At 49.5% G+C, this 141,673-nt stretch overlaps 2 protein-coding genes across 5 annotated transcripts; both read left to right on the top strand.

Annotated features, from left to right (window-relative positions):
• Positions 1-6,167: 6,167 nt before the first annotated feature.
• SPIN1 (spindlin 1) lies at positions 6,168-91,923 on the top strand. Of its 4 annotated transcripts, none has more exons than XM_047100797.1 (9): positions 6,168-6,211; positions 43,721-43,930; positions 60,457-60,505; positions 69,538-69,791; positions 74,546-74,779; positions 79,875-85,031; positions 89,871-90,056; positions 90,546-90,620; positions 91,005-91,923. In XM_047100797.1, exons 2-6 carry the CDS (start codon positions 43,879-43,881, stop codon positions 80,072-80,074), a joined length of 789 nt encoding a protein of 262 aa, XP_046956753.1. In that variant the 5' UTR covers positions 6,168-6,211; positions 43,721-43,878; the 3' UTR covers positions 80,075-85,031; positions 89,871-90,056; positions 90,546-90,620; positions 91,005-91,923. The 4 variants fall into 4 exon arrangements, with proteins under 4 accessions (XP_046956753.1, XP_046956763.1, XP_046956739.1 ...); XM_047100807.1 differs by lacking the exon at positions 90,546-90,620 and having other exon boundaries at positions 79,875-84,290; positions 84,914-85,031; XM_047100783.1 differs by lacking the exon at positions 90,546-90,620.
• Positions 91,924-113,817: 21,894 nt separating this feature from the next.
• On the top strand, positions 113,818-121,366 carry NXNL2 (nucleoredoxin like 2). The gene is made up of 2 exons (XM_047097245.1): positions 113,818-114,119; positions 120,664-121,366. Exons 1-2 carry the CDS (start codon positions 113,818-113,820, stop codon positions 120,830-120,832), a joined length of 471 nt encoding a protein of 156 aa, XP_046953201.1. The 3' UTR covers positions 120,833-121,366.
• The last annotated feature ends 20,307 nt before the right edge of the window (positions 121,367-141,673 follow it).

Here is a 141,673-nt window from a genome sequence, read left to right on the forward strand (position 1 = left end):
GATCATGACCTGAGCTGAAGTCGACACTTAACCAACTGAGCTGCCCAGTTGCCCCAGGAGTATTTTTTTTAATTAAAAAATTTTTTTTCATTTTTCTTTAAAATCAGGTATAGTTGACATACGTTACATGACTTTCAGGTGTAGAGCATCATGATTCCACAAGTCTATAGGCTATGCTGTGCTCCCCACAATTGTGGTATTATCACCATACGACACTATCATAGTACCACTGACTACGTTCCTTGGGCTGTGCCTTTTATTCCTGTGACTTAGTCATTCTGTAACTGGAAGCCTATGTCTCCCACTCCCCTTCCCCCATTTTGTCCGTCTGTCTACCCCATTCCCCTCTGGCAATCACCAGTTTGTTCTCTGCATTTATGGGTCTGTTTCTGCTGTTTTGTTTTTTTAGATTCCACATATACGTGAAATAATATGGTATTTGTCTGGTTTATCATAATACCATCTAGGTCCATCCACAGTGTAGGAACGGTCTTAATTTCACTTTGTTTGCTCATGGCTACTACACAAACCCACAATTGATTTCTGTGTATTGATCTTATATCCTGCAACTTTGTGAACTCCTTTATTACTTCTAATAGTTTTTAGTGGATTCCTTAGGATCAAATGACTTTTAAACACATGGAAAAAGACCGGTTTCTCTTATAATAAGAGAAATGCAAATGTAAAGTATCATGAGATATGGTTTTGTTCACCTACTACATTGGCCAAGATCTAAAATTCTGGAGGTTCCTGGGTGTCTCAGTCTGTTGAGTGTCCAACTTCGGTTCGGGTCATGATCTCGTGGTTTGTGGGTTTAAGCCCTGACCTGGGCTCTGCGCTGACAGCTCAGAGCCTGTTTCAGATTGTCTCCCCCCGCCCCTACCCTGCTTGTGCACGTGCACACACTCTCTCAAAAGTGAATAAACATTTTTAAAAAAAGATCTAAAATTCTGATATCATTGTATAGGTTGCACCCTATGAACACATGTACCTCATTCATCAACCCCACTTCCAGGGGTGTACCCTACAGCACCTGTCTTCCAGGTTGCACACAGTACCGCTGGTGAGGCACAAATACTACTTAAAGAGTATGTGGTATGCAGGCCCGTCATTGTTTGGTTCCATTTTCGTAAAGTTCGAAAACAGTCAAAACTAATCTGCTGAGAGAAATCAGCAGAGTTGTATTATCCTCGTAACAGTTGATCAAGATCTTTAGGACGTGTTTTAAATGAGGATTTTGTCCTTCTTAACCCAACGGTAATACCACCCAATGAAGCAGTAACTCCCCACTATCGAGTATCCAGTTTGCTGGTGGCTTGGAAGTTATTACTATATTATCCTTCCCAAAAGCACTCCGTTCAGCCCAAATCCTGTCCCCCAGCATTATTATCAGGGCCTTCCACATCGTCTCTTGTATTTCCTGATTCTCTAAATTCTCTCGAGCCCTAGACAGACTCGGCAGCCACCCCACAAAGCCGACTGAACATCTTCAGTCGTCTCCTCCTGGATGGTGAAACTCCCTTGTGTGTGTGTAGGGCTGTACAGGGTTTATTTTGATCCTTGACACAACCTTGTGAGCATAGGTAATGAGGACTGAAACTGCCCAGCGTGCTGGCATTTGAGCCCTTGATAAGCCCCGCGTCCTAATAAATCCACATGATCCAGTATTCCCAGAACAAGTCATACCTTCACATAATAAATAGCTGTCGGGTCCTTCCTGCCCCGTAGGAGGTATATTGATGAGGACAGCAGCTCTTGTCCCTGCCATCTAGACTTTACAACAGGGTGGGGAACAGGCAATGCACATGTAAACCAATCAGTGCGGTACGTAAGCACAAACGAGCATCGGTGCTCCAAAGAGAAATGAACAAGGACGTGTGTAAAAGAGAACAGCAGAGAACCACCCACTTGTGCAGGTGGTCATGGGAGGCTTCTGAGGAGACACCTGAAAGCATTTCTTTGCCTGCAGTGTAGAAAATGACCTGGAGGGAGGCAGGAGCCAACCGGGGAGGAAGCTGCACAGTTGACCAGACGGCTGACCTGTGCTCCTGAGGTTTCTCTTGGGGTCACTCTTTCAGCAAACATTTCCCTAGAGCAATGCGAGATTCCCTCCACCGAGCATATTCTTGTGGACTCGGACGTACTGTCCCTTCTTTCTGGTCCCACTGCTGACCGTGTCTGCAGGCTCTGGTCACCTCCGCACTGGATGACAGCCCTAGACCTCTGCAGAGTGTATATCAACGTGGCTTTTGGTCAGAGATCTAGCCCCAGTGCCTTATCAGGACCATCGGAGAACAGATGCCTCTGTCCTGGCCAGGCCACCATCTCATCAGGATTCACACAAGGCTGCCTAATTAGTGTAGCCATAAACCTGTAGCCACAGGTGGGAGTGGCAGGGCCAGCAGGAGCTCTGATCTTAAGGACTGATGTGTTAGACATGGAAGAACCCTGAATGTTCCCAGTTCATCAGCCTCGGCCCCCACAGTCTGGGAGTAGCAGGGCATTGGGTCAATTGGAGGAGGTGACCCAGGTAGCCAATGGTGAGAGAGCATCCTTACCTACAAGGTAACTAGCAGACTGTCAAACTCATCCCCCTAGTTACACGAATAGAGAATTATTCCTGTGTGTAGCGTGCATGATGCGTTTAGAATACTTTTTGCCATGTTCAAGAATTGGATTATTTTATGATAAACGTAACTACTCTGAAAAAGCTTCTGAAGACTGGTTTCCAACGATCACATCAATGTCAGCGGGGTAAGTACACCAATACATCAAGGTCCGCTGTGGGTCTGAGCTCACCCCACTCTCCCACCACAGATGTGCTCATCTCTGGGGCAGAAATTCCCTTCTCCCCAAGTGGGAGCCCAGGGACTCAATATTAAGAGACATACGCCTCGTAGAGGTTTGGAACGGTTAACATGCCAATTGATACTTGCCAGAAATAAAGTTCCCGCAGGAGGAAAAATACATGTAGGCTTTTCTGACCTAATCTCCAGAAGTCAAGTGTGGTTGGGAAACTTGCAGAAACTAGCTCTATATTTAAGTTTCTGGAAATGCTTGGTCAATGAGCTGGAAGACAGCAGGGGATGCTTACTTAGCACCCTAGAGATTCATGAGATAACTGGGGCTCCGCCCAACTTTTCCAACCTGTTATTTTGAAAAATTTCAGTTTTCCAGACTCGTTTCAATTGGACAATGAACCACACACACTCATCACAAAATGTTAGCATTTTTGTTACATTTGCTTTATCTCTGTGTAAAATACATATATTTCTGAACCATCTGAAAGTTGTGGCCACTAGGACTCTTGATTTTTCAAATAATCCAAGACAAACCTCCTAAGGACAAGGGCATTCTCGTGACAGACATCGTCACACTGACACATTAAGGATAATTCAATAATACTCTCTCTGAAATACATTCCATATGTAAAATCCTCCAACTGTTCCCCTCATCTCTTTGGTTGCTTCTTTCCTTTAAAGTAGTGTAGGTTCGAGGGTCATGTGATGGATTTGGTTGCAGTCTCCTGTGTCTGGCCTGATTCTCTAGCTTTTCTCATTTTCTCCCAATATTTTTGGCAGATTTAAATGGGTGTAATTTTTGACATTCAGCATGCTAATGAGCAAGGCTTCTGAGGGCGGGGGTGAGATACTTCTGGCAGGAATGGTGGTTGCATACCTTGGAAGTGCCACCCTAGCTGACATAGGGTGGCTCACCTCCCTGGCCCGTGCATTGTCCTGGCCTGTGCATTGTCTCCCAGTGACCATCGCTAGAGGCAAAATTTAAACCAGGACTTCTCCAAGAGGGAGGGGATGGGCTGACACATTTAGCTTTGCCTGGAGACATTTCTGGTTGTCAAAATGTTGGGGAAGGTGTGTGCTCAGGGCATCTGGTCAGTAGAGCCCAGGGACGCTGCCAAACATCCTCCTTAAAAAAGAATTACTCAGCCTCAGATGTCCATAGTGGCAAGGTGGAGAAACCCAGGGGATGCCACTGCAGTGTTCCAACCAGTGGACTCTTCCGCACCTGCCTCTTTCCCGTTCCTCTGAGCTCCTGATGTGCTCCATGCACGTGAAACACAAGTGAAAGCATCAACCCTTCAACACATCCCCACTGGTGAGCACAGCGACACGCTTCCGTATTTGTGTCTAAACTGGCCCTCTAGTTGGCCTGTGAACTCCCTGTGCTCGCCAAGTGTGTCACCTGAGATGAGCTTTAATTGCTTGAGCAGGCACATATCAGTCTTATTTGAGAGGAAAGAAGAAGGTGCCAGTAAAATCCCAGAGGGCATTGCTAACTAGCAGCTCGCTGGGCCGCACGTGAGAGCCTAGTGTGTTCTCCAAAAGTCCTGTCATCCGACCTGACAGCAGTCCGTGAGGCGGTTTACTACGAGGTGGCTGCCCGTTTGCGCTCGAGGAACCAAGTCCCCTCTGTGCCCTGCTCCCTGCTGGAAGACACCTCGCTAGTGGGGGGCCGGGGTGGGGGAGGGGAGAGCTCCGGAGAGTGGAGGACTGTGCGCACAGAGCTCCAGTTCAGACCCAGGATTCAGCTCCTGCACTCATCTCATCAGGAGTCAAAACTGTTTCTCTTTTCCTTCCTCTCCCCATGCTCCCGGCAAACAAACAACAAAACACTCAAAGGGCATCTTGGGTAAAACAAGTCAAACGAGTTCTCGAGCGACCTTGGGAACGAACGCCTGGTTCCCAATTTCGGAGGAGAGCTAGGCTACTTCTCTTGTGTGTGTCGGGGGCTGGGTTCTCAAGGTCACAGGTGCGTGGACAAGGCCCGGGTTCCTCCCCCCCATCCCCGGCGGGACAGAGGTGGGTGGGCGAGGCCCGGGTCTGGTCGGACCGGGACCCGGGTCCGCAGGGCGCCCCTCCCTCGCCCGGCGAAGAAGGTGGGTGGGCGAGAACCGGTTCTGCTCCGAACGGGACCCCGGTCCGCAGAGCGCCCCTCCCCCTCCCGGCAGGGCAGGTGGGTGGGCGAGGCCCGGCGGAGGCGCAGTGCGGCCGCGGGTCCGCGCACGGGGAACGGACCGGGCTGGGGCTGGCGCCCTACCCGGCGTGTGGCCAGTGTCAACGCAGCCACGGCTCAGCCCGCGGACGCCCCTACCACCGTACCCGGCCTCATCCACCCGGGCGGCGTGCGCGCTGCAGGACGACTTACTGCTTAGATCCAAGAATGAGGAGGGCAGGTCCATCCGCGAAAGTCCTCCCACTGAACGAAAACGAAACTTCCCAGGATGCTTGACTTCCGGCGCGAGCCCTGGCGCCCCAGGCTCCCGGGGCTCGACGCCCCGAACACCGCCCCTTCCCGGCGCACACCTGGGGGCCGGCCCCGCGCGCCCGCCCCGGGGCCCCGCCCAGCTGCCCCCGGCGCCACCAGGTGAGAGCCCCGCCCGGCCCCGCCCCGGCCGCCCACGCCGCCACCGGGAGAGCGCGGCGTCGGGCCCGCCCTGCTCCGTCCCGCCCGCCCAGCTGCCAGGTGAGCGGCGCCAGACCCCATCGCCCACTAGGCCCGTGAGAGCCGCACCAGCCCCGCCGCCAGGTGAGCAGTTCCCAGCCCTGCCCGCTCGCTGGGCCCCTCCCGGCCCCCAGGCCCCGTCCCGCGCCGTCCCTTCGCATCCGCCCGACCGCCGGGTGAGTGGCGCCATTCCCCGCCCGGCCGCCGGGCCAGGTCCAGCTTCGTCCGGCCCGCCCTACCCGCCGCCAGGTGAGCAGCCCCAGGCCCCGCCCGCCGCCCGCCGGGCTCCACCCAGCCGCCAGGCCCTGTCGCGCTCCGTCCCGCCTCTTCCCCGCCTCGCGGCCTGGTGAGTCGCACCAGGCCCAGTCCCGCCTCCCGCCTAGCCCGGCTCCCAGGCCGTGTACCGCTGCAGCGCCAGGCCCCGCCCCGCCTGCAGGTGAGCTGCCCCTGATCCGCTCGGGGCTCCAGGCCGCGCCCCGAGGCCCTCTAGGCTCCGCCCTGCCGCCAGACCCCGCCCGCCGTCTGCGGCGCCTGCGCAGTGCGGCCCGTTGGGCCGGGGCCGGGCGGCGCGGCCGGCGCAGTCGGCGAGCGCAGTGCGCGTGCGCCGTGCGGCCGGGGGCGGGCGGCGGCGGCCGCGGAGCGGAGCGGGGGCGGGGCGGCGCCGTCTGGCTCGGTCGGGCCGGGGCGGGAGTGCGGCGCGGGACGGCGGGGCCCGCGGGCTGCGGACGGCGGCCTCGGCGGCCGGCAGGTGAGGCCCGCGTGCCGCGGGTCGGAGGGTGGAGAGCGAGGGCCGCGAGGGGGGCGCGGGCGGGGCGCGCTGCGGGGCGGCGGCGGAGCCCGGGGAGCGGCGGCCGGGCCGCGGTGCATTGTCCGGGCGCGGGCGGCGCCTGCACAGCGCCCCCTGCCGGCCGGGCCTCGGGTGGGGGGCCTCGGGCTCCGGCCGCGCGCCTTTGTTCGCCGCCCCCGCCAACATGGCGGCCGCCCGGCCCGCCCGGCCGCGGGCCCCGCGCGCTTTGTTCCGCAGGCCTGGGCGCTGGCGGGCGGGGGGCGGCGGGGGCGGGGCGCAGGAGCGTTGCATAATCGGCCGGGCGTGGCGCGGGACGGGACCCCCCCCCCCTCCCGGGCGGGGGGAGGGGCGGGGCGCTGCGGGCTCGGGTCGCCCCCCCGCCCCGCCCCCGCCCGGGGCCGCCCCTCGCGCCCCAGCCTCCCGAGTGACCTTGAGCGCGCTGCGCCCCGGGCGCCGGGATGGATGGGGCGACGCAGAAGCTGCGCAGTGCTCGGGGTGGGCTCTGGGGGCCCCGGTGGGAGCGGCCGCAAGGGGGGCGCACCACGCATGTTGACGCAGCGGGGTCGTGCGGACGCGGTGTCGCGTGCCGTGCGCTGGGGGACCTGGGGTCGGAGCGGGAGTTTCCACGCACATCGGGGTGGGATACGCGGGTGGAGGGGCTGCGCTAGCGGGAGCATCAGGAGGCGGCACCGGGCACACTCGAGCGTGTGACGCCACGGCAGCTGGAGACGACATACCTTCCGAGGCGTGAACACCTGTAACTTTCCTGTGTTGGAATTTTCTGGAAGGAACTCTGGTCTGGAAAGGGTGGAGGGAGAGGGCTGTGACCGCTTTCCACACAGCTTTTGTTAGGAAATGGAAATCCAGCCTGCCCTTGGTGGTGTATCCCGGGGCAGGTTGAGTTTGAGAATGCTCTTAGAGGTTGTGAGCATCCTTTTAGAGGTGGTGACACTTCACATGGGGTCACATCAACCAGGAACCTCCTCAGTTCCTTCCCCCAGCCTTGGCTGATGGGCAGACACCCCGAAATTGGAAGAGCCAGGAGTTTACAGAAAACATTCGTTATTAGACTCGATAACGAGTAAAGGTCGCACAATGTTTATGTCAAAATTATGGATAGTAGGTATTAATTTCTAGTGAGAAATAAAATAGAATGTTTTTAGTTTTGGTCTTGAGTAGCGAAATGGTTACTGTTAAGATGTTGTGAAATGTGTAAGGTAAAAAAGGCCTGTAGTTCTCTACGTTTAATATATATTTGTCTATATATGTGTATATATTTTTTAAAGCTTTGGATAAATCCCAGAAATTCCACCACTACTGCTTCTGACAGTACCCTTAGTTACCAATTCAGAATAAGGCATTTACTTAGTTTTGGAATATCTGAAGTGTTGTTTAAGGTAGTGTCTCTGTGACTCTAGATCTAAGATATACTACAGGAAAAACAGAGGGTTCCTTGGTCACCTAAATTTGGGAAACAGTGCTGTGTTTTGCCGTCCATTAGGGTCACAGTTCATTTCATCGAATTAAGGGCCTTGAGAAATACTGCAGTACTGTTCCCATGGTTGGTGGCAGATCTCTTTGATGTGTTTTTAATGGAACATTTGTTAACACCCATGAAATTCAGGTGACGATGAAGTGTTGGTCGTCGCTGTCCATACAGAGCATCTTAGATAATGGTACCTGTCCCTTAAGTGTGAACTGGGACGTTGGTGGGGTTTGTGTGTGCCTGTGCATCTTAGGGCAGTATCTCAAATTTGGCTTTTAGTCATAAGATATGAGAATTATTAATCTGAAGTCTTAAGTTGAGAAATTTGATAATAGTGTTTTCAGTTTCCGGTGATTTACTTGATTGTCCATCATTTGCAGCTTCACTCACTGTACTTCTTAATTGTCAGCAGTTGTTTCTTGGTACATTAAAAGTACATGGTAGGGATGCTGTATCTGAAGAATTAATCACATGGGTTATTTAGAGATTAAAAATAAAGCTGTTGAGTATTTCTTTTGGTTTAGCTGTTAACAGGATCTTAATTTGCTGAGAAAGAGCAGTTAATACATATCTACGTAAATACTTGCTTATGTTTATTGATGCTTAATTAAATGTTTTCTTTCCCTGTTCCTTGAATGAGAAGAACTTGGAAGAGGGAATCAACTATTTTGCCCAAGTATGTTGTTCAATTTGGCAGACGTTATGGTGTTGTGAGAAGGCTGTGGGCTCTGGAGTTGGCCATGGAGATAGTGTGGCCTTCAACTCTGCGGTGTCTGGGTGGAAATCCAGCCCCACTCCGTCCTGGTCTGAAGCCACACAACTGATTCCCACTCCCACCCCGCCACCTCTTGGCCTTTTGAACTTGCCATTTCTAAGTTGTCACATGAGGCCATCTTGAGCATTAACTGAATTTGTAGGGTTCCCGGTGCAGTCCTGAAATGCAACAGCCCCTGCCACTCATTGTTGATTTCCTTTTCTTCCTGCTTTTGAACTTTGCATGGTATTTTTAATGTTGAAGTGAACAGTTTGATAAGTTGTGCCCCAGTATTCAATGCAATTTTTAAATTTTTTTTTTTTTTCAACGTTTATTTATTTTTTGGGACAGAGAGAGACAGAGCATGAACGGGGGAGGGGCAGAGAGAGAGGGAGACACAGAATCGGAAACAGGCTCCAGGCTCCGAGCCATCAGCCCAGAGCCCGACGCGGGGCTCGAACTCACGGACCGCGAGATCGTGACCTGGCTGAAGTCGGACGCTTAACCGACTGCGCCACCCAGGCGCCCCTTCAATGCAATTTTTAATTGAATCTTTGTTCTTAATAAAATGAGTCATGTATGGGCATAATACATAAAGATGTGCCCTTGCAGACCTTTCAGTCTGGTGGGGAAGATCTGCCTGCATGTGGTGAGGGAATTTGATGCTGAGAGCATTTGGCGGAGAAGGCGATGCCCGAGAAGGATCAAGAGTATAGAGCAGGAGAGCAGAGAAGGACAGCCACAGCAGAGGTGCGCAGAGAGTGTTTGAGACCATCCTGGATTTGAATCCCAACCAGAGATTGCCCCGTGTTAGCATTTACTCCTGTGCGTGTGTTTATCTGTTAGATGGGGTTAGAACACCTACCTCATCAAGTGTAAACTTCTGGGTCCCTGTAGTAGGTGCCCTGTGGGTACCGATGCTGGTGATGATGACGTTACCAATGCTGACACCAGCTGTAGTTTGGCAGGGCCATTCTGTGTAGCAAGAATTTGGGGCTAGATTTGACGTAATTCTGCATACCATATCCAGGCAGTTGGTGTTTACCCTGTAGGTGGGGAAAGCCATTGGAAGGCATTAAGCAGCATGAAAGGTGGACTGAAGGAATCTGCCAGCACAGGATCTCTAGTCCAGCCTGTGGGAGGCGGTGGATGAAGTCATTTGGGACAAGGGGAGTCAGTCTGGAGTCACCAGAATGTTGAATGTGATGAGTGTTTTGGGTGGAGGAGGTGGAGGGAGAGGGATACATTCAGCATATGTTTACTTTATCCAGATATCGAGAGTGTAAATGAAGAGACTAGTAAAATATTTTTTATACCATTTTAGGTGTTGTTAGATTGTAGTGTTGTCTTTTAGAAAGGCAGAACAACTTTTTAAAAAACTTAGATTGTATTTATAGTAAGTTTTAGTTTGTTTATAGTTATATCCTTATAGCCTACGTGTAATTTTTGGACGTGTATGTGTATGGCCTTGTGTGTATCTATAAATGATCTCTGTAGTCACAGGCATGTGAATCTACATGTCCATATGTTTTTATATTAGTTAGTCGTATTCTTAAATCATAGTAATTAATCTAGGTCCTGACAAGTGGTCAGAATGTCCTTTTTCCTGCGTACAGGATTGGGCTGTTGTGAGTTGCTCTTTTTGCTTTTTGTCTTTAGACCACTGTGGACCCATGGGCTTTGGTATATTCAGTGTTTTACTCAAGTAGTCCTCATTCTTTTTCCTCGGCTTGTCTTAACTTGGGCACCATGCAGTCCCTTCAAGCTGGGTGTCTTCCCTTGGTGCCACCCCATTAATCTTTGAACCGTTTCTTGCTTTCTGATACCAGATGCTCATGACTCACTTTGTGCTTTCTTTATCAGCCAGTTCTTTTAAAATACTGTTTTTTTTTTCAACGTTTATTTATTTTTGGGACAGAGAGAGACAGAGCATGAACGGGGGAGGGGCAGAGAGAGAGGGAGACACAGAATCGGAAACAGGCTCCAGGCTCTGAGCCATCAGCCCAGAGCCTGACGCGGGGCTCGAACTCCCCGACCGCGAGATCGTGACCTGGCTGAAGTCGGACGCTTAACCGACTGCGCCACCCAGGCGCCCCTATCAGCCAGTTCTTTCAGCTGCTTTTATTGGAGAGTGGAAGTTAGATACCAAAATCTGGTTCTGTGTTTCCTTATTGCTACTGGGATGCCCCTACTTTCAGTAGACAGATGTGGGAAATACATGCAACTTGATTTTGTATTGATATTTCCAATTCGTATTTAACAACTCAGGGTTTTTCCTTTGAGTTCATCCTTTTTTCTCTAACATTGAAAATTTGCATTCTTTGCAACATTACTTCCCTTTGTCCTGCAGTGTAAATGACGTTTGGAAACACCAGTAACAGCATAGTGTTGGTTTGTATTTCATTATAGTCCTTTTTGTTCGTAAAATATATCTACATAAGGATGCACAGTCGACATTTGGAATTATGAAATGATTTGAAAATATTTTCTTTCTGATTCTTACCAGTTTGATTATTAATTTGGTTTATTTTCACGAAATCTTTAGTGCTTAATGATTGCGTTCATTTTGTTTAATGTATTTTTTTTCAGTATGTAAAACATTTACGCAGTTCAGAAGCCAAAGCCGTGTTACAGAGGTATGGTCACATCATTCCATTCCTGTCTCCTGCACCGTTCCCCTCGTGCCCCCTTTTTGTTAGTTTCTGGTTTATTCTTCCAGTGTTTTGTTTTTGCAGATACAAGCACTGGCATATTTTTATTTCCTTTCCTTTTTTAAACAAAAGGTAGAACTCAACACTTTTCTGTTTTTTGTGGGGTTTTTTGTTCTTTTTTTTTTTTAATTTAATACATTCTGGAGATTGCTTTTACAAGCTCTTTTCCATTCTTTTGTGCTTCTAGTTTCATAACGGTGAACACAGGTTGTTTGTATTTTATTGCTGTTATATGTGCTGCTGTAGGGAATAACCTTGTAGATGTGTTATTTTGTGTTTTTGCAGGTATAGCTTTAAGATAGTGAGATTGTTGGGTAAAAGGTAAACATGTTTGAAATTTTGTTAGTGTCAAAAAATTCCAGTTTAAAAAGGTAGATCTGATTATGTCACCTTTTTACTTAAGACTCTCAGTGGCTTCCCATTGCTTTAAGGACACAATTTCATAACACGACCTCACAGGCATGTGTAATTTTTATCGTTTGTGCCTCGCCTCACGGGCGTCACATCTCCCTTTGTTTTCCTTGCTCCAGCCACGCCTGTTGCTCTTCTGTGCCCGGCACCTTCTCCGCCAGACCACAGGGCACTGGTTCTTTTCTTCTGCCTGGAATGTTTTTGTTTTGGTTCTTGTTTCGGTTCTTCCAGGTTTTTTTTTTTTTTTTCTTTTTCTTTTTCTTCCTAAGTCTGTTTGTTTTTGAGAGAGAGAGGGAGAGAGAGAGAATCCCAAGCAGGCCCAGGGTTGTCAGCACAGAGCTCGACGCGGGGCTCCATCCCATGAACCTTGAGATCATGACCTGAGCCGAAATCAAGAGTTGATGCTCAAGGGATCGAGCCACCCAGGCACTCCCCTAGTCTTTCTTTAAAGTTTGTCTTAAGTATCACTTTTTCACGAAATTCTTTTTGTGTGAGTTCGCAGATTTTTGTAATAAGGTAGAATAGTCCAGAGAACTCTGTATATCCATTACCTGCTACCACAGCCATCAACTTTCTGAAGTTTTTGAGTTTTTTCTTGACTTCCCTGTAGTTAAGTTCTCCTATTAGAGACACTGCTGACCTTACTGCTCTTCTCAAAATTATACTGTAAATGAATGTAATGTAATGAATTTTTATTTTCTTTAGAATGTTGAGTTTCGTGAAAACAGAAATTGTTCCTGTTTTTGCCCATGATTAGTTTTCTAGTATTCAGCTTGGTGCTTGGGTCGTGACTGCTCAAACCCGTGCCCTGGGCAGTAGTTGGCCAGGTGCTTTGTGGGTATGTCTGGTCTGCTGTACAGGATGAATTGAAAGTTGTGTCAGTTCTGTTGCCTCTGACTTTGGTGCTGTGGGTGCCATGCACAAGGTGGGCCCTTGTCCTGGAGCTCACCGCACCTGTGGTACGGGGGGCAGGACTCTCTGGGAACCTGGGGGAAGGGCAAGCCTTCACAGCAGCCTTGCAGGGCCGAGTCTGCCTGGCATCAGTGAGGGCGACCAGAAGAGCAGTGAATGCAGGCGGCACATGTGCAGCCACAGGTGCTGCATGAGAACTCTCCCGTGGCCCGCCCAAACTAGAACCGGGGATGTGGTTCAGTCTAGCCAAGTTAAAACATTACAAAGCGAAATGATGAGCTCAGGGTTTTAAATTCTTAACTCAGATTCCACATAAGGGAGCTGAAAGTTTCTGTGACTGCTGTAAAAAATTCATCTTGAATTCCAAATTTGTAAGGAGCACTGATGGATAAAGAATGGGATTCTAAGAATTGGATTAGGGACATACGGTCAGATTGCCATTAAGTTAGAGACCTAAATTCTGCTGGGCTTCCTTTGCCAGTAGAAGCAGCGTTTCTGTCACCTGTGTGAGGAACTTCATCTCCCTTTGCCTGGAAAACCTGTAATTGCCTTTCCTCCCCCAGGGATGGTCCTAGCAGGCCCCAAAGTGGGAGGTGCAGAGTGTGACCCAAAAGATGGTTTGGTTTGCCACTGTATAGGTAGGAACCTGGGGAATATTTGTGGGAATGGATCTTTTTTTTTTTTTTTTTAACGTTTATTTATATTTGAGACAGACAGAGACAGAGCATGAACGGGGGAGGGGCAGAGAGAGAGGGAGACACAGAATCGGAAGCAGGCTGCAGGCTCTGAGCCATCAGCCCAGAGCCCGATGCGGGGCTCGAACTCACGGACCGCGAGATCGTGACCTGAGCTGAAGTCGGACGCTTACCCGACTGAGCCACCCAGGCGCCCCTGTGGGAATGGATCTTAAGGGGGGGTGGGATTATGGTGGAAGGGACCTGAAGGTTGGTTAGGCCGTATTTGTTGATGTGGGCTCATCAGCAGACGTTCTGGATCAGTGTTGTAGCTTGAGGGATTAGAGTTCTGGTTGATTACCTGAAACAAACAAAAGGTGGTCTGTCTAAGCAAAGCTGAGATGCCAAAACTGTTGGTATACCATGGAGGAAGACGGCATCCAAAGGCTTAGGGAGATTGGAATGTTGTGACAGGCCTGGTCACCCACTCTGGGAGGATTCCGTGCTCATGCCTTACCCTGAAGCTGCAAAGGGAGCCCCAGGATCCTAGAGGGCTCTGGTCACTGTTAAGGTCAGAAATCACAGTGGGAACTGCAGGATCCATAAATGTGGTGGGGATAGTTGGATCCTGGAGTGGCAGGTCTGTGGCATGGTCTTAATTTAGAATTAATCTTTGTGGGGCGTGCCTGGTCGGCTCAGTCAGTAGAGCATGTGACTCTTGATCTTGGGGTCGTGAGTTCAAGCGCCACCATTGGGTGTAGAGATTACTTACAAAAAATGTTTTAAAAAAAGAAAGAAAAAAAAACTAATCTTCGGGTTGCAACTACTGGTAATTTCTTTGGTTTATTCTGGTGTTGTTTAATCCACACCAACTGTGGAATTGCCGTTCATGTAACCATGTGGTCACTAGAGTTGTTTTTTTTATTCACGTATGAATTGTACTTTTCATGGCTCTTCATTCCATTTTTGATGAATATTGGGTTGTTCCTGGTTTGAGACTGTTGGTTCAAGCCTCCAAAGAGCCAGAAGACAGCAAGTTTGGATCACATTTAGATGTAGCAGAGGAAATACACGTGAGGGTGCTGTCAGCACCTTGCTGGTCTGTTGCATATGGAAGAGAAAGGGATAGAGAATGTTTGGTAGGCAGAGTCTGGTGACTGCAGTGTAGTTTTAAGAAAGTTTAAGCAAGGCCAGTGAGGAGTCTTCCAGCCAGAGTTGGGAGTCACAGGAGTCTCTTGTCCTGCAGGAATAAGCCTGCTTTAGTATTCTGCCTGTGGCCGATCTTTGGCTAGAAACAGCCTGTGGGAAGTGTGGTCCTGGTGGGAAGGGTGATGGTGAGTTCAGAGTAGCGCACCTCCCCATGGTAGGTGATTCAGGAGGCTCATTTTCATGGCTGTCACAGGATTCACGAGCGTGGACTTGATGTGAACATTCAGGTATGTGTTTCTTTTGCATGCTTTACTGTTCAGTACACTCAGGAGTAGAATTGCTGGGTCATATGTTCTGTCCAATATTAGTAGATAATGCCAAACTTTTCCAAAGTGGGTATACCAGTTTCTATTCATACTACGGTGAACAAATCCTTGTTGCTTTACATCCTCACCAATGTTTGGTATTGTTGGTCTTTGTAATTTTAGACATTTCAGTGGGTGTATGGTAGTATCTCATTCTGGTTCCTGAGTTAGATGTGGCCATGTATTTATCTTGGTCAGTGAAATGGGAGCAGAAGAGATTCATCACATAAACTTTAAGAGCAGTAGTGAGATTTTCCATATCCCTTCCCTCTTGCCAGTGATCATGTTTCCAGATGCAGCTTCCTACCGTGCTGGTCTTTTATGTTGTCTACAGTGGGCAGAAAGCAGAGGGAAGTACAGGAAGGGTGGGGTGGAGAAAAGAAGAGGAGTGGGAAGGCAGGGGTGGGAAATGGGAATTATTTTGTGTTGAGTTTTCTTAACTAAGGTTTCTGGGGTTATCCTTACAGATAAGTCTTTATTTTTAAGAGCAGTTTGAAGTTCACAGCAAAACAGAGCAGAAAGTACTGAGTTCTCCTGGATCTCCTGATCCCCCAGCCCCTGTCCCCAGCCTCCCCCATTATCAGTATCCTGCACCAGATTGAACATTTGTTTGTTACAATTACTGAACCTGTGTTAGCACATCATCACCATTCTGAGTACATAGTTTATGTTAGGATTTACTGTTGATGGAGTATACTCTAGAAGTTTTGATAAATATGTGATATATATCCATGATAACAGAGTCATACACAGTAGTTTCACTACTGTAATAATACTCTGTGCTCTACTTATATTTCTACTGTAATTCCATTGTAGTCAGAACACTAAAAGCTTATGAAAATTTTAAAGCTTGCTTTATGGCCCAACATATGATGAATTTTTGTAAATATCCAGTGTGTGCTTGGAAAGAATGTGCTTTTGCATTTGTTGGATGCACTGCCTATATTTGCCAGTTCAACTTGGTTAGTCATGTTAAATTCTTCTGTGTCTTTACTTGTTTTTTCTTTCACTCTACTGGATGTATCGATTCAAAAGAGAAATGTATTGATACCCTGATCTTGCATTTGTCTGTTCCTTCTTAGTTCTGATAGTTTTTGCTTTATATATTTTGAGGATATGTTGTTAGGTGCATACATGTTTATAGTTGTATATATTCCTCATCAGTTGAGTCTTATAAAGTCATTGAGTGTTCCTCTTTAAGAAAAAAGTATTGTTAGAGATAAAGTTTACTTAGCTGAATATTAATATAGCTGCACTTTTTTTTTCTGGTTAGTATATGCAGTCTGTTATCTCTTTTTACCCTTTATTTTCATACTTTTCTGTGTGCTTACATTTTGAGTGATTATTTTGCCAAATGTATAGTTAGAATTAAAAAAAAAACCTAGTCTGACAATATTTCTTACGTTTGGAAAATTCAGTTTGTTGACATTTAACAAAATAACTGACACAGTTGGGTTTAAATCTTAATACGTGCTTTCTCTTTATTAAACCTGTTTAATGTGCCCTTTTCTCTCGTTTTTCTTTGGATCCTTGTTCTTTATTTTTTTGTTAACTTGGAGGTTATTTTTTAATGTTTATTTTTGAGAAGGGGAGGGGCAGAGAGAGAGAGGGTGACGGAGGATTTGAAGCGGGCTCTGTGCTGACAGTGGAGAGCCCAATGTGGGGCTCTCCCAAACCATGAGTTCATGACCTGAGCTGAAGTCAGATGCTTAACCCACTGAGACACCCAAGCGCCCAATTAACTTGGAAATTATTTAAAACCTGCGTCTTTGACTTCTCAAAATACAATATTTGGGTATATCCTCCATTTCCTGGGCACTTAAACTCCATTTATCTCATTTTCATTGCAACTATTGTGCTGCTTTAGTTCTGTATCTATTTTATCTTAAAAATATTGTATAATCAATAGTTATTTAGATTTATCCTTTTTATTGTTCTTCATTCCTTGCTGTAATTCCAGTCCCCCATCTTTGAATATTTTCCTTCTGCCTGAAGAATACTCTGTGTTTTGCACCTGTTGTATGGCTGCTAAGAGTGAATTCTCTGATTATGTTAGCTAAAAATTTCACAAATTGATTTTGAAGGATAGTTTTGATGTGTATAGAATTTCCTAACTTGTTTTTCTTCTGAGGCATTGAAAGAAGTTACTGAATTACATCTTCAGCTTCATTTTCTCTATGAGATGTATGTTATGTCAGTTTAATATTTGCTCCCATGAGTGGAAACTGTCTTTTTTTACTTAAGACTTCTAAGACATTTTTGTCTTTGGATTTCAACAATGTTACCGTGATGTGTTTAGGTATATACTTATTTATATTTTGTTTTTAAGTTCTTAGTAAATATGTACTAAAGTAATTTTCATTCTTTTGAAAAGTTCGTAGACACCATCTTTTAAAGTTTTTCTGCTTCCTGCCTCCTTCCGCCCCTTCTAAGAATCCACCGGAAGCATATTAGACCCTCTCAATTTTTTTCTTCTTTAAAAAAAAATTTTTTTTTAATGTTTTTATTTATTTTTGAGACAGAGACAGAGACAGAGCATGAGCAGGGGAGAGGCAAAGAGAGAGGGAGACTCAGAATCTGAAGCAGGCTCCAGGCTCTGAGCTGTCAGCACAGAGCCCGTTGCAGGGCTCGAACTCAGACTGTGAGATCATGACCTGAGCTGAAGTCGGACGCTCAACTGACTGAGCCACCCAGGTGCCCCTCTTTTGTCTTTTTTTTTAATGCTCATTTATTTTTGAAGGAGAGACAGAGCATGAGCAGCGGAGGGGCAGAGAGAGAGAGACAGAGAGACAGAGACAGAATCCTAAGCAGGCTCCAGGCTCTAGGCTCTGAGCTGTCAGTACAGAGCCTGGTGCAGGGCTTGAACTCACGAACTAGGAGATCATGAACTGAGCTGAAGTCGGATGCTTAACCGACTAAGCCACCCAGGCACCCCAACCCTCTCAGTTTCTTACCCTCTGCATGCTTCATTCTGGATATTTTCTTCTGGTCTCTCTTAGTTCGCTAATTTTTAATAAGATTAGGCTACTGTTAATGTCTCCATTAAATTTATTGTACTTTTTTCATTTCTGGAAAATTTGGCTCTTTGATAGTGTCAAAGGTTCAAAATAGCCAGAGTAAGACCAATGAATAACTGAAGTAGTAATTAGTAAACGTTTGGTGCTCACACACCAAAATGACCGTTTGTAAGCAGTCAAATCAGAACATAGAATGAAGCTTACAGGTATATTGTTACAAAGAAGCTTATATGGTGAGAAGGCAGTGACTGTATTCACGAGATTAGTTATGATGTTAGAATTCTCTTAAATAATATGGAATCGGTCAGTGGTTACCATGTATCAACCTTGGGAAACCGTTCAAGTTTTGCTTGTAATTTTTAGAGGCACAAGAAAGTAATGATCCAGGTCAAGTTAGCCTTGCCTGGTAAGCTGCATTAAGCTTTGCCTGCATGAGTAAACTGGTTCTGTCTGCATGGGGGATCCTCAAGGCTGGTCTTTGCCTGTCCTTGATTTTAACAATTACATCCTTTTGGTCATTGGCTTAGCAGGCTGAGAGTATGACCAGCTGTTATACTGTTATTCTTGATTACTACCGCTGAAATAGACAGGCAGAAGAATAAGCACATTTGCTGTTTCCATTAGTAGAGTCATCAGGCTGGAGGCCATGTAGTCACTGTTGTCATTATTCATGTGATTGTTTTTGATACCATCCAGTTGTTTGATCCTGATGGATACCATTTGTCATGTGAGTGGCTGCCAACAGGCATTTAAAACCTTCGAGAGAGGGGCGCCTGGGTGGCTCAGTCGGTTAAGCATCTGACTCTTGATCTTGGCTCAGGTCATGATCTCCTGGTTCATGAGCTCAAATCTCACATCAGGCTCTGTGCTGACAGTGTGGAGATAGCTTGCGATACTCTCTCTTCCTCTCTGTCTGCCCCTCCCTCATGTGCATGCGCTTGAGTACACTCTTTCAAAAATAAATAAATGTTAAAAAAAATAGTTTTAAAACCTTTGAGAGAATATAGTGAGGAGAACAAGAGCCAAGGATTGAAAAATTCCCCAGAGCAGGGATTCCCAGGAGCTAAGATTTAACCAGTCAAATAAATGGACTATAATTGGCTTCAGGTTTTACCTAAGTCAGTTTACACTTTTTAAAAAAATAATTACATAGGCACAACATAATGTCCTAGCAAACACCTATTCTCAAAATATGTAGGACAGGATGAACAAGAGGATATTGTATTTCAGGGGGTGGTGTTGGAGGCAGGTTTTCCACCTAAATTTGGCCTCTGTAAGATGTGAGCGATCAGGTAATTTAATGAGGCATTTCTTTGGTAACAAAAGAAAAAGGTTAGTAGTTCAAGCAAATTATAAATTCAGTTTTCTAAGTTTGGTGAGTAGCTAGTTAAGGTTTCTAAATACAGGGTTCTGAGCATCTTCAGCTGGAGTGAGGGGCAGGCGGTGGCAAGCTGACAGATGTTCCTGGTTTGCAGTGTGAGTGTCCCTGGTGGTCTTTCTGAGCAGCCACGTAGCAGCGGCATGAGGACTGTCTACACATGAACAATTGTAGTTACTCTGAAGTTTATATCAGGTTGTCCAGCTTTAGTTTATATGACTTTAAGAAAATTAATTTTAGTTTTGTAGTGATTCCATGTCAAAAAAGTGGGAGAAAATTGGAAATGTTAGAGTTCTAGTCAAATAGTGGACGAAACTAGAATTTGGGAACCAGTTCAGTTTACAGGTAAAAAAACACCTCAAAGACAACAGACTACAATCTGATATCCAGAAAGGTGTATTATTCAATATTATTTTTATCTTTATAATTATTACTATTTCTGTTGAAAAGAACAGGAAGACTGATTTTTCAAATTAAGTCTAGTTTTGATAAACTTGGCTTGATTATTTACGTAAGTGCAGCAAAAATAGCAACTTGACCATAAAGGCTCTTTTCAAATCCACTTGGTGGAACTGTTCGTAAGGAGTTTCAGATTGAACTTTGAAAGTCTCTCTCAAGGGGAGCCTGGTGGCTCACTCAGTTAAGTGACCCACTCTTGGTTTTGGCTCAAGTCATGATTTCGTGTTTCGTGGGTTTAAGCCCTGTGCCACGCTCTGTGCTGACAGCATCGAACCTGCTTGGGATTTTCTCTCTCTCTCTCTTTCTCTCAAAATAAATAAACATTAAAAAAAACCTTTTAAAAATAAAACACCTTCTTTAGGCTAAAATGTTTAGCTGAGGACTTGTCTAATTGTTTCCTGTTACAAGGAGTAAGGAGAACAGATTCTTATTGAACTCACGCAGAAACGTATATTGTCAACCTTTGTTGTAAAGATAAACTTTATGAAATTGATGTTAAGCTGTAGATAACAAAGAGAGGAGAAAAGGGAGTCCTTTAAATCGGTAAAACAAAATATTAAAGAGCTAGCAATGTTTGAAATGAAGTCATAAAAATTAACGATTATCTTTATCAGCTCATTTAGTCTTCTGTAATTATTCTTCATCTTTTATTAGCAGTTTTATGAATTCATCAGTTTTCACTTCAGAGTTTTAGAAATTCTTACTCTCAGTTCAGTTTTATGATTTTAAGAGTTTCAGAAATCTTTATTGTAGAGTACTCGTCAGGGTCTTTTCCATGAATCTCCTCGAAGATAAAGCATTATTGCAGGTACAGGTTTCTAAAAACACCAGAATAAAACAATAACTGTGATAAAAGACTTAAAATTTGGTGATGGTTAAAGATCAGATGAGATATTATAATATAATTGACAAGGGGTTTTGGTTATTTTTGTGATATACAGTTTTTAAAGATAATAGCAGGAATTATGACTTATAATGTGCCAGGACATTTCAGATCTTTAAAAGTGTTTATTTTTGAGAGAGAGAGAGTTGGGGAGGGGCAGAGAGGGAGAGAGAGAATCCCAAGCAGGTCCCAGCACTGTCAGGGCAGAACCCCACATGGGGCTTCATCCCATCAACTCTGAGATCATGACCTGAGCCGAAATCAAGAGTTGGATGCTTAACTGAGCCATCCAGGCTCCCCAGTATTACTTTTTATCAGATAATGCTTCCCATGTAATTTAATATAGCCATTCCTTGTTTTATCATGATTTGCTTTATTGTGCTTCACAGATACTGTTTTATTTTTATTTTTGAGTGTATGTATTTATTTTGAAAGAGAGAATGAGCTAGGGAGAGGCAGAGGGGGGACAGAGGCAGAGAGAGAGGGGGACAGAGGATCCAAAGCAGGTTCTGCGCTGATATCGGAGAGCCCGATGTGGGGCTCAAATTCACGAACTGTGAGATCATGACTTGAGCCGAAATCAGGCATAACTGACTGTGCCACCCAGCTGCCCCTGCTTTTTTTTTTTTTTAAACAGATTGAAGGTTTGTGGCAACCCTTTGTTGAACAAGTCTGTTGGTGCCTTTTTTCTCTTTGTTGAAGATTTTATTTCTTTTTATTTGTTTTAATGCTTTGTTTATTTTAAGAGAGAGCATATGCAAGTAGTGGGGGAGGGGCAGAGAATGAAGGAGAGAGAATCTCAAGCCTCTCTGTTGGCAGCACGGAGCCCAGTGAGGGGCTCAATCTCATGAACCATGACATCATGACCTGAGCTGAAATCAAGAGTTGGACACGTAACCTCCTGAGCCACCCAGGAACCCGAGAGATTTTATGTTTTTAAGCAATCTGTACACCAACGTTGGGCTTGAACCCCCAATCCCAAGATCAAGAGTTGCACGCTCTACTGACTGAGCCATTCAGGCACCCTGGCGCTGCTTTTCTAACAGTATTTGCTTACTTCATGTCTCTGTGTCACATTTTGATAATCCTCACAATACCTCATACATTTTTTTTTTAAATTTTTTTTTCAACGTTTATTTATTTTTGGGACAGAGAGAGACAGAGCATGAACGGGGGAGGGGCAGAGAGAGAGGGAGACACAGAATCGGAAACAGGCTCCAGGCTCTGAGCCATCAGCCCAGAGCCTGACGCGGGGCTCGAACTCCCGGACCGCGAGATCGTGACCTGGCTGAAGTCGGACGCTCAACCGACTGCGCCACCCAGGCGCCCCCCTCATACATTTTTATTGTGGTATTTTTTTGTCGTGATGTGTGACCAGTTAATCTTTGATTTTACTGTTGTCGTTGTTCTGGGGCACGACGAACCACGCCCATATAAGATGGTCAGCTTTAAAATGTTTTGTGTGTTCTGACTGCTCTATTTGCTCGCTCTTCCCCTATATCTCTCCCTCTCTTCAGGCCTCCCTGTTCCCTGAGACATAGCAATATTGAAATCAGGCCAGTAAATAATCCTGCGGTGACCTCTTCGTGTTCAGTGGAAAGGAAGAGTCACATGTCTCTCACTTTCAATCACAAGCTAGAATCGATTATGCTTAGTGAAGAAGGCATGTGAAAGCCCACATGGGCTGAAAGCTAAGCCTCTTGTACCAGTCGTCCAAGTTGTGATTGCAGAGGAATTCTTTGAAGGAAGTTAAAAGTGCTACTCCAGTGAACACACAAATGATAAAAGTGCAACAGCCTTGCTGCTGATAGGAAGTGTTAGTCGTCTGCGTAGATGATCAAACCAGCCACGACATTCCATTTGGCCAAAGATTCACCCCGAGCAAGGCCCTAACTCTTCAATTCTGTGAAGGCTAAGGAGGTAAGGAAGCCTCACAAAAAAGTTTGAAGCTGGTGAAGGTTATAGGTCTCAGGAAAGAAGCCGTTTCTGTGACCTTAAAAGTACAAGGTGAAGCAGCAAGTGATCGAGAGCATCTGGCTGAGAGGATTAGTGAAGATGCCTCCACTAAACAACAGATTTTCAGTATAGGTGGAACAGCCTTCTAGTGGAAGAAGATGGTACCTATGACTTTCACAGCTGGAGAGAAGTCGTTGCATGCCATCAGACACCGACTAGTTTGAGGGTAATGGCAGGTGGTAACTTTAAATTGAAGCCAGTGCTCATTTACCATTTTGAAAATTTTAGGGATCTTAAGAATTATGCTAAATCTACTCTGCCTGTGCTCTAGAAATGGAACAACAGAGCATGGGGACAGCACATCTATTTATAGCATTGTTTACTAAGTTTTTTTTTTTTAATGTTTATTTTTGTGAGTCAGAGAGACCCGAGTGCAAGCAGGGGCAGGGCAGAGAGAGAGAGAGACAGACAGACAGACAGACAGACAGACACAGAATCTAAAGCAGGCTCCAGGCTCTGAGCTGTCAGCACAGAGCCCGACATGGGGCTCGAACTCATGAACTGTGAGATCATGACCTGCACTGGAATCAGACGCTTAACCAACTGAGCCACCCAGGTGCCCCTATTTCCTAAGCATTTTAAGCCCACTGTTAAGACCTGCTTAGGAAAAAAAGTTCCTTTCAAAATATAACTGCTCATTGACTGTGCACCTGGTCACCCAGGAACTTTGATGGAATGTCCAATGAGGTTAATGTTTTCATTCTGGTAATACAACATCCATCTGGAAGCCTGTGGATTAAGGAGTAATTTTGACTTTATTATCGAAGAAATACCTTTTGTAAGGTTATAGCTGCCATAGATCGTGACTCCTCTGGTGGGTATGGGCAAAGTCAACCGAAAACCTTCTGGAAAGGGCTCACCATTCTAAACGCCATTAGATTCACAGGAAGAGACCAAAATGTCAACATGAACAGGAATTTGGAAGAAGCTGATCCCAGCCCTCATGGGTGGGTTTGAGGGGTTCAAGACTTCAGTGGAAGATGTGGTGGAAACAGCAGGGGAACTAGAATCAGAAGTGGGGACTGATGATGGAATGGAACTGCTGCAATGTCATAAAACTTGAGCAGGTGAGGAGTTGCTGCTTTTGGATGAGCAAAGAAAGTGGTTTCCCGAGATGGAATCTACTCCCGGTAAAGATGCTGTGAAGATTGTTCAGATGACAACAAAAGATTTAGAATATGACATGAACTTCGCTGGTAGAGCAGCTGGCAGGGTTTGAGAAGTTGGAAAATTTCCAATTTTGAAAAAAGTTCTGTGGGTAAAAACGCTATCAAACAGCATCAGTTTGGAGAAACTGTTCCTGAAAGAAGAGTCAGTTCAACGTGGCAAACTTCAGAGTTGTCTTGTTTTCAGAAATGCCACAGCCGCCACCTCCCTGCGGGGTCAACAGCCATCAGTACTGGGGCAAGACCCTCCACCAGCAAAAGGTTACATCGTTAAATTAATGTTTTTCTTTCCTCATTCAGAATTTGATTTGGGGAAGTTTCTTAAAAATGTCAAAGTACTTAAAATACTTGATCAGACAGGATCATGGGTCTGTGAAGCAGTACTTGGTTGTCCAGTCAGTGGTGGTGAAGAGATTTCAGTGCTAAGTACGTGTAACCCCCCCTCCCCAAATTTAGCTCTTCTAATAGAGAAGATTCTGTTATTTTTCTGGGGAATAAAAGACCTGATAAAGATAATATGGAACACAGGAAATTGTTCTTTGAAGAGATTACATTAAAGGCATGGAAAAATCTTTGATTATAATTTCTTATGTAAGAGCAGACCAGTAGTCTAAGAAAAAGCTTTGTCTATATAACAGAAAACTAAATTCTAATCTTGTACTAGGGCTCTTTTGATATTAAAATTCTTTTTTTTTTTTTAAACTGAAATCTTAATCTTAGCTTGACCACACATAAACATAAAATTTCTAAGATTTCTCTTCCACAACCCTACTACAACTTTCTATGTCTGCTTAGGTTTTGCTGGTTTTTTTTTTCTGTTATTTATTTATTTATTTTTTCTTATTCTGGGATAAGGATAAAAAGTCCTTAACATCTTTTAACAGCAGTGCATCTCCATTCCTCGTATCGTTTTCCTGAAGTCATCCATCTTTTTGTATAGTCACTTTTTTTTCATCCTTATTATTTCTAGTAGTACAAATGTGTGTAAAATAATACCTTTTTGGTAGTTGGCTGGGAAAATGGCAGAGTAGGAGGATCTGGAGCTCCTTCACATGGATACAACGAGGTAACACTCACAATAACCTAAGTAGCCCAGAAATCAACGTGCAGATTGGCAAAACAGACTCCATGACTAAAGGTCGTGAACGTGCCACATCAAAGAAGGTAGGAAGGGTGAAGATGCAGTCGGGAGCAAAACGGACGCTGTGGTGGGTAGGGAGCTGGCAGCAAGGAGGAGGGCAGAAACCAGGTTGCCCAGAAACAGGGAGGACGAATCCCAGTAATGTTTGCTTTTGAAAGCGAGAGGGGCCAAATTTCCTAAGTTCTTACAATCAGTAGGACTTAAGGCCTGGGATTTCAGTAGGCTTGGGAGAGCCTGAGGGGTGTTAGGAAGCAGAATCCCCCTCCTAAAAGAGGTAGCATGACCAGCAGCCCGAGCAGGTGCAGTGTGGAAACAGTAGATGGAAAAACAGTGGTGGCAGCCGGGAGGGAGAATGGTTTGCTCAACTCAAGAGTGTGGCCTGGGGAGACAGGGATCACAGGGAGACCTCCCTGGGGACAAAGGAGCTGACAGGCATGCTTTCTCTCCCCTGCCCCCCAGAATAAGAAATGGCCACCTGTGGGAATCAACAACCTAAGTTGCTTGTACCAGCACCTCTCCCCACCCTCCACCATGTTTTGGCAAATCCATCCTTCCCGGTCGTGCTCCCCTTAGTCCCAGTGCTGTGGGCTCTTCCCCTAGAAGACCAACACAAACCTGGGCAACTCCTGACCCGCACATTTTGTGGGACCTTAGTTCAGGTGCACATCTCATTTCCCAAGTGGACCACCCCTGCTCACAATAGGGGCACCAAACTACTCACGATAGGCAAATAGGCAGAGAGCCTCTGCAGACAACTGGACTGAAGGAAGAAGTGGCCAAGACATCGCAGCAGGGCACACGTAACACAGGAGACATTCCCCGAAGCTGCAGGCCCTGGGGAGCAGGGGACCCTGTACTTCAGGGCACAATAGGATTTCTTCATAAGGCTGTTACTGAAAAGAGAAAGAGAAGTAACCGATTCTCCTAACACAGAAACAGACATAGAAAGTCAGGCAAAACGAGAAGACAGAGAAATATCTCCTAAATGAAGGAAAGGACCAAACCACAGCAAGAGACCCAAGTGAAACAAGTAGAAGTAATGCTTGGTGGGAGTTCACAGTAATGATAATAGTGATATTCACTGGACTCGAGGAAAGAGTAGAGGACTTCAGTGATATCCTTAATGCAGAGATTAAAAAAAAAAAAAGATCAAGAACACAATAAAAATAAAAATGCACTGGGGAGTAAATAGGTGAGATGAAGTGGGGGGAACAAATTAATGATCTGGAACACAGAGTAATGGAAAGTAATGAAGCTGAGCCAAGGAGAACAGAAAATTATGCAACTTGAGAATAGTCTTAGGGAACTCTGACTCCATCAAGAATAATATCATGTGCATTATAGGGATCTGAGAAGAAGAAGAAGAGAAAAGGGAGCAGAAAATATATTTTGAAGAACTAATAAATGAAAATTTCCTGTGTCTGGGGAAGGAAACATACCCAGATTTAGGAGGCACAGAGATCCCACAGAAAAATTCAACCAAGAGTGATGCACACCAAGACACAATTACAGTAATTAAAATGGCAAAAAGCAGTAGAGAAAAAAAATTAAGGGGCGCCTGGGTGGCTCAGTTATAAGCACCCAATTCTTGATTTTAGCTCAGCTCATCTCATTGTGAGTTTGAGCCCTGTGTTGGGCTCCCTGCTGACAGTGTGGAGACTGCTTGGAATTCTCTCCCCTCTCTCTGTCCTCCTGGCCCCTGCATGCATGCTCCCTCAAAAAAAAAAAGCACTAAAAGAAGACCATTATATGCACAGAAACAGCAGAAGGCTGTGAGCAGATTTTTTTCTAGCAGAAACTTAGGCCAGAAGGGAGTGGTATGACGTATTCAGAGTGCTGAAAGGGAAACTTCTGTAGCCAACAATACTGTATCCAGCAGGATCATCATTCAGAATAGGAGGAGAGCTAAGAAGTTTCTCAGGCAAAAACTTAAGAGTTCATGACGGGCTCAGTAGCCAGTCCTGTAAGGAATAGTAAAGGGGACTCTGAGTGGAAAGGGAAGATCATAAGGGAGAGCATGAAAAGTAATAAAAACCCCCAGACAGTAAAAATGAATATTTCTGTAAAAACCAAAGGATTCATATAATGATGTAAAATATGACACTGTATACTTAAGATGGGAGAGCAGTAAAGAATGGGTTTAAACTTAAGTGACCATCAATAAAGACTGCTACATGCAGAGGATATACACAAGCCTAATGGTAACTACATTCAATACCCAGTAATAGATATGCAAAGACTAAAGAGGTAGGAATCCAAGTATATCACTAAAGAAAGCCAACAAACCATGACAGAGAGCAAGAGAAGAATGGATCAGAGAAAATCTATAGAAGTAACCATAAAATAAGCAAGAAAATGGCAACAAATATGTATCAATAATTTCTTTGAATGTAAATGGACTAAACGTTCCAATCAAATGACGTAAGGTGATAGAGTGGATTAAAAAACCAAGACCCATCCGTATGCTGCCTACAAGAGACTCCTTTCAGACGTAAAAACACCTGAAAATTGAATGTGATGGGATGGAGAAACTTAATACGCAAATGGATGTCAGAAGAAAACTGGGGTAGCGATCTCATATCAGACAAAGTAGATGTTTAAGACAAAGACTGTTATAAGAGACAAAGAGGGACACTATATAATAATAAAACGGACAACCCAACAAGAGCATAGAACAACTATATGCACCCAGTGCAGGAGCACCCAAATACATAAAAGTTAATAACAAATATAAAGGAAGTTACCGATAATAATACAATAGTAGTAGGGGACTTTAACACCCACTTACATCAATGGACAGGTCATTGAAACAAAATCAACAAGGAAATAGTAGCTTTGAATGACACACTGGGCCAGATGGATTTAACAGACACATTTAGAACATTACATCCTAAAACAGCACAATACACATTCCTTTCAAGTGCATTTGGAACATTCTTCAGAATAGATCACATATTAGGCCACAAAACAAATATCAACGAATTAAGAAAAGTCGAAGTCATACCGTGCATTTGTTTCTGACCACAATGCTATGAAAGTAGCAAGTAACCACAAGAAGAAATAGGGAGAGAGCACAAATAAATGGAGGTAACGCAAGATGCTACTAAACAATGGGTCAACTGAAAAATAAAAATAAAAAATTACATGGAAAGAAATGGAAGTGAAAACACAATGGTCCAGAATCTTTGCATCCAACCAAAGTGGTTCTGAGAGGGAAGTTTATAGAAATATAGGAGTATCTCAAGAAGCAAGAAAAATGTCAACCTAACCTTACACCTGAAGGAGCTAGAAAAAACAAACAAAATGGAAACGCAGCTAATGAAAGACAATAAAGATTGGAGCAGAAATAAATGATGTAGAAACTAAAAAAACAGTAGAACAGATCAGTGAAACCAGGAGCTGGTTGTTTGGAAAGATCAACAAAATTGATAAACCTCTAGCAAGGCTCATTAATAAAGAAAAAAAGGACCCAGGTAAACAAAATCAATGAGAAAGGAGAAATAGCAGTCAACACCACAGAAATACAAACCATTTTAACAGAACATTGTGAAAATATATATGCCAAGAAATTGGACAATTTAGAAGAAATGAGTAAAAATTCTTAGAAACATAATCTACCAATACTAAAGCAGGAAGAAATAGAAAATTTGGACAGACTGATTACCAGCAAGGAGATTCAATTGGTAACCAAAAAACTCCCCCCTAAAAAAGTCCAAGACCAGATGGCTTCACAGGTGAATTCTACCGCTTTTAAAGAAGAGTTACTATCTATTCTTCTCAAGCTGTTGCAAAAAATATGAGGGGAAGGATAACCTCCAAATTCATTCTAGCCAGTGTCACCCTGATGCCAAAACCAGATAAAGACACCAGGAAAAAAGAGAACTACAGGCTAATATCTCATTAATACAGATGCAAAAGTTCTCAACGGAATATTAGCAAACTGAATCTAGCAATACATTAAAAGAATCGTTCACCATGATCAAGTGGGATTTACTACCGACATGCAAGGGTGGTTTGGTATTTGCGACAGAATCACTGTGAAACATCACATTATCAAGAGAAAGAACAAAAGTCGTATGATCATTTCAGTGGGATGCAGAAAAATCATTTGACAAAGTATAACATCCATTCATGATAAAATCCCTCAACAAAGTAGGTCTAGAGAGAACATAACTTCAACATAACAAAGACCACATATGAGAAACCCACAGCTAATATCCTCAGTGGGGAAAATTGAGAGCCTTTCCCCTACGGTAAGGAACAAAACAAGGGTGTGCATTCTCACCACTTTTATTCAACATAGTGTTGGAAGTCCTTGGCACAGCAATCAGACAAAAAGACATCCAAATCGGTGAGGAAGAAGTAAACCTCTCACTATTTGTAAGTGACATGATACTATTCCTAAGACTCCACTGAAAAGTACTAGATTTGATAAACGAATTCAGTAAAGTTTCAGGATATAAAAGCAGTGTACAGAAATCTGTTGTATTCCTGTACACCAATAATGAGACATTGGAAAGGGTAGCTAAGAAAACAGTCTCATTCACAACTGCACCAAGAAAAATAAAGTATCTAGGAATAGACTTAACCAAAGAGGTGAAACACTTGTATTCTGAAAACTGTAAAACACTAATGAGAGAAATGGAAGATAATGCAAAGAGAGATGGAAAGGTTCCATGCTCATGAGTTGAAAGAACAAAATTGTTAAAATGTCCATCCTACCCATAAGCTATCTACACATTTAGTGCAGTTTCTGTCAAGGCACCAATAGAATTTTTCACAGAACCAGAACAGTCTAAAATTTGTGAGAAACCACAGAAGACTTCAAATAGCCAAAGCAGTCTTGAAAAAGGTAAACGAATCTGGAGATACCACAATTCCAGATTTCAAGTTATATTACAAAGTGGTAGTCATTAAATCAGTATGGTATTGGCATAGAAACAGATACATAGATGAGGGGAACAGAACAGAAAACCCAGAAATAAACCCACAAGTACATGGTCAGTTAATTTTTGACAAACCAGGAGAGAATATCCAATGGGAAGAAGACAGTCTCTTCAACAAATAGTGTTGGGAAATCTAGACAGCAACATGCAGAAGAATGAAACTGGACCACTTCTGTACAACATATACAAAAATAAACTCAGTGCATTAGAGACCTAAATGTGACACCGAAACCATCAAAATCCTAGAAGAAGAAACAGGCAGTAAGTTTTCTGACATTAGCCATAGCAACGTTTTTCTAGATATGTTTCTAGAGGGAAGGGAAACAAAATCAAAAATAAACTTTTGGAACTACATCAAGGTAAAAAGTTTCTGCACAGTGAAGGAAACAACAAAACTAAAAGGCAACCTATGGAATGGGAAAAAATATTTGCAAATGACCTCTGGTAAGGATTAGTATCTAAAATATATAAAGAACTGATATAGCTCAATACCCAGAAACCAAATAATACAATTAAAAATTGGGCAGAAGAGCTTGGGTGGCTCAGTCAGCTAAGCATCTAACTTTGGCTCAGATCACGATCTCAGGGTTCATGGGTTCGAGCCCTGCACTCTGTCGGGCTCTTTTCTGATGACTTGGAGCCTCGAGCCTGCTTTGGATTCTGTGTTTCCCTCTCTCTCTGCCCCTCGCCTGCTCGTGCTCTGTCTCTCAAAAATAAATGTTAAAAAAATATTTGGGCAGAGAACATGAACAGACAGTTCTCCAAAAAAGACATCCAGATATTCAACAGACACATGAAAAGCTGCTCAACCTCGCTCATCGTTAGGGAAATACAAATCAAAACCACGATGAGGTATCACCTCATACCTGTCAGGAATAAAAAGCTCAGGGTAAAATAAAAAGCACAGGAAACAACAAGTGTTAGAATGTGCAGAAAAAGGAACACTCCTGTGCTGTTGGTGGGAGCACAAACTGCTGCAGTCCCTGTGCAAAACATTACGGAGGTTCCTCAAAAAGTTAAAAATGGAATTACCACATAACCCAGTAATTCCACTACTGGGTATTTACCCAGAAAGTATGAAAACACTAATTTGAAGGGGTGCGTGCCCCTGACGTTTATAGCAGCATTTCCAACAATAGCCAAACTGGAAGCAGTGCAAACGTCTGTTGACTGAGAAATTGAGGAAGATGTGGTAGAGATACGCAATGGAATATTACTCAGTCACCGAAAAGAAGCAAATCTTGCCATTTGAACAACATGGGTAAAGAGGTACAGAGTATTATTTTGTGAAACAGATTAGAGAAAAACAAATATGTGATTTCATTCATATGTGGAATTTAAGAAACAAAGCAAATGAGCAAAGGGAAAAAAAGACACAAACCAAGAAACAGGACTCTTAAGTATGGAGAACAAACCGGTGGTTACCAGAGGGGAGGAATGGACGGGATGGAGATTAAAGGGCACACTTATCATGATGAAAGAAAATTGTATACATACATACATACGTAATTTTTGCTGACAGTTGCAACTTTATTCAAGATGTTCGTAGTTTCCTAAATTTAGGACTCTTCTCTAGAAAAGAAACTTGCAGGGCAGTTGTTACAGATTACAGGTTTATTCTTAGAAGATAACAAAAGTGTTTATATATTACATTGAATGAGTACAAATTCCTTGTACATGATAGGCTTGAAATGGATCAGCTGTTTTTTGGAAATGGCAATATGAGATTGTGTCTGGATTTCTCCTGACACTGCTCTGCCCGAGTGGTAGTGACAGGACAGGTAGGGGCCACAAGGTCCCTCATCATTGCTGAGTGAAGATTTGAAAGGGGATAGCAGAGCTGTAAATATCTGGGGAGCTGTTGCCAGAATTCACAGACTTCACAATTCAGTTGGCCCTCGAACAACAAGCGTGAACTGTTTGGGTCCTCTTATACGCAGATGTTTTCCAATAATTACAGTACTGTACCGTGAACATGTTTTTTTCTCATGACTTTAAAAAAAATTTTTTTTTTAACATTTATTCATCTTTGAGACAGAGAGAGCACGAGCAGGGAAGGGGCAGAGAGAGGGAGACACAGAATCTGAAGCAGGCTCCAGGCTCCGAGCTGTCAGCAAGAGCCTGACGCGGGGCTCGAACTCACGAACTGAGAGATCATGGCCTGAGCTGAAGTCGGACGCTCAACCGACGGAGCCACTCAGGCGCCCCTCTCATGACTTCTAATGACACTTTCTTTAGCTTACTTTATTGTAAGAATATAGCATATGATGTAGGTAATGTATAAAATGTGTTAACTGACTCTATGTTATTGGTAAGGCTTCCAGTCAACAGTAGCTATTAGTAGTTAAGTTTTTGAGGAGTCAAAAGTTATATGTGGATTTGCGATGTTGCTGGAATTCAGTGTCCCAACCCCAGTGTTGAAGGATGAATTGTAATAATAAGAAATAGGAGGGGTGCTTCATTGGCTCAGTCGGTTAAGCATCTGACTTCAGCTCAGGTCATGATCTTATGATTCATGAGTTAGAGCCCTGCGTTGGGCTCTGTGCTGATAGCTCAGGGCCTGCAGCCTGCTTCAGATTCTGTGTCTCCCGTTCTCTCTGCCCCTCCCCGGCCCACGCTCTGTCCCTCTCTCAAAAAGAAAGAAACATTAAAAGAAAAAAAATAAGAGATGTTCTTTTACATAAAGATTGTTGCCTGGCTGCAAATCTGGAAACACAAGGCAAGAAAGTATGAGCCTATCGGAGCGTGATTGCAGCCTGGCCTTTCTTGGGGGGTTATCACTATGTGTGTACAGGACTGAAAGAGTGGCTCTTGCACTGATCTTTCCAGCTGGCTGTACAGACCTTTTTGTGGCTCAGTGTACTGTGGTTTGAGAACAGTGGCTTTCAAATATACTGGATCATTCCACAGCAAAAAATACCATGTTTGGCTCAGCATGCATATATGGAGCATGTATATATACGCTCCTATAAATAACTAAAATAAAAGCTTAGTAAACTGACATGTATTTCCTTTTTTCAGTGTATGGCATGCCTGCATGCTTACAATTTTTTTTTAATGTTTATTTTGAGAGAGGGGTGGAAAGAGAGAATCCGAGTAGGCCCAACACAGGGCTTGAGCCCACAAACCATGGGATCATGACCTAAGCCGAAATCAAGAGTTGGCTTGATTTCAGACTCAACCGACTGAGCCACGCAGGTACCCCAAAACTCTTTCCTTTCTGAAAAACTTTTTTATCCATGGATAAGTGAATTCATAACCTGCTTGTAAGTTATCGATAAATTGAATATATCTTTGTCCATTTATGTGTATAGGTAGCTACAATAATGTGTATATTCTCTGTTTAAATAAATGTTAATCACACCAAGGATCTGTGACCGCAGTTTGAGAAACAGGAAGTCACAGATTACTTCATAATCTGGCAATACCTTTCAGAGGTAGAAATATATCACCTCTGTGTCGTGCACATAGGCATCGTAAACGTGCAGATAGGCACAAACATCCTACGGCTTTGGTTTTGAAAGATTTTAGTCATGTCTCAGATATAAAAGTGAAAAGAATAGTTGGACCCACATTGTGTTTTTGGCAGCTGGACGAAGTTCAGGTTACTTGCTCAGATGGCCAAAGAGTTTACTAAAGACTTTTTATTTGTGTGCAGTAAAGGCCCTTTTAGAACAGTTACGGAAGTCACTTTGTGTATTAGGAGCTTCTGCCTACCAGTCCAATGGCACTCCACTGTCTCCCAGAAGCTTGGGGATCCACCGGCCTCTAAGGGTGCCCCTTAAGGTGGACTTCCTTGAAGCAGTTTCCCTGCAGTGGTTGTTAAATTCCAGATTACCCGAAAGTTCACCTGTTTTTCAAGAAAGGCAGAAGAGCCTGGTCCACGGGCCAGGTGGGACCTATTCGCCTTTGGCGTTCCTGAGATGTCCTGTGAGGGGCCCGAGTTTCCAACAGCTGTTCCAAATCTCTGGGAGTCACGTGTTTCCCCCTCTGAACAGAATGGGTGACTTAAAGTTTCAACAAAGGGCAGTGGAAACCAGGAAGCAGGGCAGAGGCAGAAAGCAACTGTTCATAGGTCGGTTGGAGAACTCCGAAGCCGGAGAGACTTAAAATTCTAGGGAGGAAGCAGGGAACTCCATGGGCTCCAAGGGCACCAGCACCTCTTTGCTGTCTGGCTTGAGTCCCTGGGAGCCTTCTTTGCCTTCCGCTCCCGACACCTGAAATGTCAAAAGCTCAAACTAGCTGAGGAAGACCAGTGGTCATAGCAGTAGCAAGTAGAAGCTTATCGTGCACACACCGAAACCTCAGTTTGCAAACTGGGAGACTCAGGCCAGAACATGGAGTGAGGCTTACGGGGCGTATTACAGAGATGCTTCTCTGGTGATAGAATGTTCTTAAGTGATAGCGAACTGGTCAGTGGTTCACGTTTTGCTTTTGATTTCCAGAGACACAATTAAGAAATGACCCAGGTCCAGTCTGTCTTGCAAAATAATCTAAACTAAATTTTGCCTGCGTGACTAACTGGTTCTCTCTTCTCCGGGAACCTCCAAGGCGCTTTGCTGTCTGTCCTTGATTTTACAATGGTTTTCTGCCAGTTTTTCTGTTAGGTCTTATCCTTCAGAGCATAAATAATGCTGACAGCTGTTTTAGTTTCCATTTAGTAATTACATTGATTTCTGTACCCTTCCCCCAGCTTACTTTCAAGTATGATTTTTGCGGGGTGCCTGGATGGCTCAGCCGGTTAAGTGTCCGACTTTGGCTCAGGTCATGATCTCACGGACCGTGGGTTTGAGCCCCGCGTTGGGCTCTGTCTGGCAGCTCAGAGCCTGGAGCCTGCTTCAGATTTTGTGTCTCCCTCTCTTCTGTCCCCCTCCCCTTCTCGTGCTCTCTCTGTCTCTGTCTCTCTCTCAAAAATAAACAAACATTAAAAATTTAAAGTATGATTTTGCAACTCCAAATACCTGGCAGCTCTGTGGGTCTGCTTTTTATTTGTTGTCTCTGCCAGTTTTTGTCTCCTTGCGGGCTAGTTTATATGTGCGCGTGCGTGCACATGCAGTACCTTCAGGATTGTTGGGAATAGTGTGGAGTCTGGACTGGTATTCTGGGGAAGATTTATGCTCGCTTCTGCCAGGCATCTGAGGGGGTGGGCAGTCTGGGCTCCCCTCAGCTCAGTTTTAGGAGCGTAGATGTTCCAGTCAGATGGCACTTCTCAGCCTGGAGTCCTGCCATCCCCCAGTTCCTGAGGGCGATTCATGATCCTGGCTCCCGGCCTCTCCTCCCCTTGCTGGTCCAAGGTAGCCCTCGGGCTCTGGTCTTCGGCTCCTTGCCTTGCTAAGCTGTCAGCCTTACAGCTGCCCCTCGACACTCGGCAGTTGCTCTCAGGGACCCAGGCTGTCCCGGATGTGGGGTTTCCCTCCCCAGACCCTGTTTCTGCGTGCTGCTGTCCAGTCCTTTACGCTTTTGAACATGGGCTCCGTGTGTGTGTGTGTGTGTGTGTGTGTGTTCAGGCTGTTGTCATGGAAATCTTGAGCCATACACAGAAGTTAAGAAAACAGCGGAAGAGAACCCTGTCTCTTGGGCGCCCCTCCAGTGACCACTTCCTGGCCTCTGGTATGTCCACATGTTCCAGGCTTCTCGTAGACTTCCTACACCTGACCTGGAAGCGGCCCTGGGTCCTCATCGTTCTCGTTGGGGTATCTAGGTTTCTGTGATTTTCTAGCTTTCAGGAGAATGTTCTCGGTGACTAGTCGCTCCCCACCAGGACCCGTTCATTCTCTCTGCAGTACCTGCGCATGGCCTTTGAGGGATTCCGAGGTGCCCCATGCCCATGGTTTATACAGGGGTGGTTGTGCTGTGGGCCTCTTGGCAGTCTGCTGCAGCCTGTGGATACCTTCTGGTGGCATTTCTGAATACGGTAAATGAAGTAGAGGGTATCGCAGTAGAAATCAGTGATATTTAAATGGTTATAAAACTATGAAAACAAATTTAACAGGTAAAATTTTTTATTTTAGGATACTTAAATGATGGCTTTTGATGCTCTTCAAAAAATAATTGAAGGTGGTCTTTGACGTGTCTTCCTTCATGTATCGATCAGCAGATCATCGGAGAGCAGTGTAGACCTGTGTGTCCCTGCAGCGCAGCCTGGCGCAGCAGCTGCGCAGGTGAGGTCAGACGGCACAGGCGAGGCGCTGCCCTCACTGCAGCCCCAGCCCCCTGTGGCTCTGACCGGCCAGGTACAAATTTGGGGGTTCCCACCGCCCGCTTTGGTGAGTCACTGCAACATCTTGAAGAATTCAGGCGAGCGCCGTGCAGGCATCCTTCTTCTCACTGAGTGTCCCTTCTTTGTGCCGTGCAGATACTGTGTTCTTACAAATCGAGGTCCTTCGTCTCCCTGAGTGTCCGTGCCTTCCTCGTGCCGTGCAGATACTGTGTTCTTACAAATCGAGGTCCTTCGTCTCCCTGAGTGTCCGTGCCTTCCTCGTGCCGTGCAGATACTGTGTTCTTACAAATCGAGGTCCTTCGTCTCCCTGAGTGTCCGTGCCTTCCTCGTGCCGTGCAGATACTGTGTTCTTACAAATCGAGGTCCTTCGTCTCCCTGAGTGTCCGTGCCTTCCTCGTGCCGGGCAGATACTGTGTTCTTACAAATCGAGGTCCTTCGTCTCCCTGAGTGTCCGTGCCTTCCTCGTGCCGGGCAGATACTGTGTTCTTACAAATCGAGGTCCTTCGTCTCCCTGAGTGTCCGTGCCTTCCTCGTGCCGGGCAGATACTGTGTTCTTACAAATCGAGGTCCTTCGTCTCCCTGAGTGTCCGTGCCTTCCTCGTGCCGGGCAGATACTGTGTTCTTACAAATCGAGGTCCTTCGTCTCCCTGAGTGTCCGTCCCTTCCTCGTGCCGGGCAGATACTGTGTTCTTACAAATCGAGGTCCTTCGTCTCCCTGAGTGTCCGTGCCTTCCTCGTGCCGGGCAGATACTGTGTTCTTACAAATCGAGGTCCTTCGTCTCCCTGAGTGTCCGTGCCTTCCTCGTGCCGGGCAGATACTGTGTTCTTACAAATCGAGGTCCTTCGTCTCCCTGAGTGTCCGTCCCTTCCTCGTGCCGGGCAGATACTGTGTTCTTACAAATCGAGGGCTTGTGGCCACTCTGTTGAGTGAGCACCGCCATCTTTGCTCACTTCTTGTCTCTGTGTCCTCTTTTGGTGATTCTTGCAGTATTTCAGAGTTCTTCTTTGTGTTTGTTACGGTGATCTGTGTTCAGTGATTCTGACTTGCTGAAAGCTCAGATGATGGTTAGCCGTTTTTTGGCAATAAACTTTAAGCGGAGGTATTGTTTTTTTAGATATAATGCTGTTGCGTACTTAGTGGACTACAGTATAGTGTGAGCGTAGCATTTTTATGCGCTGGGGAACAAAAGAGTTCTTTGACTTCTGGTTGTCTGGACGGAATTTGCAGGATCTCCCAAGGTGTGCCTCTACTCCTGATTACAGTTCTGTTAGATCCAAATCGGGACCAGCCTTAACTAGAAACCCACAGGGTGAGGTCTGGGAGGGTCTGAATGGGCAGCTTGGAGTTCTCTTGGGTGGAGTCAGGAGCATCGCCTACTGTGCCACTGGTTGTGTAACTGTTCACGGGGTTGGAGCACTGCTGACCAGGGAGTCCAGCTCTGCGTCCCGAGTTTTATTGGGGTTCCTTTATGTAAGCATGGTTGGCAGATCGTTGGCCATCAGGTTGAATTCGACACCTAGCCTCTGTCCCTGGAGTTGGGCTGCCATCATGGGATCGGAGCTCAGTCCTGTAGTGACGTGGTTGGTCTTTCTGGTGTGACCAAACCCAATCTCGGTCACCTTGTTTGCATGAGTGATCAAGGGGTCACCATGAATCACAGAGACTGCAGAAGCTTCAAGGATTTAAATGTATGTTTGTTTTAGAGAAAGAGAGCAATAGCGTGTGCAAGTGCTTGAGCAGGGGAATGGATGAGAGAGAGCGAGAGCGAGAGAGAGAGAGAGAGAAAGAGAATTCCAAACAGGCTCTGCACTGTCAGCACAGAGCCTGACACAGGCTCAATCCCACAAACCGTGAGATCATGACTTGAGCTGAAACCAAGAGTCAGACGCTCAACCGACTGAGCCCCCTAGGCTCCCTGAGAAGCTCCAGGGATTCAGAGGAAGCCTCCCTGGAATTCGGACCAGGGCTGGCTTGGCTCTTTGTCTTGCAGTGTTACTGGTTCTGTTTCCACAGTTGGAGGAGTGCTGACCCGGCAGCCAGTTTGCTCTGGTCTGGTCCGGTCTGGTCTGGTCTACGGCAGCCACGTGGCATAATTTAAAGTGTTGATGAGCTTACAAGCTACTTTGAGATCTGCAGCACGTGCCGTGGGATGGACAGACAGCGTCCTGCTGAGGAAGTCCTGGGTTCTGGTCACACTGTGTTCGTCACACGCATTCAGGGTGGACTGAGGTGCTTTCAGGTGAAGGTTAGCAAAGTGAAGACCGACATTTCCCCCGTCCAGATTCATGACACCTGTGCATTTGTCTGTGCTTCAGAGGTCCCCGGATTGGAATGTGGTGTTTGGGTGTGTAGTGATTTAGGCCATTCATTTTGCCTATATTGAAATGTGAGAGTTTGGGGCTCTGGAGGCCTTCAGATATCCCTCAGTGTTCTAGCCAAACGTTGGGTGATTCACAGTGGCTTTATTCACTTTGAGCCTTCTATTTTAATCTTGAGGTTTGAGTCAGGGGGACAGACAGCCTGCACTAGAGGCCTCTGTAATGTTGTTTAGTGCCATGCATTGGACTATCTAGTAAATTCTAGGAAGTAGATTTCCAGTCAACCTAGGAAGGTTCTGAGTTGTACTCCACTGGGTTTCTTTCCATATTTACAAAGTCTAAAACTAAAACCGCTGGTCCTTTTTCTCTCTTAACATTCTATTGCGAAAATTTCTGGGCATATAGTAAACTTGACCGAGGTTGAACATTAATCTGTTTTTAAAAATCACATTTTAGAAAGTAAGTTACAGACCTTTGAGCACGTACAGTAAACCTGTGTTGTCTCCAGTTCCAAACTTGGCTTTTCGCTTCCCTCTACTGTTCTTTTCCCCAGACTTTTTAAATGAAATTTTCTAGACACAGAAGAGTTGAAACTGTAGCTGCGTTATGTCGTATGCACACCCTTCTTTGAGGCCCATTCGCTGTGTTGCTGCACTAACATTTTTTGTGGAGCCATTTGAGAGCTTGCAGTAAATTGCAGACGTCGTGACGCTTCTTACGATAGGAATATTTTTCCTTGTAACTATGTTGTAACTAAGAAAATTACTTCATTTCTTCTTTCAGGAATAGAATTTAGTGATTCATCACTTACATAAAAGTGTTCATCCCAACCAGTGTCCCCCTTAATGCCCCTCACCTCTTTAGCCCATCCCCCCACCCAACACCCTGACAGCAACCCTGTTTGTTCTCTTTAAGACTCTTTAAGAGTCTCATATGGTTTGTCTCCCTTTCTGTTTTTATCTTATTTTTTGTTTTGAAAATAATTTCTCCTTTAATATTTAGACTCTTCAGAATTTAGTGGTATATCATTTTTCACATAAATATTTGTGGTAATACACACTCCTCCTGTCTGTGTTGAACCATTTGTAACAACCTCTTTAAGACCGCTGTATTTTGGCCACTAGTGCTCCCATTTGCTTTTCCAGTAGTGGTCCAGGTGTTGGGACCTAACATCTTTGCTTAGTTTTGGAGATGTATTTCTTTTTTTATAAATAGCACTGTTGGGTGGTAGCAGCTGGCAGCAAATAGTTTGATAACTTAATTTCTATTATATGTTTATTACTAACTATACCTGAAATGTTGAAACAGTCATTTCTTACCCTTTTTGGAAATAGGATATAGTGTCGTTGATTTTTGTGGTGTTTTCTCTTCCTTTATGGCAACAGTCTATATGTTTATTGTTAAAGTAGGAGGTTTATCTTAGCAGCGCCCCTTGCAATCTGAATGACCGTGAGCCAAGCTACTTTAACTTCATGCTGCAGTTTTTAAGTTTCTAGAGTAGTGTGGTCACTGTGTGTGCCTCTTTGGGGTTGTGAGGCATCTGGGCAGGTGCACACACAGCAGTGTGTTATGCACGGTGTGTATCCTGGGACATTTATTTTTCTGTGAAACCGTTTGTGAGAATTGTGTGGTACCCTTTATGATTATTACAGAAGGAGAATTTTGAGTTTCAAACCTAATTAATGGCACATTTTATTTATTAACAATTTTTTTTTAACGTTTATTGTTAAGAGAGAGACACAGAGTGTGAGCGGGTAGGAGCAGAGAGAGAGGTTGACACAGAATCCGAAGCAGTCTCCAGGCTCCGAGCTGTCAGCAAAGAGCCCGATGTGGGGCTCGAACTCACAGGCTGTGAGATCATGACCTGAACCGAAGTCGGATGCTCAACTGACTGAGCCACCCAGGCGCCCCAAGCCTTATTTTATTTTAAATGTTTATTTTTGAAAGGGCAAGACAGAGCGTGAGCAGGGGAGGGGCAGAGAGGGAGGGAGACACAGAATTCCAAGCAGGCTCCAGGCTCCGAGCTGTCAGCAAAGAGCCCGACGTGGGGCTCGAACTCACAGGCTGTGAGATCATGACCTGAGCTGACGCTTAACTAAGTCACCCAGTTGCCCCCTAATGGCACATTTTAAAGATTGTTTAGCAAAATTGCAAGACTGGGGAGTTGGCTGTATTTAGTAGAGATGGATTTGGCAAAAGAAAATCCAGGATTTTGTCTTCCCCAACTTTTTATTAAGAAAATTTTCAAATTAAATAAAAGTTCAAAGAGTAACATTAGCATGCCTGTCAGATTCAGAAATTTGTAGTTTGCTGTTTTCACTTTATCCTATGTATATTTCACTTTCTTTTCCTGAAGTATTTGTATATGTGCTGCCGAAGCGAGCACATTCCTGAAGTATTTGTAATTCCCTTGCAGGTATTATAGCTGTCTGCCTCCAAAAATCTCAGCACGCATTTCCTGAGGGTGACTGTGCTCGAGTGCGCCCTCAGTATCACTGGTGTGTGTTCCCACGGTGTCCTCCACCGCGCCCTAAGAGTCCTGTTTACATTTCTCCACTTGCCCTAAGTGTCCTGTACAGCTTTCCCTTCCAGACCGTGTCCTCGGGGTTCACATCTCTGGCTGGAAGAGTCCATGGACGTTTCGGAGGGTCTGGCCTGCTTGTCTTGCGGGCACTTGAGTGTGGCTCCCGTGTCACCTGTTTACTGTAAACTGGAGATTGGTCTGGAGGCTGGGAGGTGTGCCTGTTTGCGTGGCCCCTGCAGGGATGTCCTTCCCCGCCGGTCTTCACCCCACAGTGCCAACATCTGCCAGGCCTCTCCAAAACTAGCACCGCCTTTTCTCTGTCTTTTGACAGCATTTTCTGTAAGTACTTGCAAGAAACTTTGATAATTCCCCCTCTCCTAGAAATAATGAGATTTTTCTGTCTCAGCAGGTAAAGTTTTTTAAAAAAAGTTTATCTGCAATTTGTCTTCTTTACTAAATTAATCACGTTAGAGTAACATAATAAGGTAAAGGTGGTATGTTTAAAAGTTTTTTTTTTTTTCCCCAATAAGTTTTGCCCTTTCCAGTCAAGAGTGAGATATTGTTTTAGGAAAGTTTTTTGAAGCATCATACGGTGAGTGTGGGGACAGCACAGTGTTCGTGTGAGTGAGAGCTCAAGAGTGTGCCTCTTTTGCTTGGGCTCTCTGTTTCTGGATAAGATTAGGCAGTTGGAATATTAACTGCAACTCAGAAATGGGAGAGGACTTTGATCTAAAGTCTTGCTTTCTTATGTTCAGAAAGCTCCCTGTGTAGCCTTCCCCCACCCCGCGGCTGTGCCTTGCACGTTTTAGAGGAGTGACGCTCATCCTGGGGACCGCAGTGGGGACTGGTACCAGGAGAAGCTTGGACGTGCCCGTGAGGAGGGCGCACTTGGAACAGGAGCGGGCTTGGTCTCCCATGTTGTGGAACCAGTGTAGTGCACCGGGCTCCGACCTGCTGATGTGTGCACGGTACAGCGTTCCCCGGTCTTCGAAGTGATTTTGTGAAGAGCAGCAGGGGTCCGGTGCTCTCCATTTGGGAAACGGTACATCGGGTGAGGGGGGAGCAGATGGGGCAGAAGGGAGCAGGGGGCGCCAGTCAGGGTCAGGTGGTGGCGGGAGCAGTCCTCTCTGGTGTGTGGGGGGCGGCCCCCTAGCAGGTGGCCACTTGCCCGCCCAGGCGGGGACTGTCGTTGGATGCTCACTCCAGGTAGGAGATTATAAGTTTGTTGGCCTTGCCTGATGGCTTACGATGTGGGCACCGTAGGAGGGGGCTGGGTCAGGGTTTGCCAGGAGAGCGAGTGACAAGACAAGAAGAGTAAGGAAACGGAGGAAGGCAGGGGAGGAGCTGTCGTGGTGGATGTCCGAGGAATCAGAGTAGTGAGGAGGGCACTTAGTCCTCGAGGAAGACCGTGGACAGTGGCACGGTGGTGAGGCCACGGAGGGAGGGAATGGTGGCAGCCGGGAAGCGTGGGTGGGCATGTCCGTGTGACGGAAGGGGACGATCGAAGGTGGCTGAGGATGTTGTGGTTCTTGGTGATGAGAAGGTGCGGGCTGTGACCCTGGAGTCGTGGGGACTGGAGGGGCAGCTGTTTTGAAGTGATGATGTCCAAGACCTGAGGGGTGAGCTGCAGAGTCCTTGTTGCCGAACACGGAAGAGGAGAGTGGGCCCCGGGTCCCCGGGTGGCTGGAGGACCGGCTGGCAGGGGCTTCGGCCCCGTGGGCTGCATTCGGCCTCCTGGAGGTGGGCGGGGTCCTGCAGGGCGGGGCTGTCACGTGACAGTTGCCAAGGGAGCCGGTGCTGCGGGCGCTGAATGAGGTCGGGGAGCAGGGCTGAGCGGCTGAGAGTGGACTCTGGGAGACGGGTGGTAGCCACTTGTCGGGCAGCCTTGGGCGGCGAGGCGGGCAGAGCCCGGAACCTTAGGGGGAAGAGCCTCGTCCAGAGACGGGGGCTGTGTCCTCGCTGTGTGTGCCACCTCTGTCCTTCCTGAGCCCCACACAGTGAGCACAGCCTGCAGGGCCCCCCAGTGAATGAATTCTCAGATCCTGTCATTTTTGAGTCTGTCTTCCTCGAATAATGAGAAAGGTTTATATTAGTTAAGAATTTTTAGCAGTAAAACAGACTCTTCTCTCCTCCACCAATTAGGCTTTTTAATTTTATTCCATTCTGTTGCATTTTTGTCTCTAGAAAATGAATTCAGCGTGGTCTTCAGTCAAACCTGTGAACACAGGGCTGTGGCTGTGCGCGTGAGGATTGAATACGCGAGAGCCGAAAGCAGTCCTGTGCGTCCGTGCAGTTTGCAGTAGACGCTCTCGTGGTCTGGAGAATGCGTGTCCCCACACGAGTTTCGTGCAGACTGACCCTGCACCGGAGTCACATTTGGTTTGCAGGATAAGCTGCTTCCCTAAGATGACTTGACTGTCGCACGGGTGCAGAATTTGCTGGTCCCTTCCTCTGGTTTCTGGAAGCCTGAGGGGCCTAAAGGGCACCGCCGGCTTGTTGGCTGTTCTCTTGCCCCGGCGGCCGGCCTGCTGACCTGGTGCCCAGCTGTGCTTCGGACCTGAACTTGACTCCTGTGCTGCCCCTGCTCCGGGTGTCCTGGCACCCTTCCTCCCTGTGACCGCCACCCCCTCACCACCTCCGTGGGCTCGGTCTTTGTGTCCCGTTGAGGAGTCGGGCCATAGCAGTGTCTGTGGTCACTGACGCCCTAGCGTCCGCCTTTTACTGATCCTGGCAGCAAGGGGGTGTCGGGGTAGGGTGAGGGGCAGGTGCACCCTCCGCTGCCTCCCCCGTGTCCTCCGCTCTCGGGTCTGAGGAAACCAGGCTGGTCGCTTCTGGGCGGGGCACTTCATAGCTGACGTCGTGTTTAAAATTTTACATCAGCTGGCGGCTCGCTTGTGTGGATGCTCTAGTAACGAACTATTACTTCGCTGTTTTTACAGAGTCCTTATGTTCACACATGTCTCTGCTGAACTTGTAAAAGAGGCACTTGGATGATGGACTGAAAGGAACGTTGAGAGTCCGGGAAAAGTTTCAAATCGGAGAGTTTTCAATTTTCACCCTAGTCCGGCAGCTGTGCTGCTCACGTACATACAGATGAATGAAGACCCCATTCGGGAAGACACCTGGCCAGCGGTCCAGAGCGGATGCAGGTAGGCGGGGCGGCCCGGCGTTCTCCAGTCAGGTGCCACCGTGGGGACCTGCGCGGATGCGTCCGCACGGCTCCGAGGGTCGGCTGTTCTTCCAGCCCCGTGACGGCCAGTGTTTCGTACACCTACGTGTGGAAAAACAGGTTCCTTGTTTGAAAGGCGGGGACGAAGCTAGTGTTTTTCTCCGCGGTCTTTCGCCTCCCGCAGGTTGGACCTCCAGCACATTCGCCAAGTGAAGCGTAAATACCCGCTTAATGGGGTTGTAATCAGGAGAGGATTTGTCATTTCTTTTTGAAGAAAGAAGTGAAAGGGGTTTGACTAGAGGAGTAGGAGGTTTAGGGTGTTTATAGTAGTTTTGATGAAAAAAGCTTTTGTATGTTGATTTGGAAGAACTTTATTGGAATGAAAGGGATGGAAATGAAACAGATATTTAATGGAAATTACTTCCTACTTTGGTGGCCCGCAGTTCGTGCAAGTAGAACAGAAGGTTAGACTTTGCGTGATTTTTACCCTCCCCAGAAACCAGGATGATACAGGGTGCGCTGTGAAATAGTTAAGTCCTGCTTAGGACCTGGGCTCTTCTTCATGCCAGAAATAAGTCTGTCGTAGCATTTTAAGATTCTTTGATGAGTGAATCTGAGAATCATGCTAGCAAAACTAATAAACCTACAGAATGGTTGCTGTTTGATTTAGAACTGTTCCTTGTTTTTATTGACTATAGTGTTTGGAATTCCTTTGTAGAAGAGCCACCCGGATTCACATTTTTAAGTACCCCTTTTCTTTTCGTTTCTCATTTGTGAAGATAATATGGATTCCGGTGTTCGGCATTTGTCAGTAGGATTACTTTGGCCCGAGATGACAGACTGAAGTGTCAGCCATCTGCCGGTGTGTTGTTCAGATCCGGGCCCTCGCGGCCGCGTAGACACAGGTGCACGTCGCGTCTTCTCGAGCCCTGGTTCTTACCGCCTAAGCAGGGGTGTGTTGTGGTGTGTACCTGCGGAGGTTCCGAGGACGAATAAATGAGCTTGTGTGTCGGGGCGCAGTTGGGTGCCCAGCACACTATGGCTGTTCTATGGAAAAGCATTGTTATTTTCTTGTAAACACCATGATCAACACATTGTTATTGTTGATCATGGTGTTTACAAGAAAATATTTTTATTTTAATTGCGAGAGTTGTTGTCAGGTGTTTTGTTGATCAGCGAAACCTCCCGTGTTTCTGCCGTTTGAAACAGTAATTCATTTTCCAGAGTTCTTTTTATGCACACCATTCCAAATTCAGCACTCCTGTCTTCTTCCTTGATTTTGAAGTCCTTGTCAGGTGGGAGAGCAGATTACAGCGGTGGGTCGAGGGGTGTAAGTGCCCGAAGGATCTAAACCGAGAGAGGCTCTTGATCTTAAGGGAGAGATTGTTAATCCTAGCCAGTACTTTGATCTTGTGTTTTTCTTATTCCTTGGCAGTTTTAAGAGTGTGTGGTATAGGCTGAAGACAGAGTGGGTACCCTGTTCCAGGTGGCCCGTTAGATACGTTAACATGAGACCGTGGAGTCTCTTACCATTCCCAGCTGTTGTGTGGTGGTGTTCGATTTTGGAAAATTGCCGATCCCTTGATCAGTATTGTTTATAAAATTGTCTTCAACCGTTCTTCCCATTAACATAGACCAAGGCTCTGTTGCTTTTAAACTTCTATGTCAGTTATGAATGTGCCCATTTATAAATAAAGAAAATTCACCCAAAAGGGGGGGTTCTCTTTCTCCTGCAGCAGGAAACCCAGGTAGGCCTTCCAGGGTCGGTACGGTGGCTCAGCTGTGACCATAGGCTGCTGCCATCTCAGAGCTTATAGCTGAGAACCTCACCGGGTAGGGCCTTTCTCCTCCTCTGTGGGCCTCTAGGGAGCTGGACTAACCCGAAGGCCCCCAGAACAAGTGTCCCCAGAGAAACCGGCACAGCTGCAGGGCTCTCCTGGTGAAGCCTGGAACTTTGGTGTGCACACTGGCTGACTTCTGCATTGCATTCCTGGAGGCCTTCCTGGGGGCGGACCCAGGTTCAAGAGAGGGAGCCAGTACTGTGCTTGATGGGGGGAGGGGCTGCGGGGGGGAGGAATCTGAGGTCATGCCTTAAAATCCCCACAGCAGTAAATAGATCAGTAGGCGGTTCCCAGTTCGGGGATCTATGTTTGACAGAGCGTGGGTGATCAATAACAATTTGAAAGTTGAATATTTGTGTGCTCTTTATGTATCTAGTTCAACATATTAGGGATTTCTATTTTTTTTTTTTTAATGTTTATTTTTGAGAGAGAGAGACAGACTGAACATAAGCAGGAGAGGGGCAGAGAGAGAGGGAGACACAGAATCCGAAGCAGGCTCCAGGCTCTGAGCTGTCAGCACAGAGCCTGACGCGGGGCTCGAACTCACGAGCCATGAGATCATGACCTGAGTCGAAGTCAGACACTTAACTGGCTGTGCCACCCAGGCGCCCCAGAGATTTCTATTTTATTTTATTTTATTTTATTTTATTTTTTTTTCAACGTTTATTTATTTTTGGGACAGAGAGAGACAGAGCATGAATGGGGGAGGGGAAGAGAGAGAGGGAGACACAGAATCGGAAACAGGCTCCAGGCTCTGAGCCATCAGCCCAGAGCCCGACGCGGGGCTCGAACTCACGGACCGCGAGATCGTGACCTGGCTGAAGTCGGACGCTTAACCGACTGCGCCACCCAGGCGCCCCGAGATTTCTATTTTAAAATAACTTAGGTTTATCTGTGTAATTCTGTTGGAATTTAATTGGTTACTAAAGTAGTAATTTATGTACACCTAATGACATTGGACAGCAAGTCTTATTATGTACTGTACTGTTACATATATATAATTATATATATACATACTATAGTATTTTTCATGTGTTTTTTTTCCCCTAAAGTCAGGCTCCATTTTTTTACTGGTTTATCCAAGGTTTCCGTTTTTCTCCTTTGTGACATAGTTTAATCATTCTGATAGGTACAGGGAATGGTAATGATACATAACCATGTACATAATGCTCAGATTTATTTAGCAACTACTTTTGCTCTGTTTAATTAAAATAATTTTAAAACTTTGATTTTACTTTTATCCAGCTGATGAAAATTCATTGTTGAAAATGTCAAGTAGTGCCAAAGACTTCTAACAAAAAGCAGGCCCTCTATTCCTTCTGATATTTACCTTAAGTGTTCGTTAATACTATGCGGAGACAAATTTCTCTGGATTCTGACAGTGCTGAACCAAGTAAGGCAGTGCGATGACTTTTTTTTTTTTTTTTTTGGTACATTTTATTTTCCCTGGAATTTAGCCATTTCTTAATTTTTTCATATTTGCTTAAATTTGTTTGCAACTTGGTCTCTCAAACCATCCAACAGCTTTATAAAACTCCGTGTACTGTGCCACGTGGCCAGTGCCACACATGGCCCGTCTGTCCGTGGATCCCCAGAGACTCTTCTCGCACTTTCAGCTCTGTTGTCATCTGAGCCATGGCCTCTAGCTGCTGGTGCCCTGTCGTCCTTGGAACTCCATTTTCATCTCTGTAGCAGGATCCTCCTTGTCTGTGCTCGCTGTGCCTCTGGTGTTGGTGTGTGCTCTTGCTTAGGAAGAGGCTGTGTGGCCTCAAGCAGCTTTCGGAGTAGACCGCGAAAGAGTTGGTGGTTAAAGTGGCAGGTGGAACGTGTCGTTTATTTGTACTCTCGACTTTTCTGCATGTATGAAATTGTCTCTGATACGGTTTTCCAAAAGTGCACCTAGAAGATGAGGTTCTTTCTGAGACCCTGCATCAACATTGTCTTCATGCTGCCCCCATGCTGGCGGGGCCCAGGATTCTAGGTGGAGGTCACTCGTCATTCAGAATTCTCCAGGCATTGCTCCGTCTCTGGCCTTCCAGATCTCAGTGCTGCCATTGGGAAGTTGGATGCTGTTTCCAAACCTGTCTACGTGTCCAGTGGTCTTTGCCTCTCCTCTGGAAACTTCTGGACTGCTGCTTTATGTGCTATGACCTGTACTGCAGTGAATGTCCAGTTGGGTCTTTTTCACTTGGTGACATTTTCAGTCAGTCCCCCCACGGGAGTGGGGGTTCAGAGATCCTTTCGATGGTACCCATCCTCTCTCTCTGGCTGTGTGCAGCTTGGATGTTTTGCTTCTCAGGTTGACCTTTTTTTCCCTAAGCTTTGCCAATTATTCATTCCCATTTTTTCATTCTTAGGAAGTTACTGACTTTATTTCCCAGCCTTTTAAAAAGATTTCAGTAAGGGGCGCCTGGATGGCTCAGTCGGTTAAGTGTCTGACTTTGGCTCAGGTCATGATCTCGCGTTCATGGGTTCGAGGTCCACGTCGGGCTCTGTGCTGACAGCTCGGAGCCTGGAGCCTGCTTTGGATTCTGTGTCTCCCTCTCTCTCTGCCCCTTCTCCACTCGCACTCTGTCTCCCTCTGTCTCAAAAATAAAAATAAACGTTAAAAAAAAAAAGATTTCAGTAAGCATTTTAAATTTCTAGGAGCTCTTTTTTGTTCCATTTGCTATTTCATAGATGCAGGTAGCTTATACTTCTGAGGCTATAAATTGCATTTTTTAAAAAGTATATTTTTTAAAGTTTATTTATTTGAGAGAGAGAGCACGCATGCACAAGCGAGCAGGGGAAGGGCAGAGAGAGGGAGAGAAAGAATCCAAGCGGGCTTTGTGCTGTCATTGTGGAGCCTGACATGGGGCTCAAACCCACGAATCATGAGATCATGACCTGAGCCAAAATCAAGAGTTGGTCACTCAACTGACTGAGCTATCCAGGTGCTCAATAAATTGCATTTTTTTTTTTTAAATATTTTTTTTCAACGTTTATTTATTTTTTGGGACAGAGAGAGACAGAGCATGAACGGGGGAGGGGCAGAGAGAGAGGGGGACACAGAATCGGAAACAGGCTCCAGGCTCTGAGCCATCAGCCCAGAGCCCGACGCGGGGCTCGAACTCCCGGACCGCGAGATCGTGACCTGGCTGAAGTCGGACGCTTAACCGACTGCGCCACCCAGGCGCCCCAATAAATTGCATTTTTAAGAAGACTTTCTTGGGGGCACCTGGGTGGCTCAGTCGGTTAAGCATCCAACTTCATTCAGCTCAGGTCATGATCTCTTTCTCTCTCTCTCCCATTCATGCTCTCTCTCTCTCTCCCTCTCTCTCAAAAATAAACATTAAAAGAAAAACTTTAAAATGACTTTCTTGAACTAGCTTGGCCTGTTAGGAATGTCTTTGTGTTGATTTGCTTTTTAGTCTGTTTCGCCTGGAAGTTTTCCTTAAATCTCTTAAGATCCGAGGTGGATCCTCTAGGAAGGCACAAAGAAGTTGTTTGGAAGCTGCATAGGTAAGGGAAGTGCTCTCTCTTGAGCTTATCACTTTTGCTCAGCAGCAGGGACAGGGTCTCCTTGACAGCCTCCCAGGAAGATCTCACAAGAGGCAGATCTCCCACAGGGAGGAATGAGTGAGGTGGCAGGGCTGGGGGCCCTCAGTGTGGTGTGGACGAGATTGGTGAGGGTTCCTGATTTGAACAGGTTGCTGGAACAGACATGGGTCTTTGTCTTTGGGAAATCTGGGTCCACACAAAGCTGACCGCTGGTTACAGGCACATCTTGGAGGCGTTGGAGGTTCTGTTCCAGACCATGATAACGCGGATGTCCCCGCAAAAGAAGTCAGATGAGTGTTTTGGTTTCCCAGTGCATATAAATGTTATGTTTACACTGTGCAGTAGTCTGTTAAGTGTGCGCTATGTCTGAACAATGCACCATAGTGTAATCAAAAATGAGTTTATTGCTAAAATCTGCTGACCATCAAAGCTTTCAGCGAGTCAGAAGCACTGATTCCCCGATCACTGTCACAAATATAAAAATAATGAGAAGGCTTGAAATATTGTGAAAATTACCAGAATATGACAGGGAGACATGAAGTGAGCAAATGCCTTAGACAAAATGATGCTGATAGGCTTGCTTGACACAGGGTTGCCTTCGGTTTGTTAAAAAACGGAGCATCTGCAAGGACACTACCACTACAGCAAAGCGTGATAAAGGAGGTGTGAGTGTTGTGGAAGATGGGTCCCAATGAGCTTCTGCTAGAACAGTTTGAGTGTATGTGGTTTTGTTACCCGTCACGGTTTAGTCCAGTTTGAGTAACTTCTGTGAGTCATAGAAGAGTTAATTTTGTAAATTATGGCTATACTTGTTTTCACATTTCAATCAGCAAATAGATGCAGCACCTAGTAAAGGGTCTCGTTCTGTTTTCTGTTGGAAAATCTGTGACCCTCAGATGAGTGATGCCACCCACTTCCAGTGACAAACTGCCATCAGCGCCCAGTGACTATAAACATGCCTACCTGCTCCTCTGTCACTCTTCCGCTGAGCAGCGTGCGGTGACCACCCCTTCGCAGCGCGTAGAGCGCCTACGCCCCACTCGTCACAGCTCAATAGTACCTTGTATTCATTTATGCTTAGTTATTTGGACATTTAGGTTGTTTCCACTCTTCTGTATTAGAAATGATGATACTGCAGTGAATAGGCTTGTCTGTTTTGCCAGTGTGTCATCACTGGGATAGGTTTTTAGGAGAGCTGAATTAGATCTTACATGCATACGTGATTCTGTGAGGTGTTCATGGGCTTTGTACCATTGTGCCTTCTTACCAGCAAGCGGTGTGGAAGTGTGTCTCTCTCCCCCATCTTGCTTCTGTAGTGTGTTGTCAGCTTATGAATCTTTGTTTGTCAGATGGGTGACAAAGGAGTCTGTAGTTTCATGTGTGAGGCCTCTTTGGCCTGCCTTTTTCTGTTCTTATCTCCGATTTTCTTCTACCTTTAGAAGCTCTTTTATTTTTAAAAAAAAAAATTTTAATGTTTATTTATAGAGAGAGAGAGAGAGAGAGAGAGAGACTGAACACGAGTGGGGGAGGGGCAGAGAGAAAGGGAGGCAGAGAATCCCAAGCAGGCTCTAGGCTCTGAGCTGTCAGCACAGAGCCTGATGTGGGGATTGAACCCACAAACTCTGAGATCATGACCGTAGCTGAAGTCGGACGCTCAACCAACTGAGCCACCCAGGCGCCCCTCGAAGCTCTGTTAAAGTTGGAGTTACTAGCCTTTGCCTGTGATATATTTCTTACACTTGCTGCTGTGTGGTGCCAGCTTCTGGGAGACCACTCTCCTTAAGTCCCTGGCCTCTTACTCCTGTCTGCATGGGTCTCATCCTGTATCACAGATGTCATGCTGGACTTAAACATCTCTGGTTTCTCGGATCCTGTGTGTTTATGATGCTTTTCTGTCTTGTTTTCTGGAGAGTATCCTCCAATTACTTCCAGAGATTTGTGGGAGGTGTAACTTTTGAGCCCATACATGAATGTAAATGTCTATACCCTCAATTGGTAATTTAGCTCGGTATGGAATTCAGGGTTCAAAGTCATTTTACTTCAGCATTGCAGGTATTGTTTGCTGTTTAGCTCAGTGTTAATGATGGAAGAATAAGTCTAGTACCTCTTTTTTTAAAAAGTCCTTTTTAAAAAGAACTTTGCAAAAGGACTTCTCTTTTTTTCTAAGTTTTGTTTTGTTTTGTTTTGTTTTGTTTTTTTGAGAGAGAGAGCGCGCGCGTGTGCACAAGCAGAGGAGGAGGAGCAGAGAGGAGAGACAGAATCTCAAGCAGGCTCCGTACCATCAGCACAGAACCCGACGCGGGGTTTCAACTCACAAACTGTGATATGACCTCAGCCGAGATCAAGAGTCAGATGCTCAACCGACTGTGCCACCCAGGAACCCCAGGACTTTATTTTGCATAAAGTAGTTTTAAGTTCAAGGCAAAGTTGATCAGAATGTACATTTCTTGTATATCTCTGGTGCCCTCCCCCTCAACATCCCCTACTAGCCACATCCCCCACCAGATAGTACACTTGTTACATTGGCATGCCCACATTTACATGTCATGATTGCTCAGAGTCCATTGTTTACTTTGAGCTTCACTCTTGGTGCTGTACGTTCTGTGGGTTTTGACAGATGTATTCAGATCCACCATTCTCGTATCATTCAGGGTAGTTTTATTCCCTGAAAATCCCCTATTCTCCAACTATTCATTCCTTTTTCCCCCAACCCTTAGCAGTCACTGCCTTTTATTGTATCCATAGTTTTGCCTTTCTTAGAATGTCATAGAGTTGGAATCTTACGTAGCTTTTTCACATTGGCTTCTTTCACTTAGCAGTATGCACTTAAGGTTCCTTCTGTCTTTTCATGGCTTGATAGCTTATTATTACTGAATAACATTCTATTTGTTGACATGCCATGGTTTATTTATCCAGTCACCCACTGTAGGACATTTTGGTTGTTTCCAAGTTTGAGCATCATAGAATGAAGGTGCTATAAACATCCGTGTGCCCAGGTTTTTGTGTGGACATGTTTCCAGCTTCTTAGGGTAAATACCAAGGACCATAATTGCTGGATCATATGGTTAAGAGTATGGTTAATTTTGTAAGAAACCACCGAACTGTCTTTCAAAATGGCGACACCAATTTGCATTCCCACCAGCCATGAATTAGAGTTCCTGTTGCTTCACATCCTCTCCAGTGGTTGGTGTTGTCAGTGTTCTGGATTTCGGCCATTCTGATAGGTGTGTCGTGGTGTCTCCTTGTTTTTAGTTTGCATTTTCTGGATGACATATGATGTGTAGAGCATCTTTTTGTATGTGTTTTGCCATCTCTACATACATCATCTTTGGTGTTAAGGTGTTTGGCCCATGTTTTAATCAGGTTGTTTTTTCTTGTCGATTTTTAAGAGTTCTTGTTGTATTTTGGTTAACAAGTCCTTCAGATATGTTTTCTTCCAGGTGTTTTCTTCTTCTGGCATGTCTTCTCATTTTCTTGATAGTGTCTCTCATAGAGCAGAAATTTTTAATTTCAATGAAGTACAGCTTATCAGTTAACTTCTTTCACGGATTATGCTGTTGGTGTAGTATCTAAAAAGTCATCAACATAACCAAGGTCATCTGGATTTTTCCCTGTGTTGTATTTTAGGAGTGTTATAGTTTTTCACTTTACATTTAGGTCTGTGATCCATTTTGAGTTAATTTTTGTGAAGGATGTAAAGTCTCTGTCCAAATCCGTTTTTTTTGTAGGTGGATGTCTATTTATTCCAGCACCATTTGTTAAAAAAACTATATTTTCTCCATTGTATTGCCTTTGCTCTTTTGTCAAAGATCAGTTAACTATATGTGGGTCTTTTTCAGGGTTCTTTATTTGTTCTATTTGTCCATTTTTAAAGAGTCAGTACCACATTGTCCTGATGAGTGTAGCTTTACAGGATGTCTTAAAGTTGGGTAGTGTCAGTTCTCCAACTTTGTTCTCCTCCTTCAGTATTGTGTTGGCTGTGCTGGATCTTTTGCTTCTCCCTATAAACTTTAGAACCAGTTCATTGATATCCACAAGATAACTCATTAGGATTTGGATTGGGATTGCACTAAATCTATAGTTCAAATTGGGAAGAACTGACATCTTGACAATACTGAGTCTTCCTGTCTATGAACATGGAATATCTCTCCATTTAGATATCTCTCCATTTAGATTTCTTTCATCAGTTTTGTAGTTGTCATGTAGATTTTGTATATGGGGTCTGTAGTGATGTCTCCTTTTTGATTTCTCATGTTAGTGATTTATGCCTTCTCGCTTTCTTGTTAGTTATCCTGGCTAGAGATTTATCAATTTTGGTATTTTCAAACAATGATCTTTTGATTTCATTGGTTTTTCTCTGTTGATGTCTTGTTTAAAATATTACTGATTTCTGTTCTTTTATGACCTCTTTTATTTTACATTTAATATGGTTTCCTATTATAATTTCCTAAGGTGTAAGCTTAGATTTTTAATTTTAAATCTTTCCTCTTTTCCCATACATGCATTCAGTGCTGTAGATTTCTCTGTAAGCATTGCTTTCCTTGTATCCTACAAATTTTGCAAAATGTATTTTGCTTTTCATTTAGTTCCAAATATTTTTAAATTTGTGTTGTGATTTTTTTCTTTGAACAGTGTATTTAGAAGTGTGTTGCTTAATCTCTGAGTGTTTGGGAATTTTCCAGCTATTTTTCTGTTATTGAATCTAGTTTGATTTTATCGTGGTTTGCGAGCAGTTGCAGGATTTGTTTGTTTATTTATTTATTAGCTTTTTCAAAATTTATTTTTGAGAGACAGAGAATGAGCAGGAGAGGTGAAGAGAGAGGAGACACAGAATCTGAAGCAGGCTCCAGGCTCTGAGCTGTCAGCACAGAGCCTGACGCGGGGCTCGAACCCACGAACCATGAGATCATGACCTGAGCCGAAGTTGGATGCTTAACTGACTGAGCCACCCAGGCGCCCCTGTTCCTTTAATTTTAAGATGTATTTTATGCCAGAATGTTGTCTTGGTGAATGCTTCTGGGACCTTGTAAAGAATTTGTATTCTGCTGTTGTTGGATGAAGTGGTCTATTGATGTCAATTATATCCAGTTGATCAGTGGTGGTGTTGGGTTTGACTGTGCACTCAGTGATTTTCTGCCTGTTGGATCTGTCCATTTCTGATAGAGGGTTATTGAAGTCTCCCACCGTGTAGTTGTACAACTTTGGCCTCCCTTGATTTGGTATTCTGTTGTGAGGTACATACATGTTAAGGATTGTTGTCTTCTTAGAGGATTGATTGCTTTATAATAATGTATCTCTTAAAAATTTTTTTAACATATTTATTAATTTCTTGAGAGACAGACAGAACGTGAGCAGGGGGAGGGCAGAGGGAGAGAGGGAGACACAGAATCCTAAGCAGGCTCCAGGCTGTGAGCTATCAGCACAGAGCCCAACGCAGGGCTCGAACCGATGAGCAGTGAGATCATGACCTGAGCTGAAGTCGGACGTTTAACCGATTGAGCCACCCAGGCGCCCCATCATAATCTATCTCTTTATCCCTGATGACTTCCCTTGCTCTGGAATCTGACTGAAATTAATGTAGCTACTCTCGCTTCTTTTGATCAGTGTTAGCATGGTATATATTCTTCCTTCCCACTATTTTTAATGTAAGTATATATCCTTAAAGTGGATTTCTTGTGAGAAGTGTACAATATGGTCTTTTATTTTGATCTACTTTGACAGACTTGGTCTTCTAATTGGTGTACTTAGATCATTGACATTTAAGGTGATTATTGGACTAATATCTGCTATATTTGTTACTATTTTCTATTCATTGCCCCTGTTCTCTTACTTTAAGAGACTGCTCTAGAGTCTGCAGGATCTTTTTACAACTAATCCAGTTCACTTATGCGTGAGCTATAATCATCTAATACATTGTTAATATTCTGGAAAAATGTTACCATTTCTGTTCAGAAAGATGGTCTCTAATGATCTTTATGTAGATTCGAGTTTTTCAACTCATTTTCTTCTCTCTGAAGAATTTCTTCCAACATTTCTTGAAGTGCAGGTCTTCTGGAAACAAATTCTCTTAACTTCTGTTTGTTTGAGCAAGTCTGTTTCTTCTTTACTCTTGAAGGTTAGCAGAATACAAAATTCTGGGTTTTTAGTTTTCTCTCAGCACTTAGATACTTCACTCCTTTCTGCCGCCGTGCTTCCTGAGGAGAAGGCGGATGCAACTGCTCTTTGCTGCTTCTCCATCCATAGGCGTGTCTTCCTCTGGCTGCTTTCAGGAGTTTGTCTTTGCCCTGGATTTGCGCCGTGAATATGATACGCTTATACGCGGTGTTCGGGCATTTATCCCGCTTGGCGTTCTCTGAACTTCTGCGTCTCTGGTTTAGCGTCTGACGTTAATCTGGGGAAATCCTCAGTCATTATTGCTTTGACTGTTTTCTTCTGTTCCTCCGTCTCCATCTTTTCTTCCTGGCATTCCCCTTGTACATGTTACCTCTTTGTAGTCGCCCCACGGTCCTTGGAAATTCTGATTTGTTTTTTCCTGTCCTTTGCTCTGCTTTTCAGGTTTGGACCTTTCTGTTGGCATGTCCTGCGGCTCAGAGACTCTTTCCTCAGCCGTGTCTGGGGCTCACTGGATTAACGTCTGCTCTGTTTCTTACTGTGCCCTGTTCCTTGCCCTGTGTTTTCTTCTACTTTCTCTCCCACTTTTCCCTGCTTTTTGTAGTTTGGATTGCACTTTCTCCATCATGAGTCCCTCATACACATTCTTCATTTCTGTTCTGGTGTTTTGACCTCTGCCGTCTTTTTTTTCCCTGATAATTTCTACCTTTCTTTTTACATTACTCATTTTTTTCTTGCACGTTGTCTACTTTTTTTCATTAGAACCTCTAGCTTAATTTTGATAGTTACTTGGAATTCTTGGAATGATCGTTCCACCACCCGTCATGCCAGAGTCTGGTTCCTGTGCTTTCTGTCTCTTCAAACCGTGTTGTTTCCTTTTTCATGTGCTTTATAAGTTTTTGACCAAGTTGGACAGGACGTGCCAGATGAAAGGAGTTCACAAGCCTTTAGTGACCTTCGATGGGGCGTGGGGGGCGGGATACGTTCTGTAGTGCTCTAACTAGGCCTCGTGTCTTAATGGGTCTGTGCCACTGGCTGACCCTCGTGTCCTCCTCCTGTCCGCTGTGGGACAGGACCCGCGGCAGCTGGACTTTTAATCTCCCTGCCCTTGGGCAGGGATCGGGCCCTTGGGGATGGGCCTTGTTAAGAACCAAACACTTTGTTCTGTCTCTGAATGGCTACTTTCTCCCCTCCCTCTACTGGGGGCTGGAGGGGAGTTTTCTCTCCCCTTCCTCCCCCACCTCACCCCTCACCTGGAGCTGCGGCACTCCCAGAGGTGAAACCCGGGAGCACGTGGACCCTCCCTCCCTTCCTGCCAAGATTGGCCACTGGGGGCTGGGCCCCAACTTGTGGGTGCGGAGGCTGTGGGTCGGTTTTTCCACCTGCTCCCCCTGCAGGCTCTGCCCGAGGCGCCGTGTGGGTCCCTCTGCAGGCCTGTCTCTGTTCACCCTGGGACTCCTCCTCTGGCCACTTGAAAGATTCCTGATCTTGTGCAGCTTCTCCCCTGTTCGGGCAGAGGGAGGACTCCGCTCCTCACGTGCAGACTTCCGAGAGCTCCCGCTCTCCGTGTTCGTGCCTCTGGCCCTGTGTGGTGACTGTGAAGGCCTCGGTGGCCTTGAGGACCGCCGTGCGTCCTCCTAGTCCATCTGCAGAGCTCCGGGGTCCTTGCACATGTGGTGGTGCACCCGGCCTGGAGCGTTTGCACCCAAGGGGCCGTGTCTCCACGAGTGTCGATGCCCGTTCGCCAGAGCAGAGGCTTCCCTGGGAGCGGCTCGCTCCTCTCCGGTGATCTTGCTACAGCCCTCCTGTGGCGGGAGAGCGAGCCCCGTCAGGACACGAGGTGACAGGTGGGCCCCAGCGTTGCCTGGCACGTGGGGGCGGGGGCAGACAGGTGCAAGGCCGGCTGCCCTGTCCCAGTGAGCTCCATGTGGGAGGCAAGGTGGCCCTGACACCAAGGGGGTAGGGTAGTTTCCGTGGACCCCCAGTGATCCTGTACCCTTGGGTCTGTTTGCCTGTCCGCTCTCCTCATCCTGTCCACCCCAAGCCTAGAGACATTCCGGGGTGACGGCGGCGGGGGGGGTGGGGCGTTCAGGGAAGTTTGGTGTCCTTTCAGGCTGTCTTCCATTGTCCGTGAGCTTTCTGCTTGTCTGCGTGGGGGTGCCCGGGCCGCTGGGGACAGCGGGGAGGACGGCGCTGGGCACCCGGGACCCGCCTGTCTCACCGTCTTCATGAACAGGGACAGACAGCCCTGCACTGACCGGTTGGCCGTGTGTCTGCTTGTTCGCTTCACTTTGGAATCGTAAGTGGAAGTAAGGAAGTGTGTGTGAGCATGCACGCTCTCAGGGACGGCCAGGGAGGGCGGATTTGCAGATGACCCCGGAGCCTTCTTCTTCCAGTCAGGGGACCGCTAGACTGAGCTTGTGGTCACACGTTCTTTGTTTTCTTTATATTTTGCTGCCTAGCGTGGATTTTGATCACTGTAGTCAGGGGTGCTTTTGCCGCATCCCACGGATAGCGTTTCCAGTTTGATTTTCTTCAAGGTTAAATTTCATTGTGATTTTGTCCTTGAACTGTGGATTAAACAAGATTGTGGTTTAATTTTCAAAAACAGGGGTGTTTCCAGATATTATTAATTTCTCTTTCCCTTCTGATGTGGTAAGAGGACAAACTTCCTAGGAGTTCACGTTGTTTTAAGTGCATGGAGGGTTTGTGCTGTGGGTGGCAGATGGTGTGTCTGAGTGAACATCTCAGGTGAACTTGGGGGAAAAAACCTGTGTAGTGTAGGCTCTTTGTGGTGTTCTGGTCTTCTGCGTGTCCTGTCTGATTTTCCACCCACTCCTTACTTCCGTGACTGAGAGAGGAGAGCTCACGTCTGAATGTCTGATTGTGGATGTGTTGATTTTTCCTGTCAGGGCCGTCGGGTTTTGCCTCATGAACTCCAGTGTTCTGTACCCAGTGCACGTACCGTCAACCTGTGAAATGTGCCGGCTTCTTGATTGACTCTTACCGTTTTGAAATGTTGTCTTGATCCCTGGTAACTTTGTCCTGAGGTTAATTTGTGTGATGCTAGCAGTTGTCCCATCCTTTTTTATATAGTCTCTGAATTCGTGTTTGGACAGTCTTCATCTGATGCCATTATCTGTACCGTTGAGGCTAGAAGCTCCTTTGGCCGGAGATAGTGCTCCGCGTCCATGAGTTTTTCTCCACCGTCTTCTGTTTGGGCTCGCGCTCTTTCTGGCAGTGGATCTGGAGCCAGTATTGTGTTCGTTTCTCTGTGTTGCTTCTTTTTTAAGTTTACTGTTTATTTTGAGAGAGAGAGCGTGTGTGTGTGAGCAAAAGAGGAGCAGAGAGAGAGGGTGAGACAGAATCCCAAGCAGGCCCCGCAGTCTCAGCACAGAGCCCAACGCAGGGCTCGAACCTGTGAATCATGAGATTGTGACCTGAGCCAAAGTCGGACGTTTCACCGACTGAGCCACCCAGGCGCCCCTGTTAGGCTGTTTTAAAGTATTTCACCGGCCACTGTGATTAGGATGCGCCCTGGCAGGTTCATCCTTGTTTTCATCCCACGTGGGCGTGGCTGAGCTCATTGGCTGTGTGGCCACGTGGCTGTGTGCGCACCACATCTGGAGAACTCTCTGCCACTGCTGCTTCTAGCTCTTTCTTCTCTCCCGGTGCGCTCCTCTCTTCGTGGGTGTGGTAAACCATCCCGTTTGCCGTGTGTCAGGGCAGTTGACACGGGCCGTGAGGGTCCCCACGGCCGCTCCTGTCCCCACCGTCTTTGGGTCTGGTCCGCTGTTAACCGTGTCCACTCATCTTCATTTCAGATCATGTGTTTTCACCACTTTCATTTATTTCTTTCCTTTTCTTCCCCACATTTTTCTGTTTTGAGTATTGTCTGTCGTCCTTTATATATTTGAGCAGATTATAGCTCTTTTAACATCTTTGCTGTTAATTACATTCTGGTTGTAACCCCCTTGGCGTGGGGTATGGACTGCCACTTTCCTGCGTGTCGAGTGGCCTCTGTTGGGGTGCGGGCCATTTGAGACGTGTGGTGGCGCATTGGGACTGTGTGGCCGTGCTCGGACTTTGTTCTGGCCACCAGATGCCCGGGTGGGTCTGGAGCAGCCCTCTTGCTGAGGGGTCACCTCTGTGTGGTTTTTACCAACTGCCCTATGGGTTTGAAGAGGTGGCTGGCCGGACTTTGAACAACTGCCATCCCTTTCCACCCCCAGATGTTTGGAGTCCCTCTGAGACCCCATTCGCCAGCACCCTGCGCCCCCCTGCCCCTTTGTCCTCCCAGCCTGGGGCACAACCATCCCGTTCTCCTTGCTCCTCTGTGGGCCAGATCTGCACATCACTCTGAGACCGTGGGCCGGGCGGGTGCACAGCCTTCTGGTGCTGTGGTCCTGTGCCTCAGCCGTGCGGTGCCTGGGTCTAGGTGTCTCACATCTGCCCGCTTTCTAGTGGCTTATCGCAGGAAGACAGCTTCTGTAACTTAGTACTTTACGGCCAGATTGTCACTTGTGTTTTTTGTTCCATGTGATTTTGGGTTTTTTATGGCAGATCTGGGGAGATGAGCTGTTGTCCTTGCTATCTTATTTTCCTAGGACCCCTTTTATTTCGTTCTTAACAATTAAATAAACAAATGACTTCCTACAGGTTGGCTCTTTATGGCTTATTTTCATTTCATGCTTTTTTTTTTTTTTAATGTTTGTTTATATTGAGAGAGAGGCACACACACAGAGCCCTAGTGGGGAAGGGGCAGAGAGAAAGGGAGACACAGAATCCGAAGCAGGCTCCAGGCTCTGAGTTGTCAGCACAGAGCCCAGTGCGGCAGTCAAACCCACGGACCATGAGATCATGACCTGAGCTGAAGTCGGACGCCTAACTGACTGAGCCACCCAGACGCCCCATTTCATGCTTTGCATAGCAGTTTTTTAGAAGTTCATTTTTTCCAAGGTCTGAAGTATTTTTGTGTCCAGTTTTTATTGACTTATGCTCACTTCTCTTTTAGGCCATGCTGGTGTGTCTGCAAGCATGATGAAGAAAAGGACGTCCCACAAGTAAGCAACTCTGAAACTTGCTTTTAGATAACAGGTTGTGGCCTTAGGTGACGTAGGACTTGAGATGCCATCGTGCTGCCCTCTTCTCCGTGCTGAGCAGGTCATGCCCCCTGTCTTTGGCCTGTCCTATGGCTGCCTAGGCCTGTCCTTCCACTCTTGAAAGCCTCCGGGCAATGATTTCCCCTCCAGCTCCCAGGGGTTGCGCTGTCTGCAGGAAGCCCCAGTGGTGAGGGCGGCGCTCTCCCGCTTCCCTCCTGGGAAGGGCCGCGTGCTCTCGGCTCGCAGGTTCTTGGCTGCGTCTTGGATGCGCTGCTGACAAGGAGGGCCTTGTGGCTGGAGGACCTGAGTAGTATGCCGACAGCTGCTTGCTCACTGCTTTTCTACATTTTCAAGTACATGAGAAGCTTGAAATCTAGAGAAAGATTATGCCTGTTGAAAGATATTTTAAAAAGCTGTGTATTTCAAGTGACCAGTATAAATCCTAAATTCTGTAGGTACCAGAGCGAACAAGCCACTTTTCCCTCCCTTTAATCTTGTGTATGACATAGTTACGTTTACAAAGAAAATTGAGGTACTGTCTTAAATAAGACTGTGCTTGTACTGAGTTACATATTTGAATAGATTGCACAAGTACCCACCGGGTCCTGGTCACCGCTGCTGCACCATGGGCGCTGCTCTAACAAGTAGGTTCTGATCGTTTGGTCTTGATCGTAGATTGCTAACTACAGACCAGGCCCTCTGACCCTAGCTGGCACCTCCCGAGCCTCTCAGTATAGCAGTTCTTTCCAAATTGTTCACACCGAAGTCACCATCCTGTGTGGTCGAAGGGCCCAGGGCACCTTGGCTGCGGTGGCACATCTGGATGACGTTAAACGTGCCCTTCCGTAATGTCGCTGATCCGAGCACACGTGCCTCCCATGTAAATGCGTGCATGCATAGTGATGTAAATATTTGTCAGGTTAGGTTCACGAAGTGTCCTACAGTGTAAAACTGTGAAGTTGAGGTCTGTGTGTCCCTGAGGGTTGATAAGGCATTTCCCAGATTTCATTGACTAATGTTCGTGGTTCTGCCACGCCCACCAAGCTGGTAATCTATGTACTCTATCTCCACTCATGGCGCACCATTGCCATAAGGAATCAGCCATCTCTTGGCCCAAGTGGGAGGTAACAAAACAAATACAAGCTGTAATATCAGGTAATGATAAAAACTTAGTGGGGAAGAGAAGCAAGTTAGATGTTGATTTGCAAGACCAGAACAGTTCATGCAAAATAGATTTTACCAGTTAGTTTAAAATAACTGGCTTTCAGAGTGTAATGTGCATTCAGTTTTACCCATTTTTACACATTTCTGGATATCTCTGGTTGGAAGTTCCTTTAGTTAGGATTTCAGGCATTCTTGGGTTTGTGCAAGGGTTTCACATGCCTGCTCGTAAGCACTGCTTTCCATGGACTCGTGGCTCTGATGTGCTGGTAATGCCCCCCCCCCCCCCCAAGCACAATGAATAAACGCCTATCTGTTAAAACTTCTGAGAATCTGCTCCCCTGTGCTCTGCAATGCAGGGAGCTCAGTCGGGTGCTTGTTTCAGTGAAAACAAGCTTTCAGTAGACAGCCTTGAACTTGGTACTCTGTAGCCAGAGGGCGCCACGGGAAGAAAGGACACACTCTCAGTCCTGTTCGCCTGTCTTCTGATCTCTGTGCACATCTGAAGACGGTTGGAAAGAAAGAGTCTGCACATTTCACAACAGGTGGCCATTGCTCACTGCCTCTGGATGGGCCCACAAGGCTGGTGGCGAGGCCCCTGGGCAGGAGCTGGCTCGAAGCGGGGAGCTGGGTGGTTCAGCTGGGCGCCTTGGCACGTTCCTCTGTCTGCCTGGGACCCTGCTTACCGCGCCTAAAAATCCTGGTCTGGACTGGAATGGTGGGGCGTCAGCTTTTCTCTATAGACAAGGCTTTCTGCCAGCAAGATGTTTATGGAAACCACGAACAGAAAAGCAGACCCGGAGCCTCACTCTGCCCTTGCTGCCTCCACTGTGGCCCAACAGCAAGCGAGGAAAGGCACAAGGGCCCACCGCCTGCAGCCGCTGACCTGTGGCCTTGTCTCCTCTCGCCTCCTGTGTTTCTGGGAATCTGAGCAGTAACTGCACGTGCGGAGAGAGTCATAGGAGCTCCAGGGGACGAGTGTGGCAGCCCCGTCCCTGTGGGTATCAGCAGGACTCGGAGTCGGGTCCGTGGCAGTGGGAGCATTGCTGCAGCAGACCAGGGACATTGTGTAGCCGCATCTTGTTCTGGTTTTCAAAGTGAAGGCAGCACACTTCCATGCCTCCTGCTGACCAGGCCCCCCACTACATTTTGGGAACAAGTTGGTAAGCAGGCCTTTCCCAGCTTTGCAGGACGTCGTTTGGGAAATGCATCTGCAGGGAAAGTATACTTGGCCCTTGAACAACATGGGATCAAGCAGCACAGGGCCACCTGTGCCCGGATTTAAGTACGGCACAGAACTATGAGCGTATTTTCTGTTCCTTGTGATCTTTCTTTTCTTTCTTCTTTCTTTCTTTCTTTCTTTCTTTCTTTCTTTCTTTCTTTCTTTCTTTCTTTCTTTTCTTCTTTCTTTCTTTCCTCCCTCCCTCCCTCCCTCCCTCTCCTTCTTCCTTTCTTTCCTCTTTCTCCTTTCTTTCTTCCTTCCTTTGCTTTCCTTCCTTTCCTTTCCTTTCCTTTCCTTTCCTTTCCTTTCCTTCTTCCTTTCTTCTTTCCTCTTTCTCCTTCCTTCCTTCCTTCCTTCCTTCCTTCCTTCCTTCCTCCTTTTCTGCCTGCCTTTCTCCTTTCCTTTCTTTCCTTTCCTTCCTTTCTTTCTTTCCCCATTTTTGAGAGAGTGAGGATGAGCAGGGGAGGGGCAGAGAAAGAGGGGGACAGAGGATCTGAAGATAGTTTGATCTGGGGCTTGAACTCATGAACTGTGAGATCATGACCTGAGCAGAAGTTGGATGCCTAACGGACTGAGTCACCCAGGTGCCACCCCCCCCCCCCATAATTTTCTTGATGATATGTTCTTTTCTCTGGCTTACTGGATTGTAAGAGTACAGCAGAGGTTACATACAGTGTACAAAGTGTGTGTAAATCGTTCATGTAATTGGTAAGGCTTCCGGTCAAGCTATCAAGTTTGAGGGAGTCAAAAGTTATACTGGGGGTCAGCGCCCTGATCCCTGCTTTAAGGGGCAGCTGTGCATCTTGAAGGGAAGGTAGAGTGGGGGGATCTCAGGCGAGATTAGCCGTAGTGGTTCTTTGTTGCAGTCTTCAAACAGAAATCCGGTTCTTTGTCTTCCCTAGTTGGAGTAGTGGATGCCTTTCCATTTCAAGGCACTGTCAGAAAACACGACGGGTTTTGGTGTGTTTTTAGAGAAATGGACCAGGGCTGTTACTCACTAAGTAGAGGTATTTCCAGCCAGTGCTTTTCCATTTGTTAAATCACAAGTACCAGTCACTGACCGCAACAGCGACAGAGACAACTCCCCTCCTCCTCCCCCTCCCATCCTCCTTGTCCCCCCTCTTCCTCCTCTCCCTTCCTCCTCCTGGAGTCCCTGGCGTGGGCTCAGGTACTTTTCATGGCACCCCTGTCAAGTAGGAACCCTGGGCCCTTTGATGCAAGAGGTTAACTGACCAGTTTGGGGTCATGCAGCTGAGAAGTGACTGAGCCAGGGCTCCCAGAGGGGACAGCAGGATTCTAGAGCACACAACCACCACACCGTGCTTCCTCGTGGAGTGGTTGCTTGTCTCACATTGGAAAAGCAGGTTACACAGACAAGGTAACAGTGAAGCAGGCATCTACATGAAGTGTGGTGCTGTCTTAAATTGGACAAAAAGAATAATACTTTTGAATCGACTTTTAAGTGCTTTTTACACCAAGGAAGTGAATAGTGTATTGGAAGGCCTTGGCATTGGGAGGTTGCCGCAGACAGCTCTGGCATTCTCTGGGACAGAGTAATGAAAGAACCCATAGTGTATGGATGGAACCCCGACTCCCCATCTTGTTTTTATATCGTCATTTTGAGCCGGCAATGGCAGCATCAGCTGTACAACTTTTGTTAAGCAACAGGAACCAGAAAAACTTCTCCTTACTGGTGTGCATCTCGTAAAAAGACAATTATGTTGATACAATCAGTAGTTTCTTCTGAAATGTGCTGCAACACGAGTAAGGGAACTGCTCTTAGAAGACAGTACTAAATAGAATAAGGAAAGTGTCAGTAATTAATTTGTGCAACATAGTACACGGTGCGTGAGTGGCATTTCCTGGTTCACGGCAGAATGGTGCTGGTTGAAGCTGAAGAAGTGTGGTCCCTTTAAATACTGACCACCAAAATAAGATCTTCCAGTCCCGGGGAGGAGGATGTGCTTTGAACACAGAATCTCTTTTCTGGGTGACAGAACAATTAGCGGGGTGTGTTCCAGACTTCCTTAAAGTGTCCGGCAAGGCACAGAAAATGCCCCTGCAATCCAGCTTACCTTTTGGGGAACATGGGTACGTGGAAACTAGTGTTGGTTTTGACTGGTGCTCCCTAAGGTATGGTGCCTGGGGCAGCGGCGGCCCGGAGCGTGTGCTGGAAGGTCTGGGATCGAGGAATCTGGCGCCAGGTCCGGGCCTTGCCCACACGCTCCGGGTGGTCGCTCGCCTGCCAGAGTCTCCTCCGAGGCCCATCTGAGAGCTACGCGGGCTCGTGGGGAAATCCGCTCCTGCCGTACAGGGAGAGTGGCTTTCTGCCGAGGGGTTGGCCGGCCCCGTCTGCTCCCCGGGGGCATCCCCATGGGCGTAGGAGAAGAGCCGGTCCCAGTCGTGAGGACCAACAGCAGCGCATCCCTCCAGAGCCCGGGGGCCTGTCCGTTGTTCCCAGAGGCGGCTGTGGAGAGAACCAGCAACGCGCTCACAGGTGCGTACCTCTGGCGTTCTGTGCTGTCCTCCTCGAATCGTTGGGATCGTGACTCAGTGCAGCCCTTTATTTGCGCGTGGCGGCAAGTTCAGCCGTCCTCCCGGAGCGAGGTGCCTGCCGTCCGCCTGCGGCAGCGCTGTGTGTGTGTCGGCCTCTGGAGGCTGGGCCTGGAGAGCCCTCTAGACTCTTCGCAGGGACGCACACGAGCTCGAGGGCTGTTACGAACACGTGTATCCAGGGAGAATGTAGGTCCGCGGCGCCATATTCAGGCAGCCCTTAATTTCTTTTAAGTTTGTTTATTTCGTGAGAGAGACAGAGCGAGCAGAGGAGGGGCAGAGAGAGAGGGAGGGAGACCGAGAATCCCAAGCAGGCTCTTCTGAGAGCCCGGAGCCTGCTTCGGATTCTGCGTCTCCCTCTCTCTCTTTGCACACCCCCACCCCCGCTTGCGCTCTGTGTGTGTGTCTCTCTCTGTCTCTCAAAAAAAAAAAAAAAAAAAATTAAAAAAAATTAAGCTGAGCTGAGGAGCTCTCTGCCACTTTGAGTTGAAAAGGAAGCCCTCCGAAAAGTGCGGATCCAGAGTGGACCCTGGAGTCTGTACGGGTTGGAGACTGCAAAGGCTGGCTGCAGCCGAGGTGGCCGGAGGAGAAACCAGCCGTGGAGGAGGTTTGCCTGCCCCTCGTCTCCGTCCCGAGGCCTCTGCTCGCTCCGCTCCCGGCCACTCTGCAGCCCCCTGGGTCACTGCTGCTTCTCCGATCCCACACCTCCTGCTCAGACGTCGGGGCCCAGCTGGGCCTGAAGAAGTACACCCGCGCTCCAGACGCCGTGGTCTCGGCTGGCACGGAGCACAGGAACGCCGGCGACTGTCGGGCACCTGAGGAGCACTGACCGCATGAGAGAGGGTCACACACGGCGGGAGAGCTAACCAGGAGTCTGCGGGCGGCACCACCGCACCCAGACGAGGCCGACCCGCAGAGCTCACAGAGGAATCGGGAGAGGAAGCGAACGTTTACGGCCGATAGAGGAAGGCTTGTTAATTAAAGAGACACGGTTCAAGAAAAGGTGAAGAAACATTTGTTTCTTATCTGTCGGTTCGAAAGAGAGGCTGAAATTCAAGCGTGTCTGTTTTACCTAATTCAGGAGAGCTTGGTCTGAGGCCTTCTGGAAGGTGAGCAGTGTCAGGGGAGTGGGATCATGGAGGAGAGGCCGAGAAGTGCTGTGTTCCTCTGCTAAGGAAGGGACAGTGGGTGAAGGATCCAGAATAAACGTAAGAGAGGGGCACCTGGCTGGCTCAGTCGGTTAAGCGTCTCTCTATCTCAGCTCAGCTGAGCTCACGATCTCACAGCTGTGAGTTCAAGTCCCACGTTGGGCTCTGTGCTGGGAGTGACGTCTGCTTCTTGAAAAATGAAATGGGGTGGGTAATTTTGCACAGCTGTCTTTAGATTGGTCAACTGCTAGTTGAGGGGTTGAATCCAGGATAGAAGCTCTTCTGGTTGTGATCTGTATTCTCCAGAAAGCCAGGACCGTGGTGATTGTGTGCCTGTGCACGTACGGAGAGAGATCAGAGGCTGGTGTGGCAGCTCCGGTCCCAGGGCAGAATTGCTTCCTGTGAGAACGCTTTTTCTTAAGACCTTCAACTGATTGGATAAGGCTCAGCTACATTATGGTGGGCCATCTGCTGATTTACAGGTTGCCTTTCTAGAAAAATGCCTTCACAGAAAACGTCTAGGGTAACGATTGACCACATAGCTGAGTACTGTGACCCAGCCAGGGTGACAAATTTAGATAAACCGTCACACTGGCAGAAATGCTGTATTTGCTTATAATTTTGGTAGTAATGGTGGAATGTTTGTGTGAATTAGGAAACGGTGCATGTGACTGCATTCCTTAGTCAGCGAGGTTGGGAATCAGCCTGTTCCTTTGCTGTGAAGAAAGCCTGATGCTGTACACAGCATGCATCGCTGGGACTTCTGCTGAAATCTCACAGATGGTAATTGGTTGTCTGAGGAGACACATGATGCTGAAGATCCCTGTGCTCTCCCGGCGATACGTGAGGGCTGAGGTTCGCGGTGGCTGCTGCCGAGTTCCTGGGCGGGCAGCGCTGACGTGAGCTCTTGGCCCTGCCTCTTCCGTGCATCCAAGGGAGGGCGATTGTCCCAGCTGCTCTTCTGTCCGGCGGGTGGCCCTGCCTTGCGCATCCCTCTCTTTCCCTTTCCTCGTGCAGCTGTGGGGACGCACCCAGGGCCGGCGGGGGGCCGCCGTGGAAGCTCCCGGGCGCTCCTCGGTTCTCCGCGACCGTCCTGTAACCTCCCGGGCCTCTGCGGTCAGTGTGCAGGCCTTGGCTCACGTTCCCCTTGCCGAGAACCGTAAACTCTGCTGTCTGGTGGCCCCAGTGTCACTGTGTCGTTCTCCCGTGATGTGGTCCTCGTGCCTGGATGCCCACAAGATGTTCTTTTCCTTAAAGAATTTGTCTTAACTGGAGGATGTTCGCGTCAGAGGTGGGGTCTGTTTTCCCAGGGCTGCCTGTGCACACGGGTGTTGTTTCTCTCGGGGTCTTCCGTGAGTTGCGTCAGTGTCCTAATGTCCTACAACAGCTAGGAGCCCGTGTCCATTAGTCACAGCTGTGTCGTGTCCTCCCAGGCGGGCCCCGCCGCATCTGTTGGCCGTGCTCCTCTGGGTTAGTCCTCGTTTCTGAAACGGCTTCCTTTCTGGTTCTCACTCCCTGCTCTGGCCTCTGGTGTGTGCCTGGCCGTGGGGAACGGTTTCCATCTCCCTCCCTTGTGGGTGGATGGCCTGTGGGTGTGCCTCCCGACTGTTCATGTCATCCGTGTGCAGCCGTGCCACTGTCCTCGCGGGCCCCATGTGTGAGGAGGGCTGTGGCTCCCTGGATGGCCATCCCCTGCAGAGCTCCGAGCCCCTCTGTCTCCGCAGGGCTCTGTGGGGTCTTCCCTTCTCAGCCACCACCCCCCCCCCACCCCCGCCTTGTTAGCCTGTGAACCCCATCCTCCTGGAAGGCAGGTCTGCTGGGCGCCTGCAGAAAACCCGCTCAGAACCTTGGGAGCCCTTTTCCACCCGACGTGAGCAGTTTTCCATCTGGGATGATCTCCCTCTTGCTGAGGAAAGGCCTGCGCCAACAGATGCGGACCTCGTTGGGCAGCCCTCGAGGTTCCTCTGTGTCACACTCTAGATTTACCAGCTCGCCTCCTTGAAAGTCCGTACATCGTAGCTTTAAATATCACAGCCTACAATAAATTGTTTTTTTCAAAGTTTGTGTGTATGCCAGTCGCTTACGACTTTCGCTCGTGGTGTAGACGAGAGATCTCTGCTGAGCACGTGCAGTGCCCCGGGGCCTGGCCGTCCTCTCTGTCCACACCCAGCTTGGTCCCTTGTCCGCGACTCCTAGGTGGAGCCCAGATGCCTTCCCTGATACCAGGACCCACGTGGGCTGCTTGTAAACGTTGCATGTAGATTTTCCAATTGTTAATAATCTGGAAAGAATGTGGTTTGGTGTTGCTCCAATAATTTTTGATAATACATTAAGTGTTTGTCAAAATTCAAGTCTTGTTTCAAGTTACAATTTCAAAATTCAAGTCAGAGTCTGTTTCCTAGAGAAGTACTAACGGTGTAATGCCTGGATGCCAGCCGGCCTGGACTGCTGGTTAAAGAGAAGTTAAAGGTCTAGTTTTTTCTCCTTGATTAAGGTGGTGGGGGCTCATTATGTGGGCGCCACAGTGGGTGAGATTGAACAGTTGCACGTTTCTGCTTGACGAGAAGCGGGTTCATGTTCTGTAAAGCCGTGTGCATGTATGCGTATTTTATGCGGTCAGCCCTTCTCTATCTATGATTAACCGAGGTCACTGTGAGTTGACTGCAGTAATAGAAACTCACAGTTGAGAAAGCGATGCTCGTGTTCCATATCAGGGTGAAGTTGCTGTGGCAAAGTGCTGTTCCTGCACCTGCCCACAGGGCGCACAGGGAGCAGGACGTGTGCACACGGTGACCCGGAGGGCCCCTGGGGGCGCCTGGACCCGGAGAGCATGCTCGCTAGCAGTAGGGTTGGGGGTCGGGGTGTGTACTTCTGACATGATACCTTACGTGTGTTATGTGTGAATGCAGAAAACATCGGAGCAGTGTGGGGCCGAGCAAACCCGTTTCCCAGCCCCGGAGGAACATCGTAGGCTGCAGGATTCAGCATGGGTGGAAGGAGGGGAATGGCCCTGTCACCCAGTGGAAAGGAACCGTTCTGGACCAGGTGCCTGTAAATCCTTCTTTGTATCTTATAAAATACGATGGATTTGACTGTGTTTATGGACTAGAACTTAATAAAGATGAAAGAGTATCTGCGCTCGAAGTCCTCCCCGATAGAGTTGGTAAGTTCTCTTTACTATTTGTGTGTTGTATTCTTTACAAATAATTGTCGAAGTGATTGCTTTGTGATTATTCTTTTGCATTATTGGTATTTTTATTTTTCCTGGAGTGCAGGCACTCCCGATATACTCTTAAGTCAGTCACCTGAAACCACAGTTCAAGTCAGGGGTGTAAAGATGTGTGAAATGATTGCTGAACAAATTGACAAACTGATAATTTCTAACATTATTTCCCACGTTTTGCTCACTGTTCATGTGGACTCTGATGGGTAAGAATGTTTTCTTGTTAGCTCAAATATCTTGTGTACCTCTTTCATCAGATTATAGTAGCTTATGCACTTACTTTAGAATCCTTATGTGAAGTATATCTTTCATTGTGTGTTATCACATAAGTGATAACTGTATTTTCAGCCAAAATTCAAGCAGCCCAAACCCGTGGGCTTTATTCTGCATTCTTTAGATGGTTGTTTGCACAATGTGGAAATGAACGGCCCTTTCTTTTCTTAAATATTGTACAAATATGTCCCCTTATATAGCTTAGTTCCTTAAGGCTTAAGGTGTCAGTTAAATAATAACGACTGATTTTATTTTTAAAGATAAGGTAAAATACCATTTCTAGGATGAGTAGGACGCACCCACGTTAACGTTACTTTCTTAAAGAGTGTTCACTTTGAAGTGCTTTCTTCTTACCACGGCCATGCTGCTCATGCCTGAGCGCTGGTTGATGCTTTTGGAATTGTCTTGAAAAGCCTCTGTGTTAACAAACCCAGTCTCAGCAGATGTGGACTTGTGGGTAGAAGTGTGGGGCCAGATTGTCAAGAGGGGAAACTACTCTGTCCCCTTGTCCCTTTGTTTTTGCCATTGTGTTCTTGGGACACACGTACTTCCCTAGCAAGTTAACTCTTTGCCAGAGCAGCAAGTTTTCTGTTTGCCTTCCCTTTAGATGACGATGCTAAGTCTATATTTATACCGTGTAAATACAGTTCTGTTTTCGCAGAAATCTTCATGTCTTTATTATTATCAAAGGTAACTGTGTAATGTTACATCTCTGGCATTTGTCACGTCTTTACCTGTTCTTGGTGCCACTGGACCTTCCTCCTTCCTCACGAGGCACATCCTCTGTTTCCTCTTGATCTTGACGTTAGCCTATTTCCAGTGTGAGAAACTAACATTGAAGAGTCTTACCTTCAGGTTTTAAAAAAATACCTAGACTTTCTTTTTTTTTTTTTAATTTTTTTCAACGTTTATTTATTTTTGGGACAGAGAGAGACAGAGCATGAACGGGGGACGGACAGAGAGAGAGGGAGACACAGAATCGGAAACAGGCTCCAGGCTCTGAGCCATCAGCCCAGAGCCCGACACGGGGCTCGAACTCCCGGACCGCGAGATCGTGACCTGGCTGAAGTCGGACGCTTAACCGACTGCGCCACCCAGGCGCCCCAAAAAATACCTAGACTTTCAAATCCATTGTTTGTACTAAGTCATTGTCGTGTATCCTTTTTCTGATCTAGATGTTTAGTCTGTCCCTTTTGGGGTGAGACTGCCCTGCTGGCCTGTGTGAGCTCTTCTGTCATCATAGGACAGAGGAGGTCATTTCCTCTTGGTAAAAACGTGATTTGATCAAACCAAGATACCCCCAAATCTATAAGTATCTCTGGCGATGGACTTGAGTTGCTTAATGGTTTTTTTTACTGTTTCCAGTGGGAGATCAGGCTTGTTTTTGTAAAAAGCAAAGCATTTTAAAAAGGAAATCCAAAGGCGTCTATTGCAACCCAGCAGTATTTCACGTGCTGAATTTAATGAGTAGTTAATTCTGGTACTTCTCGCATGCTTCAGTCTGGAAGATTATTTGCCCTTTGCTTACGTTCCACGTAGGAAGGAAACCGTCTTTCACGATCAGCCTCAGGTTGTACATCAGACTGTACTTGCAGTTTTGTTTGCGATAAGCTAAGGAGGGGACCCGGCCTGAAGGCCTGTGGTGGCACAGTGTATGGGTGCCCCATGTGTGGTCAGGGGCCCTCGAGGTCAGGAGGCTTGTGACATCGGTAAAAACACAGAACGTGAAATTCGCTACCTTGACCATTTTTAAGTGTTGAATTCAGTTAGTGTTAAGTGCATTCAGGTTGTTGTGGAGCAAATCTCCAGAACGTTTTCATCTTGTAAATCTGTTGCTCCGTTCCCCACCTCCCCCCCCCAGCTCTTTTACTTTCTGTTTCTATGAATTGGGTCACATTAGATACCATTAGATAGAATATTTGTCTTGGTGACCACTTCCTTTCCCAGCATAGTGTACTCAGGGTTCGCCCACGTAACATGTGACAGCATCTTCTTCCCTTTCGAGGCTGAACGGTACTCATCGTGTCGACCCCGCATTCGGCTCGTCCGTCGCTCTGCTTGGGTTGCCTCCACCTTTTGGCTGTTGTGGAGAGTGCTGCCATGAACATGGCGGTCAGGCACTTCGGGCCCCTGCTTTCCTCTCTTTTGAGGATAGTCCTGGAAGCAGAATTGCTGGATCATGCAGAAATTCTGTGTTTCATTTTCTAAGGAGCCCATGTACTGTTTTCCACAGTGTTTGTAACATTTCACATTCCCACCCACAGTGCACAGGGCTCCAATTTCTCTACATCCTCGGCAACACCAGTTGTTCTTGTCGGTTTTGGTTTGCATTTCTCTGGTGATTAGTGATGTCGAGCACCTTCTCATATGCTTTTTGGCCACTTGTCTGTCATCTTTGTAGAAATGTCTGTTCAGGTCCTTTGCCTGTTTCCCAATCAGGTTATTTGATTTTGTTGAGTTGTAGGAATTCTTTATGTATTTTGGAGATAAGTGAGTTTTAACACAACAGTGTGACAGGTTTACTGATAATGATTTCAGATTCTGCGTGCGGTTAACCTTTAACAAGCTTGTTGAGCTGTGACGTAGTGTCACAAGAGTATCTGAAATTATCTGACAAGACTAATAGAATACTCCCCCTTTTCAACAACACATCTTTGTGAGGCTGGGCTTCATATGTCAACCAGAAGAGCGTGTAACAGATGCTTCAGAATGCTGAAGCCGATAGGAGAATCTAGCTTTCCTTTTGTGAAGTTAGACATTGAGAGATTTAAACAAATGTAAAATCATCCCGCTCTTCTTACTAAATCTTTCTTAGAAAATATGGTTATTTTTTATTAAAAATGCTTTATGTAAGTATTTAAAAAATATTTTTAGACTTACTTGTAATTTCTAGTAGCAGATTTTGGTAGCTATCCATGTAAAGAATTGCTCTTTTAGATCCTCAAAAATTATACAGGAGTCCTGAGATCAAAAAGTTTGAGAACTTCTGAAGAAACGCGAGTGGGCTTTTAGTGCACACTGGGGAATTTTGTGTAATTTTGGATAGTTATTGCATATGTAAGCAAAGAGAACCACCATATGTGTTTAGAGTGTCCTTCTGATAAAATTGGCTAGCAGTATCTTCAGAAATTCTGTGTTCCTTTGAATTTTAACAGAAGTAAAAGCACTTATGAATGAGTAAAATAGAAGTGCTTTTTTTTAAAAGACAGTTGTCTAAAATGCGAGGACCAGAGAAACCTTAAAATCATTAGGACCTTCTGTAATTTTCCCAGTATTAAAAACAAGTTAGGTTGTGATTTTCCACCTGCCCCTTAACGAACACGGCAGGGCCGTCGATTAATTTGTACAGCGGGTGTCGGAGTGCAGTGCTCTTGGTATCGGAAAGCAGACGGAAGGGGTCTGTGCTTGCCTCCCGGGTGCCCGGGCCAAGCAGGACGACTGCCGATGGTGGGGAATGCCATTAACGAATAAAGCCGGAGGAGGCAATGGTCTTGGCCGGGCTTTCACTCCTGGTCCCGGAGAGCCCCTGGGAGGAGACCTGGAGGAGGAGGAGACCGCGCAGGCAGGGCCCTGGCAGGAGGCAGAAGGGAGAGGGCCGCTGGGCCGGCACTGAGAAGCAGTTACTCAGATGCTGAAGTGAAAGCCCTGGGGCGTTCCAAGCGAAAGCACAGCCCAGTGTGGTGTAGCGCCCAGGAGCAGTTGGCTTGCTGTGGAAACAGATTATAGACCCAGAGGAAGACCTCAGGCCTGGGGTAGGGTGACCTCTTAGTTTGAATAACTGCCCCGTGGTCATGGAAGGTGTTACTAGAGGGAAGGTGGGTGAGGAGTGCGTGGGAATGCTCCTGTTCTGCAGCTCCAGGCAAGCCTAGAATTATCTTGAGGTTTTTTTTTTTTTTTTAATGTTTTTATTTATTTTTGAGACAGAGAGAGACAGAACACGAATGGGGGAGGGTCAGAGAGAGAGGGAGACACAGAATCCAAAGCAGGCTCCAGGCTCCAGGCTCCGAGCTGTCAGCACAGAGCCCGATGCGGGGCTCGAACTCACGGACCGTGAGATGATGACCTGAGCCGAAGTTGGATGCTCAACCGACTGAGCCACCCAGGCGCCCCTTGAAGTTTAAAATAGCTATTAAACCTACCAAAACCCACTGTATACCTCGAACGAACCATTGAAAGTTCTAATTTCAAGGTACCGCACCAAGAGCAGTTGAGTTCGGAAAACAAAAAAGAAGGAAAGCACGTTCTCGCAGTGACTGACCTGGGACCCCCAGAGCCTGTGGACTCCAGTGGGGCCTGGGCGCCAGCCCGCTGATTCTTGTGCCGCTCACACGTCAGGCCATCGCCTTGTGTGAGTTCAGTCTTCACACACAGTACATGTCGGTAAGATCCTGTGTGAACCGCTGTCTGCTTCTTGTCCCCAGCGAGCTCTCGAATCAGCGACGCGCACCTGGCCGACACGATGATCGGAAAGGCAGTGGAGCACATGTTTGAGACAGAGGATGGCTCCAAGGACGAGTGGAGGGGGATGGTCTTGGCTCGCGCCCCTATCATGAACACGTGGTTCTACATCACCTACGAGAAGGACCCCGTCTTGTACATGTACCAGCTCTTAGATGATTATAAAGAAGGCGACCTTCGCATCATGCCCGATTCAAGTAAGTGTGGATTGTCAGCTTTTATTTTTGATAATTCCAAAGGAACTTGAATTTTAGAACAAGATATTTGATTATTTTTTGTAGATTCATCTTTCTTACTTTGATTACTAGGGTTAAGGGATGATTCTTTTAGTCCTGCACCGAGTGTAGATTGTGAAATTTTGCACCTTTTGCCAAGACTAACGTGCTTTCTGTGTAGATCTGTCCTGGATTGTGGATGTGGGGGTGAATGGAACATGTAACACGGGCTCCTTCGTGAGTGGCTTCCTTCACTCAGCGCAGTGTTTTCAGGCTCCTCCAAGTTGTAATGTGTCGGTGCTTCATTCCTTTACTGGCCAAGTGCAAGTGTAATCTATGCGTGTGTATCCACCCGTCTGTTGATGGACGTATGGGCTGTCGCCCGCCTCTTGCTCGTTATGAAGGATGCTGCTATAAACCTTTGTGCGCAGGTTTCTGAGTGGATGTTTGCCTTCCCTTCTCCTGGGTGGACACAGAGGTGTGGGACTGATGGGTCTGTGGTTACTGCTGTGTTGTGTGGGGGACCGCCGGACTGATTCACAAGGCCACTGCACCATTCTGCACATGCTCTGACCATGTGTGATGGTTCTGATTGCTTCACACCCTCACCCCTTTGTGTTACCTGATGTTTGGCTCTGGCTGTCCTCATGGTTGCAAAATGCTAGCTCGTCATGGGTTTGGTTTGCATCTCCTTGATCGCTAGAGACATCGGGCACCTTTTCCCGTGTTGTTGGCTATTTCTGTGTCTTCTCTGGAGAAGTGTCTGTTCGTGTTGTGTGCCTGTTCAGTCAGGCCACCTGTCTGTCACTGACTTGTCTGGGTCTGTGTTCTCCATGCGGGTCTCCTGACACGTCGGACTTGCAGACACTTTTTCCTGTTCTGTCGGTTTCTTTTTGCTTCCTTGATGGTGTTCTTTGAAGCCCAGAAGTTTTAAATTTTGACGAAGTCCAATTTATTCTTTCTCCTGTAGCTCGTGCTTTTGGTGTTTTCTCTGATAGTCTTTACCAAGTTCAAGGTTCTGAAGATTTACTTCTTTGTTTTCTTCTAAAAGTCTTGTAGGTGTCGCTCTTACCTGTGGGTCTTTAGTTCTTCTATTTAGGTCTTTGATACATTTTGAGCTAACTTTTACGATGTGGTGAGAGGGTCCATCTTCATTCTCCTGCATGTTGTCTGAGCGCCATTATTTGGAAAGACTGTTCCCTCCCCTGTTGGGTGGTTTTGCCGCCTTGTTGAGAGGGAGTTGGCTGCAGACGTGTGGGGGGTGCCGCTGGGCTTCAGCGGTGCTTCGTCGCCCCAGGCTGTGCTTGCGTACGTCCGGCGCTTGGTCACACTGCTCCGGAGTCAGTGTGGACACTGGGAAGGGTTGAGCCCTACTTTGTTCTTTTTTCACCATTGTTTTGACTTTTCGGGATCCTTTGTGATTTCGTGAATTTTGGTATCAGTTTGTTAATTTCTGCAAAGCAGTCAGCTGGGATTCATCCGGGGATTGTGTCGAAGCTCTGATAACTTGGGGGGTAACTGCCGTCTTGACACCGTGACGCCTTCTGACCCACGAGCATGGGCTATACTGCCATTGCTGAGATTTAAGGATTTCTATCAACAGTGTTTTGTAGTTTTCAGAGTAGAAGTTTTGTACTTCCTTTGTGAAATTTATTCCTAAACATTTTGCTCATTTTGATGCTACTATGAATGGAACTATTTTCTTAATTTCACTTTTGGGTCAGCCTTTTCTTTTTGAAAGTACTCTTTAGCCTTTCTTCCAACACAGAGGTGCCTGGGCCTGAACAGATGGGGCTGGCGGACGCACGATACATGAGCGGTGTCACAACCATCCCTGTTGCTGAGTTCTGCCAACGAGCCAGTCAGGGAAACTGCTCTGACGTGTGCTCATCTGGCCCTGACTTTCTGCCTTGTGTACATTTGCCACGGGTGGTAACAGGAAGTATTTAAATAGCAGGAACTTAATTCTCATGAGAGCATTCTTTAAAAGCATTTCTCTGGCCTGGGGCGCCTGGGTGGCTCAGTGCGTTAAGCATCCGACTTCCACTCAGGTCATGATCTCGCTGTTCGTGAGTTCGAGCCCCACGTCGGGCTCTGTGCTGACAGCTCAGAGCCTGGAGCCTGCTTCAGATTCTGTCTCTCTCTCTCTCTCTCTCTCTCTCTCTCTCTCTCTCTCTGCCCCTCCTCCACTCATGTTGTCTCTCTCAAAAATAAACATTAAAAAATTAAAAATAAAAGCATTTCTTTAGCCTATATGAAGTTGATTTTTAATTTTTTGGTAGAGAAGTATCCCTGTTAGAGCTGCTGTCTTGCTGATGGAAACTATGAAGGCGTTTGCACCATCCCCAGTGTCTCCCAGCCCCTCTTTCCCCCCCGGCGTCTCTCCCCTCTTCGCTACGTGCATTGCGAGAGCGGAAATTAAGTTACCATTGGAACCCGTGGTGATGCCCTGCTGGGGCGGCCTCTGTGCGAGCCCCTCACCTCTCGGCTCAGTTGCTGTGGCGTGCCTGGTAACCACATACTTGGAACTTTGTGGACGTGAAGTGCCCCGAAAGCGGGGCGGGCCCGTGCTGCTGCTGAGGAAGAAAGGACTTCCGCCTCGGGTTCAGCATCACTTCCCTGCTCAGATCGGATAGCGTCATACTTTGGCGTTGTGTCGCGCGGTGGTCAGAGTAGCAGGGTTAGGATTTCGTCCTCGGGCAAGAGGACCTGCGGTGGCCAGTGAGGTGGACCGTCATTAGTGCAGTTGGGCACTCGGGCCGCCAGCGGGCCGCGCGGAGCTCCAGGGCCAGACCCGGGCTACACAGAGAGGGGCTCGCCTTGCTCGGGCCCTGAAGAGTTTTCTGGAGGTGGAGTTGGAACCTCCCAGCCCCATCCCTGTGTCTTCGCTGCTGGAGGGGACAGTTGGCTGTCCTTCCGAGTGCACTCGGGGACACCTCGCAGCCCCTATGCGCTCAGGCTCAGGACGGTGTTCTCCAGCACTCAGGCTTTCGGGGGGGCTCGTCTGAGAGTTGCACTGCCTCCACGGTCCTCAGAGATCCTGTCATGGCTGGGCTGGGGAGGGGCTTCACTTGGCACCTGTTTCCAGAGCAGAAGTCTCTTATGTTGAACCTGGGCTGGGACGATGGTGTGCAGTGGAATGAGGTGGAGGAGAAAGACACTTTAAGGATTCGCAGGAAAAGACCAGGGAGAAGTTTGAGCAGCGTATTCTCGCCCCCCTGTAGGTGTTGTCTGCTCTGAAGGCCTGTTTTGAAGGAACTCCAACTTACTTTTAAGAAGTTTTGTGGATTTAGGTTTTTCCCTGGACTTTTCCTTGGTGTGGTCCTCACCTCCTCAGGCAGTCACAGCTGTAATTGAACACAAGCCTCAGGGATTTCTGGTCATGATTTTCAGAATCCTTCACATGTTACGGCCTGAGGGTGGGAGGGGGGCGGCAGAGTGTTTTTGTAAATAAAGTTTTATTGGCACACAGCTACACTTTTCATCTGTATATTCTCTGAGGCTGTTCTCACTTGACAAGGCAGAGCCGAGTAGTTGGTACAGAGACCACATGGCTTCAGTCCTCACATATTTATTGTCTGGCCCTTGAATAAAAAGTTTGCTGACTCTTGGGTCTAGATAATCAGGATGAATTGGGGATGTTAAGTTTTTTAAAAAAATTTTAAATTTACATTCAAGTTAGCATATATAGTGCAATAATGATTTCAGGAGTAGATTCTAGTCTTTTATCCTCTATGTATAACACCCAGTGCTCATGCCAACAAGTGTCTTCCTTAATGCCCCTTACTCATTTAGCCCATCTCCCCCATCCCCAACCCCTCCAGCAACCCTCGGTTTTCTGTATTTAAGAGTATCTTATGTTTTATCTCCCTCCCTCTTTCTATATTATTTCTGCTTCCCTTCCCTTATGTTCAACTGTTTTGTATCTTAAAAGTCCTCACATGAGTGAAGTTCTATGATATTTGTCTTTCTCTGGCTAATTTCGCTTAGCATAATACCTTCTAGTTCCATCCACATAGTTGCAGATAGCAAGATTTCATTCTTTTTGATTGCTGAGTAATACTCCATTTTGTGTGTGTGTGTGTGTGTGTGTGTGTGTGTGTCTGTGTGTCTGTGTCTGTGTATACACAAACACACACACACCACATCTTTTTTATCCATTCATCCATTGATGGACATTTGGGCTCTTTCCATACTTTGGCTATTGTCGACAGTGCTGCTATAAACATGGGGGTGCATGTGTCCCTTCGAAACAGCACACCTGTATCCCATGGATAAATGCCTAGTAGTGCAATTGCTGGGTCGTAGGGTAGTTCTAATTTTAGTTTTTTGAGGAACCTCCACACTGTTTCCCAGAGTGGCTGCACCAGTTTGCATTCCCAGCAACAGCGCAAGAGGATTCCCGTTTCTCCACATTCTTGCCAGCATCTATAGTCTCCTGATTTGTTCATTGTAGCCATTCTGACAGGTGTGAGGTAGTATCTCATTGTGGGTTTGATTTGTATTTTCCCTGATGACGAGTGATGTGGAGCATTTTTTCATGTGTCGGTTGGCCATCTGGATGTCTTCTTTGGAGAAGTGTCTATTCGTGTCTTTTGCCCATTTCTTCACTGGATTATTTGTTTTTTGGGTGTTGAGTTTGGTAAGTTCTTTATAGATTTTGGTCTTTACAGACCAAGTCTTTATCTGATATGTCATTTGCAAATATCTTCTTGCATTTCATTGGTTGCCTTTTAGTTTTGCTGATTGTTTGCTTTGCCGTGGAAAAGATTTTTATCTTGATGAGGTCCACATAGTTCATTTTTGCTTTTGTTTCCCTTACCTCCAGAGAGTTGTTGAGTAAGAAGTTGCTGCAGCCAAGGTCACAGAGGTTTTTGCCTGCTTTCTCCTCTAGGATTTTGATGGCTTCCTGTCTTGCATTTAAGTGTTTCATCCATTTCGAGTTTATTTTTGTGTATGGTGTAAGAAAGTGGGGGGAATGTTAAATTAAAAAAAAATTATTATTAAAATAGACCTATGAGTTGGTACATACTGAAAAATTGACTTCAAATTCTTTTTCCTCCCCTGTTTAATGCAGATGATTCTCCTCCAGCAGAAAGGGAACCAGGAGAAGTTGTGGACAGCCTGGTAGGCAAACAAGTGGAATATGCCAAAGAGGACGGCTCTAAAAGGACTGGCATGGTCATCCACCAAGTGGAGGCCAAACCGTCCGTCTACTTCATCAAGTTTGATGACGACTTCCATATCTACGTGTACGATTTGGTGAAAACGTCCTAGATGGCATCATGGACTTCGCCAAATTTGTGGAACTATTAAATGTATAATTTGTAGACATAAAGACTTGATTGCTTTCCAGTTTAATGAAAGCTTAAATGTCCCTGCGAACCCACAATCTCTGCCAGCAGAACTGGTTTTGTTCCGAATAGTACAAATTCATGTGAACACAAAGCATTTTGTGTAAGGAACTCCTTCCTCTTAAAAGAAGTCTGTCTGTCTGGAGGGGAGTTAACAGGCAAGTTTGGTACAAGTTAGGCTAGCCCCATAGTCATTTCAAACTGTAGTAGATCTTCCCCACTTCCCCGCCACTGTTGCGCTCTCCGACTCTGCCGCCACAATGCAAGCATAGTTTGGTATTTTTGTTATTGCCTTTTTTGAGATATGTATGTATCTATATCTACCTATCTATATCTGTGTGTGTACATATGTAATATATACACACACATAGATCTGTGCGTGCGCGCGCACACATACACTTAATTGGCAGTCATTTCTTTGTGGATTGGGGCGGGGGGTAAATAATATTCTCCAGTTTAACAGGAGTACTTGTCCGAAGTCAGTCATACTTAGCATATTACTGCTGCTTATTTAAAATTAAATGTGGGCACAGGAGACACAGGGATGTTCAGCTTGTTTTCAAAGTCAGAAGTTCAGACACCTTTTCAGTCTGGAGGCTTTAAACTGTGAGTCCAAACATGAATCATTGGTGAGCAGTTGCTGGACCCACATTAGAATTTAACAAAACAGGAATCTGGGTAAAAAGCTGCCTTTAATTCTAAGCTTTGTAAATTTTTGTTTACATTTTTTACTGTACTTTTTTTTTTTTTTTTTTTAAAGCGAAGCCCAGGTACTTGGTCCACACAGTGTGATGCGGGCGTATTTTGGACGGCACAACTGGTCTGTTATTTGTACGAGTCCGCAGTCTGCATTCTAGTACATGGATTTGAGAGGCAGCAGTGCGTCAGTGGTTTGTGTGTATGTGGTAAGTTCCTGGAAGAACCTAGTGGTTTCGTATTAGAAGTTCAAGTTGAAGAATGGCATTGCTGCCTTCCAACAAGTTCTCTGGGACACTTTTTTTTATTACCGTTCTTACTGATACGTGATTGTGGTCAGAAGGCTTTCCTCCCCGGCTTTTCCCCACAAAGAACATCTAGACAGATGACAGCTTCGGTCCCCTGACACCTTCTGTGGTGCTGTTACGGTCTTGCCCCCGGTGTGCTGTGGATGTGGACGCTTCCCGTCCTGTGGGCCCTACCACGTCGGGGTCCGTCACCGCACCAGCTTCCGTGGCTTATTCCCGCAAGGTCGTTTTAACCGAAGTAGAACTGCAGAAGTGGGGGTAGTGGCGGCATGGCCATCTGTCGCCTTGTGTCGGATGAGCCCTGATGGTTTGGCAGCTAGGAGAGAGGCAGTACGTGACACCAGTCTCCTGCGGAGGTTGGAAACCTTCCCTGCATTTTGGGCAGAAGGTTGAGTGCATGTGTTGTCAGTCCAGTACGAGAAGGCCACGTGGCCTCAGCGTTGGAGATCCTGTACCTCAAGGCCTCCCCACGTGTGGTTCGCGTGGCCCCCGCTTTTGCCTTCGGGAAGTCCGCGTGCTGTCGCGCTGTTGGATGGTAGCCCTGCGCCCCATTCTGGTGCAGCGCCCGGTGTCCGCGGTGTGTGGCGTGCCGCGCCTCACCTCACCTCGGGCTGCGGCCGAGTGCCTGGTCTCAGACGCTCCTCCTGCTCGGACAGGTGTCCTGCTGCACGTCTGTCACCTCTTTTCCTGGTGGCTCTTCTAAGAGTCCCTGCATGGGAATCTCAAGGCTGAGCCCGGCTCCCCGAGCGCCAGTGGACAAGCGTGCCCGGAGGGTGGGTGCGGCCGGCGTGTGCGCGGCGTGAGCGCGGCACAGAGGCGTTGGGCTGCAGAACCGGTGTTCTCTGGCAGCATCCGGCGGGGCGGGTCCGTGGAGGCGTCTCCGGCATCACTTACTGACTTGCTTTGTGGTTTTTCTGCAAGTACCCTTAGCACCTTCAGTACCACACGGTCTGCCGCTCTCCAGACGAATGTGACACGTGATTGGCGTCCTCATTTTAGTCAGCGTTCCATGTATTGCCGTTAGGGCGGAAGGAAGGGGAAGGGGTTTTTTGTTGTTTTCTTTTATTTGCCCCATTCTCTTTTCTTTCGGCGGCTTAACTCCCACTTCTGTGGTGACTGATCCCACTCCTTTGCCCGGGATTTCAGGCTTCGTTTTAGGCTCACGTTTCCGATCTGCATGCATTGCTTGCCTTTTCCTGGTATTGGGATGTTGGTTCCTTGTTCTGGGAGCCCAACATTAGTTTCCAAAATTATCACGGGACTTGTGACCGCACAAGACCTGAACCTGTATAAAATGTCCTGGCCTTCCTCACTGACCTGCTGTAGTGTTCTTGTGTCGTGTGCGTGTGACGTCTGGCTGCCACGTGAAGCTTCAGAGGAGAACCTTAAGCGCAGACCATCCTTTTTTGCATGCTCTATTCTAAGTAGGATGTTCAATGTAACTAACTGAACTTGCATGTGAGAGATATTTAGGTTTTTTGTTTTCTATCTTTGTTTTTATTTGTTTTCAGCTGTCTGTATATTTGCTTCCTGTGCTGTTGTAGTGGTTGTAGGATACAGATGCACTGGTGAAGCAGTGTAGTGCCAGCAGAAGGTGATTTTCCAGCCCTGTCTGTCGTGCAGCATTTGAAGGGACTGTGCATTCTTGAAACTCTCACAGTTACTTCTAAGCCAGAGTTCATTCCTATTATTGTTTTACGTGCCAAACCCCGAAGTGCATTGGGCTTGAATCTCTGAACGCTGTGGACCCATTAGAAGACTGTTCTGATTGTCACAAATTGTAGTGCCTGAAAACATTCTTAAGCTGATTGTCTTAAAAAAAAAAAAAAAAAAAAAAAAGAAAAAAAAAAGAAAGTTCTCCAAAGACAAAACAGGAACAATTATTATAACAGAAAATAATTATGGTTGAAATGTCTGTGGTTCCTTGGAAATGCTGCGCTTTTTGTATTTTCCACCGTTAGTGCAGTTTGAACGAATGTGTATAGTTCAGAGGTCTTCGTGTTCGCATTTTAAAATTAGGTAAATGACCTCATCTTTCAAGCTTGAATTCATTTTTAATTTTAATTTTATTTTATACAATGTGTAGACAGTTCCCTGTTCTCTGCATTTAGAAGTATAAACAATATAAATCTGTTAATTCTGTAAGTAATTTTTATAATTATGATGTAACTCTATCCTATCCTTAAAACATTTAAAATAAACCCTTTATGTGCAACTTCTGACTGTAAATTTTGTGCTCATAAGCAAAATGTGATGTGTTAAACCTGCTTCTGAAAAAGTTTTTAAAGTTTTACTTTAAGATCCTTTCACCACGTGTAAATGTCAGATATATGCAGAGACAGAAAGAAGTCCGACTTTTACTTGAATGGTAACACTCAGTAATTCCCGAGGGGAGAGGGGCAGTGATCAATATCCCAAATACATTCACTAGTCCAAAATATTCAGTTTGTGATTCGCCGCTAATGAGAAAATTTATCATAAAATTTTAAACTGAATTGTTTTAAATAGAATTAAATAATATGTATTTTATACTTTCACATCTAGTTCTGCTTTGTATATTGCCTGTAATGCTGTTAATACTTCAGTACCAACTGGTGAGAGTCTGTAGGGGGAAAGCCCCGTGTCTTGACGGCAGGGACGAGGAAGCGCATAGGTAATGGCCTAATGGCCGCGACGGGTGCGTGTTGTGTTTTATCTTCTGGGCGATTACAATCAGGAAGAAAGTAGATTCACAATGTGTCTGTAATCACATTTGCTTTTTGCTGTTTCCCTATTGAGTTGGGCCAAAGGATCTTGTGGTTAAGGCTGGGGTGGGACAGGCCACCTTCTCGCTGCCAGAGTTGGCTTGCAGGAATGGCCCCCCCCACCCCCCCCCCCCCCCCCAGCCCGGGTTGGGTGGAGGTGCCTGCCCGCTGGAGGCCGGATCTCGCGTCCTCCTCCTGCCACACCTCAGCCTTTTTGTGCTACTGCACATGTAGCTCGGGAAGCCTTTTCCCTACAAATGACAGCAAGTCTCGTCAGAAGTTGATGGTCGCTGGCTGCCGTCTATAGGCCAGCGAGCAGGTCTGCACGGCTTGGAGAATCATGGGTGGGCCTGCCGGTTTGACCGCTCTCGGCACGGCCACGGAGCTGGCGGTGAGTAAAGCGTGACAGATGCTCTGAAGTCCTTGGCCATCGCCGTGTGAGACTTCTGATGGGGGGAGGGGAGGCGCACCTTTTCTCCGTGGTGCCCATGAGGAGGGCGTGGAGGCCACGTGTCTGGTCCAGGAGGATCACCAGCCTCAGTGCAGGGATCTGAAGGACCCAAAGTCCAGCCATCTCTGTGGCTAGTTTTGTACCCTTGCTTCCTAAGTGAGGGCAGGAAGTGTTTTCTTATTTTCCAATTATGCTGAAGAAATATAAATTTCCCTCTCGAGATTGTGGAAACTATTTTATAGTTAAAGATATTTTAAATATGTCATTACATTCATATTCTTACAAAAGCTGCATTTCTTATGCCCACAGAACACCACAACCTCACACCTAATTTTTACAGTAATTGGTTTGTTCTGTGTCATATGTTTGTACGGTCTTAGGCTGCCGAGTCTCAGAGAATTAGGTGAGTGAGTCTTTGAGTTATTTCTGTGGACTTTGTCAGATGGTCTCTGTCTGCCCTCTTACTCACTGTGAAACCCTTCAGCTTAGTTGACTCAGCTTTTAGGGTTATTGCCTTGGCACATCATTTTGCCTAAAATTGACCTTGCATTCTTTCTGCTTAGTTTTTATGCGAGGATGCTGGACCAGGTGGCGCATTGATCCCTGCCAGTCCAGGCGACAGTGACACTGGAGTGCGGGCACTGGCTCGCGTTTCGTTTTTGTGCTGGCCGTTCCCGTTGGGTGAGTAGGCTGCCGACTGCAATGTGGGCGCATCCCGCCGCCTCTTACCTCTGTCCTCCATCACCTTCAGTCTGTGCTCTGGACTTGGGTGCTCCTGGAGCACCGCCCAAAACAGCGCATGAGCTACCCAGGGCCCTTCGCTGGATCAGACATGCACGTAACTTCCAAGCTGTCTGTGAGTTGGAACAGCTGTGGCAGGTACGATGTGAACAGGACAGACTCAAGCCTTCCACAAACGTCAGTGCTAACGTAGAGCTGCTGAGGGGTCCAGGTTGAATTTGCGCTCTGAATGGACTTTGGGGTGTAGACTGCAAAAGTGGCTCTAGAGCTTTGCCTTGAGTTTGTGTTCTGAAGGGTGTGTGAGCAATCTGGTAGCTTCTGCCCAGGAGTGTGTGTGTGTGTGTGTGTGTGTGTGTGTGTATACACGTGACATGTGCTGGGTGTCCCCACCAGGGAGATGCAGAGTGGCTCTGTCCCTAGAGGTGGTTCTTCACTGGGGACTCTGCGTGTCATGTATGGGGACCTTATTTTAGCAAATGTGGCTTTGGGTTGTCCTGTAAGGCTAAGGTCCAGTTGTCTCAAGCCCTGGGTTTGTGTCCTCTTCAGAACAGCCCTCAGGGGAGCAGGCATTAGGGACTGGAAGATTGGAGGGGATGGAACCCATGGTCTGTGTTGTCCTGCAGCTGGAGGGGAGACTGACACCTGTTACCGGGTGTCCCTTTGCTTGACTCACACACGTTCACAAGGATACTGATGTGTGTCAGCTGTCCTCACTGGCCCTCTCTCTGTTTTACTTAGTGATTGTCTGTTTTTACAAGGGTCGTGCCCTGAGTCATCACACATGTGGTGGGCCCCTGAAGGGAGTGTTTGCGAGGACACTGCATGCTGGTGTGTTCATTGACTCAGGTGGCTGCAGCAGATACCAGATGGGACAGGGGCGTTTAAACCACAGACCCTGTCCTTGTGCTGGTGGCTGGAAGTCTGGGATGCAGGCGTGGGTGGGGCCGGCTTCCCCTGAGGCCTGTGTCCTGGAGTGTAGATACTGTCTTCCTCCCGTGCCCTCAAGGGGTTGTCTGTCCCTCCACGTGTATCCGTCCTGATCTCCTCTGCTTATAAGGACACTGGTCACACTGGGTCAGGTACCTCCCATATAAACTCATTTAATGCAGTCCCATTCTGAGGTCCTGGGGGTTAGGGCTCCCAGGGGTGGTTCAGGGGACACAATGCAGCCCATAGCCCTATATTCAAATTTGGGTGGGCTTTCTAACAAGGAAAATAAATCTTATTGGCAGGGCATTGTTTTTTATTTTATTATTTTTTAATTGTAGAGAGCAAGTGGGGAAGGGGGGCAGAGAGAGGGAGAGGGAGAGAAGGAATCCCAAGCTGGCTCCACACTCAGCACAGAGCCTGATGCAGGGCTCGATCTTATGACCCTGGGATCATGACCTGAGCCAAAATCAAGAGTCAGACACTCAACCAACTGAGCCACCCAGGTGCTCCGGCAGGGCATTACTTTTGACAGACTGATTATTTTTAAAGTGGCCCTAATGTTCTCTTTCGATATAAAAGGGCGGGTAAATTTCATGCCCTGGAAGGCGGGGAATCGCAGAGCTCTAGGTGTGGCAGCTGCCTCCCTGGGCGCACTCGGGCACGTCAGCTCACCCCTTCCCTTGCTCTCATGTGTGAGTGGGAGCCCTGCCTGACTCCCTGTAGATGCGCCTGTGTCCAGCGCAGTGCAGACTGGAGCCTGACGCAGAGGGGATGCACCGAGTCGTGCAGGGCCTGCCTCACACAGATGGCTTTGTCCCTCAGGCCTTGCCATGTTCCGCTCTCCTTTGTTGAGTTCCGCTCACGCTTTCTGGGTCCTGTGACATCAGCAGGGAGGTTCTCGTTGGTACTTTCCCCGGAACACTGGCATCTCCCAGCATCCCCACACGTCGTAAAGCACTGTTGACGTGTCAGCGGGGTGTTCTACAGTTTGTTTGATCGTGATGGAGAAGTAGACTGTGACCCTGACCTTTGTGAATAAAGGGACGCACGTGAGTCTGCTTGTGTTCTCAGCGTCGTCGTGGGGGGTCCTCTACACCCTGCTGTGCAGGACCTGGTCGTGGGGGTCCTTCCTGCTTCGAGAAACGTGGTGTGGTGGTGGTGTCCATTGGCGGCCCGGTTTGTTGTAATGTAGAAAGCAGGTCTTCTTCCAGAGCGTCCTGCAGCCACACAGGGATGCCGTGTTCTTTAGATGTCCCGGGAAGAGTAGCTGTGCTGTGCAGGGGTGGGGAGGGGGCGTGGTGATCCTTGCCTCGTCCACCCAGCGTTGGGCCTGATGCACCATGAATTTCATCTCCGCTTTGCTTCTCCTTTCTACTATAATCTGAAATTGCCCCCACCTCCCCAAACTGGAGTTTTAAAAAGTTGATCAGGTTTCTAGGGGAACAAAAATTTGCAGGTGTTAAAACTCACCTTAGTTTTTGATTTCCATCAAGTTTCTGGTGTGGATAATTAGTGTTGGTCCCCACACACTTTCTAAGGGAAGCTGGTTGTGTTACTTAAAGTATCACAGATTCTTACTCTGTTTTAATGTGCGCCCCAAAGAAATAGCCAGCAAGATACTCAGAGGAGAGACTGGAGGCTGGTGCGTACCTGCATCTTCCGCGGAGTGCGGGCTCCAAGAGCACATTCTTGTCCTGAGGAAGCAGATACTGGAATGTTTTAGAACTTGTGGGTCTCCATCTGGAGGAGAGGGTTTAATTGAACTTCTTAAGACGGGCATTTCAAACGTTGCTGCCCCGCGAATCTGTATTACAACTTAGAAGCAAGTTAGTTCTGACCTAATTGAGCTTTAATGCCGTTCAGACAGTGGCAAAAGCGTACGTCTTCTCTAGTCTGTTGTGTAAATGTGGACATATACCAACAACTGCATAAGGAACAAAACAGGTATACTTACTTAGTCTGAAAGTCCCTCATCCTTTAGTTGTGAATTTTTAAGCAGTGCCATGGGAGATGGCTTTTCTTCCAGATGACATGGGTGTGGTTGCCACCATCCCAGAGCTGTGACCCCCAAGGGGCAGTTGACCAAAACTGCTCCTAAACCTTGTGGTCACTGGTCTGTGATTAAGACATGCCAGTGTGTGTGGTTACATGGTGCTGATTGGGGGAAATGCAAAGTGTGGTGCCTGGCCTTCACGGGGCCAGTTTACAAGGCCCCAGGAGACCAGCCTGGCAGGGTTTGGGGTCTGGTCTCTTTTCTCTGTTTGAAAACGTCTCTGAGCCCCAGCATCTCTCCCTTTATGGTTTATTTTAGCCTCCAAACTTCTCATTTGTTTATCCAGAATAATCCTACAATTTCCCCTTTCTTTAAAGCACTCAGGAAAGATGATCAGTGTTTGCAAAAATGCGTCATCAGTAAGTGACAGTGTTGTGTGCGCAGTGGTCAAGCTCATGCCTGCCCTGAGGATCCCTGCATCAGGCTGTCCGCTGATCACCTGGTCAGCGAGCTGCCTCGCACCCCATTATGTCAGGGTGCTGGCCGATGAGCCTGGGGTCATGACAGCATTTGTTACTAACCAGTGTCCTCCCCGCTGCGCCGTGCTCCCGGAGGAGCTCTTGTCCTCTGGCTGTCGCTGGGGCAGTTTACTTCTCTGTGCAACCAGAGAGCGGCATGGGACACAATGCAAAGCGCAGATTGCCACGTGTTCTGGGTTTGCACTGTTCCCAGTTGTCCAGCAGCCGTGCGAGCGAGCGTTCAGAGTGCGGAGTCCACCAGGGCCACTGGAGCAGGGCCAAGGCCCGGGCCTTCTACTGGCCGCCTCCCAGGGCACGTGCACACCCCTGCAGCTTCAGTGTGGATCCCAGAGAGCTGTCCTGCCATTTCCCGTTTACCATCAGAAAAGTCCGAACCCTTTTTCCAAGTTTCCGTGTCTACGTTATTTGAAACATCCTAAAAGTATGTGTCCTGTGCTTTCCCTGTTTATCAGTAGTTTATGTCGTTGCTACACTGAGCTGGCCGTGGGGTGAAGAGCTGTGTGGTTTTGGCTAGACACCCATCCTGATGGCAGCTGCTGAGTTAGCAGGGCTCCGTGGGGTTACCTCCACTCCTTTGGAAAAAAGACCAGCCTTCCCCTTCTGATGGGATATTGTTCAATTTGGTGGATTTCAAAAACATTTAAGTGTTTTTTTTTTTTTATTTTTTTTAAAATTTTTTTTTTTTTTCAACGTTTATTTATTTTTGGGACAGAGAGAGACAGAGCATGAATGGGGGAGGGGCAGAGAGAGAGGGAGACACAGAATCGGAAACAGGCTCCAGGCTCTGAGCCATCAGCCCAGAGCCTGATGCGGGGCTCGAACTCACGCACCGCAAGATCGTGACCTGGCTGAAGTCGGACACTTAACCGACTGCGCCACCCAGGCGCCCCAACATTTAAGTGTTTTGAAGAAAGAAAATGGGACTTTTGAAAACCAAGGCACTTTGATGTTTTCCTGATACTCTGGAAGGAATTGTAGGTTTTACTTAGTAGTTTACATGCCAGTTCAGCCCTGAACTAAAGGTAAATTAGAAAGTTTTTGAAATTGATTTTAGAGGTCATCATAATCATCTGCTTTGTTCTGAGACTAGTTGTTCATTTTTCCAAGAAAATGAAGTTCCTTTTATTACTAACTAAACATACTACCAGAATTCCTCTGCACTTTGTGAAAATATAATGTCTGTAAATAAGGTAAAATTGTCATGTCTTTTTTCGGGATCCTTTTTAAGGATCATGTTAATTCAGTTTTGCGCTTGATTTGTTTGTTATGATGTTTAAAGGCAAGATTTTAAGAATCTTGTGTCTTGAATGTTTTCAGATGGGTTAAGACCTAGTTCCCTGGGAAGTACTATCTAGAGTATGCTTTGAAACAGTTCTGGGTTCGAGTGACTTGAGAAGAAAATCCTCCCAGTGGGACATAGACGGAAGCACTTTGCTGGAAGAAGGAAAGTCGTTCATGCAGCACTGGGGCACCTGTGAGTGTTGGACAGAACGCTCGGAACAGGTGCGTCCCAGGCTCACCCGGGATACCATCCTTAGTGCTCCCTGCTCTGGTCGGCCGAGTGCTCAGCTGAGACCGTGTTGGAGTTGGGAAGCTCCCCAGCTGTCCCATTCTCTTTCAGGGGATCTGGCCACCGGCCAGCATTCCCATAACATTGTGGCGGGCGTCCCGGGCCACCTTTGTGTTGGTGCTGCGACGTCTGCGGCACGGCCCAGGCCGGTAGCCAGTGTGAGTGTAGTCCCTGGGAAGATGGCCGTGTGGTCAGCGGGGCACAGAGACAGAAGGTGGGAGATCCACCTGCCCCGGTGGCTGCTCGGCCTCCCCCAGGCCACTTGGCCTCCCCCAGGCCGCTGTGTCCCTTAGGCTGTCAGCACTGAACATACTTACGAAGGCCATTAAAACGGCCGTCATAAGCCCAAATAAGCCCTTCCAGAAAACTTAGTTGCTACCTTCCCGTCTGTGAAAAGTGGCTTTTATGTGCTTTTTCCTTAGTGTCTGACATGGTGCTTTAAGCTGTGGACTCCTCTGAGGCAGACGGGTTCCAGACCCAAGATATAGGAATTTACTGTACGTAGATGTTGTTAATCATCAGAAGTGGATGGTCATTAAAAATGATCAGCAAGAAGGAGATGCTAACCCACCTGGGTCCAGTGTTCCCGATCACAGTGTGAGGAGGTCTGGGTGAGGCATAGTGAAAATGCAGATCCCTGGACTTCACAAGTGCACAGACATCAGGGCCCAGGAAACTGCAGTCTAAGAAAACTCCTGAAACCCAGAATAATTTCATGCACATTCATGTTTGAGACTTGCCATCATGGGTCTCGGGGCCACTTAAAAGTCACGGGTTTGGTTTTTTTAGTATTCGCAGAGCTGTATCTCTGGGATGATGAGGCAATGCTTTTATGTCTCTAATGACTGTGACCTGACTCTTCTTCTGTTTTAAACCTCCAGATTACGTTTTACATCAATACAAGAATCTTATTCTTAAAGGACGTTGGAACTCTGGAAATGGCTCAAGTTGCGAATGCTTTCCGCGGTTGCTCAGATTATCGGCTCGTGGCATTCCTGTGTTAAGCCGTCCATGAGCCAGGCTGTGGGTTCCCCTGTGACCTCAGCCAGGCGGCCCTGGTCTGCTGTTGGCCTTCTGGATGGAGAACCACCCTCCGGCATCGGCACCCTAATGATGTTGATGGCTCCATCTGAAACAAAACTGCCTTCTAGATCAGCTCTGTTCTCTTCCTGAAAGCCTAACTGCTGAGTTTCAGAGCAACGCAGGAAGAAAACCTGAATGGCCGGACAGAAGGAACCCCACACCAGAATGATTTTTATTCGCAGATGCTCTTGCATCCTTGTGTTAACATAACCCTGGAAAATGGATTGATGTTGCCTTACGACTTTGGAAGATATGTATTATTTATTATAAGAAACAACTACTTCATTATAGGAACAAAATAACAGTATTTATCACAATGCATTTGTCATATACCCTTGGAATTTCTGTGAGTAACCACCTTATCTGTGTGTTTCACAGAATTGATGTTTGTCCTTAAGAGGGTGGAACTCAACCCACAGACCATCCCAGTTATGACTTGGGTGTGTGTGTGCAATGGCGTAGTACCAAGTGCATCCATGTTTACTCTCCAGAGAGCTCACACCAGCCTGCTTCCTGGACTGTGCAGAGAAAGAGAGATCATAATATGCTTAATGTGACTTTCCAGTATATGCGATACAGAGTTGAATTAGTTAGCTATAACAATCTTATGTTTTATATTAAATTCCTTGTTACCCTCCTGGAAGGGAGTTTGACTATAGCAAAAACTGTAACAAGTGATCATCAAAGAAGTGTTTATAAATTGATTATTACTTCCTAGTCAGCGTTAATCACAACACGGTACCTCAAAAATCTATGAGCTGCAGCTACACCATGCTTAGAAATTTATAGCTGCAAATACTCTCTTAAAGAGATTTTAAATCAATAGTCTAAGATTCTACCTTAAAAAAATTAGAAAAAGAGAAGCAACAGAAGTCCAAAGGAAACAGAAGGAAAGAATAAAGATTAGTATGGAAATCAGTGAAATAGGAAACAAAAACAATGCGGAAGAATCAACGAAACCAATAGCTGGGTCTTCAAAAAGATCCACAAGTTTGGCATACTTTGAGCTACAGTGACAGAGAAGACATGAATTGCCATTACCAAGAACGAAAGAGGGGACATTACTAACAACCTTACAGAAGTTAGGGTTGTAAATAAATGCTGTGTACAACTTCATGCCAACACACTGGACAAGTCAAGTGAGATGGAAAAATCTTAGACACAAAAAGCTACCAAGATGTAGTCAAGAAGAAATGGAAGGTTTTAGTAGGCCTTTAACAAATTGAAACAAAGCCAAGGGCCAGATGGCTTCACTGGTGAATGCCACCAAATGTTGACAGAAGAAATCATGCCAATCTTTTCACAGATTTAGAAAATAGAAGAGGGGTATACTTACTAGCTGTGTGCTCTGAGGCTCCTATTACCCTGATAGTAGGGCGAGACAAAAACGTAATGAGAATATTGTGGACTGGTATCCTTCATGAATTCTGAGTATAGCTACAGAAACTTCATCAACTCTAGTGACACACAGGCACATCTCTGAGATACTGCAGGTTTCTTTCCAGACCACCCTAATGAAGCCAATATCACAATAAAGCGAATCAAATGAATTTTTTTGGTTTCCCAGTACATATAAAAGTTATGTTTATACTGTAATCTGTTAAGTGTGAAATAGCATTATGTCTAAAAATAGGTACATACCTTATTTAAAAATACTGCTAAAAATGCTAACCATTATCTGAGGTTTTCAGGGAGTTCTAATCACTAATCCCAGATAGCCATAACAAATATAATAATAATGAAGGTTGAAATATTGTAAGAATTACCAAAATGTGATGCACAGATAAGAAGTGAGTAGATGCTGTTGAAAATGCCGATAGACCTCCGATGCGGGGTTGCCACAAACCTTTGATCTTAAAAAAAGCAGTACTTGTGAAGAGCTATAAACAAGGTGTCCCTGTATGGAGTGGTTAAGGTACATGACCAAGTGAGTTTTAATATCAGAAACCAGTTGGCCCAAGTTGGCCGTAGAGATCGCTTAAAAATAAAATCTTAAAAACAAAAAAATCTACAGCTAACATCGTACCCAGTGATGGCAGAATGACTGTGTTTCTCGTAGGATCAGGAACGTCAAGGGCATCCACGCTCGTCCTTTCTACTCAACATTGTACTGGAGTCCAGTGAGAACAAAATAGTGAGCATCCAGAGAGAAAAGGAAGAAAAAGTTGTTTTTATTGCAGATGACATGATTCTGTGAAAAATCTTAAGGGCTAATGAATTCAACATGATGGAAACCTAGATCTATATGTAGATGTCAACCACGTTTTTCTATATACTAGTGAACTTTCTGAAATGAAATTAATTCTATCCATACAACATCAAAAAGATTAAAGTACTTGGGAATAAATTTAATACAAGATCGTACACTGAAGACTGCAAACATTAGGGATTTCATGTTCGTGGGTTGGAAGACTCATTGGTTATTAATATGGAGATCGTTCTGAGAATCCCTGCAGGCTTTGTTGCAGAAATTAAGCTGACCCTAAAATTTTTAGGGACATACAAAAGCCTCCCAATATTCCCAAAGGAATAGTGAAAACAAAATTGGATAAAGTTCTTCCTGATTTCAGAACTTCCTGTAAATGTACCATAATTAAAATAGTGTGTTAGTGGTATAAGGATCTGTCTAGAGCAGTCTCTCTCTGGAATTACAAATGAGAATCCTGAAATCAGCACTTAACGTTCACGGTAAGTTGATTTTCCTCAGAGGCACCAAGGCAGCTCAACAGGGAGAAGATGAGTACATGAAGCTGGAAACATTTGATATCCACATGCAGAAGGATGTAGTTTGGCCCTTTACTGTATACAAATACTAACTCCAGAGTGCCCCATGGACAAACCTGAATGTAAGGGCTAACACTGGAAAACTCGGAAGAAATCCTAGGTGAGAGTCTTCGTGACCCTGGGTTCGCAGAGATTTCTCCTATACTACCCCCAAAAGCGAATCCATAAAAGGCCAGGCTGACACGTTAGATGTCACCAAAGCCAAAAAGTTGTATCATGAGCTATCGTGAATGAGAGAAGCTACAGACGGGGAGCAGTGTTGGCGGATCATGTTGATAAAAGGATCGGTATCCAGAATCTAGAAGGAACGCTAAACAAGACGACCCAAGTGAAGATGGAAAGGAGTTGAGTCAGACGCTCCTCTAAAGAAGGCATTCGAGCACCGGAAAGAGGTGCTCAGCGTCCTCCGTCCCTGCGGAAAAGCAGAAGAGAGTGGGGTTGCCACTTCTACGGGGACAGCTGTCCTGTGCAGGACAGGCGGTGATGGGTTGAACGTGGGAAGGACAGTGTCGCCGCTTGCTAAAAAGTCACAAAGCTGAGACCCTAGTTCCTAGGGGCGTACCCGTGAGGACTGACCCGTCTACAGAAAGCACGTGAACCAGTATTGGGAGTGCACTTACAGCAGCCCCAGGGTGGACGTGGGGCAGCTTTCCGGTGGCCACTGTGCAGGGGGGCAGCATGGCCTGTCGTGGGGTGGAGCCCTGCTCAGGGACGGCAGGGTGTGGCTGGAGGAGCCTCAGAAACACGAAACCTGAGAGGAGCAGGTGGGAACGACCACTTACCGGGTGATTCCGTTTCTGTGGAAGGGCTCGAGGATGGAAAATGAGACGGAGAGCGGACTCTGGGCCGAAGGGCTGAGCCGGGAAGGGAGAGCACCTGCTGGTGGGCGCGGGAGGTTCGGGGTGAGGGAAGTGTCTCCAGTCGGAGCCTAGAGACCCCCGTCCCCCCCGCCACAGGGCAGGGTTCCCCGCGTGGGCCGGGGACACCCTCTCTCGTCACGGGAGAACTCCAGGACAGGCCCGTGGCACCGCGGATGAGAGACACCGTGAGGAGACGCGCTCCGGGGACGCGAGCCACGGCTGGGGCGGGGTCCCGGCGGCCGGCTCTCCCTCGTCGCCCTGCGGAGGCACGTGCTGCTCACGGGCCGGGGGCGGGGCGGGGCGGGGGGCGGGGCCGGCGCCGGCCTTTCTCCGCGGGGAGCCGCCATCTTGGGCCGGGTCGGCGGCCCGGCTCCTGGCGCGGCTCCGACCTTCCGGCCTTCAGTCCCGCTGGAACCTGCCAGGCCGCCGCGCCCGCCTCCTCGAGTGCCCTCGGGGGCGGCAGGTGGTGGCCGAGGGCCCGCGGCGCCGTGAGCGAGCTCGCCGCGGGCGGTGTCGCGGAAGAGAGCTTGTGAGGCGACGCCGCCTTCCGCCTTTGCTACCCGGCGTCTCAGGAGTCCTCCATGATACGGCCGCTCGGCGGTTGCCGTGAAGACCCCGGACTTGGCCGTGTGTCTCTGAGTGAGTGTCTCGGCTGAAAGCGGTTCGGCCGTGTGGTCGCGAACCTCGAGAGACCAGCCTGGCGCTCGGGTTTTGGCGGCGACCGCGCGCGGGGGGGGGGGCGGGGGCTGCGTCTCAGGCACGGCCGCTGCGTGTCACCTGCGGACGGCCTCCTGCGGGAGCCTCAGCCCTGACCTGCTGGCTGCTCTGGCCTTGGGCTTCGGGCAGGGGGACACTGTGTGCGGGACGGGGACGTGGCCGGCGTCCCTGAGCCGATGGTCTCCCTTGGGTTTGGGGCCGGGGGACGCCGTGCGGGACGGGGACGTGGCTGGTGTCGCCGAGCCGACTGTCTCTCTTTCCTGGCGCACAGACGTGTCTCTAGCCCTGGACAGAGTAAGGCCCCGGGGAGGAGCGGGGCCGTCCGTCCACCTTAGGTCATATCCGATGGTGACCAGTGTGGCCTGTGGGGGGTTACCTCTCAAGGCTGGAGCCCCTAGAGGATTAGTGTCCTCCTGAGAGGGGATCCAGGGAGTGCTCTGGCCCACGCACCATGCAGGGACAGAGGTCGCCATCCCTGAACCTGGAAGAGGTCACACTCTCTCTGGACCTCAGCCTGCAGAGCTGAGAAGCGTGGTTCCACCGTGCAAGCCCCCAGCCCAGGGAGTCGCCACCGCCGCCCGCACGGGTGAAGTCTCACTGGGGCGCCGTGTGTTCCCGCTCAGAATCTCACGGCGACTCCCAGGTGGCGGTGGGCCCCCAGAATGTCTTGTAGGAGACCTGGACCCACGGGGAGGGTCTTTCTCTGAGCGCCTGACATAGGGCTCTGCCCCAGAGCCTTTTGTGATGAGTGGGGCATGCCCGGTGCAGTGGCCACACTGACTTCCGGGACCCTGCCCGGGGCTGACGAATGTCGTTGCTCTGTTCTGGCATTACCGACCTTGTGGCGTGCGGCTCAGAGCGGCTGTGGTGGCCCGTGCAGGTGAGGCACTGGCAGTAGCTGGCGGTCGTCTGTCTCCTTGCTGTTCTGGAGCTGCACAGGCGGGCCTCACATACTCGCCGGTGTGTGTGGTAAACTCCACGCCTTCAAAAGGCAGGCATCTGTCTCCTTCCCGTTTCTCCCCTTGGGTTCAGCCAGACTTTTTCAGGGGCTTCGGTTCAGGCACGAAGGGGTCTTATTCTGTGACATAAGAGACCCCCCCCCCCCCCCCACCGTTTCTGCCCGTGAGCCAGCAGGGACCCTGTGCAGACACGACCCTGGGGGACGGTCCCGGCGGCCACCTGCAGCAGAGGCAGTGCATTCTCAATGCCTGGGGAGCAGGCCAGCTCAGGGCCACCCCCGCCTGCCCACTGGCTGCGCCCCAGATGACCTTGAGCCCTGAGACCACCCGAGGCTGGGCTCCCAGGGCCCCAGCCCCACTGTGAAGAATGGTCTCGTTGCCACCTATTCCTTACTTCCCTCTGGGATTGTCCACGTGGAGGCAGAGGGCTCCATGGCTCTGTCAGGTACAGCATCAGACCCAGAGCAAACAACAGTGCAAGCCCCATTCAGGGCCTGGAGGAGATGGAACCCCATCTGTGCCGTTCAGCCCCTGACCTAGCTGTGTTTGGGTCTGAGCAGTGTATGAGTCCCTTGGGAAGCCTTTGATATCCCAGGGCCTACCTGTGGCAGTTGTGGGAAAGACCCCCCAGGATGCCTACCTTCAGGGCAAGGTGACAGTGGCGGTTTCCCCACAGGACTTGGGCCTCAGGGAGCATCCACCATGAGGGCCTGACCCTAGGCGTGTCTGCTTCTGCCCACCTGCCCTTTGCTGGCCCAGCCGCTGGCCGGACTTGTGTGAGCGTGTGTCCTGCATTCATGGTTTACAGAGACAGAAGGCAGGGGGGCACCTCTTGCCAATGAAGAAGTGCACGCCTGAGGTCAAGGGTCTGTCCAGTTGGGGACACCCACCTGTGGAGGGCAGTGCAGGGGTTGGTTTCTGTCCTCTGCATGTGCTCACGCTTGCCTGTTCGTTGTAACCTGATGACCGTCGCTGTCCATGCAGCTGAGCCTCGTCAGCTGTCACTGTGTCTTAAGTACATATTTACAAAACAAGCTCGAGCAGACAGCCTGGAAAGTTCTGATCTCTCTCTGAAGACGGGATGGTGTCTTTTACCCCCAGGTTGTACAGTCGATGCACATTAGAATCAGTCGTGGTTTTTCCTGTTCTTTGCCAGTCCCAGAGATTGAGGACAGGTGTATGTGCTCACTCGAGTGTGTGTGTGTACAAGATGTATGCAGCCATGTGTTTAGATGTGCATGTGTCTGTGTCTGTGTGCATGTGCACGAGCAGGTGAATGAGTGTGTGAGCGTGGGTAGGTGAGTGTGCACGGGTGAGTGTGTGTGTGTACGTGTGGTGAGGGCCTGTCTCTGAGGACTGGGGGGTGAGAACACAGATGGAGGGAGAGCAGGCCAGTGAGGAGGAGGACAGAGTGCAGGCTGAGATGCGCAGATTGGGGCCAGGCACCCAGAGAATGGATTGTTTCCAACTAGGCCTCTGTTGAGACAGATGTGTGTGCCCAGGGGTGCTCTGGACACTAGGGGGTGCTGCACACAACGCTCCTGGAGGTAGGAAGTGCATGTTCGGATTCAGTGGGTCTGTTGCGAGCATTTCTCACCAGCTGCAGGGGCAGCTGCCGTCCTGGGAGTGGCCGGGTGTGTAGACGAGGGGCCCCCAGAGAATCGGGAGACCTGGGGAGGCGGCCAGCCTCAGAGCTGTTGTCAGGCCGGTCGAGTGAGACTCCTGCAGGCCGAAACGGCTTGTGGGTGAGGGTGGGGAGGCTGGGCCTCCAATCTGCCAGGACATTGGAACCCACCCCCTGGGGCTGGGTGGGGGAGCCTCTGTGGAGTAAAACTGCGGCAGTCACCAAGATGGACACCACCTCACCAACCACGTTAACTAGTGAGCATGTGGCTGCTTAGAAAGCAGTCACCAGGCTTGGAGGACAGGTAGCCTCCACTTGGAGGGCACAGCCTAGTAGGAAGAAGCCGGGGCCTGAAGACAGGGCTGTGGAAAGGCCCTTCCCCTGAGCGTCTTTTCTGGGCAGCCCTGCTGGCCAGCCTCAGGCCCTGGGAATGCTGTGGGGTGAGTGTGCACCCCACACTTCATGGTCAGCAGTCAGAGCCTGGAACGTCACAACCAGAGGTCAAGCACAGACGTATGAGGGCCTCCCTCAGGCCTGCACCCAGCTGGCGGTCTTACAGGGATGTCCCTGGGTCGTGGGCACTTGGCTGGGTCACTGTGGTCTCTGCTGTGACAAACAGAGTCACTGTCACTTGTGGGAGTTCAACAGTACCAGTCCATGTTATAAGAACAAAGAAAACAGAATATCTTACTATTTGCTGGTTACTTTTCCAGACTCATTGCATATTTTCTCACAAAGTCTTCATAGCAGACGTTACCTTCTCTTTCACAGATGTGGAAACTAAGGCAGAGAGCCAGGAGGTAACTTGCCCAAGGTCACACCACCAGGACATGGTGGTCCCATGTCCCTCACCTCCACAGATGTAGCGCTCATGCCATAGCCCCGAGGGACACGCAGCCATATGCATGATGACGGGTTGTGACTGCATGTCCTTGGCGCTGTGCTCACATTGCGCTGTGGTGATGAGAGGGGGAAACTTACTCAACACAGCATATTCACGCTTGTTTCACACATGCCACGTTGGCGTGGCTCAAAATGACACGACTTGGTGTGGATGTGGGGGCGGCGAGCCTCATTCGCTGCTGCCAGTCTGCAGGAGTTGAGGCCTCTGCAAAGGAATCCCTGTGAGACCCAGCATCCTGCCCCAACAGTTGTCAGCCCAGCAGAAGTGAAACTTGTGTTCACATCAAGTCTGTCCGTTCAGCTGAGGTCAGAGTATGTTTGCAGGGGCCAGGAAGTGGACCAGCCCCTGTGTCCGTCAGCTGATGCGTGAGCAGTGTGGCCTGTCTACACAGTGACTGGTGTGCAGCCGCAAGAGGGGTGACCTAGGGGTACTGGCCACCACGGGGTTGAATCTTGAAATGTCGCAAAGTGTGAGAGAAGCCAGACCAGGGGCCACGTGCGTGTCCTGTGCTTCTGTTTCTGGAACGGCCTGGAACCGGCAGAGCCTCAGAGACTGGGAGCTTGGTGAGAGGTTGCAGGGCTGGGGTTCCTTGGAGACCCTGGAGACAAATGAAAGTACACAGTGATCATGGTTGCACAGCAGCCCACGGAATTGCACTACTGCGGGGTGGACTTTATGGTCTATGAGCTGTGTCTCTAGTTTTAAAAGGTCTGCGATGGGCCCCGGGGAGGATAAAGGCTGCAGCTGCACTCACTGAGTGGAGCCTACGGGCTCACGTGGAGAGCTGAGGGACAACAGCTGAGATGGCACTGGGCTGGCAGGAGGTGTGCACCCCAGCTCAGATTCACTGTAGCGTCCTTCCTGGTCCTGAGGACATAGGTGACCCATCGGCTGTCATACCCAAGCTTTACGCCAGCAACCTGGGATGAGGAGTTAATGGAAAGCTGGCATCGGGCATGGGAATGTCTGGAGCACCAACCCCAGAGAAAAGAGAGTGGTGATAGGTCTGACTCCACACACGGCCCCCAGGACTCCCCAGTGTGAACAGCCTCACCCTGAAACTTGCGAAGACAGGCTCGGCCCTGGGGGAGAGTCGGCATGTGCCAGAAAGGGGAGAAATTGGATCAGAAACTGTCTAAATGAGATCATCAAATAATCCATCATGGTCATTGCCCACGTTCACGGAAGGCTAGAACAAACCACTGCTCTGAGCAGTTTGTTAAATAAGTAGGTTTAAAGGAGTTAGCAGAGTAAGACACTGAAGGCATACTGGGCAGATCTGAACTAAAGAAATAAGATTCTGGACGTGGCAGATACAGTCACGGAAATAAGCATCCGGTGAAATTGTTAGTAGAGTGGACGTCTGGGGAGAGACTGTGAACTGGACGGCAGGTCTGAGACATCTGGGGTGGGGGTGGGTGTCCATGGATGGGACACGGGACATGTCCCTCAGTGGTTCTGAAAGAAGAGCGTGTGGGGTGTGGGTGCGGGGCTGGCTTCTCAGTCGGTGGCTCAGAATTCTCCAGACTCCGGGAGAGCTGGGGCCTTAGGCTGATGAAGCACAATCAGACCCAGACAAGGTAATCAGATCAATAAGCCAGCAGCAGAACGGTCAAAACAGAAGAGTGAAAGCTGGGAAGCGAAACGCAGACCGCTTACCTGCCCAGATCATTCCAGAAGGAGGGAGAAGAGAATATTTTCAGAAAAGCAGGAATAAGAGTATTTCCTATTGTAAATACTTGTTGAAACCACTGGTAAGTGGCAGACCGTTTGTAGCACAACGAAGACGGTGGAAATAAATCTTGGTCTGTGGTGATTGCCACACATGCAAGGAGGCTGAGCCCATCATCGAGAAGTGAAAGGTCCTAAGGCTGGAGGAAGAAGTCCAGGTTCCTTCCTGCTTGCACACGGTGTCATGAAAAAGGAGTTTAAAGTAACAAGATAAAACAGGCTGATACTCTCCAGAAAGGGGTGGCACAGCTGTGTGAACATCAGCCTCCCTTAAGGTTAAAAGCATCAACAAGAATAGAACAACGAATAAAGTCATGACTGCTACTTGCTGACGCAAAGGAGAAACCTATGAGGCATGCAGGATCATCTTAACCACGCACGCGCTCAGAGTACATCAAAGACAGTACACGGCATGACGAGGAGGTTGACGGCTGGAAAAATGGGACGTGCTTCTGGGAGATTAGTGAGACAGAAATGAATACCGGCAGATGAGGTCTGAATCATAACAGTTGGTGAGTGTAGATCCCTGTGCCAAACGGGGTAGATAATGTGTCCTTGTTTTCCAAGCACACTTGGTGCCATTACACACACCAGCCAGGTGGCAGGCATGCAGATAAACCCCAGCAGATCCCCCACAGGCTGCATCATGCAGACCCCTCGCTCTGAGCACAGTGATGAAATTATGAATCCGTAAACAGAGGCACCAACACTGGATAGTAAAACCATCTTTCTAAATATCAAACGAGTTGAAGAATCCATGGTAAAAATTACAGCATATTTTGAATTTAACAAAAATTGCCCATCGAATTTTATGGGATGATCTTAAAAACTTTCAATGGACGTTCAGTGGGAATTGATGCAGCCTTAAATCCATCTATGAAAGAATAATGATTGAAAACTGATAAATATACAAGAAGATAAGCCCGAGGGAAGCAGAGAAATGGACGCAGGTGTGGATAGATAGCACTGAGCCACGCAGCCGGAGTGAGGGAGGACACGCGTGAGGAGAAGGGAGAAGCCGCAAACGATTTTTAAAAGACCCAATTATGGACAAAATAGATATTTTTAGTTTCAAGGGAAGAGTATGAACAATTGGATGTCTCTGAATGAGGCCCTTAGACAAAATGGGCAGTTTTCTAGAAAAATAAAACTCATTGAATAAACTAGGAAATCCTAGTAAACCTACAACCGCTAGAGAAACAGAATGAAAAGCTCACGATCTGTGCACAAAAGTGAAACCAGGAAGGTAAGCCACACTGGTTTTGTTGGACCTTCAGGGCACAGGTCCTCCGCAGTTCTGTCCCTGAGGACCATGGGAGAGAGGCCCTGTGTCCGTCCCACAAGGCTCAGATGCTCCTGGAGCATCCCACATGGGTCCCAACACCTCTGCTCCCCAAGGATGAGCGGCCACCACCTGATGGTTGAAGGAAGGTGTCGGGGAGCCAAGGAAGCGAGGAAGAGCCTTGTAAGGTTTTCATTTGAGTTGGGTGGGATCACTTAAAAATTTCTTTTAGTGGGTCGCCTGGGTGGCTTGGTCGGTTAAGCATCCGACTTCAGCTCAGGTCATGATCTCACGGTCCGTGAGTTTGAGCCCCGCGTCGGGCTCTGTGCTCACAGCTCAGAGCCTGGAGCTTGTTTTCAGATTCTGTGTCTCCCTCTCTCTCTGCCCCTCCCCTGTTCATGCTCTGTCTCTCTCTGTCTCAAAAATAAATAAATGTTAAAAAAAATTTTTTTTTAGTGTTTATTTTTGAGAGAGAGACACAGTGCAAGCGGGGGAGGGGCAGAGAGAGGGGGAGACACAGAATCCAAAGCAGGCTCCAGGCTCCCAGCTGTCAGCACAGAGCTTTAAAGGTCTTATTTCTTGAAAACACCATTTTGATCCCCAGTGGGATGGGTCCTAAGGACAAAAAAACCAGAGGGACATCTTAAACTGTATTCAGGTGACTTCTTTCTAGTAGCAATATTGTCACCATTATTTTGAAGCTATTATGTTTCTAATATAACGTTAGTCATTTTGGATTATTTGGAATAAAACTTTATCATGCAAAGACGACAGTTACAGGTATAAAATTAGAAATATCAGCATGAACTCGAGATTGAGTTTTCTCTTTTCACAACATCCGTATCCCCTAGCTGTGTCCATGACCGTGCCTAGGAGCAGTGTAACCCTGCAGGGGTGAGCGCCTCTATGCCAGTGCACTCACAAACATGCCTCTGGAAGTGGCCGGGCTCTCTGGAGAAATGCCTCATTCTGCATCTCGGGCAGGAAATGCACACAGTGAACTGATAAACTGGGCCTCCTTCTGTGCCCGAGAAAAAAGACCACAAGGCTCACTTAAAAAGGACACACAGGTGTCAACTTGTAAGGGGTCCCACCGGCCAAAGAAGTGACAGTTTGAGCACTAGAGAGAAAAATGACTACACTGGATCAGAACACATGAAATTTATAAGTTTCATTATGATACTTGATAAATGCACTGGTGGTCTTCCCGGGTTGCTAGGCACCAACTGACTGTGAAAACTGGTAAGAATCGTGTATTGATCCAGGTCTTTGTGCACGGACCTCGGGGTAACCACTGTAGAGAAAGGACAGACTGTTTTTACAGAAAAATTCTGGTGCCTGAGGCCAAGTGGGGGATAGATTCAAGAAATGGTCATTTTACAACACAATGGAACAGTGGGTCAAGATGGGAGTCATCAGTAGATGCTAGACCGGTTGGGGAAGGTCTGGTGGAGAACTCTACACTGGGGAAGGGGTGTCCATACCTGGACCACTGACGATCCATCCGTGTCAGCAGAAGTGAGGCAGGAAACCCGTGGCATCACGTAGGGAATCGTCCCACCAAGATGACCTTCTAGTTCAAAGCAACCTTTTCTCGAAACCAGGGCTAGAAGTATTAACTTGGTATTACCACCAGAAGGCAGTCCACTGGCTTCTTCCATAAATAGCGTGGACAGGAGTGGGGCCATAAATAGATAGCGTGGACAGCAGTGGGGCCATAAATAGATAGCGTGGACAGCAGTGGGGCCATAAATAGATAGCGTGGACAGCAGTGGAGTGACCAGAGGAAGGGAGCTTTTGCAGATTGAAACAGATTGAAACAGACTTAAGGGACTGACCGTATTTGTAAGGGTGACTCTTCCGTGGATCCTGGTCTGAGCAAACCATGTGTAAGAAGATGTTTGTTTTTTAACCCTTGGGAGATTTGAACGTGGCTTGCTGTTTGATGGTATCAAAGACTTAAATTTTTGTGAGGTGTGACGGTGGCATAGCAGTTGAATGGTGAAGGGGCCTTATGTGTTTAGAGACACATGCCGAAGCGTTGGCACGGTACGCACAGTGTCTGGTGGTGCAGATAAGTCTTAGTCCCTCGTTTGCGTCTAAGAGTTGAGAAGCGTGGGTTTGACCTAAGGGTCAAGAAAGGCACCACGGACCCTTTAGGATCATGTCTACTTTCCGGTGACAGGAAAGGGTACCCCAGCCCTGGTCCAATCATGACATCCAGGGGGTGTCTGCAGATGAAGCAGGGTGGGGCTTGGACCCTGGAGTGTTCCCCGTGGGGTGCCGTTCTCCTTCCAGCAAGGTTTCAGTTGCACAGGAAATACAGTGGGTTGAGGCCGTTGTGTGCCCATGACCAGGGCTGGCCCTCCTCCCTCATGAGGCTGTGCCCACGCCGAGATGTGGACAGTGCCAGCTGTCCCCCTGGGACCTGGTGGAGGCACCCCAGCTGTGCGCTGCGAGGCCTCGCCTCTGCTCTGGCCCCCACACCCGCTGGAGGGCCAGCTCCATAGTTACTCTGAACCCAAGTGGGGGCTCAGGAGAGCATCCGCTGCTTGTCAGTTCACGAAACTGCCACCTTTCAGTTGGCAGCACACAGACAGCCGTTCCTGTGTTTTGTGCTTTTTTTCCTGACGTGGAGACCCTTTTCCCCTCGCAGACGCTGCTAGTGACCGGCTTTCTTGGAGCAGAGGCATTGCGTGTGCGTGCGTGTGTACTCGAACCTGTGTTGGGAGCTGGTCCGAGAAGGGACATGGGAGACCCAGCGGGAGGGAGAAGTTCCAGCTCTGCTTTCTGGAAGAGAGCTGGGTTTTCCCTTTGACCTGCATCCCTGGTTTTCGTGGGATCCTCTTTGCGCTGCTGAGGGGTGACCTGGGGACTGGGCCAGAGACAGCTTGAAATGAGCAAGTCAGCAGCCCTGGCTGCGGGCAGTGACGCATAGGGGCCACTGTCTGACGGTGGCACTCCCTCTGGCTGGCGCTCGTCTCACCTGCAGGGTCTCGCGGGCAAAGCGGGAGGCAGGTGCATGCCGTTTCTCTTTAAAAAGGAAAACTGGGAGTGGTTTTCAATAGCTGTAATTGGGGATAAAGAAGTGTTGAGGCGGATCCCCTTGTTGGGAGGCTTGGAAGGAGGGAAAAATCGGGCGTCTCCCGACGTCAGGCCTGGACCCAGCAGGCGAGACCTTGGCAGAGCCCCGGGTCGGGCCTGGACACGACTGCCAGGCGGCCCTCTCAGGTGGCCGCTCTGCTAGGGCAGTGACTCCTGTTCCCACGTGAATTAGGGCACAGCAAGTTGTGCACCGTGTAGTTTTGGCTTTGTTGCCATTGTCCTGCCAGTGGCCGTTGTTGTGAGGCCACCCGCCCCTCCAGGGACCACGGGCCCCCTGTTCCTCACCAGACCCCAAGAACTGCCCTCTGTGAGGGTGCCCAGCTGTGTGCTCGTACTGAGCCCCGAAATCACGTCTGTCCCTGCAGTGACTTGCCTCATCCCTTCTTGTGTGCACAGTGGGGAGAAGGATGCTGGACACCACAGGGGCCGGCCTTCACTGGGGGGCTGGGAGGGGGCCGCCATCCAGCAAGCAGTTCCCATTCCAGCAGGACAGGAGGACTCGAGGCCAGAGGGCACCCCGGGCTGGCAGGTGATCAGGACCCAAGGCCAGAGGGCACCCCCGGGTGTCGGGGGGGGCAAAGCCGCTCAGGGACCTGGATGGAGTGGCAGGACTGTTTTTTCTAAGAGAGCTGCACATTTGTTTCGTGTGGTTTTCGGGATCTTTCATTTTACGGTAAATCTCACCCACGGGTGAGGTATGAAAACAAACCATGCAGCGGCCAAAGAAAGTAGCAGGAACCATGCATCCACGGGCCTCTGGACGACACATCTGGGAGACATTTCAGGCTGACAGGGTTTTACACACACACACTTGCCTTTGTGACCTTGTTAATTAAAACTTGGAAGCAATTTTCCTCGACGGTGGGTGCCCTCCAGCTGCCGGGCGCTTTGGGCTAGGTGTGGCTAAAAAGACGAGCAGGCCCAGTAGTGTTGTGGTCTTCTCAGTATCCAGATGCTTTCACTTGAAGCCTCCAAGCTGGTCCTGGTGCGCGTGGGACGGAGCTCAGTGCTCCCCGCCAGCTCTGGAGGCTCAGCCGGTCCCGTTCCTCGCCAGGTCACCAGCGGCACACCTCAGTCACCCCACCAGCCCATCCTGTCCCAGAAGGGACTCACAGCAACAAGGACCAGAGACACTAAAAGAACACAACACTTGGGGCGCTGGGGGCTCCGCCGGTTGGGTGTCCGACTTTGGCTCAGGTTGTGATCTCCCAGTTCGTGGGTTCGAGCCTCGCGTCTGGGTCTGTGGTGAAAGTCTGGAGACTGCTTCGGGATCTGTGTCTCCTTCTCCCTCTGCTTCTCCCCCGCTCACACTCTGTCTCTCTCTCTCTCAAAAATAAACACTAAAAAAAAAAAAAACAAAAAAAAAACACTAGATGCGTAAAAGAAAGGGGGTTGTGGCCCTGATTCTGGGCCCTGCGCTGGGGGGACCCTCCAGTCTGGCTGGCACTTAGGAATTTATGGAGCCCGTAAATCAAGTACCTGGGGATGGGGAGGGAGGGGACACGGGTGAACACTCTGACAAAATGACAGAACCAAAAAGTTCTCAAAAGTTGTGTGATTCTGGGTTATACTCCAGGAACACGAGTAAGAAGGAAAAGCATTTCAGGGTCCAAAGCTGTGTGGGTCCGCGGAGCCCCCACCACACCCCACACATTATTCTCGCGTGGCTCCTTGTTTCCCCATACTTGTCCTTGTGTGAAGTTCGGTTTGGGGGATGGTTTTGCTCTGGAATAGTGGTAGATTTCACGTTATTGAAATAGGACAGATGTGGTGGGACATGGGACGCTAACGTCCCCAGGTTCATCAGCCAGGGGCTGTCCCCGTTGTCTGGTACCTGGGCTTGGGCCGCTTGCCCCAGGTGGACAGGGAGGGGCACACATGAAGGAGATGGCTGGCACGTGGGCGCTGGATCAGTTGGTTTGCGCCCGGGCTCTCCTTGCCCGTCTAGGCAGTCGGTAGCCCTGGGAGAGGGGGTGGGGGCGGGCTGTCCCTGCAGGTCAACAAAGCCTGATGTCACACGTCAGAAACTCATGGTTGATACACTTGCATGAACACTCCTCCCTGCTACAAATGTCCATTACATTAATGCCTGGGTTCTAAACCTCACTCAGGACTGGAGGTGGCTGTGATTTCCTGATGCAGCGCCACGGGTCACCTCTGCTGCCCACGTGGTGTCTATTGGGAAATGGGAGCCTGCCTATCCCGTGTCTCACTGAGAAGCATCTTGCAGGTGCTTTTTCTGAAGAACAGGCAAAGTTACTAACTCCTATGGGGCCATCATGAAATTTAAGGAAAACTGGACTTTTCACCGTGATTGCATGGAGGTAAAGAATGTGCTGACCGCTGAGTGCAGTGTGGTGCCGCGGGCGTGGTTCAGGTTGTGTCAGCTTTTCCCCGCTGTTCCTTGTGCACCTTCAGGGCCAGTGTCAGCACCCAAGGAAGGCAGCTGCTGTCTTAAGTGTTACCATGAGGACAGTTTCAACCTGCATGTCACCTGAGAGGGTCTCATGTCACCTAGTGCTCTGCAGAACGTACTGTGAAAACTGCTGACATCAGGGTTTATTTTCCTCAGAAGCCATCTGTAAGCATCCTGGAGATTGGTAGTTGCTGGTTTGGGTTCAGTGGCTCATGCTGTCAGAGGACTAGGCCAGTATCTCTGAAATTCTCTAGGCCTATTCCTCACAGTCTCAGAATGGCTGCAGCAGCTCCAGACATCACGTCCTCACTAGCATTCAAAGTCAGAAAGAAGGTTAGCACCAGGCAGGGGGTTCTCAAGAAATTCCCTTCATATCAGGGAGAGGAATACCATTCCAGGAAGAGCCTCACATCTCACTGGGCAGGTATTGAGGAGGGAGGTTGGGGAGGGTGTTGGGATTGTCCTAACACCATGTGGTGGGTGGCAGGCAGGGAGAATGGGGTTAGCAATAGGAAGCACAGTACCTGAACAGTACTTTGGGATTTCACTCTCATTTTAATAAAACCAAAGTCCACATTTCCAATTTCATAGTTTGTTTACAAAGAGAGGAGCTACATTTATTACTGTGTTTTTGCAACACCTCGTAAGCCTTTTGTGAAGATTAGATAACACCAAGTAGGTAAAGTGCCCAACACGGTGCCTGGTGCATGGCGTGAACGCACACCACCCACTTTACCATGTACCGGGCGCCCGGCCCTCCACGAGCTGCCACAGCCCTCCTTCCCTCGTCCTCTATCAGCTTCCTGCACACGGCCGCTGCAGCCACGTGGAGATATTTGCTCTTCCCTGTCCCCAGCCCACCTGAGCCCACCCCCTACCCCTCACCTGCTCCTGGGCCTGCCCTCCTACGCCGCCTTCCAGTCCTGCCCTGAAGGTAACTGTCCGTCCTCAGCGCTGCTGTTAGGGGTTGAATTGTGTCCCTTCAGCAAAGATATGCTGACATCCTGGCCCCCAGAACCTCAGGATGACTTGGACAGCGGGTTGTTGCAGATATAAGTAGTTAAATGAAGCCAGTGTCGTGTGGATGTCCTGCTGCCATGTTGGGAGCAGGTCCAGCATCGGGCGTGGACTCCTGCAATCTCAGGGGCTCAGACCTCGGCTCAAGCACACTCCCACCTCCCACTGCCCCACAGCCTTCTGGGAACGGGTTCCAGACTGCTCCGTCCTCCTCTGTTGGTGTCCCTTAGTGTCCCGACTCCACCTGGGTGTGGGGTGCAGAGGGTCCCCTTGGGACATGTGAGTCTCGCTGAGTCTCAGGGTGGGCACGGTGGTGGGAGCAGCTGGCAGGACAGAGAACCCAACAGCTGTGCGGCCGCTCATGGGCCAGCCCCCTGGGCCAGTGTGAAGGTCGTGTTCACCCTGTGCCCAAGACAGTGGAACATTCAACCATGACGGGCCAAGCGAGAGCCACTGGAGAAAGGGAAGAGCTTCTTGCACACTTGAGTGCGGCCACCAGCCCTGGGTTTTCATTTTGCGCCAGGCCTAGCAGCTGCTGTGGCCAGCCCTGGTTGGGAGCCGTGGAGAGGTGCCCCAACGCAGAAATGATGCACAGATCCATTCGCTGCAACTGGGACCGGTTCTCGTGACTTGGAACCTGGGCACGCAGCCTCACGACGACACAGGTGTCCGGGAGGTGTCCGCCACCAGGTGGTCACCCTCCCTGGGGAGGGGCGGTCTGGCCGCCAGACCTCATACCCGGTGTGCAGGGTCGGCCAGGCTGCTCCTGCAGAGATGGGGCAGGGGTTGTGAGCCGCATCTCCGATTCCACAGCCCTTGGCAAGGGCACCCGCAGCCTGGTGCGACCCCCACCTCACCGGGTACATTTCTGAGGACGGTTTGGTGGGATATGGGGGTGAGCTTCAAAAAGAGAAAATGAAGCCGTGTCCTGTGTGGCACGGAGCCTTGTCCCACATGATTAAAGTCTCTCCAGATCCTGGCACATAGAAGCCATTGTGCAGTTGTTGAACGCCTCCCCCCACCACCCATCCACCTGAACTACTGTCACCCCCTGCTGGGTTTACTGTTGACTTGGGACACCCATAGGACTGCTCTTTCCCTCCACACCTTACTTTCCCTCGTTCAGAGGGCACTGCAACCCAGGCTTTCTCTCACACTAGACTTAAACATTTGGGGTCAGGGACACGCACTGCTTGTGTGTGGGTGGAGCTGTGTCCCCCAATTCCACGTGCTGAAGCCCTCACCCCCAATGGGGCTGTGTCTGGAAGTAGGGTTTTTAGTGGGTAATGATGCGCAAACAAGTTCCCGATCTGGTAGGATGTAGCTTTAAAGAAGAGGAAGACAGCTCTCCCTACTGCCATGCAGGGACACAGGGAGAAGGTGGTGGTCTACAAGCCGGGCAGGGGCTTACCAGCACCTCGATCTCCGACTTCCCACCTCCAGAGCTGTGAGATGCGAGTTTCTGCTGTTGCAGCCACCGGCTCTGTTAGGGCAGCGGGGGAGCCTGAGGCACACTGTCACCTTCTCTCTGTGCCTGCGTTTTGTGTTTCAGTCCATCTGCTGGAGCAGCACAAATGCTTCTAGAACCATCTAACACATTACTGGGAAGAAGCTGGTGGGACCGGGGAGCACTTCCTCAGCCCAAAACCATATCTGTTTTGACCACTTCTAAACACGAAGTTGTGTCTGGGAAGCTGGGCCTGTGGGGTGACTTGCTTGTGACCCCGTAGCTGGTCACTGAGAAAGCCAGCCTTCTGTTCGTCACTTTGCCGTCCGTTCCCGGCAGTCGGTCAACCGCCATTTTAAAAGTGAGCCATGAAGACCTCATGTCATTCCCTGAGAACAAATACTTAAGTACAGGAAAATAACTCCAGCATGAATATTTAAAACCAGGAAATTCAGAGTGTGATATTTGCACACTGGGAGGTCTAATTTGTTTGCTGTGCTGATCAGAGCAGAAAAAGCTTCCATGAGAATATTTGTGTATTCATAACTAGTGGTAGAAATAAATGAATCTTCCTGTGTACATCTTGTAGTAAAAAAAAAAAAGTCTATTTGATGGCAAGTGGCCTCGGGTCCCGTTTCTTCGGTGCCTCTCTTCTGGAACGTAGACGCAACTCGGCATGCAGCATCCAAAGACGGAGTGGGGAAGAGGCGTGCTGGCTGGGGACTTCCCAGGTGTCCCTGCTCAGAAAAATACTTCCTCTGAGAAACAGCCTCAGTCAGAAGTGGGGAAAGCCTGCGTGCCGAGCACAGACAGGCAGAGCCATGATCGTACCACAGTGTTTCTTTCCAGAGAGGCTTTGCAGTCTCCTGTGCCAACCAGCCAGTGTTCGCTCCCGGAACATTCTGCCCCACAGTCAGTGCCCTGGCTGTGAGCCAGCCGAGGTATCAGAGCTCTTGATAGCTGCTCGGGAGAAATAGAGCTGGATGCCAGTTAAAGGTGATGGACAGATTCTATTCAGTACCGCTGCACCGGCGGGGGGGGGGGCGGGGGCGGGGGCGGGGGGAGGGGGCGCGGAAAGCTGAGCTCAACTCTGAACACAGGCCAAGGGAGGGTTTACGGCCAAGGCAGAGGGTGGGGTGGGGTCAGTGTGTGGAGGCGGATGGAAAGCCGGTTAGAGGAGACACCAAGGGCGGGGGATTGTTGGTGAAGGTAGGCGGGGTGATCAAGAACGGGGGCTGACTCAGTGGGATTCTTGGCAGGCAGGGGACGGGGCCCAGGGACCAACCTTAGGTGAGGAGCGTCCTGGGAGCCTCCGGGGACTTTTGTCATCAGACAGGAGGAGATGCAGTTTGGGTGGGGGATGGATGGTAGGGCAGAATCTAGGTCACAAACTGTGTAGGTGTGGCAGGGGTTAGGGAGAGGGGGTTCGGGGAGGGGGGCAGACCCAAGAAGGCCCTCCTGGAGCTGCTCACAAGCCTCAGGAGTAGGAGCGCTGTCCAGCGTGGCTGGGGTTATCCAGGGCATGTGAAGCTGCTTAGCAGATGCCCTGCTCAAGGCACCCTTACGTGCCCAGAAGGAAGTCCAGTACGAACTGACTTTGAGCGTGCCAGCGGGGATTAGGGACAGCAAGCCCCGTTTCTGGGACTGCATTTGTGGCTGTTCCTGCTTTGGGTGGAGGAAGTTGTGCAGGACACTGACAGAGGCAGGAGAGGGTTCTGGGTTTCCTTCTGCCTCTCATGGCTCCTGTAGCCCCCTTCCACCTTAAGGAGTGGCCAGTGGGGTGGGATGGTTGTCTGAAGACACAGGCTCATGCCGCAGGCACGGCCCTGAGAAGTCCCTTGACAATGGGTGGGGCAGGTGAAGGAGCAGAACAGCACCAGTGTCCCTTGCTCCCTGGAGGAGCTCTGGAGGGCAGGCCCCATCCTTCACACACACACTCAGAGCAGCGTCCCCTGGTGCGGAGGGGTGCTCCCCCACATCTCCTCTCCCTGGAAGGCTGCGCAGGCTTCACCGCGGCTGCAGGAAGGCACCTCAGTATTTATGCAAATAACTGGAAATTTCCCCCGTGGGAGTGTGTCGCTGAAAGGAACTTCGCTCTACTGTTCTCTACTTCGCTCACTGTTGAGATAAAAGGGAAAAAAGCCAAACAGATCAAGACAGTCTTGACATTCACAGTTTTAGCTGCATTCCATTCATCATAAGGAATCCTGAGTTTTTTTTTTTAATTTTTTTTTTCAATGTTTTTATTTATTTTTGGGACAGAGAGAGACAAAGCATGAACGGGGGAGGTGCAGAGAGAGAGGGAGACACAGAATCGGAAACAGGCTCCAGGCTCCGAGCCATCAGTCCCGAGCCTGACGCGGGGCTCGAACTCACGGACCGCGAGATCGTGACCTGGCTGAAGTCGGACGCTTAACCGACTGCGCCACCCAGGCGCCCCAGGAATCCTGAGTTTTAACAAAAGTCGGACCTCCACCTGCAGGGGCCCCCTCCCAGCTTTTTTCTCCCATTCACCTGCGTCTCCCCCAGGTCTTACAATTCCACAGGGAAACGCGGCTTTGGCAGCGCGCTGCTGGGGGCAGCGTGGGTCGGACCGAATCTCCAATCGGCGGGTGCGCCCTCCCGCGGGGCTCAGTCCAGTACGCGCTTTTCCGCCGCGCGTCGCGGCTGGCAGTGGGGCAGGCAGGATCCTGCCCTTATTTACAAGTTTGATGTTTTGTTCATCGTGAAGTTTTTTGCATTGATTTTGAAGTTTTAAAATACTGCCTTAGAATGTGATTCATCTTGATCACTGAGTTTTTTGCGGCAAATGCCTTAAATCTGCGCCTCCCCCGAGTGCCCCACCCTCCGCTTCCCCGCCCCTGCCCGCGCAGGAGCTGAAATTATTTTGCTCGCTGCTGGATCCTGAGGGCCTCCAGCGTGCCTTGGTACTTTAATACTGTGACCTCTCAGATCATCAGGACACGTGGGGCGGGGGCGCAGAGAGGACCGTCGATACGAGCAACGGAGATGGGCGGGGCGCGGGGCACTGGGGACACTGCCGAGCCGGATGGGGGCCCTCGGAGAGGAGAGGAGGGGCGGGGCGGAGAGCAGGCGGAGCTCCGGAGAGGGCGTGGTGGGCGGGGCGTAGGGCGGGCCCGGCAGCCCGGCTTCAGGGAGGCGGGTGCTGTGGCAGCCGCCGCTTCGGGGTCGCCGCGGGTGTCTGTGTGTCCCTCCTCCCTCAAGTGCTCACGCCCGTGTCGCAGCTGGGGCCGGGGCAGAGGAGCAGGTGGGGCCCCAGGTAGCGGCACAGCCCGAGCGGGTCCTGTGCGGCACTGCCGCCCGCCCGCGGGTGACCGTCCCTCTGCACTCACCGCCGGCGCGCGCAAGAGTCGGTGCGCCCGTGCTCACTGCCGTCCCCCTCAGGTGTTCCGCGACCGCAGGTATCCGTCCCCAAAATTGTGGGTGCTGCGTGGAAGTCCATGCTTCCGCCGCCCCCCGCAGGTGTCCGTGCGCCCGCGCTCCTCGCCGCCCCCGCCCCCCGCAGGTGTCCCTGCGCCCGCGCTCCCTGCCCCCCGCCCGCCCCCCGCAGGTGTCCCTGCGCCCGCGCTCCCCGCCGCCCCCCCCCCCGCAGGTGTCCGTGCTCCCGCGCTCCTCGCCGCCCCCGCCCCCCGCAGGTGTCCCTGCGCCCGCGCTCCCTGCCCCCCCCCGCCCCCCCCCCCGCAGGTGTCCCTGCGCCCGCGCTCCCCGCCGCCCCCCCCCCCCGCAGGTGTCCGCGCCCAAGCCATGGTGGACGTGCTGGGCGGCCGGCGCCTGCTGACCCGGGACGGCGCGTGGGTGGAGGCCGAGGAGGAGCTGCAGAACAAGGTGGTGGCGCTGTACTTCGCCGCCGGCTGGTGCGCGCCCAGCCGCGACTTCACGCCGCTGCTCTGCCACTTTTACGCGCAGCTGGTGGCCGAGGCGCGGCCGCCCGCTCCCTTCGCGGTGGTGTTTGTGTCGGCCGACGGCAGCGCGCAGGAGATGCTGGATTTCATGCGCGAGCTGCACGGCGCCTGGCTGGCGCTGCCCTTCCACGATCCCTTCCGGCAGTGAGTGGGACGGGGTTGGGCGGCCGCGTGGAGCTCGTCCCTCCCCCCGCCCCTCGGGCGGGCCTCCCCGGCGTCGCTCGTGGCCCCCACCCCAGGCCCCCGAGGGGTCCCGTGGGGCTGCCGCATCCCTGGGGACTTGGAGAGCCGGGCCCTGACTTAGCGGGTCTGCGTTTCCAAGGAGCTCTGGTGATGTGGCTGTTGCGGAGCCTAGCGGTGGTGGGACTCGGGGAGGGGTGTGGAAGCAGGAGAGGGTGCCTCGGGAGGCTCGCGTGGGAACTGGGTCTCTGCGTCGGCTGCCGCGAGCGGCTGGGGGCAGTGCCCAGGGGCGCACAGAACTCCAAGGCTGGAGGAACTCCCTCTCTGCTGGCCGGGGTGCGGCTTGGTTATCGCTGCCAGGCCTGGAATTGCCTGAAAGTGAAGGTGTTTACCATTTCCACAGCTGTAGGAAGAACCAGGTCCCTGGGCTCCTGGGGTTAATGTCAGAGGCCACAAAAATCCCCAGGGGGTAGGGACCTGACTGGGGAGGAGGGAGAAGGTGGGAGCGAGGAGAGAGGAGGTGGGATGGAGGAGGTGGGATGGAAGAGGGAGGGGGAAGAAGGTAGAAAGGAGGGAGGAGAGAGAAAGTAGGAGGGAGGAGGGAGGACAGAGGAGGTGGGAGGGGGGAGTTGGGAGGGAAGAGGTGGGAGAATGGGGGAGCCGGAAGGAGGAGGGAGGGTGGGGAGGATCTCAGGAGGGTTGGTGGACTGGAGTGTGACTGGGCTCTGATTGCACCGTGGGGTCCTTGTTGTGGTGAAAGCATTTACACTCTGCACACGGTGTTACCCCACCATCCTTGTAATGGACATAGAGTGGGTTTCTGGGTGTGTTTTACAGGGCATGTTTCTCATTTATGGTCCTGGGGGGGGGCTATCATTCAGTTGTGGTGGACCCCCCACCTCCCTCCCCCAGCTGTCCTGATGAATTGGCTCGTGAACAGTTAAAACTGGCAGGGGGCTTTGGAAAGGTCCGTAGAAGAACATTTCTTCCCACAAACGCATGCCGCAGGGATGCTGAGGAGGAGGTGAGGCTCAGGCCTTCCAGGTGGGCACCTGCTTCTTAGAGGCCTCGCTCCAGGAGCATCTTACAGATGTCTAGTTTACGCGACAGTGGAAACAAACCCAAGTGACAATTTTGAGAGGGTGAGTCTCAGTGACTTACTTGGCAGAGGGATTCGCCGTAGCATCTACTCTGGTGGTGTCTGCGAATGCCTCTGATATGCTTAGCACCAGAGTTATGCACGGCCTTGGAACCAGTACAGGTTTGAAAGTGACAGGGGGACCGTGTGGGTAACTAGGCAGCGCTCAGGGTCGGGGATTTCTTTGTGGCTTGATGGAGGCAAGGGGGCTCACTGCCGGGTGATGAGGCCCCTGTTGTGTATGAGGGCGGCCCTGATCCGGGAGTTTGGAGCCATTGGCGGTCACGTGCCAGCACCTTGTCCCGGTTCGCAGATGTGCCGCTGAGGCTCTGGAACCTGAGTCTCTGCTTAGAGCTTCTCCTCCCTCTTTCTCCTCGGGGCTACCTGGGATCTCGCTGGGGGACGGCCTTGCGGAGCTCCCTCCTGCTTCTCACTGTGCTGCGGTCAGAGCCCTTAGGGTCCACTGCAGGCAGCAGGAGGCCAGCGTGGTCTCCAGAAGAGTCTAGCATCAGTTTTTCTGCTGGTGAGACCTTGTCCTTCCTCTTTCCAAACTGCACCACACTGGCTCTGTCCTTGCAGTTTCTGTGGTAGGAAGTGGGATGTTCTGTGAGAATGTTTGGAGCTACTCCCTTATTCTAGCCGGGATAGTGCTCTGCTCCCGCTAGGTCAGTCATGGTCAGGGCCCTGGGGCTTTCTTCCTCAGCGGCTACCCACTGAGTCCCAGGTGAGGGGAGGAGGAGGAGGAATCACTGGGGAGCCACCACGGGTGCCCTGGGCACGGCTGGAGGCCACATGGCTGCAGGGCGTCGACAGCCCTAGACAGACATGTCTACTGAAGTCCCTGCGGCTGGTGCCTGTGTGCAGGTGGGCGAGCGGCCTGATTGTGGACACCAAGGACAGGTGTCCTGCCCATCTCCTTTCCCTTTGTTATGGGCCCAGTGCCAGCAGGAATTCCTGTCTCTTGCTGTCGCACGCAAGACCTGCTCAGTGGTGATTTTTCATGGCCTTTATGATTGTTTGTTAATAATGCTGGTACCCACTTGGGCTCTGGTACCCGGGAGGCCCCCAATATGACTCTGCCCCACTCTGGTCTGCTCTCGCGCTGACCACCACCCCCACCATGGGCCAGGAGGATGGGATGCCTCCTGACAGGTTTGCACTGCACAGAAAAGACACTTGGCCGTGGCATCGTTTCATGGGTGGAGAGTGGCTCTGTCAGAGCCACTCACTTGGTGGGGTGCCTGTGCCCCCTGCCATCTCCCCAGCCTTGGGTTCCAGCTCCCCCCCACCTGCCAGGCCTCCTGACTCAATGTGTCCCCATTAGGCACTGAATCTGCTGAGTCTGGTTTCCTCCTCATTGCTACCTCCTTCAGGTAGGGCCTGGACCGTTGGAATAGTCTAACCTCAGCCCCAGTGTCCATGTTTAATGGATTCTTGTTCTGGAACCCACCTCATCTTTCTTGTCTGAGGCAGGCCTGGTCTCCAGGGTCCCTGTTGCCCAGGGGGCTCAGTCCACGTCTTGCCCTGCCCTCCCACACTTGCCCCATACTCACCTCCTGCCCCAGCCTTCTGTGACCCCCTCTGCAGACTGGACAGCAGTGTTCCAGAATACCCCATACCTTTCCCACCTCCACAGTTCGTACACACGCTTGCAGCCCCCCAACCCTGGAGCCCTCACTTCCCCGCCCAGCAGCCCCGCCTCCTCATCCATGCCACTGGGGACACGAGGGGCATTTCTGGCCCGGGAGGCCCATGCCTGTCTCGTGCCCAGCGCCACCCGTGTGAGCAGTGTCTCTAGCATTCAGGGTGGAAGCAGCCGTTGCTCCTTGCTTGGCGCCTGTGGGCTGCTCCTTGGCTGGAGCCACTGCAGAGATTTGCTGGCCCGGGGGGGGGGGGTGGCGGGGGGGGGGGCGAGAGACTGGAACCAGCGTTGCCATGACAACCCAGAAGTGGCTGAGCCAGTGGAGGACGCGCTATTAGGTGAAGGGAGGGAGCCACTGTCGCAGCAGCGCCCGCCCCGAGCTGGGCCCTCGGACTCCCCCAGAGCATACCGCGCTCAGAGTTCTCATGCCTGCACTCTGTGCGGCCACGGGGCTCTCCTTCCAAGGCGCCGTCCGTTCCCGCGGGACACCGCGCCCGAAGCCGGTGGAGACGGTGCTTGCGAGCCTCTCCGTGCAGCTCCACGGTTACGGTCGTCTCCACGCAGACGCTGCCAGGCTGGGGATTCGAGGGCCCACACGGCTGACTGCAGATACTCTGGAGCCAATGTCTATTCCAGACTCCTCCTCACTCCTCAAAGCCCAGCCTGCCTGCACCCCCCTCCGCCCCCGCCCGACACCTGTCAGAGCTTGATTTAATGTTGCGAGGGAGTGAAACAGCAGCGGCAGCAGCCCAAAGCTTAAACTGTAAAGATTTGCTGATGGGCTTCAGTTACACGCCCAGCAGCCAGGAGCTGGTCTCCAGGGAGGTGGGAAACCACCGAGGACAATTTCATGGCTCTGCTTTCTGCCATGCCTGCCTCATGCTGAGGCTGCAGCCAGGGGCCACTTGGCAAATGCAGTCTCTCCTCACGGTGGCAGAGTGGCTGCTGTGCCTCGGGCTGCGTAATCTCACACCCTCCACTCTCCTAGCTCACACGGAAGTGTTCCGTGCAGTCGCACTAGTTCTGAGTCTGCTGGTTACCCGTTCCGGTGCTGGTTGGTGTAGCCAGCACTCAACGGCTGTGCTGCATTGGACAGCTGGCCCACCTTGGGTTGGACGTGGCTCCATCAATAACAGCCAGTGTTTTCTGAGCATTTACGTGCCAATCCCTTAGCTATCCCGTATGCATATTAACTATCTAAACCTCCCAACAACCCAGGGAGGTATTTCCCATGGTACAGATGGGGAATTTGGGGTACAGGGAGGTTAGCTAGCTTGCCCAAGTCCCACAGCTAGTGAATACCAGAAGGTGGAGGGTCACGGATGCTGAGCAGGGAGCCACATGCCTCTACCGCCCAGGCCATCAAGGGCACCGTTCTCAGCTTCCCTTACTGCCTGCTCTCTCCCCCATCCCCAGGGTGACTGGATGGTGGAGGGAGGGGGATGCAGGCGGCCCTGGGAGACTGGCAGGGTAGCATGCTTCAGCAGGCGTGAACCCAAGGGATCGTGGGCTCCACCCGCCCCACCCCAGCAGGGACAGGAAACTCTGCACTTGTAATGAGCTCCCTGGTGCTGCTGCTGCTGGTCTGGGAACCCTGTGCCCTTAGCACTGCTGCTGCACACGTGGGGCAGGGCCTCCTGGCCTTGGGGGTAAGCCCCAGGCCCTGGGTAGCAGAACCCCCGCGGGACCATTCAGACGTGGTGGGCACTGCCCGCCCCGCCTTGCCCAGAGTGAAGACCCTGCACGGACCCATCTGCCTGAGCTGCTGGACAAAGCCGGTGGCAGCCTCTGGCCACCTCCCTGCAGTCTTCAGGCCAAGGGCTGTGCAGCCGTTTCTCTTTTCTCCATGTGTTTGTCTTATGCTTTGGGGGAAAGCAAGTTTCATAGGCCCTTCAAATTTCTGGGGTTGTTCAGCATCCTTAAAACACTGGTGGGGGGTCTCCTCCACCCCCCAGCCTACCCCTGAGTTGCCGGGCCAGCTGGCTTGTCAGCAAAGGCCTCAGCTGGTCCCGGGGCTGGCGTCTCTCCACGTCTGTGGTTTGTGCGTGTCAGCCCTGGTGTCTGTTCCACAGATGATGACCACTCTTACATAACACTTTTTCTCTCCTCCTTGGCTGTTTCTTCCTCACGTGAGCAACGGCTTCCAGAAGCTGCCGGAGTGGCAGCCGTGTGCAGGTTTCCTTCGGGACCTGGTGGTCCTGGCAGCAGTCGGGTATAGTAGGAGCGACCTTGCCCGCCTGCCTGGGTCTGCAAGCAGGGTGGAGTCCGCCGTGGGCCCAGGACCGATGTTCCCGTGCCTTCCTTTTCCCCTGAGCAGTGCTGGTAGCGCCTTGGCCCGTTAGGTCTTCGCGCAGCCAGGTTCGTTTTGAAGCTCACCGGATCTTGTGCGTTTCTCTGCTGTGACTTCTTCCCGCCGTCTGCCTTTCCTAGTGTCTGCTGCATCAGTCCTGTTCTTGCCTTTTGAGTCAGTCACACAGCTCGTCTACAAGTCGTTTGGAAAAGTGTGTTTAGGACCACAACTTCCTATGTCTAATTGTGTCTACGGCTGCAGATCAGAAGTATATGCCATATTGTTCCCTTTTGATTGTGTTGTGGTCTGTTTCGCTGTTTCACATGTAGTGGTAGCGTATGGTTAGTTTTTAGACTCATTCCACAAGCTGCATTGTATTGGTGTCCCGTTTTCATTGCATTGTGGTCTGATTAAGTGGTCTGTGTGCTCTTGCTTATTTGAAATTTTGTGACGATCCCTTGGTGGCCGAGAACATGCTGGGTGTGTCACCGTCTCTTGGACGTTTGAGACAAGGCTCTCTTCCTTTGGGTGGAGGCGGGAGGTCTTCTTCCCCCCTGATTTATGCCTTTGTGTTTGGCCTGGGTGTCAGAAGGCAGCAGGAAGACCTTGATGGAGACGTGACGGGGAGACTTGGTAACAGGAGGGTTTCAAGTGCGTTTTTCCTTCCACTCAGACCCACAGTCCCTAGGGTGACAGGTGAGTGCAGTCAGATTACTGAATGAGAGACACTTGCAAGGTGGCCTTGGGAATGGGGAGGGGTCTTCATCAGCTGCCCTGTCTTGAGGGCACTCATTTAGGAGAAGGTTAAGGGGAGAGACAAAGGAGGTGGTTGCTCCTTTTCCTGCGTCAATGTAAATAATTCTTGTTACATGTGACGGAAAAAGTAGCCAAGAAATGTGTCGTCCATAATGTAAATCAGCCTCTCCTTGAGTTTGAGGGGCAGAAAGTCTCACACAGCTTTGTTGGAACTCACAGAGTTTTAACACTGATGGTTGTGTGTACCTGGTGTTTTTCAGCCTCTTGAGACAGAGGAGGGATATAAATTTATTGGGGCGTATTTGTGGGTTTAGAATTGTACCGTCCGATATGGTAGCCACCTGCCACTCGTGGCTACTTGAATTTAAATTAACGAAGATGAGAAATTCAGTTTTGCTGGCGCTCCTCCACCTCTTGGGTGCTCCGTGGTCCCACGCAGCTGGGACCTGGGCTCTGGGATGGGCAGCCCAGGCTCAGAGCAGTCCCCTCCCTGTGGACGCCCCTCTGGGACAGCACACCTGTCCCCTCCCTGGGACACCCCTCAGGAGAGGCTCGCAGCAGGGAGAGAAGGTGTGGGCAGGCTGGGGGCTAAGGCTTTGCACGGTCAGCCAGCCTTGGGGACGTGGGTGTGGCGGCCTGCCCACTCCCCCGCTGACCCGGCCCTCCCACTTCTCTCCCGCAGGGAGCTGAGGACCAGGTACCACATCACAGCCATCCCCAGGCTGGTGATTGTGAAACCAAGCGGGGAGGTCATCACCGACAAAGGGCGGAAGCAGATCCGGGAGCGGGGGCTGGCCTGCTTCCAGAGCTGGGTGGAGGCAGCCAACATCTTTCAGAATTTCTCCGGGTGACGCCGGGGGTCTCGGGAGCACCTGCTGCTGCATCCTGAGCACGGGAAGGGGAGCGGCCATCTCCTCCCCGCCCGCACTGGTACGGTTTATGTCCCGGCAGAGAGAAACGCTGCCAGGGAGGATCCCGTAGCCTGCGGATCCTTATCTCTATCACTCTTAGCAGAGCTGTCTTCACGCGAGCCTGAGTATGCTCCCGTTGGGCTCTTGGGAATCCATGGAAAACACATCTTTATACCACTCCTCAGGTGAAAGAACACATTTACGAATACGTCTTCTGGAGAGTTACTTCGGTTAATGCTAAGTTCTCACGACTCATGTATCACTGAGGTTTGCAGAATCCGTACGCTTTAATAAACATTTCCGGCACAGCCCTCTGATCTCCCTCCTTGTCCCCGCAAACCAGGCGCTCGCACGGGGACAGTGAGGTGCTCCCCCAGTGCTGGTCTCCACACTGTGCTCCCATTTCCAGAGTCTCACAGCTGCTCGAGGCTGCACGTTCACGGTGTCAAACCCGCGTCTCCTGTGGGTGCAGATGGGTCCAGGTAAGCGGGAGCCACCACAGGCTCTGCCAGGAGCCCTCTGCCCTCGCACTGCCGGCCGCCGCTGGCACACCACACACACACACACACACACACACGTACACACACCCCTTGTACACTACACACACGCCCTACACCCCACATACACACACATGCTATGCACACACACCACACAGATACGCACACAGACATACACCCAGCACGCACGCACATGCACACACGTGGACACACACACACCACACTCACCTCACCCCACACACCACGTACACACACCACCCAGACACACACACACGCCCTACGACACACACTCTACACCAGACACACACCGTGCTCTTGTCTCCACCGGCAGCCTTGACTGCTGTACGACCGATGCTCAGAGCACACGCACCACGTGTCTCCTGGAGCGGGCTTTCCCGGAAGTCACCGTAACCACCCAGCTGAAAGCAAGCCACAGCTGGACAGGACAGGGGCTGGGGGGATGGTCCGCGGTGCTAATGCTCCTTGCAGGCTGCGGGCTCCTTTGTGACACTGCCTGCGAGGCCCCCTCTCCCCTTCCGGTCACAGCATCCGCGGGGACCCAGAGCCTGGGAACTTGGGGACCTGGCCCTCGGGTGGGTGTCAGAGCCGCCCTGGAGCTTCTGTGGGGGAGGTTCGGGGCCGGGGGGCCACTGCCTCGGGGTTCTGGGGCACACACTTGCCGCTGAACAAACGGGCATGCAGACACATAAGCTGTCAGGGTTCATCCCCACGTGCAGTCTTTTTTCCTCTGCTGTCAGCCCCGGGCAGGTGCTCCCCCGCCATGGCGCCCACAGTGAGCCTCGGGGCGGTGCTCCCCCATGGTGGGGCCTGCCGTCAGCCTAAGGCAGATGCTCCCCCACCGTGGCGCCCACTGTGAGCCCCAGGGCAGTGCTCCTCCGAGGTGGCACCTGCCGCCAGCCCTGGGTGGGTGCTGCTCTGAGGTGTGCCCACCGTCAGCCCCGGGGTGGGTGCAGCAGCAGCCGCCTGGTGGGAAAACAGGCCCCCATTGGTCTTGGTGGTTACAGATGTGCTTCCGACCCTTGCCCTATCGGGAGAGGCTGCAGAGAACTTGCTTGTCCTTCCTGTCCTCAGGAAAAAAACATAATTTATGGGAGGGGTCCTCCTGTTTTATAATAAACAGTTGAACAGGGGTCCTCCCCCCTCACATTTCAGGGGGTCCCCTTTGCACTTTGTCCACCCTTGCTTCCTTCAGCAGACTCCCCAAGGATTCGTTCACAGTGGGGGAGGGGATGTGTGTGTGTCAGGGGGAGGGGACCGTGCCTTCTCTCCCTGGCCCCACCTTGAACCTCTTAGCACCTGTATCAGTCAGCTTCGGCTGCCTAACAAAGTCCACAGACAGGGCGGCATGAACAACACAGACCTCTTCTTTCCCCGCCCTGGAGGCTGGATTCCAGAATGAGATGTGGGAAGGGTGATTTGTCCCGAGGCCTCTCTCCTGGGCTGGCAGATACCAGTCTTCTCCCTGCCTTCTCAGGAGGTCGTCCCTCTGTGCATGTCTGTGGCCTCCTCTCTTAGGAGGACACCAGACAGGCTAGATTAGGGCCACCCTTGTGACTCCATTTTATTTTAATAACCTCCTTAAGGCCCTGTATCCAACTAGTCACATGCTCAGGTTCTGGGAGTTAGTGGGGGCACACCTGGCCCCCAGCACCCAGCGCTCGGCCTCCCAAAAGCAAACTGTGGTGCACAGACAGACACGTGCTTGCAGCTGAGTTTCCCAGCAAACAGCACAGAAAGGAGGAAGGAGAGGGACAGGGTCCAGCCTGCCCCCCTGAGGTGGTCTCTGGGGTGCGGGACCAGGAGCTTGGGCCCTGCTCGGGGGGGGGGGGCAGGTGGGCCTGCTTGCAGCCCACGGACGCAGTGGCCGGCAGGTGACACAGCAAGTCAAGTGTGTGGACACCAGCAGGAGGGACAGCAGCTCTCGAGACTGGATGCTGATTTTAGGCTGCACTCTAATGAGACCCCAGACGGGTTGCTGGCCCCGCAGGAGACTCTCCTCTGAAACACAGCTTTACCACCCACTCCGCCCCGTCTTCTGTGACCGGCACCTCCAACAGCAGGAGCTGCAGTGGGCTCGCTCATCCTGCAGATGGTCACCCGCGTGGTCCCACAGGCCTGGGCCGTCAGCGCCTGCGGTGGCCCCACACTTCCCCAGGCAGGGCAGCCTCCCGGATGGTGCCCGCTCTCCAGCTGGCCGTCCTGGCCACTGCACTCCCCACGAGGAGCAAAGCCACTGGGACATGTGGCCGTGCCCAGGCTGAGAGCCTGGGAAGTGTCTGACTCCTTCTCAGGTTAACCCAGCAGAGCTGGTGGGCTCCCCATGCCGGAGTGGTGCAGCCCCATCACCTGTCCTCAGGCTTCGGTGGGGGAGGTCGCCTGCTTACGGATCACTGTCCCCAGAGGCGGGCTGGTCTGCAGCAACCCAGTGCGGGAGGGGAGCCTGCCACCCTCTCACCAATAATCGCGGGGCCCCTTTCCTTCGTCATCAGGGAACCCGAATGCACATCTTCCCCCGGTGGTTTCAGCCGTGTCCAGTGAATTCTGGCCTCAGCGAAGCTGGTTGAAAGAGGCTGAATCGCCTTCTGCACCACAGCTCCTCCTGGAGCAACTGGACGCATCTACCTGCTGGCTCCGGCGTCCCCACCCCTTGGCCACCTTCCCCGTGGAGGTGAACCTGCCGCACTCAGGCACTCTCCACCTGCCGGGCCCCTGCCAGGTGCCTGCCTGCCTTCCGGGGGCAGTTGGCTGAAAAGGCCCAGAGCGTCACTGCAGGGCCCTCAGGGTTGGAAGAAGCGGGCCATGGGGAGGGGGGGTGTGGCCCCAGGACCATGTCAGGAGAGCCCCCAGAGCCCAGGTGATAAGTACAACTTTTAGGACTCAGGTTTACAGAACTGGTGGGCAAGGGATAGGACATTGGACCCAAGCGCAGAGGGGCTCCTGCCCATGTTGTCCATGGAGCGCCCACAGGGGTGGGAAGGGACAGTGGGGACGTGCAGAAGTGCCATCAGGCCCACTGCAGAATGGGGGCTCCCCGGGGCTCCCAGGCCACGAGCGGATGCCCACCCTGCAGTCATGGCCGCCACGCGAGGGCGGGACCTGTTCTCACGGAACAAGTTCTGCAGACTGAGAAAATAGAACACACAGAGAATGCTTCCTGTGTGCGGGCCAGGGGTCTTAACTGGCCACCCACCTATCCCTTGAAGGGCTGCCATGGTCCCTGGCTGGGTTCCAGGTTTCCACTCCCATCTCCTGGAATGTGAGGTCCACACAGCAACTAGACCCATCCTTCATGTGGAAATCGGGTTGTGTTATGTCCCTGCTTCCCAGCATCTCAGACCGAGGCCAAGTCCTTCTGGGACCATCCTCCCCATTCTCTGCATCCACTTGCTCCTCCCAGACATACCTCCCTGTCCTTCCTGTCCCTCCGTGTCCTGTCCATCTCCTCGCTGTGCTCACTCTGCCCACATGCCTCCTCAGAGGCTTCATCCCTGACCCTCCTGTCTAGATGGCACCCCCCCTCCTCGTTCCGTGCCACTGTTGTCGACCCCCTTCTCTGGGTTGTCCATCTGTCTTTCTCGCCGTCTGTCAATCATTCATCTTATCTATCATTTATCACATCTTTCTGCCTATTCTGTCATGTCTGTGTCACATCTGTCTTCTATCTCCTATTCAGCATCCATCCATCCATCCGTTCATCTGCTATCATGTGTCTATCTGTATCATCTATTATCTACCTAGCTTCTTTCTATCATCCATCCATATATCTGTATCATCTGTCTACTATCTAGTTCTTGTCTATTTATCTATATCTATCTATTATCTGTCTGTCTGTCTGTCTATCTATCTATCTATCTATCTATCTATCATCTGTCTCTACATCCTTCTCCCCGACCACCAAAATCACTACCTTGAGAGCAGAAATTGTATTCCTGTCTGGTTCCTGGAACGAGTGGATACTGGATGCTTTGTGACTGTTTGTTGCCTTATTGAATTCTGATGTCCGCTGAGCATGATCACGTGTGGCACACCGTAGGATATTCTGTCCGGCCCCACATCAGTGGACGTGATGCCAGTCTCTAACTGGTGCTGCACTGAGTGCCCTTGTACATGTGACTCCTAGCACTGCTGTTGGGACACAGTGAATTTGTGTGTGAATTGGTAAAGAGAGAAGGAGTGAGCCCTCTCTGTGTTTCTGGACCGTGTGATGTTCTGTCACCATTTGGGGAGTGACCTTTCTCCTGCTGGCTTAGTCAGGGCAGTGGGCTGCACTTAAATAAGTCAGGCCTGTCTGTGTGGCAGTGCAGTGGAGCGGCCCCAGGCTGGGCACACCTGCCCTCCATCGGGTGCTCTGGCTTCCCGAGGGGGTGCAGTGGGAGGCCAGTGGGGTGCGTGTGCTCAGTGTTCAAGGTGGCCTGGCCCCCCTGACCTGGAGTGCCCGTGCCTCCCTACGCCTGTCGTGTCCAGCCCTGCCTACGTGCTGCCCCTTCCCACGCGGCTGGCCAGCAGAACCTGGGGAGGTGTCTTGTTAAGGTCAAGACGACTGAGCGCATGGAAATGGGAACTGGGCACAGGGAGTGTTTGCAGCTGAGTTCTTGGCTCTGCTTCCTGGTAATTAATTTGTGTCCCATTTAAGTGGCCACCCGCGGCCGGTGGCTACCGCCTGGACTGTGCCAGAGACAGCACACTCAGCAGTGTGCTTTGACCCGGGGCCCAGACTCCAGCCCCTGGCCACCCCTAGCAGACAGCTGGCACCGGCCCTACGGGGTGGGGACTCTGGCCAGGACCCAGACGGCTCTCCCACCAGCGGTCCCCGTGCAGCTGTTCGCTCCATCTTCCCGGCCCCCTCACAAGGCACGCTCCCGGCTGTTTCCACGTCTGCGTCTTCACGAGGTGTTCTGACGTCTGGCAGGGCTGGTCTTCCCTGGCTTTGTCTTATTTTCCAGAACTTTCTGGGGTATTCTCCTGTACTTAGTTTTTGCACGGCAAGCTAAGTGTGGCGATCCAGTTCGGAGGGGAAGCCTACTGTTCTCAGGAGAAGAGCCCCTGTTCCGTCGCTGCTGAGATCTGCCGCTTTTCCGTCTCTTCCCCAGTGGCCCTGCGTGCCTGTGCCTTTCCCTGTGTGGTTGCTGCCCCTGCCTTTATAAAGAGAACTCTTTCCTCTCCTTTTCTCCCTGTGACTGGTTTTTATTTACGGAAGGGGCCCGTTCGGCACGTGGGTCTGTCCCCAGCAGCGCGTTGTGTTTCCCATGGCGCTGGGTGCTCTCAGCACATGTGTGTCCACAACAGCGGACGTTGCCTCCCTTGTTACAATTTGCCTCTTGTGTTCCTCTCTGTCATTAAACTGACCCTTAACCGTGGCAGGGACATGGTGGGAATGTTTCTGGTTCTTTGCTGTCAGGTTGGATGCTCCTTTTGGTTTTAGATATCCTTTTATCGTAAGAAGAAAATAATCCACTTTCTGGTAGGTGTTTTACAAATTTAATCAAGAGTGGATGCTGAAGTTTCTTAAATGCCATTTTAGCCTCTCTGCAGGTAATTATGTGGTTTTTCTTCTTTGTCTTATTAACGTAGTGAATTCTGTGAACAGATGTCCTAGTTTGAATTACCCTTGTATTCCTAAGGGATGCATCCTACTTGGCCATGGTTTATTATTATTTTAATGAGCTTTAGAATTAAATTTGTTAAGGTTTTATTGAGGCTAGTTGCAGAGATATTCATATATAAGATTGCCCATTTTGTGCTATTTTTTTCAGCCCTGCTGTGCAACCCGGTCTCACCACGCACAGCACCTGCTTCGGGAGACTTTGGTGCCCAGCCGGGGGTTGTCCACTCACCAGTGTGGTGTGCACTGGTGCCTTTACATAGGTTGTAACTCTTGGTTTTGCTTGTTTCATACTTCTCAAAGATGTGTTTTTCTTTTGGCAAGTAAAGAATACGGAGCCATGCTACCTGGGGTCCAATCTTTTGTTTAGAAACAAACTCTTGGGTGTGTCCTCACCTGAAAAGTATAAAAATAGCATGTCCTCTTCTATAAAATAGATACTACACCTTTCTCAGAGGCTGTTGGGGAGTAAACGGGTTACTGACACACACAAACTTGTAAGATCAGCGTCCAGCACACAATAAACATCATGTAAATGCTATTATTGCAGCTAATGCCATTAATCACTTGTTAACAACACAGAATGCTGGGTTTAGCTGGAGGAGCCCAGTTGCAGCTTGATGGCCTCACATGGCCTGAGCTCAGAGCCCTCCGTGTGTGGAAGGGAGCCTGCTGCGTGGACAGGAGCCTGGGGGCTGCAGGTGGAATGGCCTTACTTGCTGGTGAAGTCGCTGGAGGACTTGGAACCCACGTTTTCTTGATCGGCTGGAGCCCTCCTTCTCTCTGTGAAGAAGTTGTGTGTCCTGTAGCTGAAGGTTTTTTGGGAGTGGACGTTAACGTCTGACTGGAGACCACTTGCCCTACTTGGTATTTGTAAAAGCAAAACCTGCTGGTGAGGTCCCACAGTGAGGAGTGCAGGGACCCATGGGTGAAGGGGAGTGTTTGGGCTGATTGGGCATGTCTGTGGGGCTTTCCCCTGGTTGTGAGGTTTGTGTGTTGTGGTTCCGGAAGCAGGGAGAGCCGTCCTGCTGGCAGGGTTAACCGGACATGTGGACGGGAATCGTAGGACTCCCCCTAACCTCGCAGGTTGTTCATTTCACGTGCATGTTCATCCAAGGAGTGGGGGCTAAGCTTGCTGTGTGATGGTGAGTGAAACTGCTGTCCGGACCAACCAACATAAAATACTCTTGAGATCTGAAATACCCTCGATGTCTCCGGTGATGTCTGAGGGACGCTCCCACGAGAGGTCAACAGTGCTGGGAAGAGTGCCATAACACAATGGAAGTGTTTGCACGGGACCATGCAGCAGGGGGGTGCAGAGGGTGAGTGTCCCCACTTCTGTCCCAGAGACGGATGTAGGGCGGCGGCTGAGGGCCTGGGGACTTGAACAGGTGTGAGAAACTTCTGTGTTGCTCGCACAACAATGGGAACGGATGGAATGCTACCCAGCTGTCCACACGTGATCAAGATGGTAAAATCTGTGTTCAGAGTATTTTACCACAATTAAAAGAGAAAAAGATCTGTATGGGTATTTGTCCAGAGAGGGTACACAGATGCTCAACCTGAGTAGTCAGGAGGGAAGCAGATGGAACTTCAGTGAGACGCCACTTCGCAGCCACTGGGGGGCGGGCATGAGTCACAGTGAGAAAGCAGCGTGGGAGGCTCGGAGACACTCGGGGAAGGCAGGACAGCACAGCCTCCTGGGAGAACAGTTTGGCAGTTGAAAAGTTAGAGGCGTGCAGTGTGTTCCAGCAATTCTGCTTGTATCTATGCACTGAGGGAAACCACAAACATCCACGGAAAAACTCGTGCACAAATGTTCCTAGCAGCATTATTTGTAAATACTCGTTACTCATAAATATTCATAAGTGTTTGCAGACAGTTGGAAACAAGCCAGAGGCCATCAGCTGACGTACAGGTGAACAAAACATGGTACATGCACACGGTACTGTCATCAACACCGGAGGGACTGATGCACTGACACGTGCAACCACGTGGATGAGCTTGGAAAGCTCCGTGAAAGCAGCCAGTCACGAAACTTGTACGATTCCTCTTATACGAAAGTGTTCAGGATTGGACACCAAAGACACAGAGACAAAGGGGTGTGTTAGGACTTGGGCAGGGGTAGGGCTGTGGGGAACTGGGGGATGGTTGCTTGTGGATCGTTTTGGGGGCGATGAAAATGTTCTAAAATAGTGAGTGGGGGTCTGTGAACGTCTTAAAAACCATGATTTATATACTTCAATGGGGAAATCATGTAGTATGTAAACTACTGTCAATAAAGCTGTTACAATAAAAATAAACTATAAAAAGGAGAGAGAAATCATTATCTTGCATCTATCCTGCTGGTGGTGCAGGGGCAGTGAGGCGGACCAGCCGTCCGTTTCCAGGACTTGATGGCCCACAGGCGAGCAGTAGTTACTCGAGAAGAAGAAGGAAGCCGACAGTTGCCTGTTGTGTTGGGCCATATAACTGAAAGAAATAGGGTGTGAGGTGGGATTGGGGGCTCCCCGAAAGTGCGTATTCAGGGCAGGGGCCAGCCTGGCGGGAGTGGTTGGACTTGAGATGGTTCCTGCCAGGCTGGCAGGGAGCCCCGTGTGTTCTGGAAACTTGGGTTTCCAGAAACAGGGCTGGGTGGTCTGAGCACAGGAGTCTGCAGATCCCATCCTGAGGACAAGACCCGAGGACAGAGATTTCTGTGCCATGCTAGTGTGATGCAAGCCAGATGATACTTTAAAATTTTTTTAAATTTTGTTTTAAAGATAGAGCCGGGGGGGGGGCGGGTAGAGAGAGAATCCCAAGCACCAGGCAGGCTCTGTGCTCCATGTGGAGCCTGATGAGGGACTCGATCTCCTGACCCTGGGATCATAACTTGAGCTGAAATCAAGAGTCAGACGCTTACCCAGCCACCCAGGCACGCCTGCCAGATGGCACCTTAAGTCGTTCCTTCTTGTGGATCTCGTTAATTCATTTCCAAACCACACTTTCCAGGTTAAAAGCAGATTACTGAACACTCTGATGTTACCCTTGGGAGTAGAGCAGGAAAATTGCAGAGGAGCAGCTGCCCCGTTCAGCGAGCCCTGGGTGCACCCCATGCAGGGGGGCCAGGACCTCACAGGCAGAATCGGGCAGAATCTGGTCCATCGCCATGGACAGAGCCACCGTGTGGAACTAAATGCACCTGGGGTCTCTCTACTACACCTGCTTCAACAGCTGGCTTCTCCTTCCTCATTTTGGGGGCACCTGTCAGATCCCATTGAAGGAGCCCGGGGCCCCCCAGAAAGAGGCTGTTCAACTCATGTCTTCTGGAGGAAGGGAGGGATTCCCCAGATATGGGTGAAGGGGCAGAGCTCTGTTCCCCGTGGGGCCCCAGGCCGCCTGGAGGCCTCTGAGCCGTGCGGGCGTCGGAGCCTGAGTGCCGGGGACCCTGCCACAGTGTCTCTATGAGCCGCCGCCTCTTGACCGTGTTTCAGGAGGGTCAGCCATCCTCCCACATGGTACGGGGTACAGGGTCCCCCTTCCAGCCCCGGAATGACGGTGAGAAGCAGGTAGGGGGAGTGAACAGGCTGGTCTTGCCCCTCCCTTCCCTCCCCCTCCTCCTGTTTTCTTCCTGTTAAATGTCGAAGACGCTTTATTGTTTAACCTTTAAAACCTTTTATTTTGAAAGTCTTTGAACTTAAAGTTGCAAAACAGTACAGACAATTCCCGTGTGTGTCCCCAGTGTTAGCGCCTTGGGTCATGTCAGCGGCCGCTGCCACTGCCCGCGCTGCGTCCAGCAGCCGCGTGTCCTGCTGCCTTCGGTGTGGAGCGCCCCCTCTCTTCCTGGTCTCTCTCAGCTGGCTGACGAGCAGTGGCCAGTTTGGGTTCCTCAGTTCGGGTTTCTCTGCTGTCTCCTCGCCCTTGATTGTAGGCTATGCCCTTTTGGCGAGAATGTCATAAAAGTGCTATCGGGGCCCCCTCACTGCTCTGCATCTGGACGCACGTGTGAGGAGGTCACGTCCCTGGTGCTGTGCTCAGGTGGGTCTTCAGGCTTCTCCGTGAGGCTGTCCTCGTCCCCTGTGTGAACCCGCCACTTAAACGCCAGACGCTCCGTCTCCCCGGCCTGGCCTGCCGCAGGGAAGGGGCAGGTGCAGCTAAAGGGTGAGGGGGCAGGGGAGAAGCTGGGGGTCAGTTCCCAATTAACACGTTCCCAGATGGGGGCCATCGAAGACAATGCAGACAGTAGCGCTCTTGTCTTAAGAGCTAGTCGGGGGTTTTCGGACAGGTGGTTTCACCAACCCACTTATCGTGGATGCGCTCCCTGAAGGCAGCTGAAGCATGTTTTCAAGTGGGCCTCATTGCACAGCACGTGGTGACGTAGGTGCTGTCTCCGTGGTTGGGAGGTGAGCCCTCACGGCGGGCAAGGTGACAGGCTCGGTGGCTGGTGCCCTGGAACACTGGCCTGTGTTCTTATGGGAGACCCCGGCTTCTCCTGTTACCCCTTCTCCCCAGAGCCCCCTCTGTGCTCACTCACTGGTTTTCCATCCCTCACCTGGGTTCTGGAAGGATATTGCTCTTTGCTACCCCCAAGCCACGTCTTTGTAAACACAAACAGAATGTTGTGTGGGGAAGGGGCGGCTGTTTGTGGTCAGAAGAGGAATTTAAGTGGGGTCTGCCCCGTTAGTTTTAGCTGCATACAAAGCACGGAGGTCAGAGACGTAAATCGCCACCGTTTCCTTCAGCTTACAAGCCCAGAGCTGGGTGGGCCACCTGGATGGCCTGTGCGGGGCTCTCCCACGTGCTGTGGCCCATGGGTGGCGGGCAGCTGGGTGCTCCCCGGGGCCTGGTTCCCGTGGGGCTTGTGGGATTCCGAGCAGGTGCAGCTCTGTTCAGGTTTCTGCTGGTGTCCCATTTGCTGCCTGGTTCTGCCCAAAGTCCCGTGTGGGCTGTGAACACAAGGACGCAGACTACCAGCCCTGTTTGCTGGCCATCTGCCGCGGGAGAAGTGGGAAAGCCGCAGCCAACAGGGCACTAAGCATCAGAGTGTTAACAAAATAAGGAGAAGGATATTCTTCTTTTTTTTTTTTTTTTTTTTTTTTTTAATTTTTTTTTTCAACGTTTATTTATTTTTGGGACAGAGAGAGACAGAGCATGAACGGGGGAGGGGCAGAGAGAGAGGGAGACACAGAATCGGAAACAGGCTCCAGGCTCTGAGCCATCAGCCCAGAGCCCGACGCGGGGCTCGAACTCCCGGACCGCGAGATCGTGACCTGGCTGAAGTCGGACGCTTAACCGACTGCGCCACCCAGGCGCCCCAAGGAGAAGGATATTCTTGCTCATTCTGTCATGTCTGTGTTGTAGCTCTGTCTTCTCTCAAGTGTGTGAACATTAGAAAAAGGGGCGCCTCCCAGCACGCCGACCAAGGTCCCATTGAGAAGCTAGTTCCAGAAGCCTTTCTGAACCAGACGCTCCACTTGCAACTTAGACGAAGCTGAAATTCCGTCACTGTCTTGGAAAACGGTCAGTTCTATACAATTATCTTAGATGAGTTTTTCCTCCCCGAAAACTGTGTTAACATTCTTTTTTATGAAGTTTATTTTTGAGAGAGGTAGAGACAGCCTGAGCAGGTGAGAGGCAGAGAGAGAGGGAGAGAGAGAATCCCAAGCAGGCTCTGTGCTGGCAAGCACAGAGCCTGACGTGGGGCTTGAACTCACCACCTGAGCCGAAACCAAGAGTCGGACACTTAACCGACTAAGCCCCCAGGCACCCCCGTGTTAACACTGTGTTGAACCCAAGCAGGTAGTTTATGGCTATGGACACCACTTCCCGCAGTGACCGTGTTGACCCTCACGACGGGGCGTGCACCTCTCCAGCTCCCATAGCACAGAGTTCCCCTGAACGTGTCCTGCTCCTGGGCACGAAGGCAGCACATTCCAGACAAAGGCCCCCCTCCCCCCCACCCCCCCCCCCCCGCCGGCCAGCTGTCCAGGGACACCAGGAGGAAGCGGATCCTGGCACGGATTAGAAAAGTGAGAAAGACGTGGTAAAGTCGAGGTGTGTCCGTGTGAGCCAGCGCCGTGTCTGACATTGCACATCTGCGAGGTTCGCCGCCCCCTGCCCCGAGTTTTGCACCTGCCTCCAAGGCTTGGCCTCCGTGCTGCGAGGGCCCCACCTGCCACTTACCCTCCCGCCTTTATCTCCAGTCGCTGCCCATCTTCCTGCCCTTCACAGGCAAATGTTGGCTTGGTCGTCTTTGGGAATACCTATTTACTGAATTTAATAAATGTTAGCGTAAAACGTGCCCGTAGCCAAAAGTGCTAAACAGAACTGAAAGTCTAGCAGCGACAATGATGGACACTGATTCTGATTTTGAACAACAACAACAACAAACCCATGCTCTGATCCCTGAGACACAGCCACCTTCAGAAATGTGCTCCCCAGGTAGATTTAAAACTGCCCCCAGGCCCAGAACGGCCCTGTCTGTTGCTAACAGAAACTGCAAGTTTATTTTCCCCCAAGACACTGTTTCTGGTGTCTTCTGTGTGTCTCAGACAGACTGGCCTCTTGAGGAAGCCTCTTGGGTGGAACCGGACTCTCTGTGCAGTCCTGGTCTGCAGCCCTGGCGTGCGGGTCGCGCCCCAGGCTTCCATGTCCCTGTGTGTGTGTGCGTGTGTGTGTGTGCGTGTGTGTGCGCGCGCACTCGTTGGGGAGGGGGCCCTGCACCCCAGGTCTCGGGTTTGTGAGTGGGCACTTTGGCCCCTGGTTCCTGGGTTGTGCCTTTCTGGTCCCCGCCCAGCAGGGGGTGCTGGTGCTCCAAGAAAGTGGGTGCAAGGTGTCCGGAAGCAAGGGAAGGGCTTTGTCTCCCCGAGTGTGTCCCCGAGGCCCATGACTTCAACTTACACAACACTATGTGTCAGTTATATCTCAATAAAACTGGGAAGAAAGGAAAGTAGTGCTACACTGACCCGCGTTAACTAGTGCTATACCGATGCATGTTAACTAGCACAACACTACTGCCATTACAACCAGCTAAGCAGCCAACAGTACTGTTGAGTACCGTCTGTCACGCACTTGCTAAGCATTTTACGAGCCATCACAGAGCAGCAGTGCCCTTGCAAACATTGGGGACTGAGTGCGTGGCTGTTGACGTCGCGGGTCCTGGGAGGACCGGGCCCCACTGCCCAACATGGCGCCTGGAGCCCAGCTTCTTCATCAGGGGCCACACTCTTTCAGCCACGGGTTGGGGCTTGGAGCCTGTCCCTGGGGACTGGGGCTCCTCTTGGCTGTCTCCCCTGGCTGCTCTGCTCTCTGCCATTTTATGAAGAAAATGTTCAGACACACGGACACGTTGAGAGTGGGCACCCCGACAGTGGCCCCTGGATTCTACGAAAATGCTGGACTTGTGTGTGTGTTGGGGGCAGGGCTTTGTCATCCATCTCTGTCTTGGTCCATTCATTTTGTTATTAACTAAACTTTATACTTCATTGGATTCTTAGACTGTAGTCGTGAAATTCACAGGACACAAACTTAGCACGTCGGTCATTTTTGAGTGTAGGGCTCAGTGGCGTTGAGTACATTCGCCTTTTTGTGAGGTCATTGCCACCATCCGTGCCTGGAAGGGTTTTCTTCTTCCTGACCTGGAGCTTTATGCCCTTTAAACCACTGGCCGCTCCCCAGGCCCCTTCTAGCACCATTCTGCCGGCTGGCTCTGAGAATCGGACAGCCCCAGGGCCCCATCTGGGCGGAGTAATACAGCATTTCTTCTTATGAATCACGTCTCCTTGTGACTGGCTGATTTCAGCCAGCATCACGCCCTTCAGTGCCTCCACGTTGCAGCGTGCATGCGACTTTCTTCCTCTCTGAGGCCGGGTAGCTCTCCCTCGTGTGGGTGTACTGCATCTCATTTTTGCGTTTATCTGTGGATGGACAGGCCTCTGGAGCGCGACAGCACGTTCTCTTCTTTACGCCCCTGCGTTCTCTTCTGTTATGGCCGCACTGGGGACCCCGTGACGTGTTCAAATTAACCCCAGAAAGCACCAGGAAGGGCCTTCCTAGTGTGTTCCTGATGGGCTCAAGTTGTCACCTTTATGTTAAAGAAAATAACAGAGAACATCGAATTATAGGACTGCGAATGTGGTGGCTCCAAGTTAGCCGTCGCACGGTTCCTCGGCCTCACCGTGGTTTTATGCATTTACATACCTCTGTCTACCTCTCCCGTGTTCCTGACCACGCAAGGACTCCTGTCCAAATGTGCGATCCCTGTACACACTCAGAGTGTGGGTCACGTGCAGATGGCCATGCTCTGCTTTGTCATTTTATTACTGACAACCTTCCGAGTAGTCTGTGTTGTCTTACTGCCTTGTCTTTCAGATCTTAAATAGTGAATGTGAGTGGGCAGAGGCTGGGGGAACAAGCCTGTGTCTGTCCAGACCCTGGGGTCTCTCCTGATGGGGGGAGGACACGTTTCCACACCCCCCACACCCCCTCCTGCAGTAGATGATACATTTCCACACACCTCCGCGCCCCCCCCCCCCCCAAAGACATTGGTGGAGATGATGCCCAGAACATCACACCCAGGAAGCGGGTAGGTTTGGATCCGGCCGGCCGGCTGGGCTGTGGGGCAGGTGCTGCTGGGCCTCAGGTCTGTGTGGGGTGGCCCTAGGAAGTTGGGCCTGTTGCTGAGGACTTGGTGCGCCTTGCCCCAGAGCACTGTGGACGCTGGGTGTGTGTGCAGAGCACCCACCATGGAGAACACTGTGCTGTCTTCCTGGCTCCCAGCACACTTGTGCTGCGTGCGTCTGGACCAGAGCAGCCTGGGCGTCCGGTGGGGGCACGTGATGTCCACTCTGTACTGATGCGGAAACCTGGAGGGAAGCCGAGATTGGCCCCAGATCTCCTCTGGGCGGACACTGTGGCCTCCTCTGGCCACCCCGTGTGCTGCAGGGACACCCTCCAGTCATAGGGTTTCTCTGGCATGACCAGAAGTTCAAAGCCTGGAACGCCCTCGGGCAGAGCGGAGTCCGGTGAATGGGGGTGGGGACCAGGCCATGCGTGTGGCAGGCCCCAAGGAGGGGCCCTGGTTCCCCTTCTGTCCGCAACCTGGCCCTGCGCTGCCCTCCCCGTGGGTCCTCTGGGGTCCACAGCTGCTGCCCAGCTGGCGTCCTGGGGTGAGTGCAGCCGGGGTGGGCAACCGGCTGGAGCAGCACCCTCCCGATGTCCTCAGGGACAGGAGGACAGACACCAGCTGCGGAATCGTGGGAAGTGGAGGAAAAGCAAAGCTCCGTGGAGGGTGTCGTCTGGAGGGATGCCCGCTATGCCCATGCAGGGGAAGATGGGGCCTGCAGGGCAGCTGGGCCCTCTACTGCGGCCCCTGCCCCATTCACAGTGATGCCTGGGGGGGGGCATGTCTTCTGTCACCTGTGTCCCCGAGCCACACCATCAGTGTCCAGGAAGCTGCATTTCTCTTGCCTTTGTTCCCCCCAAAATCTGACCTCAGAAGCCAGGGTTCCCTCATACCCAGCTCATTCAAAATGGACTTAATGGCAGACACAACTTTGGGAGAGAGACAGGCCTAAAGTCCCGGGGCCACTCGGAGCAGTGGCATGTGTATGACGGCACCTATGTAGCATGGCACCTGTGGGGACTCTTTCCTTGGCTCTGTAACTGCCCAACAAGGGAACGTACGGGCGGACTCAGCTGGAAAAGGCATTCTTGGGCCAGAAGGAGAAAGTCACGATAAAGTGACCAGCAGGCATCTTTGCAGAGCCTGTGGCCGGGCACTGGGGCTGATGTCCCTTCGGTGAGGGGTCGTATCGGTCTGTCTGCTCCTGGGCTCCGCAGGGGCTGGGGGCTTCTGTCCTCACTTCCTGGGGAGACACCAACGCCCCCTGCCTGGGACGTCCTGACAGTAACTGACAAAAACCAGAGATGACAAGGTTGGTGACATCTTTCGTTCCAGTGATTCTGTGAGTCAGGAAGCAGTGCAGAGCGTTTCTGAGGCTCAGGGCTGGTGGACTCTGCCGTGGGGATGTAGAGACACCTTCCACCTGCCTCTCCTCACGCACGGTGGTTCCGGCAGGTGGGGGTGGGGGTGGGGCTGGGGACGAGATGCTCACACACAAATACGAAAGGTACAGAGCCAACCAGCCCAGTGAGGACAAGGGAGGCCCTTGAGTCAGAGACCTAAATGCCAGAGGGAAGGGGCTCGTCCAGCCTGGCTCAGATGCTCGGAGCTCGGGGAAGGGAATGTTTAGCGCCTCGTGCACGTTGCTGTCCTGTGAAGAAACAACTCTTCTTTCCTGGTGGTCGGAGACAGAACAGAAGAGTGAGATTTCACGATTGCAGCAGCTTGTTCGTAAGCGGGAGAATGGCGCACACACATGTAATATTTTTTAGACAGTTCTGGACATTCTTAGAGGTCCCTTGCCGGGCAGGGGGCCTGTAACTCCAGGCCAGGAATTCCCCAGGAATTGCAAAGTACAGGAAGGAAAACCAAGGCGGCCGCCCACGGCCACCACGGCCAACATCTCGCTTTCCCTTGGTTTCCTCCGGTGTTCGTGCTGCCGAGGCCCTTCCCGTAAATGTTTCTCACTGGCTCTTGTTAACAGCTGCGTGATGCCACTTTCAATAAGCCGTAGAGCAGTGTCCCCAGGTCCCCATCCCCTGCGCCACCCCCAGGACTGACGCCCGAGGACAGCATTTCTTCACCACCTTCACCCGCTCTCTCCTTTACGTTTCAGTGAGGGTTTTCTCGCCCCATTTGTGAGTTGTCGAAGCACCGTGGCCGTTAGCCTGTATCCCGCGTGATGCTGGGATACAGTCCTCCCCCTGCTGGCTGCGTATTTAATTTTGTTTATGGAAGTTTCTGACTAGTGTGTGGTCAGTTCTGTGGTCTTTGTCCCTTTCCTTTCTATTAAAAAAAATTTTTTTTTAATGTTTATTTATTTTAGAGAGAGAGAGACAGAGTGTGAGTGGGGGAGGAACAGAGAGAGAGGGAGACACAGAATCCGAAGCAGGCTCCAGGCTCTGAGCTGTCAGCACAGAGCCCGACACGGGGCTGGAACCCACGAGCCTTGAGATCATGACCTGAGCTAAAGTCAGACGCTTAACCGACTGAGCCACCCAGGTGCCCCCAACTTTGTCCTTTTTCAAAGTGTTTTTGGCCATTCTAGGTACTTCACATGTACATATGAATTTTAGAATCAGCTTGTCAATTTCAACAACAAAAAGCTTGTTTGGAGTTTAGTTGAACTTTTTTTGAATTTTATAGAACAATTGGGAGAGAACTGACATTTTAGTAGCGTGGAGCCTCCTGACTGATTAACAAGGTATATTTCCCCATTTATTTAGGTATTCCTTAACTTTTTCATCAGTATTTCATAGTTATTAATGTACAGGTCTTACACAGTTTTGTCAGATCTATCCCTAAGTATTTTGTATTTTTTGATGCTACTATAAATGGTATTATCTTAATAATTTCTATTTCTGACTGTTCATTGATAGCATATAAAAATAGAAGTGATAGAGGTGCCTTGGTGGCTCAGTTGGTTAAGTGTCCGACTCCTGATTTTGGCTGAAATCATGATCTAATGGCCATGAGATCAAGCCCCTCATCGGGCTCCACGCTGACAGCATGGAGTCTGCTTGGGATTCTCTCTCTCTCTCTACCCCTCCCTGACTTGTGCATGTGTACGCATGCGTTTTCTCTCTCTCTCGAAATAAGCTTTTTTAAAAAACAGAAATGGCAGTTGTATGTTGACCTCAAACCTTGCAGATTTACGAAACTAGTTCTAATAGATTTTTTTTGTAGATTTCATCATATTTTAAATATATGATTGTGTCATCTGTGGAAAAACAACTTTAGGTTTCCTTTCCAGTCTGAATGTCTTTTACCCCTTTTTCTTGCCTGCTTACGTCAGATAGAACCTCCTGCACAATGTTGATGGGGCACCTGGAGAACAAGTGTCCTTGTCTCTCGTTCTTCATTTTGGGGGAAATGCGTCCAGTTATTGTCACTGAGTGTTATGGTCACTGTAGGTTTTCTGTAGATGTTCTTTACCACACTGAGGACACTCCTTTCTGATCCTAATTTTCAGAGTTTTTTTTTTTTTAATCAGAAATAGATGTGAGATTTTGTTGTGTGCTTTTCCTGTATCTAGAGAAATAATTATATAGTTTTCTTATTTTTAAAGTTTTACATGTTAAAGATTATTATTACCATGTTCAATTGCATTGATTTTCAAGTGTTACACCAACCTTGCATTCCTGGAAAATCCTACTTGATGATAACGTATTTTCCTTTTTGTACCTTATTGGCTTTGACTTGCTAAAATTTTGTTCAGAGTTTTTGCATCTATATTTATGTGGAATATTGGTCTTTAGTTTGCTGTACTTGTAATGTCCCTATCTGGTTTTGGTACCAGTGTACCTGGCCTCATAAAATAGGTTGGGATGTATTCCTTCCTCTTTAATTTTCTAGAGTTTCCTTTGTGGGAACAGTTTTAACCACAAGTTAAATCTCTGCATATGGGAGTGTCTTGGCCAACTTCATGGAAATGGGCTTGCTTTCAAGATTTGAATTAAATAGCAAGCTAATGCAGAAGGCAGTCACCCCATCCTGACATTTGGGGCAAACTCCAGAGATTCTGAGTCTCCGAACCTACTTAGAATGGTGAATTTTATTGCTTTTCATGTATTGGTTTTATCTATTTTATTTCTGTCAGTTTTTTTCTTTATTTCATCTAAGTTATGAAATTTATTAGCATAAAGTTGTTAATAGTTTTCCGTATTATCTTTTTAACATATGTGGATTCTGTGGTGATGTCACTTCTGATTCTCATTATTAATGATTTGTGTCTTCTCTCTTCACTGAATAATTAGGGATAACTCCTTGTTTTGTTTTTCTGAGGGTTCATTTAGGGTTAGGGGTATACTTATCAGAGTTTACTTTCAAGTGATGATGTCCCACTGTATGTGTAATATAAGAGTGCGACAGTCGCATGCTTTCATTTCTCCTGCCACCCTTAATGGGATTGTCACCACACATTATCTATATGTGCATTAGAAATCTTAAAATCTATAGTTCTTATTTTTGTTGAAACAATTGTCTTTTTAAAAGATTGAAATAATATGAAAAATTCGTGTATGTTCACTCATGTAGTTACCATTTTTGGTGTTTTATTTCTTCGTTAGATCCCTGTTTCCATCTGACATCATTATCCATCTGCCTGAGTGATATGCTTTAATATTTACTAAAGTGTGGGCCTGCCGGTGAAGAGTTCTGTCATCATTTGTGAATTTGAAATAGTTTGAATTTTGTCTTTTTTAAAATTAAAGGTGTTTTTTGCTGGGTGTTGAGTTCTAGATTGACAATTTTTTTTTCTTTCAATATTTTGCTGATGTTATTCCTCTGCTTCCCAGTTGCATAGTTTTTGACGAGAAATCTGCTGTCATGTGCACCTTTCCCCTCTGTACCTAATGTGTTTTTCTCTGACTTAGAAAATATTTTATCCTCATTGCTGGTTTTTGAGCAGTTTGATTATGATGTACGTTGGTGTCATTGTCTTCTTGTTTCTTGTGCTCAAAAGTCATTGAGTTTCATGCATCGGGGGTATTTATCCAATCTGGAAAATTTTGTTCACAGTTTCTTCAAAAAAATTTTTTTTGTCCTCCTCATTCCCTTCTCCTTTAGGGACTACAACCAAATGTATATTAGGCCTAGTGAAATTGTCCCACAACTTACTGATTCTTTCTGATTTCATTATTTTTTTATCATTTCCCCCCAGTTCCCGTGTGGATAAATTATCTGTTGCCATGCTTCCACGGCCACTGTCTTTCCCTCTGAAATGTCTAATCTGCCCTTAGTTTCATCGAGTTCATTTTTCCCAGAGACACTGTAGTTTTCATGTATAAAGTTTGATCTGGGTGGCTTTAGAAGTATGTTTTCCGTGTCTCTACTTAACTTTTAAAACATACAGAAAACATTTATAATCACTGTTTTAACATCCCTTTTTGTGAATTCTCCCATCTCTGTTCATGCTGGGTTGGTTCAATTGATTGACTTTTCTCCTCATTCTGACTTACATCTATAAGCTGCTTTGCATGCCCAGTAGTTTTTGATTGGATGTGAGGCACTGTGAATTTTACCTTGCTGGGTGATGTATATTTTTGTATTCTCATAAATATTCTTGAGCTTTGTTCTGGGACAGTTGTATTTCACAGAGTCAGTTTGATTCTTTCTAGCCTTTTAAGATTTGTTTTTAGATTTGTGACCTCAGCAGCGTTGTCTCAGGTGAATCACCCCCAGTGCTGTGGTGAGAATTATCTGAGTGCCCTACCCGTGAACCTGTGATCTGCAGACAATTCGGGCCTGGCTGGCGGAATCACACCACGGTCCTGGCCCTGGGTGAGCGCTGGTCCCGGTTCTCGCTATCCTTCCGTCCTGGAATCAGCCTCGGGGAGTGTCCTCCTGCACTCAGGAGGGATGCTCAGGGCAACCCTCCGCAGGTCTCTGGAGTCACTTGTCACTCTCTTCTCCTTGGTGCCCTGTCTCGTGAACTGGAGCCACCTTCATCCCCTGGACTCCTGGCTCCGCCTCTAGATCCGGGAGCCCGCCAGCCTCCTCCTCCTCCTGCGACCATGTTCCCTGCCTCATGTAACTCTCTCAGGTCAGTCTTTAGGGGG

Source organism: Lynx rufus, unplaced genomic scaffold, assembly GCF_022079265.1.
Source record: "Lynx rufus isolate CCGP_SWC_20201006 ecotype Redwood Valley unplaced genomic scaffold, mLynRuf1.p SCAF_10, whole genome shotgun sequence".
Taxonomy (NCBI): domain Eukaryota; kingdom Metazoa; phylum Chordata; class Mammalia; order Carnivora; family Felidae; genus Lynx; species Lynx rufus.

What these genes read in the sequence shown, in the direction of transcription:
- NXNL2 (XM_047097245.1), top strand. Translation starts at nt 113,818, where the DNA reads ATGGTGGACGTGCTGGGCGGCCGGCGCCTGCTGACCCGGGACGGCGCG. An exon ending in TTCCACGATCCCTTCCGGCA is followed by an intron (nt 114,120 to 120,663) that starts GTGAGTGGGACG and finishes TCTCTCCCGCAG; the next exon opens with GGAGCTGAGGACCAGGTACC.
- SPIN1 (XM_047100797.1), top strand. Translation starts at nt 43,879, where the DNA reads ATGAAGACCCCATTCGGGAAGACACCTGGCCAGCGGTCCAGAGCGGAT. An exon ending in AAGAAAAGGACGTCCCACAA is followed by an intron (nt 60,506 to 69,537) that starts GTAAGCAACTCT and finishes GTGTGAATGCAG; the next exon opens with AAAACATCGGAGCAGTGTGG. An exon ending in TCGCATCATGCCCGATTCAA is followed by an intron (nt 74,780 to 79,874) that starts GTAAGTGTGGAT and finishes TGTTTAATGCAG; the next exon opens with ATGATTCTCCTCCAGCAGAA.